The sequence below is a fragment of the Cricetulus griseus genome, chromosome 7, assembly GCF_003668045.3.
Source record: "Cricetulus griseus strain 17A/GY chromosome 7, alternate assembly CriGri-PICRH-1.0, whole genome shotgun sequence".
NCBI lineage: Eukaryota > Metazoa > Chordata > Mammalia > Rodentia > Cricetidae > Cricetulus > Cricetulus griseus.
The window spans coordinates 99,509,391-99,630,684 of NC_048600.1; the positions used below are offsets into that span (position 1 = coordinate 99,509,391).

Consider the following 121,294-nt stretch of genomic DNA (forward strand, 5'->3'; position numbering starts at 1 on the left):
GTATGTAGGTGTAGGGAGATACAGTAGCCCTGCCACAGGTAACCCGGACAAGTGTGCCAAAACATGCCCGTGAGGGCGGGGTGAGGGGAAGTCTAAGGTGACGTAGGATAGGTTCATTAAGGGGACTGTGGACAGGTGGACCCTCTCTTCTCTTCCCCTTCTGCTGGCCCTGGTCCCGGCTCCCTCCTCCTCACTTTGGCTTGCACTTGGCTGGTGTATCTGAATAAAGAAAACCTTAGCCTGATTGCCTGTTGAGTGGTCACCTAACATGTAGGAGCAAAATAAGGAAGTCTCTAGTTTTACCTATATAAAAGGACATTCTTGAATACAGTTCCATTGGGCCAATCTTAGAAACAAAACCACAAAACACTAATAAAAAAGTCTCCTTCTAGGGTGGGGAGATGGCTCAGTCAGGAATGGCTTGCCATACATGCATGAAGACCAGGAGTTCATATTAATATGACCCTGGAGGTCATATTAAAAAGCCAGGTGTAACAATGAACAATTTACCAGCACTGAGGAGGCATAGACAGGCAGAATGACAGGCTTGCTATGAGCACCAGATCCCAGAGAGAGAATGTGCCTCAAACAAAAGTGTGGACAGACAGTACCTAAGAAACAAGCTAGGTAGTGCTTGCTATGTACTCCACACAAATTTATTAGCCTGAACACACCCATACACATGTAACAACAAATCCACTTTCTTTTTTTCCCTCATATTGAATTTCTGTGTATACCTATAGGCAAGAGTTCTTTAATCTTTGGCATCAGATTGGTACCATTCCACATTATACATAGGAACACACCAAACACAGGGAGACTAATAGAATAGTGCCTCAGTAATACACATATTTGATAAAGTCTTTAAATAATAGTAAAAATAGAACTTTCATTATAAGCTAAAAAAATTTTCTTCTTACATTGCTAAAAACAAACAAAAAGGCCAGGTGATGGTGAGACCAAACCAAAACTTGGAAATCTTTTTTGTTTTCTTTCTTCGAAACAGGGTTTCTCTGTATAACGAGCCTGACTCACCAGGCGGGCCTAGAAAGAACAGAAATCCACCTATCCTGCTTCCCAAGTGCTGAGATTAAAGGCATGAGCCACCGTTGTCCAACAAGCCTGGTTTGTTAACCTATGTCAAAGTCCTAGTATTTGGGAGGGAAATAGGAGGGTCAGGAGTTCAGGATGACTCCTGGATACTTGTGCTACATGAAACCCATTCAAAAAATCTGAAACAAAGAGAAATAAAATACTGAGTAGAAAAAACTGCCAGAATATTACATTTACTATAGCAGTGAATGAATGTATTAATACTCCAAACAGAAAAATTACTCAGTTTGCCTCACCAATCTAACAAATACATCTGTGCACATAAACAGTGTGCTACTGATACCAAAGGTCTAGACAACTTCCATGAGTAAGTTATCTGCTCCTTGAAAATGTCGGCTATCTTCCCCACACTTTTAACTTTCTGTATTCATTCCTTCATAAGAACTCATGTGAAGAACTCTGCCGGGAAAATTTTCAAAAGAAAATTCTCAGGAAAGGAATGAACCACGATTGTTCAATTTAAGTCTTGGCTTGTAACAGACTCATGAATCACACAGGTCCAATATTGAAACTGTTTGCTACAGGTGAGCAACAGAGGTACCTCTCAATAACTAGGATCACTATTAAGTATCAATACCTTATTCATACAGAAAATGAAAGAAAATGAACATTTCCTTAGGCAAACTGCCCAGTCATTATTCTGAGACATTGTTATGTTGCTGGAGATCAAGCCCAGGGTCTCTTGCATACATTATTAGGCAAGCACTCTACCAATGACATATAATTTACAGTCCCCAAACACTGGTTTTGACTGATTCAGAGGAAAACTATGAGAATGAATAATTTCAGGTACAAAGTTTCAATGCCATTCACCTTCAAATACCTTATAGAAGTATTTGAAATTGTTGGCAGAAACCTTTTAAGTGACCACAATAATTGTGAGGTGTATCTTGGCTTAAATCTGAACCAAACATTTTATACCACTGCTTACAGGACTAAGACACAGGTATTTTTGACAGTGTTCATATTTTAATGTTTAATGTTTTTCCTTATGTGTCAAACATGATCACTCACACACACATTATATGATCACATTCTCTCTCTCTCCCTCTCCCTCTCCCTCTCTCTCTCTTTCTCTCTCTCTCTCTCACACACACACACACACACACACCCCACAGGATAGATCTAAGTATTACTATTTCAAGATAACTGTTTTGGATAAATAATTAACCACCAATTAATCAGAAAAAAAATGAGCTGGTGCACATAGGCGGCGCACATATTTATCATAAATACTGGACATCTGGAGAATTAACATTCCCTTCAAAAAAAAAATACTTCTTTAATTCCAGCACTTAGAAAGTATAAGCGCCAGGCAGTGGTGGCACACGCCTTTAAATCCCAGCACTCAGGAGGCAGAGGCAGGCGGATCTCTATGAGTCGGAGACCAACCTGGTATACAAGAGCTAGTTCCAGGACAGTCTTCAAAGCCACAGAGAAACCTTGTCTCGAAAAACCCCAAAACAAAAACAAAAAACAAAACGAAACAAAAACCAAAAAAACTGAGCAGAAGCAAGGAAATCTCAGAGTTCAAGACCAACCTGGTCTATACAGCAAGACTGTGCCCTAAAACTTACCAAGAGAAGAGAGCTCCTTCTCTTGGTAAGTGACACAAAATAATACTTCTCCTAATTATGGAAAATTTTTTAAGATGGAAATATTTTCAACAGAAAGAGACACCACAATGAAGGCTTCATGAATAATTTATTCCATTTGAAGTTTTGTTTTTTTTTTGTTTTTTTTTTTTAAAAAGTATAAACTTTTTCATTTCCTCAATCACAATTTGTACAACTCAGTGTTATGGCATTCGGCAGCAATAGTGTTTGTTCCTTATTCTTTTTCAAAAATTTTGTCACGTTAAAAAGAAAAGCAATTGGACCATATTAAATGTCACTGCTAAACAACAACTTAAAAACGCCCCTTCATAAAGTGACCAAGCTATTCTGAGAGGGTTGATGCTGACATGTCCAGTAATGATGTTACAATTTGTAGTTTAAACTCAGTAACTTTAAGGTCCACAAATCCAGTTTAATTTAAAAACTAAAGCTATTTTAAAACTTCAAGAATATCTCAACCTGAGGAGTATTTTAGGTCCCAAATCCAGTTTTTAAATTTATACTCCACAAAAGAGAGAAAAAGAGAGAAAATGAATGAATACATATATAAAATTTAAACCACAGTTCTGGGCCCATTAATACACTAAGAGATACGAAAAGGTAAGATTTTCCCACTGATTTGGAGAGACTGGGACAAAATAAAAATGTTTGTTAAACTCATCTTTTCTTAATTTTAAATTAAAATATTAAGAGGAAACCCAGACCAAAATGTCAGTCAAGCAACATTGAATGTCTCAATAAACTAATATGCAATGCCACAGTGGGTAGGAGCAGATTCTATGATGCAATAGCATTTAAAGACTCTCTTTTAACCTATTCAATCTGAACATTTGAAATAATGCAACATAATATTTTGATATTACAGTAATAACATAGTGCTTGATTAAAGATCTGCAAATCTTTGTAGTAACACATTAAGTTAAAAAATTACCTCAGAAGGTAAATATGAAGACAAAAGAGAATATTTGAATACAGTAATCTGTGCCATACTGACAATTGAGGACGAATACAGCTGAGGATAGTCTAAGTAGTAAGAGCTTATTTTAGTGGTTTAAGAAAAGTTTAGAAATATTTAAAAATTACAAGCTATTTTAAAATTTAAGGATTACATATAAGTACACTTGGTGGCCTTCTGGCCAAACAATAAGGTGTACAGAAATGTATTCATACAGTGTTAATTCACAGTCCTGATAACTGAATGGCTTGCATAAGAAAGGTATGGCTAGATGTTTCAGACTGGCTGGAAGCAGACATTATATAACTAATCTTCAAAAATGCTAAAATACTGAACTTTCACCTGCTTCATAATGGATAACTGCACACAAAACAGGCATTAGCATTGAAATAAGGAAGTCAAGGTTTGGGAACTCACTGGGAGAAAGTGTACAATTTTGCTTACCTACTCAAATAAAACAAGTACCCATACTTGTCTGTGACAGTACATTAAAAAGTTAGATCTATCATCCTTCACAAAAGGCTTCATTTCTTCTTCTAATGGCTATTTCATAACTTCCTATTTGGGCAAGAACTGATGTGTGGAGAGGAAAAAAAAAAAAACTTATGAATAAATCCTATATATTTGGGACTAGTTCCTGATTGCCAGGTAAGAAGAATTGTATGCAAGGTCCCTGCTATGGCTACATGAAAGAAACTGCTAGGGAATACTCTTGCTAAATCTATCCTCAAATTGAGGTGTGGTTATTATAGGTTAGTAATTTTAAACTGGGATTATAGTCTTTTATTTTCTTGAATCATTATTGAGCTAAGAAAATAACAAAGATAGTTTTTAATAGAAATTCCAAATAAGCATCTTTTACCTCAAATCTTAAGGTCCCCCCACCAAGAAAAATACAGAACAAAGTATGTCAACATAATCTGTCGTGGTGTTAGCATATTTTAAAAACAGAAATGTGATCTTCAAATTTATTATCAAAATATGCTCAACCATTTGGATCACTATTATAGATACTGAAGGAGTAATTTGAAAACTTGTTACTAATTGTGTTGCTTTATAGAAAAACAGGATTTGATAATGTTTTATTTACCCAATTTAAAGATACACTGTAAGAAAATGGTTTTTAGGCAAAGTAACATTAAATGTATACTATTTACAAAACAGGCTTCAGTTTGTTTTTTTTTTTTAAAAAAGAACAAAACATATTATTGAGTTTTGTAAATTCAACTGATTTTGTCCTTGTCAACAGTTAATATATAAGTAAGAATTTTGAAAGACTGCTTCCAAGAAAGATAGGTAGACTTGGCGACTGTGAATTCAAGTCAGCAATGCAGGCAGGAGACTAACGGGGCTCTTGTGAGCAGCACTGTAGAAGAATTGTTTCAGGGGTAAAGCCTGCATAAAAGCAGTTATCTTGGCATGTGCAAACAAGAAGGGGGGAAAGTTGTATTGAGGAAGGGGTGAATTAAAGTCCCTAAAATTCAAGTCCCTTCTTTAGGGAGGTGAGAACCTCCTTGGCATACGCCCTACCTTAATTTGAGCTGTGTCATAGAAAAGTACAGACTCTGGTGTTTGGGACTGCCATCTCCAAACCAAGAAAATTCAATAAATAAAAAAGTCAAAGGGAAACAGTTTAGAAAATGGTTCTTTCACTAGTGGAACAGAGTCTGAATACCAGAATTCACTGAGGATCTATTTACACCACAGTTTGATTGCACACACACTCACACTTTCACACCCATTCTTATGCATACTCTCACACACATTCCCAATCTTTAATTTAAAAAAAAAAAAAAGGAAAACAATCAAGAGTGACTGCTCTTAAAATAATTTGTAAAATGCCTAGAGCTGGGCTAAATTTCAACCTTATAACAGATCCTGCAGATAAATTTCATAATTAGTAATATCCCCATGCCTAAATGTGCCACTGTGAAAACTAAAAAAAAAAATTTAAGTATGTAACATTAAACACCAAAATTAGTTTAAGCATTCAGTAGCAAATTTTTTTTTTTTTTTGTAAAACTAAGTTTCTTTCACTGGAAATGGCCTGAAATATTAGTCATAGCCCTAAACCATAGTACAAAATATAACTGAAGAATTCTCATTTTATTCTAAGTTAATCCACCTAACAATATCACATATGTATATTGCCATCATGTTAATCTGCAAAGGTGTGATATATAAAATGCTGTAAGACCAGGTACCTTTTCAATTTATAAACACAGTGAACTTCATTACTGTACATGTACTCTGCAACTACAGCTTAGCTGTAAATCTTCCACACACAATGGTATGGACATTATTTCCCCTCTATCCCTGTTAAACTGTACATTGAGACAATACAAATTTACTGTCCAACCCACCCCCTTACAAAAAAATAATACTCTAAAAGCAACCCTACAGCAACTTTTTAATTAAGACGATTACATATATTTTAGACCAATTGCTTTAAAGCAAGAAGGCAGTATAAACCTTCTAGGAAAATTTTTATAAAAGAGGTTAAGAAATATAAGACAATTTATACATTTAAAAACTTACAATAAATAAGAGATGCAGGCATTTTTGAATACTAGATACTATATCCAATACAAGAACATCTTGATGTTCTAAAGCCATATGTTGAAATTCATTGTTCCTCATGTTTCCTCTCCATGCTTTAATATTCTTTAACATGAATGGGTACTATGGCTCATTACTTTTCACAAATACTGTGACTGGAAAAAAAAGGTTAATTTTTGCTACGAAAATGTTATAATACGTTTTGAATAATCAGTCATCATCCTAAAGAGCTCAGTATAGTCAATGAAAAATAGGGTTATAGCCCCACCCCCCAAGTCAAAACAATATTTGTTGAAGTAATAAGAATTAGACCCCATCACAAATGACTTCCACTGAGAACTGTAACTTAATCCTGCAGCAAAATATCTTTTCTTCCTGTTCTTCCCTTGCGAAACTCCATCAAACGAAGATTACAGCATATTCATGATAAAGTTATATAACTGATTCAGCACCACGAAATGAATTGGGAGACACGAGCGTCTGTCCTGGATTGCAGGGTCACAGGTTAGCCACGAGAGTGCATTGTACTGTTCCAAAACAAACCTGAAAAGCAAATAAACTGTGTAAACCAATCTTTTTCAGCAAAGGCTCTGGCAGCAGTTTTGAGATTCCAAGTGCAAGGGTATGTGCATGACCAAGATGCTCTTGGGCATATGGCTCTGGCCTCAAACTCACTACAAGGTCCAAGCTGGCTTTAAACTCATGGTCCTTCTGCCTCTGTGACTACATCATTACCACAACCACAGAAACTCATCATTTTTTGCTAAGAATTTCACACCATAACCCAGGCTAGCCGCAATCTCGTGACAAGCCTTTTGCTTTGGCTTCCTGAGTGGCATCATGCCTGGCTAAAGTCACTTTATTTGTTGTTTTGTTCCATCTCATGTTTTATTGTTTGTTTTGTATTTTAAGCTGGGCTAGTCTCAAACTTGTAATGGTTCACCTATCCTATCCTCCCAAATCCAGAGATTATAGGTATGAACCAGCAAATACAGATAAAGTTATCTCTTAAAAAAGAGTAGTAAAGCCAGATTTAGGAGCACATGCCTTTAATCCTGGCACCCAAAAGATAAGGCTGGTGATTCTCTGTCCACAGCCAGCCATGCTATTGAGTTCTAGGCCCATCAGAACTGCCTCAAAAAACAAAAACAATGACAATAAGCCGAGTGCAGTGGTGAAGCAGGCAGAGTTCTGTGAGTTCAGGAACAGCCTGGTCCCAGGCAGCCCACAGCAACACGGTGAGACCCTGTCAGATCTAACTAGATAGATAGATAGATAGATAGATAGATAGATAGATAGATAGATAGAATAATAGATAAGGAATAGAGAGACATAACTAAATTTACCACATTTGAAACTACCCTAGGAAACATAGACCCTTTCTCAAAAATTGAGGAGGAAAAAAAAGATAATTTATTCACGCCAGGCAGTGGTCAGGAGGCAGAGGCAGGCGGATCTCTGTTGCAGGGCAGCCTGTACTACCTAGAGAAACCCTGTCTCAAAAAACAAAAACAAAACAAACAAAAAAATTCATGTTAGAAAAAAACTCTGGGAGTTGAAGAGATAGCTTAGCAATCGGTTGTTCCAGAGGACATAGGTTCAATATCCAACACCCACATGGTGACTCACAATTGTCTGTAACTCCAGTTCCAGGGGACCCGACGCCCATTATAAAACACAACACACATTAAAAAGAAAAAAAGAGAATAAAGAAGAAAAAGAAAAGAAAAAGACACTCATTCTCAGTAATTTAACAGGGTTAGGGCTTAAGAGCTCCAACTTAGAGTAATTTAACAGGGCTCAGTGCTCAGAGCAATGACTGCTCTTCCAGAGGACCAGAATTCAATTCCCAGCACCCACATGGCTGCCAACATGTCTGTAACCCCAGTTCCAGGGGGTCTCATGACCCCTTCTGGCCTCCATTGGCACTGCATGTACACGGTGCACAGACATGCATGCAGGCAAAACACTAAAAAAAAAATAAAACAAGAGTTCGAGGCCAGCCTGGTCTCCAGAGTGAGTGCCAGGATAGGCTCCAAAGCTACACAGAGAAAACCTGTCTCAAAACACACACACATACACACACACACACACACACACACACACACACACACACACACAAAATTTTTTTTTGGAGACAGGGTTTCTCTGTGGCTTTGGAGGCTGTCCTGGCATTAGCTCTTGTAGACCAGAGACCAGGCTGGTCTCGAACTCACAGAGATCTGCCTGCCTCTGCCAAAAAAAAAAAAAAATTTAAGACATAATAATTCAATGCAGTTTAACTCAGGGATAGAGCAATTTGCCTAGCATGCACAAGGCCCTCAAGTTTAATCTACATCATGGATAAAAAAAAAAAAAAAAAAACTTAAATCCCAAACACAGTCATCTAGAAGAATTATTATCCAGGGATTCAAAACTAGAGAGCTGTAAACTCTTACCAGAGAAAAGGATACTTAAACATTCTATTTTACTCAAATTGAAACAGAGAACACTTAATGTTACAAGTGCTGTACCTGAGGACATCTGAAGTCTGATTTGAGTCAAGTGGGTGGGAGTGTTTACTGTGAAGCAGTTCGTCAGATTGCACTGAAGGCACGTGGAGGTGCAAAGAGGCCTAAAAAGGTAAGGTAATCAGTCAGCCATGAAGGAAATCAGTTATTTAGTTTCAATGTGCTCTTCCAGTGTATTGTCCTTGATGGAACTGATCTTATGACAGTGTTAGCAGTGGGCGCTACCATAAAAATTCAAGGTTTTGATGGGAAATTTAAGGTGCAAAACTTATTTGTATCTCTCTACTGATCTGTGTTTTCGTACCATATAACAATCCAAAAATAGGAAGTAAATGAATAAATGAATAAATGAACAAATAAATAAATAAATAAATACTTCCCAGTTTCTTCTAATTTGCCCAAGTGTATAAAGCAAATAATGAAGGAAACACTGAACTGTCAGGCCTGAGTTACCCTGCCCCTGGATTATACAGACTTTAGACTATGCAGCTATACTTGGATCCTAAGCACTAAAAAGTCATCAAGGGAGTAATCCTGCACAATATTTTACTTAGAAAGCTGTAACTTTAATTAATAAAGCTGCCTCTGGATGAACACTTAACAGTCAAAACGATGCGCACATGCCTGCTCACCCATACATTTCTTAATAGAGGCCTATAAACAACTGCACACACATTTAGGCCTAGCAGTGAGTAGTAGGCAGAAGGAATGTGCTACTATTCTGCACATTCAATTAAGTAAAATGAATCACCTAGTGTGAGTGTATAACAGTATTAGCACTATGACAAAGTTGGTGGTACTACCACAGACAAGCCTTCACAAAGCTTCTGACACTTTATGAAGATGCTTCTTTATAACCTGTGTTCTTCATCAGCACTGCATACATGTATAAGCTCTCAAATAGTATACTCAGAAATGTAACCAAAATATGTATATTTGAACTATCTGTATGTTCTTGATTAATGAATAAGTAAGTCTTACTTGGCAGATCATTACAAACTAAATGAATACTGACTAAATTATTGTGATAAAAATATTTTTAACCATCTAGAATCCACCAATTTCTCAAGCACAGAGAAATACACCAAGTGGTTTTATTGGCTACAGTACGGAATTAAAATGGGATACATAAAAAACATAAAAGGTTAAGTTATGCCTTACCTGTGATTCAGAACCAGAAGTCCTAATCTTGTTACACTGTATCTGAGGGTGAATGCTCACATTACACTATCCTCTCTGCAAACAAATATTGAGTAGAAAAGAATCTGGATAGTCCCTTGGACTTTTCATAGAAGTGTTTACTAAACAAAAGTGTGCCCTGAAACACTAAGGTCATCAACTACAAATAGGTATACTAAGTGTGGAAACTGCTAGATAAGCAAGGTTATTTGCTTGTTTTTACAACTGTAGTGTGCACACAGGCCCTGGGACTACAGTGGGGTGAGGGAGACAGCATGTGCAGCACAGCACTTCCCAGAGCACCAAGGAACACTCTGTTTAGTTGAGGCTCCACAGACTACTACTCTGCAGAAAACCCCTTAAAGACGTTCATGTAATAATAGGATAGACCAATGAACATCTGGAGGAGGAAAAAAGTCACAGAATGAACTTTCTATTAATAGGCAATTCAAGGGCAGGGATAGCTCAAAGTATTTGCCTGGCATTCAAGGGGTGTGTGTTTGGGTGGGGTGGGGAGATATACATTATCAGCTATTGTAATCTTTATGAATGTATTTATAGAAGTTCATTGTTTAATCTCAAATGGCATTCACATAATGGAATATAGGCCTAGGGTATCAAGATTTAACTGCATAAAAGATCCAAGAAATCTATATGCTCAGAAACTACTAAAACATAATCTCAAGAAATGGAAGCATACAATCTGACCTGAAATGTAAAGAGCCCACTTACAGTGGTTTTACATTGTGTGAGTTAGATATTCATTTACTAGTTCTGAGCAATAATAGCAATGGTAACAACTGCAGAGAGCTTTGATATGTCATTTTACTTTACCATCTTATAACTCAGATTATAAGATGAATATTGAAACAATAAATTTTTATAGGTCTGAGAATCTCACTTCTTAAAAACTCCGCACCAGTTTTTTGTTTGTTTTATGTCACTGGCTCACCTGTGTAAACAGGCTGGCCTCCAATTCCTAGGGAATCTTCTTGTCTCTGCCTCCCAAGTGCTAAGATAGTAAGTCACAATGCCCAACCTACTCACTAGCTGTTTTCTTGTTTTACAGACAGGGGTCTCACTATGCAGCTCTGGCTCCTGGGTGCTGGGATTAAAGGCGTGTGTTATCACACCCATCCTACTTCAACAGTAATTTATACAAAGGAAACATTTAAGAGTAGGTACATTAAAACAAATCAAGTATTACAAAGATTGCTAAATTTTTTAATTCTCGAAATAATGAAATGTAATAGGAGCGCAGTATGATTCCCAAATAACATAATTATCACTAAAATATCCAGGTTTTACTCTTGATGTCTACTACAAATTTATGACCTTAGATGGGTGAGTTTCCTGAAATCATGTTCAGCTGCAGAATAAAACTAGAGACACTGTAATATTTCTCAGCTCTAAATTTCTACATTTGCAATAGAAAATATGACTTAAAAGCAAGAGTTCCAGAAGTCTGACTTAAGCATAATATTTAAACTTAATATGAATTTTATAATTACATTTCATATTAAATAATTCTTTTTATGGCACCATCTACAGGATTACATACAATATATTTAAGAACTTGGAATTCAGATGGGCTATAGAACTTTAAAACTATCAATCAGGATAAGTTAGGAATTGCCACAAAAATAGTAATACCTTAAGAAAAAGGGGACATTGATATTGTGCTTGAGGACATGCTGACCAGAACCAGTCAGGTAATGGACCCGCTTTGGCAGTTGATACAAAGTATCCAAGGGCCAATGGTTGTTGAAGAATATTAGTTACTTCATCATGAGATTCTGTTGAAAGTAGCCTATCAGTACCTTGACCCTTAAAAAGACAACAGTATTAGTTCATTTAATATATCCAGATGGCAAACATGAATACAACAAATAATCTCACATTATTACTTCAATAAACCACATGAAATAGTAAAAATTAAATGGTTACATATTCAGTTAGACTCTACATTACTACTAAGCCTAACCTGGTGGCAGGCCAATTATCTCTACCACTCAGAGGCTGAAGCAGGAGAACAAAAGAAGTTTCAAGGCCTGCTTGGGCTAAAGTAAGTTCAAGGCTAGCCTGAACAACGTATCTAAACCATCTCAAAATTTGAGAGCTGAGAATGTGGGTCCACAGCAGCACACTTGTCAAGCATGTCTAAATTCAAATCTAAGTTTAATAACTAATTAATGTAATAATACCATAAAAACAGTGTATTATGAAACAGCAAAACAAAGTATGTCTAAGGTCAAGTTGAATACAAAATACAAACCATTCATTATAACTGGTATTTATTTCCTAGTAGTTCCTCAACTAATTCCTCAACCCCAATTCAAAAGACAAATTCAATTTGCTTTGTTCACCCTAAACTGTCTATACAATGATATTAATTTCAACGGTGTATTGGGAGGCATTATAGCAATATGGACTATTGTTCATTACCTTTGGATTGGAAAACAAATTTCTCAGCATTTATTTTAAGAAAATAGATAAAAAGAAATTGATTCAAGCCGGGCGTTGGTGGTGCATGCCTTTTATCCCAGCACGAGGGAGGCAGAGGCAGGCAGATCTCTCTGAGTTCGAGGCCAGCCTGGTCTCCAGAGTGAGTGCCAGGATAGGCTCCAAAGCTACACAGAGAAACCCTGTGTCAAAAAAAAAAAAAACCCTAAGCACCAGTAATCCTACTACTGTGATAAGTCAGTAAAAACTGACTTATCATTGTAAAATTCATTGAGAATTTTACATAATGTGTTTTCATCATAGGATTACTGGTACTTTTAATGTTAGGGGAAAAAAAGAAAAAAAAGAACCAGACATATTGGTGCAATCCCTGCACAGTGGAGGCTCAAACCCCAAAAATAAGCAAACAAGAGAGGCCATGGGCAGGGTATGCTTGTGAAATAGATGTAGGAAGATCACTGCATCGTCGTGTCCCCCTCCACCCCACCCCAACCCGCCACGGCACAGAAAAAAGGATTAATAGCTAAATAAAAGTGCATGAGCTTAGCTGATCTCAGCAAATCCTAATTTCAAAGGGGAAAATGGTGTTCTAGTTGATATAATAATCCCTGGATGGATAGATGGCATTTACATACACTGAAACTTTTTGTAACGGAATTACCTTGCCAGCATCACCTCCATGGGGGTAATGAGAACCTGGAGAATGTACAGGAGATGCAGTTGGAGATGCAGGAAGGATACTAATGATATCAGGATCAAGATCATCTCCTGTGTCTAATAAATCAAAGATACCCATTCCATCTGCTCCATCTGTAAAGCGGAAAGAAATTAATATTCAATTTTTGTGCACAATGATCATTCACAATAAAGTATTAAAATAAATTTTAACTAAAATAGGACTGGCAAGGCATGATGGCATATGCCTGTAATCCCACCACTCAGAAGGTTGAGTGATGAGGACTATGAGTTTAAGGCCAGCCTTGGCTAAACAAGCAGGGAGAGCCTGTCTCAAAACAACAGCAGCTGGGATATGTTGATGCAGGCCTTTAATCTCAACACTTAGAGGCAGTGGCATGAAGATTTCTGTAGGCACCAGATGTGGTGGTGCACACCTTTCATTCCAGCACTCGGGAGGCAGAGGCAAGTGGATCTCTGAGTTTGAGGCCAGCCTGGTCTACAGAGCAAGTTCCAGGACAGCCAAAGATACACAGAGAAACCCTGTCTCAAAAATTTAGGGGAGAAAAATGTTAGGAAGATTTCTGTGAGCTCCAGGCTAGGCAGTGCTACTCGTAGTGATACTCCGTTTCATAAAACAAAGCCAACCAAAAAACATCTTAAAGTAAAATGGATTAATATAACCAACATCACCTGTCTGACAGTCATATAAAGGATTTTGCAGCACTGATCAATTTAAAGAGACCTACAAAGAGATTATTCAGGACTTTCCAATGGACCCTGTAATCCTAGGGATCCTTTTCTTCTTACTTAAATGAGATGCCACTTATTAAACCATGTGTCACACAAGTAACAGGTAAGCACTAGACCACTGAATTAACCCCAGCTCCAGGAGTCCTGATAGGAAGGACAGAGTAGAGTGGGAGGCAGTAAAGGAACTACTGCTGTCATTCAAAATGGAGAGAAAGAGCAGAAGCCAAAAAATACATGCTTTGTTCTCTTTGTACAAAATAGTCTCTAGAAAGCTGATAAAGGCAAGGAAGCAGATTTATCTAAGACTCTAGAAAGAATCAGCCCTAAGACAGCTTGACTTAAACCACCGAGAATGATTTTGAGCATTATAGCAAACTCATATTCCTTTAAACCACTAAGTATATAATAATGTTATAGAAACAATGGATAACAAAACCAAAATAAATCAAGAAATGTAAATGTGTTTTAAACAGTACTATTCATTACTAAGTAATAAATACACAAGTTATTACATAATAAAATAAAGAGATAAAATGTACCAGGCTGTGGTGGTACAAGCTTTTAATCCCAGCACTCAGGAGGCAGAAGCAGGTAATCTCTGAGTTTGAGGCCAGTGCGGCCTCCAGGACAGCCAGGACTACACAGTAAAACCGAACCTCAAGAGGGGAGAGAGGAGAGAGGAGAGAAGAGAGAAGAGATAGGCAGACAGATGGAGAATAAAATTTATGTGTATCTTTGAAGATTTACCATTTTCAAAAGCAGTTCAGAGTAACAATAAACACTATTTTTTTTCTCTTCTATTAAACTACAACCTAAAAGGTTCACCAAGTTACATCTCTATTCTAGCAGTTTATGCAAAACATTATATGAGCAAAAACATATAAAGGACTACAAATATAGCTCAGTGGTAGAAACAGCTTGTCTAGCATGCAAAAAGCCCTAGGTTTAATCTCGAAGGAAGGGGAAGGAAGGAAGGAAGGAAGGAAGGAAGGAAGGAAGGAAGGAAGGAAGGAAGGAAGGAAGGAAGGAAGGAAGGAAGGAAGGAAGGGGAGGAAGGGGAGGAAGGGGAGGAAGGGAGGGAACACTGTGGGTATGGGTATATGGAGAAGATACACACACACACACACACACACACACACACACACACACACGAGTGGTAAAGTTTATGTACAAGTGACTCTAAAACACAACATAAATATACAAAAATTTTATGATCAATGATAACCCTCAAAATAAAATTTACAGCATTCATGTCAATGACCAATTCTGATAAAATAATGCAAAATGGTGCAGCCATTTCCTGGAGCCACTTTAACAAATTACCATGCACTTATGGAATAAGTTTATTTTGGAATAAAATAAACATTTTTTCGTGTACGTCTCGGAATCAAAATTCTCAATAATCTGTTTCCTTGTCTTTTCCAGTGACTTGAACTATATGCCTTGGCTCGAAGCCTTCTCTTTAACTTTGCATCCTTTTGTTCCATCAAACAGCTTGTTCCTATTGGGTATATATTCAGCTTTTTCTTTGCTTCCTTGTTATATGATATATTTTATTGCTATTAAGTCCCATCTGCATAGTTTATTATAAATAAACTTTCTATCTCAATAGACTTACTACATCTGCAAAACTCTTTTTCTTACTAAGGTAAATGTCAGGGCATGCTATTCACAGTACTGAAACTGTCAATATTAAAAAAAAAAAAAAAAAAAAAAAAAAGCAGCAGCAGCAGCAGCCCTGGAGTCCAGGTACAGTGAGTGGTATGTACCTGTAGTCCCAACTACTTGGGAGACTGACGAAGGAGGGTGGCTTAAGTGTGGGAATTCTATGCTAACCTGAGGAGCACAGCAAGACCCTGTCTCAAAAATATTTTTTAAAGAAACAACAACAAACAGCCAGAGTCATACATACATGCCTACAAACTCAGCACTTTCAGACTGGAGCAGAAGGATTGCTGGAAGCTCAAGACCAAAACTGGGCTTAATAGCAAGTAGCAGGCCAGACAGGGATACATACTAAGACCTTGATTTCAAAACAAATAAAATAGAAATTTTAAGGCTCAATTAACTTACCATTGTTAGGATTGAAAGCTAAATCCAAATTTTCAGTGGTGTAAGTAGCTGAAGCTACTTGCACAGAAGCAGAAGTAGGGAACACGAGTATATGAGTACATGATGTATCTTGTGGGGTATTTAGCTGAGGCGTCTGCATATTTAGAGTGGTACTTCTTCCAAAAACAGAACCAGTTGACACAGAATCTGAAGAGAAATGTATTTTTCCTTTTTTGTAAGTGAAGAATTTTATGTAACACTTAAAAACTTAACTGTACAAGGTCTAATTAAATCTTACATACACTTAAGATGACTAACCTGGCATGATAACAAAAGAACCTTGGGGTTCCATTGCAACCAAACAAGCACTAAGGATGCTCGGAGAGTCAGCAGCAGATATGCCACACATCCTACACATGTCTTTGAGCCTTTTGCTAAGAGACTGCAAATTTCGACGACTCAGCAAACAACTCCAATCTGTGGGTATCAAGAGGGGCAGAAAGAGACAATACTAAAAGTAAGTGCTCTGTTATGCTATTAGCCCAAAGGTCAAAATGAAAGAGAAATATATAACAGCTTTAAAGTTAATGTATTTTCTAATACAGAGGTTATCATCAAGTTAAAATGTCCTGGAACTAGCTCTGTAGTCTGCCTGCCTCTGCCTCCCCAGTACTGGGATTAAAGGTTTGCACCACCATCACCCAGCATGTTTAAAACTCTTACAGTTAGTGGTACTTGAAATCTCTTATTCCCTTACCTTCAGTGAATATCACACTAAAGTCATATTTATATAATGTCTCTATATTTGGCTCCTTCTTTAAAACAAAGTTTTATTGATAACTTTTACCACTTTAAAAGATTTTTTTTCTTATTTTATGAGTATGAGTGTGCAGTGCCCAGAGGCTAAAAAAGGGCATCAGACACCCTGAAATTTGTGCTATAAATATTGTGAGCCATCCAACCAGGGACCGCTGGAAGACCTCTTAACTGCTGAGCACTTCAGCATTTTATTCAGCATGTTACTTAATATGTTCTGAACCAAATATATGTCATCATAAAACAAAGTAAAAAAAAAAAAAAAAAAAACTAGATAAAAGCATAATTTACCTTTCAATTCTCCATGTCCAATCCTACCCAGGCGACCAATTACAACTCTCCATGGTAAGGAACTCATTTGAACAAGTCCTACACACCACTCCCAAAGTTTCTGTAGACCAAACCTTCTGGCAGAACCCTTTTTCCGACGAGCCCTATTGAATGAAATGGTTGTAAATATTTCTAAAATTCACATGATGAAATTCAATAAGAGGGTTCAAATGTGTGGCAACTGGTTCATCAATTATTTATTCTGTTTTATTGACTGGTACCAGGGTATATATACTGGTACCAGATAACTTACTGTGTATGATATGCCTATACTTATGGGGCTATATTCCCCAATTCCTGGTCCTTTACATAATTTTAATGCTTCAAACCTAGACAGGCTCCAAAGACACAGAGAAACCCTGTCTCGAAAAAAACAAAAACAAAAACAAAAACCTTTACAAAAACCAAGTCCTAATACACACATACTTGCCATTCAAGTTCCTAAGTTTTTGATATAGGATCTCTTTAGGCTGCCCAAGATGGTTTTAAACTCCCAAATTCAAATAACCCATCCTCCTGGGTTTAGCTCTCTGAGTTGCAGGAAACACAGGTGTATGATATCATACGCAGCTTCAATCTTATGGATTGTTTGGTTATTCCTAATGTTTTACAATATCCATTATGGGCCTGAAGAAATAGCTAATTTGCTAACATGCTTTCCTAGTAAGCATCAGAACCTGAGTTCAATCCCCTCAAACTAAGAAAATAAATGTGTAGTTTTAATCTCAGAGATGAGGAAGCAGACAGCTCACTAACCAGTCAGTCTGGTTAGCAAGGTCCAGACTAGAGACTGTCTAGCCAGTCTCAGAGAAGGGGAAGGTTAGGTGGAGAGCACCTGAGGAATGGTAGTTGAGGTTATCCTCCAACCTCCACCAACACAAATAAATTCTTAAAATGTCTTGAGGGGCTGGAGAGATTGCTCAACAGATAAAAGCACAAGCTGTTCTTCCAGAGGACTCAGGTTTAATTCCCAGCACCCACATGGCAGCTCAACTATCTGTAACTCCAATTCCAGGGGATTTGACACCTTTACACCAATGCACATAAAATAAATTTAAATAAATTATAAATATATATTGATACATACTTAACCTAAGAAAAGTTTTTTCAGTTTACCTACCAACAACCTCAATTTACTATAAATACAATTTATTCCAGCAAAAGCTTTTTGTTTTTTTAAAGTTCAATACTTCAAGTTTTACAAGCCATGAACAGCTCTCACTACTGCAAAGGTTGCATGAACAATGTCATGGACAACAACTGAAAAAAATGATGAGTTATCCAATTTTGGCCAACAATTTGTTCTAACCCAATCTCTATACCTTAAAAGATAAAGAATACCCAACACAAACTACATTCCTCAGGACAAATAACATTGTTGTATGTTTTCTAATGCACATCCTTCACTTGGTAGGCAAGTGTGTTAACACAAGCACTTTGCAAATGAGCAATAGAAGCTAACATTTATTTAGCACTTACTATGTTACAAATATATGACCCATTCACTGTGCATGCAATACTCATTTCAATCTAACAATCTGATGAAGCAGATATAATTACTCTTCAGATATTATAGACAAGTCAGTCATAGCTCAGTTGCCTTAATTTTCCCAATATAGAACCAGTAAAATAAAAAACAGTAAGGGGTTATATTTTCAAGATAGGCATCATTACACCTTAATTATAATGTATTTTGTGTAGGGGGGGGATGCATATTCTATGGCCCAGCTGTAGAGAGTGGAGGACAACTTTTGGGACTTGGCTCTCTCCATCATGTGAGTCCCAGGACTCCAATACTGTCATCTTTTCCCACTGAGCCATCTTGCCTACCCCTACAAATCTTACTCTTTGTTAAATCTCTTTTTTTTTGAAAGATTTATTTTATTATATGCATATGGCTGTTTTGCTTACATGTATGTATGTGCACCCCACATATACCTGGTCCCTAGAGACCAAAATAGTAGACTGAATTCCTTGGACCTAGGATTATAGAAGGTTGTGAACTACCATGTGGGTGCTGGGAATAGGACCCAGTCCTCCACAGAAGCAGCTAGTACTTCTAAGTGCCCAGTTTAGCAGATCATACTTTCATGAGTGGGAGGACTTTCTAAAATATTTTAAGTGAGATGGACAGATCATCTCAGCAGTTAAGAGAGAGCACTGGCTGCTCATCCAGAGGTCCCAGGTTCAATTTCCATCACCTACATGGCAACTCACACCTGTCTGTACTCAGTTCCAGGGCTTCTAACACCCACATGCAGCAGTGCACAAAAAATAAAAATGGTTAAAAATATTATTAAATTATGTGTATTAGGTGGTTTGTGCACATAGCACAGGTGCCCATGGAGCCTCCTGATGTGGATGCTAAGCACCAACTCTATCTATCCCTCTGGGGAAAGCAGCAAATACTCTTAGCTGCTGTACCATCTTCTCCAGTCCTTAATGTTTCAAATTCTTCATCCAAAAATCATTGCCACAAGCTTTATAACATAAAAGTTAGGGATCTTAATCTTATCTGTACAGCAGATTAATCAAGGGAGGGGGCATTTGTTTTCTGAGATAGTCTCACTATGTGGTCCTGTCTGGCCTCAAACTCAGAAATTCACCTGATTCTATCTCCCAAATGCTGGGATTAAAGACATTTATCAACCTACCTGGCCACAATATGTTTTTAATTATAAAAGTAATAAATATAAAATGTAGATAAAAGTATACATAGAACCTCAACAATTAACATTTTGTGTGTGTGTGTGTGTGTGTGTGTGTGTGTGTGTGTGTGTGTGTGTGTGTGTGTTTCAAATGGTTATCTACTAAGTATGAATCTGTGTGTTTGTGCATGGGTACATATACTAACATTTCAAATTGGGAAGATGTTTAAGGAAATATAAGTACCTATTTGGAACATCGATGTTAATAATACATGTTTCTAGAAGCTCTCCATACAGATCTGTGCAAGATGCTAGAATCCACCTTTGATCATGTGATAAACAATAGCCCACAAAGAGAACATTGTATTTCTGTCCAGCTTCTCCAAATGTTTCTCCTAGCTCTGTCTGTTTGTCCTTCACAGGAGCCAGAATAAAAGGTGGTGTATAAAGTCGAATACACTCTGGTCTCTGCAAAAAAAAAAAAAAAGTAAAAAAGTACTACAGAACTATGCAATCTTAGAACTTGAAATGAAAATAAAACAAAGCATTATTATTTAGTTTTACATAAAATCTTAAAATGTAAGACATCATAACAACTTTGTTCATTGAAAGCATACTTATAATACTTACATCGGGACTTTTAAGAGCAGTTTCCATAGCTAAGCCTGGACCAAACCCAGTCAGTGTTTTTACATTGGTTGATGTTGGAAGTGGTCTCCGACACTGAGTAAAGGCCGAAAAAGCCAGAGATTTTAAATGCTGGGTGTAGATTTGCCTGTCTTCATGTTTTACAGGTTGCAACAGGTACTGACAAGGAACAATCTACGGGTAAAGTGAGTATTACCAATGTTAACAGAGTGACTTAAAAGAGAGTGAGAGAAATCCCTTCAGACAAAACTTCAGCAACATCTAATGGAAAGATTGGCTAAAAAAAAAACCTACAGCTTCTATCATACAGTGTTTTTAATTTTTATGGTACATGTATGAGCATTCTACCAGCATATATGTATATATGCCTTATATTTCTGAGCAGAGCCCAGAAAAGAGCATTGGATTCACTGGGACTGGAGCTATGAATGGCTGTGAGCTGCCATGTGGGTGCTGGAAACTGAACCCTGGTCTTCTGCAGAGCAGCCAATGCCCTAAAACCTGAGCCACCTCTCTCACGATTATTACACAGCTTTTAATATAGAGGCAATTTATATGGACCCTAAATTAAAGAACCACCTAGAAAGCTTTTAAATTTTCTATGCACCGAAATTATACTTATTAAGACTCCTGCCAGGCAGTGGTGGTGCATGCTTTTAATCCCAGCATTTGGGAGGCAGAGACAGGCAGATTTCTGTGCATTCAAGGCCAGCCTGTTCTACAGACTGAGTGCCAGGATAGGCTCCAAAGCTACACAGAGAAATCATCCTGTCTCTAAAAACCAAAGAAGACTCCTATGAGGCCTATTAATCAAAATTTAATTTTCTTCTTTTACTTGCAGCCTGTCCCAATTAAAACTAACTTACAAAGAATGCAGACATTATTTTCCTATGCAGGCACTACTTTATAACTCTGCTTACAGAGTAAGCACAGAAGAAACAATATGCCCAATATTATCTTTTTTTTGGGGGGGGGAGCAGGGAGGGGGACAGGGAGGGAGCTAACAATGTCTAATTATATAGCCCAGGCTAGCCTGGAACTATGTACTGATGCTGGCTTCAAAATTGTGATCCTCCCACCTCAGTTTCCTGGGATTATAAGCACTCACCACCATAATTACCCAACTTCATATTTTTATTAATCATGATAGGAGAATGACAAGTGTGTGTGTGTGTGTGTTTGGACGCGTTTGTCTATGTGTGCGTTTGTCTATGTGTGTATACTATGTGTATGACAGCTCTCACAGAGGCAATCTCCTGTTGCTGGAGTTATAGACAGTTGTGAGCCACTGGATTGAGTGGAAATAACTAAACTGGGATCCTCTGAAAGAGCAACAAGAACTCTTAACTGCTAAGCCATCGATCCAGCCCCCATGACTATAAAATTTATCTTTTAAAAACTCTTAAAATTTCTATAATAAGCTGCTTAGTGGTGGCCCATGCCTTTAATCCCATCACTCAGGAGGCAGACCAGCCTGATCTACAGAGCGAGTTCCAGGACAGCAAAAAACATTCTATTATAATATTTAAGTAAAGTCAACACAACATGCCGTGTGTGTGTGTGTGTGTGTGTGTGTGTGTGTGTGTGTGTGTGGTGTGTGTGTGTGTGTGTGTGTGTGTGTGTTTCAAGACAGAGTTTCTCTGTGTAGCAATGGCTATCCAGAAACTCACTTTGTAGACCAGGCTGTCCTCAATCTGCTTCCTGAGTCCAGGAATTAAAGGTGTCTACCACCACACATGGCATACAACTTGTCATTTAACAAAATGAATGTGAATACCGAAAAGTTCCTCTATAAGTTCTAAAACATCAGCCGGGCGTTGGTGGCGCACGCCTTTAATCCCAGCACTCGGGAAGCAGAGGCAGGCGGATCTCTGTGAGTTTGAGACCAGCCTGGACTACAAGAGCTAGTTCCAGGACAGCCTCCAAAGCCACAGAGAAACCCTGTCTCGAAAAACCAAAAAAAGTTCTAAAACATCAAATCCTTACCTGTACAGAAACAGTACTCTTGATATGAGGAGGAAGAGTCTGGACCATTTCCAAGAAGCAACGAAGTAGCCCCAAAGTCCATACATTAGAAGAGTTAGTGCTCTCATCTTTGTTTTCATACGTAAAAGGATCAATTATATAAACAACAATTGCAGGTGGGTAGGTAATTGCATGTGAATCACCATCTGTGGGAATTCCCACTTTATCACGATCCATTGTGCTAAATAGAAATGAAACAGAAAGTTATATTTCATTTTCCTGGGATAGCACCAAAGCAAATCCTTCTCTTCTCCTTTACTGGGGGCAAGATATCAGAAAACCTCTCTGAAAATCAGAACACTACCTTCCCTCCAAAGAGAACCATAGCTCCCGCACATACCATTCACATTTCACACCATTTGAAATAAGAGGTTTTGTGCTTTTAAAAGAAAGAACAATAGACTTCTTAAACAGCTTAACAGTAAAGAGATTAAACTGAGACAAAGCTGTGTCTAACAGCCATCTCAGAAAATGGCCCTGCTTCCAATCCTGCCAGAAACAGAGTTAATCCAGAAGCCGGGGTTATCAGTTCAATGTTCTGGTGCATTTATAGACTGGACACATTAATTTCAGAAGTTTAGTGGTGAATAAGCATCATTCTTTGATAAGTAAATTTTCTTTAAATTTCAGATCTATGTAGATATTCAAGATGGGCAAACCAATCTGGATAGTAGTTTATTTTTACCCATATTTACATGTGACTTTTGGAACAACTGCATTCTAGGTAGCTGAAAAAATAACTAGGCTCAGACTAACTGAACCAATGAAACATGGGAATTTGTCATGGCACTTTTGTATTTGCATTATACCATATTACTTCCATACTACAGATAAGGACACATGCTAAAACAAGTTAGACTGCCCCCTAATCACAAAGTGGTAAATGACAGGGCTGACATTAAAATTTACTAAGAATCTAAAGCCTCTAAGGCCAGGGCTGAGCTACAATGCAGTGGTAGACTGCTTGCCTACTATATGTAAGGCCCAGGGTGAGGTACCAACAACACACACACACTGAAGCAAGCTCCAACTGCTTAAGCATTTGTGCAGTGTATATAAAAAACTACATTTGCTTACGGCACAGGCCAGGCTCAAGCATAGGGATATGTGGAATTATGTTTTTTAAGATCTTAACACCAACCCTGTGATTCTATGATAAAGACTTTTAAAACAATCTTTATTATAATTTTATACATAAAATACTTAACATGATTGAACTAAATTCCACAATAAGAACAAGAAGCACTTTATATTCATTTATGACTGTCTTAAGATTAAAAAAAAGGGGGGGCAGGCATTGGTGGCACACACCTTTAGTACCAGCACTCAGGAGGCAGAGGCAGGAGGATCTCTTTGAGTTCAAGACCAACCTGATCTCCAGAGCAAGTGCCAGGATAGGCTCCAAAGCTACACAGAGAAACCCTGTCTGGAAAAACCAAAACAAACAAACAAAAGATACAAAGAGACACCATAGATTCTGAATTTCCACAAACTTAAATTTGCTTTTATCTTTTCATACACTGTCCACAGGCTTCAAGCAGGCTAAACCCATGCTACTTACTGCTCAACTATCTCTCAACCCCAAGCATCAGTATCTTAAAAATACCTTTCTGACACATCAGGATGTGGCTGAGTGGGAAGCGAGGCTGACTCGCCTGACATTCCTGCTGCCTGCAGAGATGATGACTGCTGTCCTCCCAGCTGGCCACTCTGAACTGTACTTGTTTGTGCAGACATGGATCCTGAACCACTAGTGTTCATACTGCCAAAGGGTGGAAATGAAGGCAGTTTATTTGATGACACTCCACTACTCATATTGGAAGATGATGAAGATGAAGTTGTGGTCAAAGTTGAATTAGCTGTGGCAACTGAAGTAGATATGGCAACACCTGAAGTCATTGTCATAGTGCTACTTGCCGCAGATGCTAAGGTGGCAGATGGAGTATTAGCGTTTCCAGTATTTGTCATCTGAGGTGCAGTAAGCAAAGACTGATTTGTAGGGGCAACTAAATTTGGCTGGGAGAGCAGAGAGCTGTCCAACGGCTGAGAAGCAAGATATGGACCTAAAGAACAAAAAACGGGTATTTAATTCTTGGTTTCACTGACTTATTTTTATTCTACTAAAGAAATAACAATTTAGTTGATACTTTCATGGCAATTATCTTCCCTTAACTGTTTTACTAACAGTGTAGCATGTAATAGCTTTCTATTTTCTCCCAGAAACTAAAGAAACAAGTTTAAAATGGAACTATAAAAGTAAACCTGCATTTTCATTCAAATTTAAGATAATCAATATGAAAATGTAAGAAAATTTTATTTCCTGGGCAAAATTAGATGTAAACAAAGGCTGACAAGATGGCTCAGTGATTAAGTTAATCCCCAGGAAGCACATGGTAGAAAGAGAACCAACGCTGCAAGTAGCTTTCTGACTTCCACTGATTCAGGTGCATATACCCAACATACTCCAGTAAATGTTAATAAAAAAATCAGAACACATCAACAAGCGTGACAGCAGTATGTAACAATTTTTCATCAAATCACTGCAAGTGTTATTAAGTATTATTTCTTCACAAAGTGAAGAAATACTGTCCAAACTGACAGCTAACTAAAATATAAAATGGAGGAATAGTACCATGAAGCTCAATTTACAAAAATGTCTAAGTTCAGTAATTTGGTATTACATCTCTTTGGATAAATGTAAAAAAGTTCACTGGTATTTAAAAGTACAAAAAGGTTTTAAATAACAGTCATTCTCTTAGCCACAATAAGACTTTTTCTGGAGTTGCATAGTTGACTTAGAAATTACATGCATCTGAATTATTAACAAATCGTAGATCTTGAAGTGCGTAAAACATCAGATCCCACAGAAGTAGCAGAAAATATTTTGGAATCCATAATGTCTACTTGAGAGGATGCCCACATACGAAGCAAACGGAATTTCTATGTGGACAGTCAGACAGTACATATTTAACTTTGAAACCACAGCCTTTGCCACATCTACTCAGTTCTGACTTTACAGGACAAAAGCAGGCAGAGACAGCGTGTTTGAAAAATGGAGATGGCTACATGACACTAGGATATTATTTACAAAAATAGATGATGAACCAAGCCACAATGCTCACACTACTCTTGTAGAATGAATACAAATTTATTACCTAAATCATATCTGCAGACTTGTGCATAAAGCTTGAGCTTAGAAAATGCTTCATTGTTACCATCAGCTGCCTGAGAAAACCATTCTGTTACAAACTTTTCTGAAAGCTTCTTTGATGCAGTAGCTCCCACTTTCATGATCCCATCCGTCAACAGTCGAGAAATAGGTCTGTGTTGGCCCAATCGACAGGACTACAAATACATATATAAAAGGTAGACTCAGGGAATCTATTATACTATTAGGGTACAGATATTAAATTAAAAACTCAATCTATTTAAAACAAGCTTTATTACTTATAATTAACAACTGAGTCAAAACACCATGGGTAAGTATGCAGACACTGGTCATCTTCCTTTAGGAATTTCAAGCTGCTGCTTTGCACTCCCCTCCCCTGCCCCCTGCCCCCAACCCACACACACACAGCTCAGGTAGCCCAAGCTGGTCTCAAACTTTCTATGTAGTTAAGGATGACCAAGAATTTCTGATCTTCCTGCCTTCATCTCCCGAATGCTGGAATTATAAGCATATACCACCATCCCTAGTAATACGGTTTTTCCAAGATATGGTATTCACTGTGAAGGCCAGACTGGCCTGGAGACTTTCCGGTTTCAACTACCTCAGTACAAGAGTTACAGATATGCACCACCACACCCAACATACCAAGGGTTACTTTAAATATAACACATATGCCCTCGATGGGTCCCTCCTATACTATGTTTTCCACTGTGACCCAAGGCACACATACCTAACAGAGACTAGCAAAAATGTGGAAGAGTATAGTTTCCTAGTAAGACAACTGACAAAAATCAGCATTTTTCATCAGCCAGTAGAATTCCCCAGTATAATTTAAACATAAATTATAAAATACCTACCTCATATATTGCAGTAAGATCTCTAAAAAAGCTTTTGGCTCCATTTAACAACGCTTCATTCTCTGGACAGAGTACAACATAGGCTATATCTCTTTGAGATCCATATGGTTCCAGCATAAGTTTCTCCCAGTAAGGGAGAGCAAATGGAGAAAGCACCAGAAAATCGTAATCATAACCCAACAAAAACGTGGGAATTGGCAGTGGTTCTGGAGATTCGTCAGTTCCTAATAAAGAAGGAAATTAGGAAAAAGCCAGTTCATGTCATCTTTATTTCCAAAGCTAATAAATAGATTATTAGGAAAATATTAAAGACAGAAACATATAAAGCTAGCAATGACATATTTTCAGAATTAAAAATATCCTTAGGTGCTCATTTTAAAACATTTCCTGCTATTTTGTTTAGGGCAATCTTGTTCTATAAACAGTCAGATCGAACTTGCAGCAAGCCTCCTTCCCTTGGCCTGTTAAATGCTGGGATTATAGGCACAAGTCATCACACTTGTCATTAATTAATTTAAAAGTAAACTTATTTATAATTAATATGATGAATAATTTGTTTACCATAAAGACTTACGAGAAAAATCATAAGATATACTATGTAACATTGTATACATGTCAACTATACTATATTTTATTTCTTAAAACTTGGTTAAAACAGTAAATCAAGTTAAATCTTCTTAACAAAGAAAATGACAAATTACCTTATTTTAAAATGAATAAAAGACATGAACAACGACAAAAAATAAAAATACTTCTTATAGAAAAATGATTGCTCTCTTTAAAGAAAGCAACTTAAATGGATACTAGGAAATAATTACAGCACTACATTCTAGGTACTCTCCAAAGCTCTGTACATTTCTGTATTAACTAATTCTCACAAACACCATATCCGCAGACATTGTTATTAAACTCATTTTAAGCACAGGAAACAAGAATGGAAAAGGTAAACAACTTGTCCAATAGGATAAAATAAGTCACTGCAGGAATCTGAACCCTGGGCACCCACCTTCAGTCTCTCAAATACAGTGAAATCAATGTTCTTTCATTCAACTACCACACAATTTACTGGCAATTTACTTTGAGACAGTAGATTTTTATCTGATAGAGTTGAAATTGATACTTTTGAGTACAATTCAGCAATATACATTTTAAAGTATACATATGCTTTAAGCCAAACATACATGAATCACTGAAAATAGTTGGAATGATAATGAAACAATCTATGTCTATAAATAGTGTATTATTAAAATACATACATGAACGGCATATACAAATTACATATATAAAAATGATGGGATGTAGACAATCATTTAAAAAGGAAAAGATAGTTATGGATATGCTAACAGAAGTAATCTCCAAAATCAAGTGCAGAAATAAATCTCTATACTGTGTTGTAGAATATTATTTTAAGATGTGTTACATTTGTTTATGCTGTGGAACATTTGTTTAATGATGCAAAGATGTGCTGCATTCTTTTACATTGCATTTGTTTAACTCTGTGAAGCTGTGTTACTTTGCCTGTCTAAAACACCTGATGGTCCTAATAAAGCACTGAAAGGTCAATAGCAAGGCAGGAGAGGGATAGGCGGCGCTGACAGGCAGAGAGACTATAATAGAAGGAGGGGGAAAAAAACAATAAAGAGTAAGGAGCAAGAAAAGAAGGAGAGGAGGGATGTCAGGGGCCAGCCACAGGAGTAAGAGTGAAAGTAAGATATACAGAACTAAGAAAAAGGAAAAAGCCCAGAGGCAAAAGGTAGATGGGATAACTTAAAGAAAGCTGGCAAGAAACAAGCCAAGCTAATGCCAGGTACTTATAATATCTATACGCCTCTGTGTATTTATTTTAGGGCTGGGTGGAGGGCACCCAAAAGAAGAAAAAAACAAGCAACAATAATACTGGTTTTGAAAAGAATGTAAAGTTTATACTACAAAGTATCGCTAACCTGAAGTTTTCAAGGAGTATCAATTTATATGACATTGAAATCATCCAGCCATTAGTATAAAAGAAAAATTACAAGAAGCCTGCTACTGTATACAATGCACTCTGAAACCACACAGAAATTGAGGATTTTAATGCTAACAGCTATTAACCCAGAGCTGGGGATGTGGTTTGGACTTGTCTATTGTTTGTGAGGGTCTGGGTTCAAACCCCAACACTACACATAACACAACTAGCTATCGTTCCAAATACACTTCCTAAGTGGTATTTCAGAAACAATCAATATTTCAAACATTTAAATAGTCTCCTCTATTACAAGTGACCACAGTCAACCATATACCTACTTAAGAGTATTCAGTCACTCACTACTTTATTGTTAACTGTGAATTTCCTTTTTTGTTCAAACCTTTCATGAGAAAAATCTTGTGGGTTTTTTTTTTTTTTTTTTTAGATTTTATTTATTTATTATGTATACAACATTCTGCTTCCATGTTTCTCTGCACACCAGAAGAGGACACCAGTACTCGTAACAGATGGTTGTGAGCCACCATGTGGTTGCTGGGAATTGAACTCAGGACCTATGGAAGAGCAGCCAGTGCTCTTAACCTCTGAGCCATCTCTCCAGCCCAAATCTTGTGTTTTTTTAAAATCAATATTATTAGTGTGTACTATCTGACTACAACCTATCCACCTCATTAAATTTAGAACTCAAGTCTTTTGGGGATTTGCAAAAATCATCTTAACAACATGATCCTTTCTTCACACAAAATCACAGTGGATGTCAATCATGTACAAATAGTGCAGCTACTCATACTAATGTGAGAGTAAAGAACCCAGGAAAACTATATGCTGCAAATGCAGAAGGCAGGCTAGAGTTAGAACTGGACCACAGTGTCCTTAACTGTTTAATTTAAAAGAAAATATTTGTGAACTAATGTGCTTATTCTAGTTGGGCACATACCTGAGAACAGATGTATAATCAGCCAGTATCTATTACAATATACAACTTACCATAAGAGCCTCGGCCAGCCATTTTATGAAATTGTTGCCAAGTGAGAGGACCCTGAACTCCCCAAGGCCTCACTGTCCTTTTTTTCTGAATAGCATCTTGAAGAACTGGCTGAAGAGAGAGGAGCATTCGAAGTATATCCTGGGAACACTGCACACTCACGTCTACAATCATTTAACAACAACAAAAAAAAAGAGTAGTAATTGTTATTGGTGACACAAAATGGAGAGATAAACATATCAGAAATTTTAGCTGTTCATTATAAAGAACATAAAACATTTGCTAACACAGAAAACTATATAAAACCTTTCAAAAGTCAGATGTCGTGACACATGTCCGTATAACCTGAATTCAGGAGGCTGAGATGGGAAGGTCCAAGTTATAGGCTAGCCTTTTCAAGTTAGCAAAACTGCCCCATCCCCCAACCCCCCCCCCAAAAAAAAGGGAGAAGGAAGGAAGGTCGGACGGACGGATGGACGGACAAGATTCTGGTAGTTAAGGATGCCTTAGCAGGAGCAAATGTTAGCATGCATGCAGTACCAAGATCAGCACACAGATACAGATGCAAAACAGAGCAGAAAAACACAGAAAAGTAACTCTTCATAAAATACTTTTTTTATCCAATTAATCAATTTGTATTTATATTTAGTCCTTCCCAGTACATAAGTCTTGCACTGAAATGAGTTATAAATCATTTCTCTCTATTATGGTAAAATGACGAGAAAAACCAGTTATAATGATGAATTAATTTGAGAAAACACAGACTATAACACCACCAAAAGATAGGGCTGAGAGCATAACAGTGGTACACCAAGCCTGCCTAGCAGCGCAAGCACGGGCTTCAACCTGCAGAATGGGTATGAGCATGTAGCCCATAAATGTTAAACAGTTATAGAAAAGTACCACTAAATGACACTGACAGTATCAATCTGGCTAGGAATTTTGCCTGATCATACTATTACATGAAATCATTCAGCTTTAATTATTATCACATCCTATCTTATCATTAGTGGCTTTAATTTCCTGTAACTTAAAAAGTAATTCAATTCCAAATACAAGCTTAATAACAATTTTGAGCAAAGCATGGCAATAATTCCAGCACTGAAGAAGCTAAGGAAAGAGGACTGATGCAAGTAGCAGATCAGCCTGGGCTACACAGTAAGACCCTGTTCTCAAAACAAAACAAAAATTATGTATAGTATTACATACATAATATAATACTATTTAGTCACTAATAAGTGATTTAAAACTACCTAACATAGAATATCGACTAATATGATAATATAGTAATAATGGGGGGCTAGAAAGGTGACTCAGTGGGTAAGAGTGAGTATTGTTCTTGCAGAGGACCCAAGTTCAAGCCCCAGCACTTATATCAGGCAGCTTACAACCACCTGTAACTCTAGCTCCAAAAGATCTGGTCTCTGCAGGAACCTGCACCCTTAAGCACATACATACATACATACATACATACATACATACATACATACATACATACACACACACACACAATAAAAATTGAAAATGAATCTTAAGTAACTAAAACAAAAGCCAGAACATGTCATATTATTAAGAAATAATAGTAAATGACAAATATAAAATAAAGTATATCTTATGCTATGCAATTAGTATAAATATTCATATGTGACTATAACAGCCTAGAAAAAGGTATCATTAGCTAGGCTGTTAATTGTAATTACATGGGAGCTTATAAAAATGACATGGTGACAGAGGAAGGTGGATCTATGAGTTCAAGGTCAGCCTGATTTACAGTGTGATCTCCAAGACTGCCAGAGCTACATAAGAAACCCTGTCTTGAGAAACCCAAACCAAAGTCAAAACAAAAACAAAAAAGTTGGTGGGGCAGCTTAGCAAGTAAAAGAACATGAGTTTGATCCTTAGGACCAGCATGGAAAGAGAGAATCAAACTCCATGAGTGTAATGTAGCTTACACTACAGCACTCAAGGCACAGACATGAATTCATACAAGAAAATAACAGGCTTGTTAAAATCCAAATTCAGCATTCAGTTCTGGAGATCATCAAGGCACAGGAATCTGTATTTTTAATTCTAATTAAGAGGTATTCTCACAGATAGGCTCATTTTTTCTATCCCTAATTAATGAACATTAGCTATGATATCCCTGGTACTCTTTTTAAAAATTAAAATCATTAAACAGCTACTAATTCAAAAAGATACAAATTTAAGATCTAAAACTATAAAGTTCTTAGAAAAAAAACAGCTGCAATGTTATGACCTGGTCCAGAAAAACCTTTTTAGATATAACACCAAGGTACAGAAAAAATTAATTAGGCTTTATCAAAATCAAAACAAAGGGTATTATCAAGAAACTGATGGGTTAGGAGGTAAGGGTGCTTGCCTCCATACCTAATGTCCTGAGTTTAATCCCCAGAGCCCACTCTACACATACAACACACAGAGGGACATGCATAAAAAGAAAGAAGAAGAAAGCAGGTGAAATCATTTTCACATTATATACCAATAAAGGATTTTCATCCACAGTTCACGAAGAAATTATACAAATCAATAATAAAAAAGGCAAAAATAGATAAAAATTTAAAAACAATACAAAAATCAAACTTTAAAAGCAGGAAAAACTGAAGGATAACAAATTTGAGGACAGCCAAGGCTGCAGAGGCAGACTTTACCTGCACACTCATCCCTTCATTACCACCCCCAATAAAGCAAAGGTCTTACGCATCTCTAGAGATACACAAATGGATATTAAATCTATGAAAAGACACTGAACATCATTCATCACTAGGGAAATTCAAAGCCAAACCACAAGACACCACTTCATAACCACTAGGATGTCTTCAATAAAAAAGACTTCAAGAGTTGGTGTGGTTTGAGAAAGTGGAACCATCTAATGTTAGAATTTAAAATAGTGCAAATGCTTTGAAAAATACTAGTTACATAACCCAGGAAATTATCTAAGCATAATGTAAACACAAGCATTCATCATATAAAATCATATACAAATGTTCACAGAAGCATTATAATAGTCAAAAAGTGCACACAACTCAAATGTTCAAACTGTAGACTTTATATAACAATGGAATATTATGTCATTAAAGTATTAATATGTGCTTTAAGAACTCTGAAAACAATCTGAGTGGAAGGGAAAAAAAAAAGTCAGGGGCTCAGTGGTTAAGAGCACTGGCTGCTCTTCCAGAGGACCCAGATTCTATTCCCAGCAACCACATGGCAGCTCACAACTGTCTGTAACTCCAGTTCCGGGGTACTCAACACCCTCACATAGACATATATGGAGGCAAAATGCCAATAACCATGAAATAAAAACAAACTAAAACATTGTTTTAGGCCCCAGTCACTGAGCCACCGACGAGGACTCAGCTGCCTCCACCTTGAGCCCCCTCGCTTCCCAACGTGCCGTGCCCCCTGCCCGCCTTCTCCCCCTGCAGCCGCCTTCCACAGGCCATTTCCACTGAGGAAAAGGAATTGTATCATATGTGTGCTATCCAGAACCTCCATTCTTTCGACCCCTTTGCTGATGCAAGTAAGGGTGCACTGCTGGCACTGAGGATTATACCCATATAAGAATTCAACAGAGAAATGGCAGGAAGACCCTCACCACTATCCAAGGGATAAAAAGAAACTAGTGAAGAAGAAATTTGCCTTCAATGGTACTGTAATTGAGCATCCAGAATATGGAGAAGTAATTCAGCTACAGGGTGACCAGCGCAAGAACATATGCCAGTTCCTGATAGAGATTGGACTGGCTAAGGACGACCAGGTGAAGGTTCAGGGGTTTTAAGTGCTTGTGACTCTCTGAAACTTGAGTAGAATTTCCCTCCTGTCCCTTGTCACAAGTTTAAAAACCTCACAGCTTGTATAATGTAACCATTTGGGGTCCGCTTTTAACTTGGACTAGTGTAACTCCTTCATGCAATAAACTGAAAAGAGCCAAAAAACAAACAAACAAACAAACAAACAAACAAACCATTGTTTTAAAGAAAGTCACAGACACCAAGCATTGTACCGTTCTATTTACATATAATACCCCAAATGCACATGTATACAGACAGAACCCTAACTAGACTAATGGTTGAGTACAGCTTTGAGACAGGGACAGACAGAAACAGGGAATGTAAATACTAAAATGTTCTAAAATTGCTTGTACTGATGGTTACAACTGTAAATACTAAATATTTGATTGTATGTTTTATGCAAGTAAATTATATGGTATGGTTATAAAAGTATTAAGTGATTGGGAGCGGCTATGATAGTGAACATGAAAAAACTATGAGCAACTTTTTTGCTGTCATTTTTGAGACAGGGTTTCTCTGTGGAGCCCTGGCTGGCTGTCGTGAAACTTGCTCTGTATATCTGGCTTGCCTTTGCCTCCTGAGTGCTGGGAATAAAGGTGGCTCTATGAGCAACTTGTATTTATTGTCTCAATTCCTTTTTTGTTGTTTTTGTTTGTTTGTTTTGTTTTTCAAGACAGGTTTCTCTGTGTGGCTTTGGAGCCTATCCTGGCACTCACTCTGTAGACCAGACTGGCCTCGAACTTGCGGAGCTCCACCTGCCTCTGCCCCCTGAGTGCTGGGATTAAAGGCCTGTGCCACCACTGCCCTGCCATTGTCTCAGTTCTTAAAAGCTCTCAATTTTTTTTTCTATTTTGAACAATATAAAAGTTGCCACTGAAACATAAACTGTATTGTGTAGATATTTTTTTCTCTTTTTCAGCAATCCCAGGACAACATACATGTCAGTCAATTGCTCTGCCACAGAGCTACATTCTCAACCTACTTTAGACTTTTAAATTAATTTGAACAAATATTCATTATTCTGATCATGAACTAAATGACATGCATTACTCTAAGAGTTGGAAATATGGATATCCTTACAGAAACTGCATGCCATGTGCTTTAGGGATAAGAAAGAAATCAATCAATAAATTCTATTCCATGAGAAAAATTAAGCCAACACTATGGAAAATGCAGAACATCAGGAAGGATTTCCAACTTTGTATTAATAACATCTAACAAGACTTAAAAAAACAAGATCCCAAGTAAGTATGTAGGAGAAAGGTATCCAAGGCAGAGGACACAATCCATGGGCCCTAATGTGTAGGCCCTAATTCTACTGGTATACATCTCAACAATGTTATACTTTAATCAGAGTATGAATACACACCAGGCAAAACTCTGTATTTATTTGGCAAACAGGTTGTTCCCAATAAACTAGTAACAAAGAGCACCACTGAAGCCACTGCTGCCATTGGAGTTAGTGACACTGGAGATCCTATGTGCTCGGCGCTCACTGACTCAGTTGTATTTTATTTGGCACTTCCCTATAGTATAATGAATTAGATGAATCATAACATTGTCATTTATAATAATGAGCTCATGTGTGGTCTTCTTGGTTTATTTCACAAATTACTTTACTATCATGATGAAAATAATTAGAGTTATGACCTCACTGCCCAAGAACTATTTTTGTTTTCCTTTATTTTAGACAGAATCTCACTATGTAGTAGGGGCTGTCCTGAAACTCAGTCATCTCTTGCCGCTACCTCCTGAGTGCTGGGATTAAACCGGGCGTTGGTGGTGCACCCAACATTCGGGAGGCAGAGGCAGGCGGATCTCTGTGATTTCAAGGCCAGCCTGGTCTCCAGAGCAAGTGCCAGGATAGGCCCCAAAGCTACACAGAGAAACCCTGTGTCGAAAAATCAATCAATCAATCAATCAATCAATCAATCAATCAATCAATCAATCAATCAAATAAACAAGCCTGTGTGCCACCATGCCCAGCCTGCTCATCAACTAGTATTATACCTCCTCAAACAGGCCTATTCTATTAAATGCCTCCTGTTCCATCCCCTGCTTATTTACATGTGTAAGTCTCCAGAATTAACCAGCACCCCAAGATTTATGTGTACATGAACAACATTTACTTCTGCTTGCTTCAGAGCTGAATTAAAGGTGATGCTTTAACTGGGGTAGTGAGTTGTTTCAGCGGGTGCTTTCAGAGTTAAGCCTAACGACCTCAGTGGAAGGAAGAAAATCAATGCCTACAAGTGTCCTCTGAGTTCCATGTGTAACATGGTACCTGTGTATACACCAACAACATGTAATAAAAAAAAAGCATACATGTGTCTATAATCTTCTCATTTATTCTGACCTCACCCTCAAACTACCATTGCTATAATTCACCTTTTTGCTACATATAATTATCTTCAATTTCAGGGCTTGTTAATATTCTACCTATACTACTGTAATTATTCATCTTTCTATCAATAGGAATTTGGATTACCTTTTACTTCTGATTATAATTTTAGCTATCTTAGTGACTGGAAAACAATTAAGATGTAGAACATTTTCATCGTTCTACCAAATACCATGTTCACAGTTTTATGTATGTCTTAAAGTGGCTGAATTAATTAGTTATACAAGGACTGCATAAATCTCTTATGTTTACATGAATGAGCTCAATAAATCTTTACAATGCTAATCAATCAAATACTAATTTTATTTCATTAGTACAAATGAAGTGACTTGAAGATATAGTTCAGTTTTAAAGCACCTGCCTAGCATACTCAAGTTCCTAGGTTCAAACCATACACACACACACACACACACACACACACACACACACACACACAAAAAAAAAAAAAAAAAAAGAATAGGTAAGGTAATAAGGATAAAAAATTACTTTTTCAAAGACATCATTAGTAATAAGTGGTTGAACTAACTCCTATCTCCAGACTTTGGTTTAGAAGATCATGGACAGAGTGTGAAAATGTACATTTCTAAATATGTGGTAATGTCTGAAGCTGCTGGTATGGGAAATTAGACAGGAGTATCAAATGACGCTGTCACTAACTCCAGTTGCTTTCATCCATAACTACAAAAGCAATCACTACAAATGTTCATGTTCCCTCTTCTTGTCCAAATAAATAACATTTCTTCTTGTTGTGATAGACATGTTCCTATAACCTAACTGAAATGAATTGACTCTATTACTCCTCACTTATTCAATGACTTTGCTCCTACAAGGGTACCTTTTGTTCTGTGATAATTCTTCCTATGGAGGAAGGTTGGACTAGAGAGACGGAGTGAGGTTCCAGTTAGGTAGGAAGAGTAAGTTTTAGAGGTCCATTTAGAAACATGATGAGCACAGTTACTAATATTGTATTCTGTACTTTATAACTGATAAAAGATTTTAAATAAGATAATCAGCTTGGTTTATTATTTCTATAATGTATCCATATAGCAAAGTACCACACTGTACTCATGTGAAATATATCTGAATACATGGTAAAAATATATGAAACTGTCTATTTAAATTTTTCATCTAGATAGAATTATTCTGCATGTACACATGTGTATATATTAATAATAATGTTAACCATAACATAAAATTTCTATTTTAAACCAAATGTCTCCCCAAATTTTAAATTAGTTTCTCAATCTCATACCCACGCTAATCAGGCTGACAGAGATGATTATCAAGTTCTTTAACTACCTCCACGGTGCCACATTCAGTGGTCTTGTCACACTGTTCCTGTTCCCTTACAAAGACATTATACATATATTCACTCTCATTCTATATTCTCACACATGAGTACCCTACTTCCTGGCTTCTTCTCAGATTCCTTCCTGACCCTCTCTCCCCTAAAATTTCTTATCCAGCTCCAGGCTTTTAAAAGAAAAGGGCCCCATATATCCCAGGGTGGCCTTGAACTTACCATGTAGCCAGATATGACCTTGAATTTCTGATTCTTTCCTTCACTTTCCCAGTGCTGGTATTACACGTGCACCACAAATGACATACCATAGTATTTAATACTGATAACCCACATTAAAAAAAAAAAAGACATTTCCAGATTCATCAGTCTTCTGAATTTAAAACTATTATCTCCAAATATGTACTTGACCTCCTCCTATTTTCCTCCTCTGTAGTTAGCACCAACATTCATACAAACCATGGTTAATGCTTCATCTTCTCTTACACGAATCAGCACAATTCTGTAGGTCTATATTTCCATCTAAACTGGAATCTACTACCACAACTTCTATTGTTTTCAGTCTTTTCCAAGCTGTCATCCTCACTGACTACTGTAACTGGCTTCTCCCTAATTTTTCTTCTTGTACTTTCACCTGCCGTCCCAGGATATTTTTTATGCAATAGCCAGTGATTTTTTTTTCTTAAGCAAAAAAGACAGTGTGGGACTACTTTTCTATTAAAAATAGTTGCTACAGCATTTACAATAAATTCTAACAGCATGGTTCAAAAAGTGCCCACTTCCAAGCTTAACTACCCGAGTTCAAACCCTGGGTTGAGTTGGTACAAGGAGAGAACCAACACCCTCAAACTGTCGTCCTCTGACATCCAAATGTATGCCATGGCACACATACCCAAACACATACACGCTCACACACAAATTAAATAATTTTGGTGTTTCAGACACTCTTAGGCTTCATCATCTAATCAGTCTGACCATCACTCAACATTAATACTGCCTATGTTTCTCAAACTTATCCTGAAAACTATGTCCTCAAGGACTTTGAACTGCATTGTCTACTAGCACTGTTTCCCCAGTTAACTATATTGTTCACACTTTTCCCACTCCAAACAGGACTTTCCATAAATGTTCCTTAACCTTCGCTATCATCTCTGACCATGTTTCTTAAACAGCACATAAGGTTTCTCCCATGCAAACATGTTTTGCACTGATTTCTCTTTAATGCACTTATAACCAGTACATAATGCAAGCATGTATTGTTGTTGTTTACTATCTATCTCCTCCACTAAACCATAGGCTCAAAAAGAAAGGAGATTCTGACATAATCAATCAGTGCCTTGGAAATGAGAAGCCTGATCCAAACAAACAGTGGTGGGGCCCAAAAGGCTGACTGATGGTTTCTGAGGCCTGACACCAAAGGCTATCATCTGGCCTACATATATGTACGTAAACCCAAACACATGTAATTATGCACCCACATACACACAAGCAAAAACCAAACCAAAAAGAAAAAATAAAATAAAAGCCAGAGAATGGTGTGTCTGTTCAACAGTGACCATAAAATAGTGGTCACTGTTGAACAACAAGGTGCTTGGTAAATATTTAATAATATAATCAAGTCATAGCTAAATAGCAAAGTATATGACACCTGAAAAGACAAAATTACATGGCTGAAGGAAACAATAATTTTCTGCTAACAAATAAGCAGCATGCCTTTTAAATTTTTATGTGGCTAAACAATTACAGATGCACAATAACCTATTTTTATTGCTGAAACTTAACTAAACAGCTAAGAAATCTCTATGTTACTGTCTTTTTGGGGTTTTCTGTTTGTTTCTCTGACACAGAGTCCCTTATGTAGTCTTAGCCTCCAACAAGAGATCCACCTGCTTCTGGTGGGATTAAACTCATGCATCATCACACCCAGCACGTTACTGTCTTCACATGACGGTTAAATCCAAATTTCGGCACACCTATTAGGTCTAATTGCTTTTGATATTTTTACCCCCCAGAAAAAAAAAGTCAAAGTCAAATACCTAAAAAACGAAACAAAAACCTGACTTCATTCACAAACTTACCATTTTGTTTGGCCCACGGATGCAAGCATGAGCTTTTGACAAGTGCTTCGTCAACCTTTCCTCCCGACATATTATCCATGAACTGACGTCCATGTTCTAATGCAAGATAGCAGTCATTGCAACAGTCCCGCTCTTCAACACGTACCCAGTTGCTAATTATACCCATTTTGGGAAAAGGATCTTGGTCTGCTGCTCCAAAGGGTGAAAATAAATTAGTGCATTGATCTTGCAGCAGTAATATCAACTCATCAGGCACCTTTTCAGATTCCTTTATGCCTCCATTAACATTTTCTGCAGAGGTAGCCCTGAGAGCCTCAAAACGTTTTTCTGCTTCTTTGCCACAGTCTGTGTTACGTCCTATGATATCAAGTTCATCTTCAAGAAATAATCCTGAATTATTTCCAAATTTTCGGTTCATGACAGCACTGAAGCCACAGGTACACCGATACTGTGCTTCCTGCGTTGGATCTGGAATGTAAACTCCAACATCGGCACCCTTGATATTCATGTTGCAAACACAAATACAGCAACTGTCAAAATTACAGTCTTTAAACAAATTCATAACTGATTCTGAAAGGATGAGGTTTACATAAAGACTGTGTGCTTCGGGGATGGAAGGGACAGTGGCAGGTTCAACAGAATTGAGGGGTCTGCATGTAGATGGGGTGGAAGCTGGTGAATACAAGTCTGAATTTTCATACTTGACTGAACCTTGAGCACTAGCAGGTCCACCAGCTCCACGAGGAGTCCTTGGAGTCCTTGGAGTCCTTGGAGTTGGAAATCTAGGGGTGGATGGAGAAGGGAGAATTCCCGCACCACCATTACTAGGGGGTGCACTGCTCGGAGGCATCCCAAAAGAAGTATGGGTTTGAGGTGTGTAGGCAGGGCCATAATCTTGATCCATATTGCTTCCATCACTGTTGTCACCAAGGTAAAAAGAGAAACACGTGCGTAAAGGAACACATTAGTAATGTGAAATACAACTAAAAGTTCTCCAAATGCTCTTCAGCAAACACTGAAAATTTCCATATGGCAATCACTAGAAGATTACATGTACAACTAAGACTTATTTCAGGTTTATCATGTTCACTATGGAGATTCTTGTAAGCTAACTAGATTTACAGGGTACCCAAGTTCAGAAGTTCAGTTCCCAGCACCCACATCAGGCAGCCCACAACTAAGCGACTGTAACTCCAATGCTAAGGGATCTGATGTCCTCTGGCCTCCATGGCACCTGCACACATGTGTACATGAAGTCATGTTGGGACACACATATAAAATTTTAAAAGTCTCAAAAAATTACAAATGAAGTTTGTATAAAGTTATCCACATCTAAACAACCATATTTACTCTATAAATTTCTAATGCTACAAATACTTGTATCTCATTGACTCTTGTTGCTGCTGATTGACAAGAAAAAAAAAAAAATTCTTAGGTTCGATGGCTCAGCGGTTAAAGAGCACTGGTTGATCTTCCAGAGGTCCCAAGTTCAATTCCCAGCAACCACATAGCTCACAACCATGTACAGTTGAGATTGATGTCCTCTTCTGATATCAAGTTGTACATGCAGATAAAGCATGTACAATTGAAAAAAAATTCTGTGATGGGGGACGCCCTTCAGTATATATGTTTCTCTTATTGGTTGATGAATAAAACACTGTTCAGCCAATGAGACAGGAAGATAGGCGGGACTATCAGATGAGGAGAATTCTGGGAAAGGTAGGCAGAGGGAGCCTGCCAGAAACAGACACTATGTAGACGCCAAAAGTAGTAACAGGTCTGACCATTCTCTGGTAAGATAAGGCCATGGAGAAATACATAGATTAATAGAAATGGGTTAACAATTAAGAGAGAGATAGCCAATAAGAAGCCCAAACAATCAGCCAACAGTTTAATAATTAATATAAGTCTGTGTGTGCTTATTTGGGGCTGAAGAGGCGGGACAAAGAAAACTGCCAGCAACAATTCTGTCTTTTGAGTTGTTTATGTGTACAAAGTGGCGATAGTAATTTTAATACGCAACTGGTAACAAAATGCTAAATTTTATCTGTTACAATGTGAAGTAAATGTAAAATGACAGATACAAAAAATGGGAACAACTCAGTATTGCAAACAAAAAGAAAAAGTACTTTTAAAGTCAAAAAAAGGTCTATGGTTTCAAATAGTTTATCCATGTCTATTATTATCATTATAATAAACAAGAATTATTATTTTATTTTTTATTTATACATAAAAACACATCTTTTTCCAGCATACCTGGTACTTCAACAAAAAAAATGGATAGACCTTGGGTATGGCTGAGCAAGCTGTAATCCCAGCATTTGGGAGACAAAGATAGGCAGATTCCAGAAGATTGCTGGCCTGTCAGCCCAGACAGAACAGCAAGTTTCAGGTTCAATGAGAAACCATGCCTCAAATGAGTAAAGGGGCAATAGATGAAGAAACCCAATGTTTACTTCCCTTTGGCCTTCACATGTGGCTCATAGGCATGCACACCCTACAATGCTATCCCTCTAACAGATACACAAAAACAACTTTTACAAGCATTCAGTATTATAAAAACAACATCAACCATACCCCTCTTTGATGAATGGCATTGAAGGGCCTGAAGGAAGCAAGTCCAATTTTCCAACAGTCCAGCTCTGCCGGTAAATACACTCTTCTGGCAATTTGATAGGAGGCAGACAATGGCTTGGTAGAGTTTTTAAAGGTGCAAACATGGAACATCCTACTAGAACTTGACAATTTTCAGGTTTATAGACATAAGAAAAATCCTACAATATAAAGAATGTAGACTTTCAGTGCCTTATGTTCAAAGTGACTGTCTTCTTTACCCTATTCTTTAAACATACCAAAGTATAAATATTTTCTGTTCTGTTTTTACTGCATTTTACATAGTATTCCCACAATTTAGTTCTCATATTAGCCACAAAGCTAAAATCAAATGTGAAAAAAAATCTCTTGAATACAGCAATTAATCCTATAAGAAAACACAGGAAGGGAATTAATTGTTTGGAAAAATACTTACTTTAATTTCAGAAGGTTTGGGGCTACAGAATCCCTCCTCAACCTCAATTCTGAACTGTGCTCCTATACTAGAACTATTTCCTTCTAGGACAGTTCCTCCAGGTGCTGTATCCATACTACCATATTCTTTATTATTCATATTCATTGGAGAAAATCCCATAATGTGTTGTTCCAATGATGGTGGTGTAGGATACATCTTGTGAAGATCTGCAGTGCCTATATTTAATGAAACACACATTTTAACATAGACTAAAAAGAAGTGAATCTGTGTTTAAACCAAAGGGAATTTTCTGGGGGAGTGAGTTTTCAAATTGAGCTAAAGCACAGATCTGTAAAGCTTACTTATGCAAGATAATGGATCCAGACTTCCTGTCTTGGATTCTTTGGAGCTGGCTTTATCATCTGATCCAGATGCTGATTTTTTAGATCCAGGCTATCAGGAAGGAAAAAAAAAAAAAAAAAAAAGCCAATGTGATCCCACAGTACTAATCATTCATATGTAACTGAAAAGATAAATAGTGATCATAAAAAGTGGTCTTCTGAATTTTATGACCAGAGCCAAATAACATACTAGTTTACAGATAGATCCATCACTTAAGATTTTTTTGATAAGTCTCTCAATTAACAGGAAAAAAAGTATACTCAAGAAAACATAAAAAAAGCAAAAATAACCAGTAACTTATGAACCAATAAAAGATAAGAGATTTTAAATTAAAACTGTAATTCCAGTTTAGCAAAAGAGACTCAAAGTATCTGTCCCTTTATTTAAGGTATTAAAATTTCCTATATAATCAATAACTCCTCTTAATTCTTCTTTATATTTAAACCTTGTTTTTAAAAAGCTGTAAAAATATATTTATAGGAATAGCTTTTTTATGACTCAGGGAGACTTCCTAACAAGGCAACAAAATTCCTAACAAACCAAATTTTAGTGTCTTCCTCGATAACCAATTTTTTTGTGAGATTTTGTTTGTTTGTTTGTTTTGGTGGGGGGGAGGTGGGGTAGTTTTCTTTGTTTTGTTTTTAAAAATAGGGCCTCATGTCACCTAAGCTGCTTTCTCATTTTTATATAAACAAAGCTAAGTTTGAAACCCTGATTTTCTTGCCTCCACATCCCAACAAACAGGGGTTACTGGCATGTGCCACCACATCCAGCTCTCAACAATATGTTTACAAATAATATTAGCTCCATGTGTCACATTGAACAATTTGTGAGTAAAGCACATATATAAACAACTTTTTCTTACCTTAGAGAAGCCACAACTGATGTCTGTATGCTAGCAAAGAGAAACTCTGTCTATACGGACAAAAATATTTAAGGCTCTTTCCCAGTGAACAGTGCCCTAGTAGACACTACACTGGAGGATATAGAGTAAAGGTTTATATATATAGCTATTATCTGCCATTACCCATATCTGTAATACATTTATATGTTCAAATGTGTGTGACAGATATTCTGGCAGGATCAATAACTATCAAATAAGACAACAAAGAAAATGTGCCAGTCAATTCGTAAGCTACTTTTAAGTAGATGGAAAAGGAATCCCTTTTATAAGGTAGCACCCAATTCATTAACAGCCTAATAACTGAGAAATCCCATTTTAAAGTTTTTGCTTTTAAACTTTTGTGAAAACAGGTGTGAAAGATTAAGTAGTATCCTTTGTTTTCCCCTTTACTGTTTTTAAGTGTATGTCTTATAGTAAGAGAGGCGATGTCAAACAATTTCAGAAGAACTGGTATTCCTTACTAAATTGATAAGGTGTAAAATTCTAATGTTAATTATTTAAACATTCTCTGATTCAATTCCAGAGTCACTTCGCAAACTATGGGATCAAAGAACAGAAAAACCATTCTGAGGACTGAAAGAAAAACAAACAAAAGCTCACATGGCAGAGCTTTCAAACATACAAAAGTACAAAACACACAAGGTTCACAGGAAACCATGTCAAGGTAACTCTAATATGAGAGTAAAATAAACCAATGGTGTCTTACTATGAAATATTTCCTACTGTTCAGAGATAAAACATAGTTCTCAAGTGACAAGTCACTTCCATAACATGAGTTCATACAAAGTCAATGAAAGCTAGTTTAATCCTAATCATTAATTGGCTACTCACTGTTAATTCATCTTCATCAGAATTGAAGAGGTTATCAAGGTCAGTGTAAGAGACAGCCAGATCTGAGTCATAAATCAAACTGGTTGATGGAGGGCGCGCATGATTAGTAGGACGTGGAGCATCTACATATGACAATCAGAAAAAAATAAACTGAAAACTACTAGCCAAATAGTAGTCTACTTATCTAAGCTAGATATAAATCCTAATGTTTATCAAGACAACTATGCAACATAAACTTTTGATAGCCTCTTACTTAAAATTTGAGCAATTTCTCTTAGAAATAATGTTTTAAATAAACAATAGTACTTTCCCCCAGGAAGCTCCAAAAGTTGCATAATCTTACCATAGTTAAGCTCTGTACATAAATCATAAAAATACAAATGTTATTACAACGGTGGACTTTTTTACACATACTTTTTCTTTGTGTGTATTATTATGCTTGTGATGTGATTGAATATACATGTATTCACAGATATCTGTTCACACATACATGCACACACATGAAGGCCAGAGGTTGACTCTGGGTCAACCCTTAGGTGCTTCCCAACTTACACATTTAAGTAAGGTATCTCCCTTGATTCGATGAGTTTGGCTATCTAACTTTCTCTGGGAATTCCCTATCTCCTCTCATGCCAGGAATATAGTCAAGCCCTGTCACACCTGAACAACATTTATGTGGCTACTGAGGATTCCAACTCTGGTTCTTACGCTTGCATAGCAAGCAATTTACAAGCCAAGACATATACCCAACCCTTATCTTTTCATTTTGAAACAGATGCATTTATTTTAATAAGGTTGTATGTGGCCAGCGTTGGTGGTGCACACCTTTAATCCCAGCACTTGGGAAGCAGAGGCAGGCAGATCCTCTGTGAGTTCAAGGCCAGCCTGGTCTCCAGAGCGAGTGCCAGGATAGGCTCCAAAGCTACACAGAGAAACCCGGTCTTGAAAAACAAACAACAACAACAAAAAAAAAACAACAACAGTTGTATGTAAGCCATCTGAATAAAAATGATACAATTAAATATCAAGCTAATTATGTATGATGAATAAATTATAGGTATCTGCTGTGAAATACAAGATTTACACATACCAGTATAGCATTATTTTTTGTCTAGAGGCTTGATATCATATTTTTCCTTTATTATTATATCTTGTATATATGATAATGAGAGACTGGGAAGAATGGAGGAAAGGAAATTAGGGGAACAAAAAATACCAAAATAGAATTGGATAGAAGAATAAGTTCTAGTGCTTTTAACACAGAAGAGCGATTACACTTCACAATCAACTATTTTAACCTATAATCATACATTTTATGAAAAACTAGGTATGAGAAGCTTTAAGGCTCCTAACACATTGAAATAAAAAATGGAAACACAAAGTACCCTGATTTGGCTGATACATATGGGAATCATACTGTACCACATACGCATACAACAATTACATGTTTATTTTTTAAGAGCACAGACATCCTGACCATAAATGCATGAATTTACTTCTAGACCCTCTACTCTGTTTTACTGGTCTAATGTGTCTTTTTTTCTTTTCTTCCTTTTTTTGTTTACTTATTATTTATTTATTTGTTTTTTCGAGACAGGGTTTCTCTGTGTAGCTTTGGAGCTTGTCCTGTAACTTACTCTGTAGACCAGTCTGGCCTTGAACTTACAGAAATCTGCCTATCTCTGCCTCCTGAGTGCTAGGATTAAAGGCATGCACCACCACCACCCAGCGTACCTTTTTTTCTTAATGCCAGTACAATACTATTATTATTGTCTGTATAATATATTTTGAAGTCAGATAATATAATAAACATTTTTTTTTTTTTAAAGACAGGGTTTCTGTGTGTGACCTTAGATGTCCCAGGACTCACTCTGCAGACCAGGTGGGCCTCAAATTCAAGAGATCTATCTGTCTCTGTCTCCGGAATGCTGGAATTAAGGGTGTGGGCCACTACTGCCCAGCTAATAAAAGACGTTTTTATTGAGAGGGGAAATAAGAATCTTGCTATGTACACTGGACTGGTCTCAAACTCATGAACCTCCTGTGTCAACCTCCTGAGTGTTGGGAGAGCAAGCATATACTACAAATCCTGACTCAGCACTTCGGTCTTGTTGCGAAGTATTACACTGGCTATTCAAGTTCTTTTGAGCCTCAATACGAATTCCAGGACTTTATCTCTGTGCAACATGCCACTGGAATTTGATAAGGACTGCTTCAGCAAAAAAAAAAAAAAAAAAAAAAAGCTACCACCAACACTCAAAGCTGTCAGTCACTAAGCTGCCATATCAAAGGCCACCTGTTCCTTCTTTAGATGGGCTTTTTTCCTTATTCTCATATTTGTTCCTGCCAGAATATTTTTTAATTGCATTCAAAAAAGACATACCAAAAGATAAACTGTGCCTACTCAAATTCAGTGTGTATTTTTCCAACTAAGGTTAAACTGTGCCTACTCAAATTCAATGTGTATTTTTCCAGCTAAGGTTAATAGTATGTTTAATGCCTGGCAATTACTAAGAAAACCAATCTTTGTGTTTTCATTACAAAAACAAGTACTTATGGGAGGTGATACATATATAAAGCTTGACTTAGCACTCTAAAATATCCATAGAAAGTAACAAACTGTACATCATATGCATATATGTGTGTGTGTGTGTGTGTGTGTGTGTGTGTGTGTGTGTGTGTGTGTATAAATTACATATACTTTCAGACAGGGTCAGATATTTGAAAGAAGTCTTCACTGTATCTCTATCATCTACAAGTTAAAAATATGATGAACTGCCAGGAGGTGGTGACATATGCTTTTAACCCTAGCCCTCAGGAATAAATGGCAGGCAGATCTGAGTTTGAGGTCAGCCTAGTCTACACAGTGAGTTCCATGATAGCCAGGGCTACACAGAGAAACCCTGTATACCGAGAAACCAAAAAGGAAAAAAAAAAAAAAAAAAAAAAGCAGAACAGCATCAGAAAAAGACTTCTTGGTTGGGGATGGTGGCATTTGATGGAATCCCAGTACTTAGGAGGTTGATGCATTTAAGTTCAATGCAGCCTTCACCACATACAGTTAAGAGGCCAGCTTAAGTTACATAAGATCATACCACCAAAAAATTAAAAACAAAGCAAAACAAATAAAGTCAAGAAAAAAGAAAACATTCTCATCCATTTGAGACTTGAGAAGAATCAAAATTTTGAAGTTTAATTTAAAAAGTGAGGTCATAGTTGGGCGGTGGTGGCCCACACCTTTAATCCCAGCACTCAGGAGGCAGAGGCAGGTAGATGATTTCTGTGAGGTCAAGGCCAGCCTGGTCTACAAAGTGAGTTCAGGAAAGCCAGAGCTGTTACACATGAAACCCTGTCTCAAAAACAAAAGAAAGAGTGAGTTCTTAGGGCAGGTATGGGGGCACACCCAGAATCCTAGTGATACTTGGCTCAAGAGTGAAGATCACCAGAGCTCAGGAATCTGAGTGACTCTTAGGCAACGATGTGATCTTACCTACTCACTTCCTAAGATCCATTTCTAACTATAAAAAGGGTAAAACCTTCTAACAATTTACACTTGATCTTAGTTACTGACAGAAGACCAAGAAGTGATACATCTCTCAATTTCTACTAACAAATTTGAACTTGCTTCTTCACACACAAGATAAACTATAAATCTAATCATCCCATGAAACAAATTATGCAAAAAAGATTATTAATCCACCAGAGTCACAGCAGGCTAGTCAGTCTTTACCCACTAATCTTTACCCACTGAGCATCTTACCAGCCCAAGAGGAGTATTTTCATTACCATACTTCAAAAATCAGCACTGTACTGAACACAAAAGTCATGATTAGAAAAGTTTTACCTTGCTTAGAGGGACTAAATAATGACATAGCATCTTCTTCATGTGATAACACTGTAACAGTAGATGTCCCATCTTCCACCTAAAGACAATATTATAGATTAGGCTGTGCTATATATTTTACCACAAAAAAATTCTACCAATTCTTGAGTAGCTATGTGCCAAGCATTCTCATAAATGTACTATATACATTACCACTAATTCTTGTGTTGCTTTGGAGTCAGGGAATTTCTTTTGAAACAAGGTCTTATGTACATCAGGCTGACCTCATATTTTTCATCTTCCTACCTCAACCTCCCATGTACCAGACTTTGTTTGGTGTGCAAACCTGGTCACTGGCTCCCTTGCCTAAGTACTATTCCTTAATAAACTACCTATTATCAATCTATTTCTGACTCCACTTTATAAACCTCATTAATAGTGTTAGAGAGATCTTTCTGCCTCAGCCTTCTAAGTGCTAGGACTAAAGGTATATGTCATCAAGCTCAGCTATCAATAATTCTTAAAGTAAACAACTATTGTGTTCACCTTACAGATGAATTTAAATCACAGGGATGCTAAGGAATCTGTCCAATGAATCATGTCTGACAGTGGCAGCTGCAACTCTGACATACTATACATTTCCCAAGTGTGCTAACTTTGAATTGTGGGTATACCCTTCCCAGAGACTGCTGATTTCCCATTTACAAAAGGACAAAACTGAAGTATCTGGTATATAGTACAGATAAGTAAAACTCTGTGAAATTAACTGTTTTGTATGAAGTATTATTGGGTCATTAAATAGATTTAATTTTCAATCCTTGTATCTTATATTAACTGCCAAATTCTAATCTAATAATTATTTTTACCTAACAGATCTTTTAATACATGACTTTAAAACTTTAATCATATGCATATTTTAGTTGCATTTTATTTGTATGTGTATGCCACATGTGTGCGTGCCACATCATGAGTGTGGAGCTCAAAGAACAACATGAACAAGATCTCAGGCTAGGTAGTAAGCATCTTTTACCTACTGAGCCGTCTCTCAGCCCCAATAGAATATTTTCATTACCTATACTTTATAAAGTTTTGCTTATAAGGAAAAGGTAATTTTCCTAAATCACATATCCTGCATTTTTAAAACCTAGTATCATCAAAACAGTGTACCTAACACTAATTTTGACCAAAGTTAATATACTCAATATATTACTCAATTTGAAAATGTAACAATAACAAAAAGAATCTTTTCATCATCAGAAACTAACCAAAAGAGTATCACATACCTGATTTATCTCTGGTAGCACACACACATATATCTATATAAAGATGATTCACCCATCTATTCTAAAAGAATGAATGAGTGGGGCCAGGGATACAGCTCAGTGATAAGAGTGTTTTCCTAGCATGCATGAGGCCCTGGGTTCAGTAAACAGCACCTCCAAAAACAAAGAAGGGGCCGCGTGTGGCACCAAGTGTCCAAGTGCACTGAAGTGTGAACACTGGTAGGATAGGCTCTCTCCTACTCACCTTGTGTTTCTTCCCAGCTTCTCTCTCACTACTTTGTCTATCTTTTTTATCAGTAAAAATGAATTCCTCATCTCCTTCAACAAATGCATATGGATCGATTTTAGGTTCTTGTTCTGCATCAGATGCTATTGCTGAAAGATACTGGTTTTTAATTTGATATTGCTGTACTATTTCATCAGAAACTTTTAAAGGTTTCTTACACTGCACCATTAACCTGCACAAAAAAAAAAAAATTAGAAAATTAATATTTGCTATCCAAAACAGCACTTGAAAATTCTAAAACAACTTAAATGTACTGAAGTTCTTAGAATTATTCCTAGTATTTACCCTGTAATTTCTGTTTTTTAAATGAAACTGAGATCATGTGATTTATTATAGTCTCAACTTTAACAGTAGAGAAATGGCACTAAAATCAAAGTCTATCCATATAGACATGCCACCAGAACAGGGTACCTTTCAGCCACATGCCCTGTTATCAAGTCTTCTAAGTACAGTGACTTGTCCAAAGTATTGTACTGAGCAGGAAACTTAAATATAAACTACAAAAGGCCAGTTATTCTTAAAATTTGAGTTTCATACACAAGATACTTTCATATACTTTATACAAGGAAAGTAATTATCCTTTTCTTATTGACATGAATGGATACATCTTAAGCCTGAAGTTTTAGAGACTTTGTTTCTACTTCATGGAAATAACATTATTACTGTTAATGAGGTCAACAAAACAAATAAAAGCACTAAGTTAAAGAAAACTCAGTTTTCTTCCCATTGTGCTGGAAGATCAATTTGTGTATGCTCAGACTCCTAGTTGAACACAGTAACTGAAAAGAATGTATGTTTCCACTACCCCTCTAACAAAACAGAGCACACAAAACAAGAGAAAAGAAAGCAGAGAAATTCAAAAGACAAATAAGTAGAGACTAACAAAAATCAAAGAAATCTCAGCCTTCGATTTTAAGACTAGAAGAGTGTAGCCACAAGAAGCAGGACACAGCACAAACTCCTTAAGTATCAGACTTTGTGCTTCTGAATAGCAATGCACTCACTGTTTTTATTCCAGACTAGAATGTGAATACAAAAATTACCAACATGGCTAATGAGGTACTTTAAAACTTCCAAATTCCTATTCTCTCAGGTTTATACACTCAAGTCCTCAAGCTGTCAGAACCCAAGCTTCCAGTCAGAATATTTTCAAAATCCTACAAAAACTACTTCACTCTGAGTACAACACCAAAATCTACACTACCCAAGGCAAATCTCCCACAATCGCACTCTTCCTTTCCTCTCCAACGTTATCTGCTTCTATTCCATATCCTCTCTCATCCTACCCCGTTTCCAGGCTCCTCACACAGGACAGAGGCAATCCTGACGGTTCCCTTTTTTACAATTATTTGTCAATCCATTTCCTTTACTTCAATTCTTTGTTGAAATGCCACATTCTCTGAACCTTATAATGAACATCGTTTTTAAAATTGTATTATGACACCTGCCTACGCACTAATGATTCTCACCTGCTCTGGAACCTGCCCCGCTGGTGGCACTTATCTTCAAACATACTATGTAATTCATTACACCTTCATAACTATCATGCTCATTAGAATAAAAGTGCCACCACATCTGAGATCTTTTCTTTGTTCACTGAACCATCATCAATACTGAAAAAGTGTCAAGACACAAGATAGGAAGATATTAAATATTTGATAATAAATGAGATATAAAAAACAGAAAACTAAGATAATTGGGATTAATAATCCAAAAATAGAGTATCATAATGTGAAAAAAGCCATTCTTATACATTAGACAGCACTGAGACAAGCAAGATTACACAGGCAATCCCAGCACTTAGGCCCATCACTAACTAGCTCTACTTGGTTCCCTACAGAGTGAAACAGAGGCCATCAAAATAAAATCCAGTGTTTTCTAAATGTTTTCAGATGCTCAAGCATATACTACTATTCTAAACATATACTAGACTAATCCCCAAAACTAACATTCCAAGTCTACAGTTTCCTAGAAACGTAACTGGTGACACACACAAATGTCAATGGAGATATATTACTCATCATTAGTATAGTTCTTTCTATAAACAGATGAATATTTATATCTAAAAAGTAACTCTACCTCATCACATCAGACCTTGAATAACTTGGCTAAAAACTGCCCAAACATGCTAATATGAATTTTTTAACATGGTACCTTTTCTTTGTTATCTTTTCTTAGTAAAAATAATTTTCTATGATAGGGTATAGAGGGTAGTCTCTGAGTGGTTAGAATTATGTAGCAACAAATAGTTTGCCAAGGACACTTAGTGGCAAAGATACAGATGAAAAATTTAAGCACTAAACTATTCATCTTCCTGCCCAAACAGTAAAGGACTAAAATCCCCCCTCCCCTGCACCTAGACTGATCTGCACTACAGATCTTTGAAGGGGAACAAATCATCTCTTTCATATTAAGCCATTCTCTGGCAGAAGAATAAAAACTGCTAAATTGTTTAAATACATAATTATTAAACTAGTGTGCAGTTACATGTTTAAAGGGATGAACCTACTGCACAGAGCCCTACTGAGAATAAAAAAGAGTAAATCAAGGGTACTGCCAAAAGACAACTTTTGTTATTTTATTGAAATGATCTTGGAGACATCGGCATATGCAAAGATCTTAAATGTAATCATTAATATCAAGTCACAATAAAGTTAATATAACATTGTACATTAGTCTATATTAAAATCTTAATAAAAGAATAACTTCTGAAATGCCAGATTCAAACAATTTATCATGTCTCTATCCAAATATATAGTACACAGAAGCTTTTATGAATACAATACACCTCTCCTTTCCTAAAAGGAACTTTCACATGGAGCCAAATTTCTAACTACAAAGATAATTTCGATTAGATACAAAGCTAAACACAAGCTGGAAAATCAGGTACAGTAATAACAGGAAATACTGAAAAGCCCAAACTATGAAATAGTTTTCATTAATTGCATCTCCTTCCTTTCCTAAGAAAACAGCATACTCTTTTTGATATGTACTCACATAAAACTTAGCATATACTTTTATGCTTTATTCAAAAGAATTCTTCCAGACAAGGTTTGACAATATGCATTGACAATTATAGGAGAAAAGCTATAGAAGGAAATGTTAAAAACAGAAAAAAATGAATTATCTCAAAATTCTCCCACTTTCTTTAACTGGTTCTATCCCTAGTACCATCTCCATATTCAGAAGCAACCCTCGAGCTGTCAAACTTTATTGCATTAAAAAAAATAGCAAACAGAATTCTTAAAAGGTTTGAGTACAGTCAAATCAAAATAAGTTTATTTCATCACAGGCTTCTTTCTATGAAACAAAGACATTCAAAACTACCTTTCAGAAATCAAATAATGCATTTTGTAGCTATATACATACAATAAATATCTGGTGGATCTAATATAACATAAATTCTACAGATGAAGATAACTAAGAGACTCTAATGTGTCATAACTATAGAACAAAATGTAAAGAGCTAGACTCAAGCACATTTTTCTTTGCTCAGTGTTTAGAAACAGCATCTAAATAAAAACATCAGATGGTTTTAAGCATCCATACATTCCATTAAAGCATGCTAAAATCCTTGAAAAAAAATATTTTTCCTGGCAGGAATTTTCCTATCTTTAAAACTTTGTGAGAGTCAGGTGGTGGTGGCACAAGCATTTAATCCCAACACTGGTAGGAAGAGGCAGGTGAATCTTTAAGTCGAGACCAGCCAGGTCTATAGAATGAGTTCCAGGACAGCCAGGGTTACACACAGAGAAATCCTATTTCAAAAAAGCAAAAACAAAACAAAACAAAACAAAAAAAACTTTTTGTTAGTTTTGTTTTGAGATAGAGTCTCTCTGTGTAGCACTAGCTTTCCTGGAACTTGCCATGTACACCAAACTGACAAAGATCCACCTGCCTCTCCCTCCCAAGTGCTGAGATTAAAGGCGTGTACCACAAAGGCTATCTTCACTTTTTAAGTTCCTAGGCCTGATGTGGTAGAGCATATGTAAACTACTAGTACTCAGGAGACAACAGGCAAGTAGATTCGAAACTCTTTGTCTCAGAAAAACAAAACAAAACAAAAAAACACCTAACTATACAACCCACAAGTTAAAAGGTCCTTGACCTCTATTCTAAAACAGATTCAACCATAACTAACAAGTTGAAAATAATTAGGAAGATGACAAAGCTGTTTGCTACAGATCTGTACACCTTGCAAGTGGGATATACTATACTGTATCCCCAACTCTCCCTTCCTCCTAATAAAGCCTAACAGGTTAAAAAAGGAATAATGTTTTAGCATAGCTCATGAAAAAGTTTTTATGAACTGCTACACATGAAAGTTTAAGAACACAGTTTTAATGATTGATAATGAGTTATATTCCTCTACTAGCTAGGTAGCCAGAACTATTAAAACTGTAGAATATTGGGGCTTGAGCAAGGGCTCAGCTGTTAAAAACACTGGCTCTTCTCCCTGAAGATACAGATTTGATCTCCAGCTCACAATCATCTGGAACTCCAGTCCCAGAAAGAACTGATACCCAATTTAAACAAAACAACACTGTAGAATATAAATAAAGAGCAATGCTTCTCTCACTTATCCACTTTATTTTGGGGGGGAAAGGGGCTGTCTCATGGAGCCCAGATTACCCTCAAGGATGTATTCAAGGATGACCATCAATTCCCGATTTCCTAAGTGTTAAGATTATACACATATAACACCATGCTTGACATTTTCAATACAGTGCTGGGGATTGAACCTAGCTTCATGCATGCTAAGGAAGTACCCTTCCAACTGAGCTCATCCACAGATGTCATTTATCTACTCATGCAGCACAGTACCATACTTGAAGTACCAACAATGTAAAACATTTCTTTACACCAAATGGAAAACAGAAATCCTAAGTTTCTCCTCCAAATGATAATTATTCATGAAGGGAAAGACTTAAAAGAGGCAACACTCATAAAGAAAATAATTCTTCAGATGCATTCCCGCCACCTATGTCTCACTAGGTTATTAACAGCTTAAGACACATGTACAAATTGCTGGCATTTCAAACTTAAATCATATTTCTGCAGTGTCCTTGTCTTATATACACATAACTAAGTCATAAAGAGTCAGAAGGACAGATGAACAGTGTGTCAATCCCTCTCCTTCAGGGAAACAGGCACTGTTCATATCATCTAATTAGTGACCAAAACCCAAAATGCATAAGATCAAATATGTATGTATATACCATATACCTCATATCTAAAGTTTATATCTAGTCTCTTCTATCAGATTCCCTTTCCTTTATAAGGATATGCTGTTATTTTTTTAGCCAAACCTTAACATTTACCAAGACCTTACTTAAGTTTATCGGTTATTTCAATGCACTTCTATTTTGAAAAATTATTTTATCTCAACATCCATATTTCTTCCCATTCTTGCTGTTTCTAATTCCCTAATGAAGACAAATAATTTGCAGTCTGAGCTGTTTAAAAACATGTTCAAACTGCATGCCTTTAATCCCAGAACTCAGGAGGCAGAGGCAGGTGGATCTCTTGAGTTTGAGGCCAGCCTGGTCTACAGAGCGAGTTCCAGGACAGCCAGGACTATCCAGAAAAACCCTGAGAAGGGGTGGGGGTGGGAGGGAGAGATAGTCTACACTGATTTACTTTCCAAAACAACAGAACACCCAAACAACCAAAAAAGAAAAGAGGGGGAAAAAAAACCTTACAAACTGGCAAAATCATGTGAGGATAGCAGGTGTCTGCTTTATCACTCTCCACCTTACTCCCTTGAGACAGAGTCTCTCATTGAACCTGGGGCTAGGCTGGTAGCCAGCAGTTCCCAGCATTCCTCCTGTCTCCACCTGCAAAAACTTAGGTTATATTTGTGCACAAAGCCATATATGGGGCTTTCTAAAGTAAATGTTCTTAGTCACTGTATGATCCCCCTATTAAGAATTTCTAACTGGGCATGATGGTACACAATTTTAATCTCAGCACTTGGGAGGCAGAGGAAGGTAGATCCCTGTGAGTCCAAGTCAAGTCTGGTCTACAGAGCTAGTTCCAGGACATCTAAGACTACAAAGAGAAACCCAGTCTCAAGAAATGCAACCCCTCCCAAAAAAAAAGTGTTTCTATGTTCCTTTAAAAAGATACTATTAAAGGGCCAGGAATGGTAGCCTGAGCCTTTAATACCAGCATTCTATGAGGCAGAGGCAGGCAGCTCCAAGATAGCCAGAGCTACATAGTAGAGACTCTGTCTCAACACTACTCCCATCCAAAAAAAGAGGTTGCGAGATGTCATCAAAAAAACCTAACAGTGAATCATAAACTTATTTCAATAAGGGACACAATGTGTTTAGCACCTTCTATTTCTGTTAAAAGCCATATTATCAAATGTGTTTTATGCTAATTCTAACTGTATATAAATTCATTGAGTTGTATTGTCTTTAAGCCTGGTTAATTTTAGTATGTGATGTTCCTATTTATTTACAACTACTTTATAAAAAAGGATTTTTTTAAAGTCACAGTAAAATAACATGACACTTTGTGCTGTATTATTTTTTTTGTTGTAGGATATTACCATTTATACTTAAAAGAGACTTAGCAGGCCAGGCAGTGGTGGCACACATTTTTAATCCCGGCACTCGGGAGATAGAAGCAGGCGGATCTCTGAGTTCAGGGCCAGCCTGGTCTACAAAGTGAGTTCCAGGACAGACAAGGCTACATAGAGAAACCCCATCTGGGAAGAGGTGAGGGGTGTTAGCAGCATCTTTGATCTCTGCCTACCAGATGCCAAAAACACACCTTTAGCTATGACAACTACAAGTGGGCATTGGCAAATATCACCTGAGCATGGAGTTGGAATTACTGGTAAAAGGAGAAAACTAGAAGGCAACAAACATTAATCTCTTGCTCTTACTTCTAACCTATCAAATGCAGAACTATTATATTCTATAAGTGATTCTGAATTAACATAGAGACAGAGCATTAGTTAGTTAACTTTAGGTGATATCTATCATTATGCTACAAAAACAAGTCTTAGAACTAAAGGAGAATTCTGACAGAATATAAAGTTTACTATCTGGTGTTGGCATACAACTCCACAAAATAAAAATTTAAATGTTAAATAAAACCAACAGTAAACCTCTTACTCAAGTTTTCCTCCCTTTCTATGACTGAGGGGCAAAGGGGGAATCAGGAATAGATAAAAGTAAAAACATGTTATATCTTTAACTTACATTACATTACACCACCTTCTACTCCACATGCTGTTTTTCTACCTTATGCTCCTTTTCATTTGTATTCAATGAGAAAAATGTCAAGTAATTCTGTAACAGATTCTGAGGTTAAATGTTTAAAGCTATGGCTAGAATTCTTTGATCTTATGAATATAATGTACCTGTAAAAACTCATTCCTAAACATTCTTATCAACCACATTTCTACAATAAGCAGGAAAATCTATCCTGGAAAGAAAACAGCAAAGTAGTCTAGCCACGTTGCCTTTTTTTTTCCCCGTGCCTGGGGGCAGGGGTGGGAGGTGGGATTTAATATAGAGTTTCTCTGTGTAGCCCTAGGTGTCCTGGAACTCGCTCTGTAGACTAGGCTGGCCTTGAACTCACAGAAATCTGTCTGCCTCTGCCTCCCGAGTGCTTGGATAAAGGGGTGTGCCACCATTGCCCGGTTTACACTATCATTTGATTCATCCAAACATCTGTGCATTTTACAACGTGCACAGGATTACTCCAGGTGTGCAACTAAGAGAAGCATAGCAATAAACAAGAGTCCTTGCCCTTGTAGAGCTTACATTCTAACAGAGAAAAGACTCCATTAATAAATACATAATTTCAGATATAGAAATATATTGAACAAATTGTTTAAAAAAAGAGTATATAGGAGCAGCAGTGATTTAGAAGAGTGAAAACAGATCATAACTTGGACAGAATAATCAGGAAAACTCCCTACAACTTTCAAGCAACACCGAATAATAAGGAGTAAATGGTCCTCTATTCCCTCTAATATGATCTGAATGACCATGAGGCATGAGTCTGGCTTTTTTTTTTTTTTTTCCCCCTCAAGGAAGATGTGCCTAAATCAGAAAGCAAACAGAAGATGGGGTGAACTTTCCTTAGCAATCAAGGGAATGCAAATTTGACAGACTATCTCACCCCAGTCAAAACAGGTATCCAAAAAAAAAAAAAAAAGGGTAACAAACGCTGGCAAGGATATGAATGAGAGGATATGAGAAAATGAAGGCTTATTCACTTCTGATACAACCATGATGGAAATCAGTATAGAAATGCCTCAAAAACAAAAACCTAAAAATAAAGCCATCATATGATCCATCAAAGATACTTGCCCAAGTGTGCTTATGGTAGGATCATTCCTACACAACAGCCAGCAAATGATACCAGATTACATGTTCATCAATGAATAAAGTATGATGGTACATGGCTGGCTGTGGCACACAGCTTTAATCTCAGCACTTGGGAGGCAGAGGCAGGCAGATCTCTCCAAGTTCAGGGCCAGTTTGGTCTACAGAATAAGTTCTAGGACAGCCAGAGCTAGACACAGAGAAACCCTGTCTTGGAAAGAAAAACAGGATACTATCCAAAGAAAGAGAACCAGTCACAGGATGGAGAGAGCACCAAAAAGCGCAGTGGGGAGAGGAACAAACAACAAAATGTAATGACATATTTGTATGAAGATGGCATAATGAAACCCATTCCTTTGAATTTAACTTTTTAAAAAGACTATACCTTCAGAAATCATCATTTCTATAGTTCACTACTAAAAAAGTTTTTACAACTGTGTAGGCACCTGAGACTATGAGGAAGAAATTGAGCATTCCCTCTCAAGCATGGAGATGGCTCCAGGCACTGCCCCACCCCCAAACACCGTCACTGTTACAGAGGAACTCTGTTCAAATACCAGTATCCACATGGAGGTTCACAACCTTAGGATCCAATGGCTTCTAAGGGCACTAGGAATGCATGTGTTTTAAGCTAAAATGACCCATGCACATAAAGAAAACAAATGAACACCAAGGACTGGTGCTATTGCTCAGTAACAGACTGCTTGCATTCACACAGCACTGGATTTTATGTCTAGCACTGCAAATACAACAAAAAGAAAAAAAGAGGATGTGTGCACTCTTAAGCAACTAAAAAAATCTAACACATCATGTAACCTTAAGAAGGTAATAGGGGCGCAAGGGAAATAGCCGGTGGTTAAGAGCATCGGCTGCTCTTCCAGAGGACTGGGGTTCAATTCCCAGCACCCACATGGCAGTTCACAACTGTCTGCAACTCCAGTCCCAGGGGATGCAATGCCTTCTTCTGGGTTCTGCAATCATCAAGCACACACATGGTGTACTGACATACATTCGGGCAAAACTTCCATACACATAAAACAAATTTTAAAAAGGATTATAGAGATGTTTTGCTAGATGATTTATACCATTAAAAAAATTTACACATTAAAATTGTTGGATAGGCTAGGCATGTATTCCAAGCAATAAAGAAAGAAAGACGACCCCCCCAAGTCAGCTATATTCTGCCTAAAGTATGCTATATATAAAGTGAACAAAGGAGACAAACTAGATGTAGAAAGATATCTATACTAGTACAGAATTAGTACTCAATATGGAAAAATTAAACAAAAAAGGAAAAGAGACAGATAATTCACAGAAGAGGAACACTAACTGTTCAAAGAACATTTTAAATGACGTTTAATCCACTAGAAACCTACAAACATGCATTAAGACAGCCTTGCCATTCCTCATGCAGTCAAAACAGTCTTATAATGCCAAGGATTGATGCAAATGAAAATCAACAGTATTTTCAAGGTCTACTAGAGCTCCTGATGGTATGAATCGTAGGTCAGTTGTTTGAAGAGTAACCTGGCACTAACCCTTTCACTAAAAATGGATATATCTGAAGGCAATTTCTCTTCAAATGTGTTTCCGAAAACTCATATACAAGAAAGTATGTACCCACCTTCCCCAGTTCACTGCCACCTACTCTGCTGCTATGGAAACAGACAATATGATGTCTATCTAAACAAGAGTAGACAAACTACAGCATATCCACAAGTAACACAAGATCACAAAGCAATGATATGAATTAACTAAACCATAAGGCATGTGTAGGAACAAGTGCCAAACTCAGGACAGTGGAAGGAGTAATAGAGTAGATGAATATAGTCACAGGCAAAATCCTTTAGTTGGGTAACATACTGAAGCTTTTACACATTATTTTCTCTAGACGTTTGTGGCTAAATGGTTTCATAATAGAAAGATTCCTTCAGAGATAGACATGCTAAAGAAATTATTCAAATTTAATACTTAGAATATCTATTTTTATAAATCCTACCCTGTAAAATCCTAGAGTCCTAGCATTAAGTTACATCACCTTTTGCTCTTAACTTATAGTAGTGACTATTAAAAAAAATACATACTCTGTAACTGATGTTACACTTTCCTGTCCAAAAGGTCCAACTGGATCATCCTTGAATTTATCATTTGGAAGTTGAGGTGGTAAAAATTCTACATCTTTTTTCTTTGGGACTTTGTAATACTTCCAGGCTACATTAGCTTCATCTTCTTCCAAGTTTACTGCTGTACCAACATACACGGTAGGTTCTACAGTTTCCTGAAATGGAGGTGGGAAAGACTGGGATAAACTGTCTATCCTATCTTCCATTGGTTTGGTAGGAACCAAGGGATCCGGTGTTGGCATTTGATAAAAATGTTGACTCTGGGGAGTTGAAGGTGTTTTACTCACTCCTTCATCAACCACATCACATGGATGAGGACTAAGTGGGGGAGGTTGAGGTGAATTTGCCAGTTCAGTCACGTGCATCTGAGGGGTCTTTGCTATATCATTAGTGCGGATGTTTGAGAATCTCACTTGACTATCTGCAGCAGAGACCACAAGTCTTTGGCCGGCTGAGTCTGTGTCCATGCCAATAGCATCACTAATAGATACACGATGGTGAAAAGGAGTCAAGGGGCGTTTCTGTGGCTTTTCACTCTTTTCTTGCTTCTCATTGGTCTTGTGCTTAGGAAGTACTTGTTGTTGCTGCCCTAAAGATGGTGTCTGTCCTTGTTGCCCAGTATTTCTTGTTTTGAGACTTTTATGCCTGAAAAGTTAAAAGATAGGTAAGTTATTTATTTTAAAGTGCAATTATTGTACAAAGTATGTAGTGACATTTGAGATCTTTGTTTTTCAGACATAACTCTAAAAATAGATGATTTGAATTTAAGACACTTGTTCAGTGATCTTAAGGATAAACGCATACAGGATAAATTCATAAAAGCCAATTTGCAGGACTAGAGAAATGACACAGTGGTTAAGAGAACTGACTCTTGCAGAGGACTCAGGTTCAATTAACAACATCCATGTGGTGGCTCCCAACAAGTTTAACTCCAGTTCCACTGGGACCACTGGGACCAGGCAGGCACACATAGAGTGCACATACATATATGAAGGCAAATCACTTGACACATAAAATACAGCTTTTAAAAATTTTTAAGTCTTGGACTTAAATTATTCCTGTAAATCTAGTAATTTTGTTGAGCCTAAGATAAGATCTCTATCAAAATGAGGCTTCCAAATTCATGATACTGATATACATTGTATTTATTTCATTTTGTTTCTTTTTACACTAAGAAATGATCTCACAAGGCAACTGAATATGGAATTTTAAATTCAATATTCATTAAGTTTTAATTCTAGGCACCTCATTTTTTAGTTACATCAGAGCTACCCAGAAAAACCAAAACGACAGAAGCATAGGCCTGTGAGATAAGCTTAGCACTGAGTCAACCCTGGTGAAGGCAAGAATCAACATGCTGTCTTCTAATCTCCACATGCTCACTGATAGATGTGCACAACCACTCCCAATACACAAATATAGCAAGTCAAAATTCTAAGTAAAAACAGCAAGCATTTCTTTTCACAGAAATTTCTGATAAAGGAACATTCTGAAACATTCCCACAGAGCCTGGGACATCTTAAGGGATGTCAGCAAAGAAAATATGACCTATATAAAAAAAGGACAGAAAAACTAAATAAATCCCCATTACACAAATATCAGAATCAAAAATACCGTATGAAAACCATACACCAATATTCTTCAAGAACACAAGTGTACATCATTAACAGAAGCAAATTAACAAATAAGCGACAACTCAACCCAGCAAAGTTTAAAACAATTATCACAACCAAATGGACTTTATCCTAGCTAAAAATTTAAGGTGTGAAATTAAAAAGGAAATAAAAATAAATCAGGAGTATTCACTATATTAACAAGTAATTGAGAAAACAAAGGAACAATATGAACTCTAAACATTACTACTTAATACTTAAAAACTGTGTTTGTAATTAATAGAAACTTCAGTGCAAAGGTCAAAGTATCAACTTGTAGTCCAACTTAAACTTATTGGGGGAGAGATGTGGGTCTCTCTATGCAGTTCTGGCTGTCCTGAAACTGTGCATGCGCAGGCTAGCCTCTACCTTCCAAATGCTAGGACTACTACAACTGGCAAAGCCTAAAACATTTTTTTTTTTTGGGGGGGGGGGGGGTTCGAGACAGGGTTTCCCTGTGGCTTTGGAGGCTGTCCTGGAACTAGCTCTTGTAGACCAGGCTGGTCTCGAACTCACAAAAGATCTACCTGCCTCTGCCTACCGAGTGCTGGGATTAAAGGCATGTGCCATCAACACCCAGCTAACTTAAAACATTTTTAGAAGGCAGATAGCCAGGTGGTGGTAGAGCATACCTTCCCAGCACTAAGGAGGCAGAGGCAGGCATATCTCTGTGAGTTCGAGGCCAGGCTGGTCTACAATGTGAGTTCCAGGACAGCCAGGTGGTTACACAGAGAAAACCTGTCTTGAAAGACAAAAAATAAATAAATAAAAACAAACAAACAAAAAACTAGCACCTGGAGTCAGGTATGGTGACACACCACTTCAATCCCAACCTTGGGAGGCAGAAGGAGGTGCATTTCTATGAATTCAAGGCCAGCCTGGTGTGCAAGGCAAGTTCCAGGACAGCCAAGGCTACATACAGAGAGAGATCCTGTCTCAATAGCTCCCCATCCCCCCTAAAAGAAAAACATCAACCAAAATAGTACCTAAATTTTTTCTTTCTTTTAGAAAATAATGTCTATAAACTGGGAGGTAGTGGTGCACACCTTTAATCCAAGCACCAAAGAGGCAGGTGGATCTCTGAATTCAAGGCCAGCATATTGAGTTCCAGGACAACCAGGAATACACAGAAGAAGTTTAAAAAAATAAAATAAAATATAGTTTATGAAGCTCAGGAGAAACCCTGTCTCAAAAACAAAACAAAAATAACATGAAGTAAAAAAGCAGTTTATGGCGCCCAGTAGCTAAGATCACTTGATACTCTTGCAGAAGACCAAGGTTCAATTTCCATTGCTCAAATGGCAGACCACAACTATCTGTAATTCCAGCTCCAGCAAAATCTGACACCCTCTTATGACCTCTCCAGGTACCAGGCACATACATGATGCACAAATACATACAGGCAAAACACTCACACATACACATAATAAACAAATCTCAGTTTTTAATATAATTTATTCATGTGGATGTGTATTAGATTTCCAGTTTTGTTTTTTTTTTTAATTAAGTAGTGCTTTAAAAGGTATCTAAGGTGAATATAGATTAGGTTCACATAAATAAAAGCACTGGAGTTCATTTTTCATCTCTCTTGTTGCTATGGCCCAAACCAGTTAAGGTCTTATCCATGCCAGGCAAATACCAGTTGACTAACATCCTCAAGCTCTAGTGTAAATGAGTTCTGAAACAAATTTTGGAAGTCTACTTCTTACCAGGCAATGTATCATTGGAGAAAGGAAATACATGGTTGTACTTTAGGTATAAGGAATGGGAACAGCCATATTTATTTACTTAGTTATATGATTAAGGCTTAAAACTATAACCAGCAATAGCTCTTTAAATTGTTGATGTTAAATCCCCATCGTGTTGTTCTATACAGATCTTTCCAAAAGAGAATTGTCCTTCCATTAATTTCATACTAAGCCAAGTGGGTGAATTTTCCAGAGGACTTGTCATCCTCAAAGCATAACAAAACGATCTCTTTAGAGTTCTTCCTATTAGCCTCAAATCCCTCCTTAGAGCTAAAATCTTTCCTAAGTAGCAATTCAGTTAATAAACACTACACTAAACTACAGTCTGGTAACAAGTATACTAATCTACCTTACTAATGCAAAAATTCAATCAAAACAATTTTATCCCCCACCAAGGCAAAAATTTAATCAAAACAATTTTATCCCCCACCATAATAATAATTCAGAAGACAGTTTTCAGATCAATGCATGCATAATAAAACAATACGTAAAAATATGAATGCCTTAAATTTATAAGTATGAAAAAGAGTAAAATTGATCCTCATTTTCAAGTCACAAGAGTTTAAGAAGCCCTTTTGCTCGCAACTATCACATGGTCCACCTAGTCTATTTTCTACCTGGCATTCACTCTTAAATTTAAAAAAAGAGACCTGAATTTTTTTTTTTAAGCAAATTACTGCATCACATCCACTAGAGTATGGGCTTCAGCAAAAGGCTTGCTCACTTGTGTATTCTAAGTCTAAAAAAGCTCATCATAGACTAAAAAATAAAAAAAAAATCTAATAATCCTTAGTATATCAAAAATCTCTATAGACCTGGGAGGGATAACCTCAAAATATGAAAGAAAGTAACTTTCTAAAAGTAAACTTTTTTGCTTAAAGTCAAGAATTTAAATATTAACAACATGTATTTCTTCATGTCTTCTCTTAAAAATCACTTTACATAAAGTAACTGAAATCCATTATTTGAAGAGGACTAAAACAAAAGTCCGTGTTATAAACCAACAAACAAAAACACCTGCCTAAAAAAAACATCTTGACACAGGGCACAAAAAACTAAAACCAAAACAAAAGGACTAGAGACTAGAGAGACTAGAGGCAAGACTGTCTAGTCTTGCCCAGCACAGCATTTCAGCCAATGAAGGGCCATACACACATCAGTGGTCCCATAATACACACTGCTTATGTTATAGCTGCCTTGGTTTGTGCTTTATGCACTTCAACATAACATAGCCTAAGGATCCAGAATTTCCCAAAATATATGCCCACATAAAGTGATACATGACTGTTCAATTCTGCCATTGCCACATGAAAGCACCACAGACATTATGAAAATGAGATGTGGACGTGTTCCAATAAATATTTTTTATATATACTAAAATTTGATTTTCACATATGGTAAAATAGCTCCCCCCCTTTTTTTTAAAGCTTTTCAAACTCTTTGAAATGTAAAAAGTCAGGGAGTTAGAAAGCTCAGTGGTTAAGAGCATGTGTTGCTCTTCCAGAGGAAGCGAGTATGATCCCCAGCACGAACACAGTGGCTCATAATTATCAACTCCAGTCCTGGGAAATCCTACACCCTCTTCTGACGGCCCAAGGCACTGCATACCCATGGTTCGCATCCATGGGATAAAACACCCATAATAATAAAATACTTGGAAAATTTTTTGAATGAAAATATGTCATTTTTACTCATAGGCCATACAACAAAACAGGGAGCAGACTACATTTAAAAAATTGAATATAGATTTCAAACCCCTGATCTTAAATTATGTCCAAGAAAAGAATGGTTAACTAGTTTAATCTATTAAATACTAATTAACATATCCTTATACTTATTCTAATCTATCCAGAGAGGCAAATTTCAACAATGTTGCTTTTAAAAAACTAGATGGTTCAATCCAAACAGTCTAAGTGAAAACAATAAATCTACATAGAAATATACCTCAACATTGGAGAGTGTCAATGTATTCAAATAAACACAGTTAATGTATAAAAAGCACAACAAAAATGAAAAACAACCCTGGCCATAACCTGCAGGGACTCCTCCATTCCTTCAGATCATTTTCAGACAAATCATGGTTACAGATGTCAAAGCCACTATTATTTACGTGGATGTAAAAGCATATAATCTAGCTTTAATCTGCAGAAATAAACTTGACAAAAGAATAATAAAGCTTGACACTCAAATCTCATCAAAAGCCCTCAATATAGAAAATGAATACAACTGCCCAACAAATCCTAAGCTAATCCTTTCTGCTACAAATCTTTCAATAATGCAGCTCGCTAGAAAGCTGATATTTGGTCATGCCCCTTATAAAATCATTACTTACTGATCTTATTACAATAACTCACCAACAGTTGCCCAAGGATAAGAACTTGCCACACAAAACTCAATGCTTTATTTACTACTTTAAAAATCATGAAAATCATCTCTGCTATAAACACACCTGGGAAAATTCTCAGGCATAATGCAATTAAGGAATGTGTTCCTCCGGAGATGTGTGAGCCAAGTATGGTAATGCGTGACTGTAATCAGAGCACTTGGAATGCTGAGGCAAGACAATCTCAAGTTCACAGCCAACCTGGGCAGCACAATTAGAGAGCCTCAAAACATCCACCAAAAGTGTGCCTGTAATTGCTATATTTACCATTGGACTACAAAAAAAAAAAAAAAAAAAAAAAAAGAAGGAAAAAAAATTTAGCTTTTAGGAAGAGCTTTCCCAGTCCCACATCTGGTAAGTATGGAACAAAATAAAATAATAGCCATGAATTTTATATACTTCTATAATTGCTTTAAATTGCCAGCTTTAGGGGCTAGAGAGATGGCTCTATAGACCAGCTGCTATTCCAGAGGATCCAGGTTCAATTACCAGCATCCACATGGCAGCTCACACCTGTCTATAACTCCAGTTTCAGGGGATCGCAAACCTTCACACAAATGTACATAAAATAAATTTAAAAATTTTTTAAAATTATATTTTCTCACATTTCTTTTTTGAAGAAAAAAACCCTAACATACCATATTTCCATATTAGAATCATAACTATAATATATACATATACATAAGCATCATCAACTGAAAATAAACTCACCTCAGACAACTGCAGCTTGTTCTTTGTGTGGCTTCAACAAAGTCCCAGCATGCTATTTTATCAGCGGACTCATCTTCACACAGCCCACTGGATGCAGCAGAGTACTTCCTCCTAAAGTACGAAATTATGAATTCCTTAGAATACATGAAATGTCTACTAGAATTCAATTTATTTTTCTTTTCCTTTTTCTTTTTTCTTTTTTCTTTTTGGTTTTTTGTTTGTTTATTTGTTTATTGTTTTTTGTTTTTTTGAGACAGGGTTTCTCTGTATAGCTTTAGAGTCTATCCCGGCACTGACTCTATAGACCAGGCTGGCCTCGAATTCACAGAGATCCACCTGCCTCTGCCTCCCAAGTGCTGGGATTAAAGGTGTGTGAAACTACCAACTGGCTCCAATCTTTATTTAAAATAAACTTTTCTCAGTTTTTAATCCCATACTCATACTTAACAAACATGCAAGTTTTTTAAATATCAAAATAAGAGATGAAACTGGAACTGGTGGCACACGCCTTTAATCTCAGCACTTAGGAGGCAGACACAACTGGAGCTCTGTGAGTTTGAGGCCAACCTGGTCTACAAACCAAGTTCCAGGCTAGCCAAGGCTACCTGGTGAGACCGTCACCAATCAATCAATAAATCAATCAATCAATCAACCAACCAATAAAGATACATACTTGTTCTGTAATCTGTTCATGTTGCATTCTTGCCAAACTCTATCTACCACGTGATTTGCTAATTTTCTGGGTATTTTTCCACCATGATGGCTAGTGCTGTCAGTGCTGAAGCCATCAGATACTGAAGAAAATTTGACCCACTTCTGGGCAGACTGAGGATCAACTGGAAACAAACAAAAAAAGAAAAGGCTATAGAAAGGTAAAAACATTGAAAGCAATATTAGGGAGTTTTTATTAATTTGTTGTATCATTTGCTCTTTCCACTGTTAAGTCTAGAGACATTCTGAGGTCAAAAAAATTTAAATGCAGAGAACAAAAATTTTGAATAGGGGATATAAATAGCATGCTAATGCTGACTACATTACTTGATGGATTAAAAACAGAGGTTACAGGTTCAGCTCAGCAGTAGGATACCAGCTTGTTATGAAGGTACTGGGTTCAATTTCCAGCACCAAAAGCAATCACACATACACAAAATTTGTATGTGCATGTATATGCACGCACACTCGCATATTTTATACATGAGTACAAGTGGTCTTAATTCTAAAAGTGCAAATGATATGTAGGAAAGAAAATAAGGTATCAAGTCTACAGCTTTTTCAAGAGGGTCAAAAAGACCAATTCATAATCAAGGTATACATACACAAAGAGTAGAAAAGCAAAGGCTTTAAGTACGAATTTAGATGAATGCATTCTTTGCAATATATTTGCAATTTTTCACTAAGACAATTTCAAGATAAAAACTCCTTAAGTACTGACATACTCAAATGCACAGATTTGAAACCAGAGCTGATGAAGCAGTATCATACCTGCTTGGACTTCCTCAGGAGATGTGGGTGGGGTAAGAGTAACTGAAGACATAGCAGGATCTCTTGTGGAAGCAGGCACTTGATGGATACCCAAGCAAGAAGCTGAACAGTGAGAGGATCCCACAGAGCTAGGAGTAGGAATGTCTGATTGAGGGACCAGAACAAAGCACGCTGGGTAGATCATTCGGACACCCGCTAAGAACAAAACGGACAAAAACAACAACAAAAAAATCAGCTGCCAATGTCATAGTAATGGAATTAACTTCATTGAAAAATGCTGTAGTAAAAAAAAAAAAAAAAAAAAAAAAAGCCTAGTAAGATAGTATCACATGTACATAAAATTAAAGATATCAATATGTGCCCTGAGTGTAGCTATACAATGCTACAGTTTATGCGTGGAGGGCAGAGAATAAGCTCAGGTGTCAGTCTTTATTTATCACTTAAGTTTTGTGACAGGGTCTCATGGCTGCTGCATATCCAGGCTAACAAGCTTGTGAGCTTTCAGGTCAACTCCTAGCAACCTCCCATCTTGACAGAGGAGTGTTGGGATTACAGGAAAGTCTTTGACTTTCATAGAGGTTTTGGAATCCAAACTCATATCCTCACAAATGTACAGCAAGTACTTTAAACCAATAATTCATAGATTTTTCTGTCTATAAATTTATATTTGAGGGCTTAAATCTGTTTTTAAACAGCTGACCAATGTATATTAAATTATAAATTTTACTTTATAAATTTAGCAAAAGTAATCTGGACAGTTAAATCATGGATCATTTTGTTTTCTTCTGGTTTATTTCAAAAGTCTAATAAACATTTGTGTTCTGTTTCTGTCCTAATTAGTCCAATAATAAATAATGTATTCATTGAAACTGTTATTGAGTAAAAAAAAATAGTTTCAATTTTTTTAAAAAAGGTAGGCATGGTGGTATACATCTATATTCCCAGAACTTGGAAGGTTGAGCAGGAAAGTCATGAGTTGTGAGTCAAGGGCCAGTCTGGGTTACAGGGCAAAAGAGTCTCAAAACCCAAGTTTAAAAAAAAAAAAAAAATATCCCAAACTCCCATGAGTTAATTCTTACATGTGACATTACTGCTAGATTCCATTAACTAAAGTAAATACTAATACCTATTAACTGCTCACTTATACACTGCCATGCCTCCCATGTCTTTACACACTGTCAAGCTTAACTGTATGCCACATCTTAAAGGAGTTAAATATGCTTGGAGGGCTTGGGTGCAGTCTTTTTGTTTGTTTGTTTGTTTGTTTGTTTGTTTTTCGAGACAGGGTTTCTCTGTGTAGCTTTGGAGCCTATCCTGGCACTCACTCTGGAGACCAGGCTGGCCTAGAAATCATAGAGATCCGCCGGTGCAGTCTCTTTTATGACTCGTTGCTGCTATGTGATTAATATGCCCAGAAATAGATCACCTTGCTAACCTGAATCCTTGAATGTGAAGACATACAGACTAGAGCTAATCTGGAAATTACTGATTTAGGTAGACCACACCAAAGCCAGAATTACTTAGGGATATTTTCTGTTACTGGAGGTAAAAGCTTTACTAATATTCAAACACTATACATAATAGAGGCTGTCAACTTTTTCAACCTCCTTCACAATTACTCTTGACCCCTTCTTTAGCATGTAGACAACAGAATATGTTCCTCTATCCCAGTAACTCTGGCTTCACCATGTAACCAGTCTTGTCTAATTAAATGTGAGCAAACATACCATATGCCACATCCCAGCAGAAGCTTTAAATACACTTACATGGTTAAGCTTGGTACCTATCATTCCTTTGTTTTTATAAGAACACTGTGTCCCAGATACTGGGTACTCCTTTAACCTAGATTGTACAATGAGAAGATACAGGGAGCCATCACAGCCAAGCTGTAGCCCTTACGTAATGTGCAAGAAATAAACGTTTAGTGTTGAAGGCCAATGGAGCTGTTATTTAACAAAACCTAACAACTAATATCAGAATCCATACCAACAAGAACTTCTACTGCAGCCAAAGAATCATCTTCCCAGTCCATATCTTCCTGCTTTTCTTCAGACATCTCCTTCAAACCACATGAAATAGGGTAGAACTGTTTCCATTCACCAATTAATTTTTTTGTAGCTGAATCTGACATCTTAAATGCCTGTCCTGTGAGAGTGCCATTTAGCCCAAATGGACTTAAGATAACTAGAAACCAAAGCAGATATCATGTCAGTAAAGACTGCTACAGCAAATAAAAATCATAATAAACAGTGCTGCAATGACATAACTCTAATACAAAAAGGAAATCCATTATGATCACACCAAAAGGCCAATTTATTATGCTTTATTATTACTAATATAAAATACACTAAGATTTTGAAAATTATTAAAATATGGCTACCCCAAAATCAAAAGATAATAGCATTTCAAAATGATCTGGGAATATGATCATATCATTCAATTTATTCTCTTATTTTAAAAAAGTGATTCATGAATAAAGAAGTCTAAATATTTATGAAGTATTGCCACATAAATTTTAAAAATCCCACACAATTACATTTAAAATAGTAGATACTTCCAGGACTTAAATAGCAATCAGCAACCTTATAAAGCAACTTCACTTGAATTCAACAATTCATGGTATAAATGACATCCAAAGTTCTCCTAGGTAGCTTATGTTAAACATGGCTTGCACAACACAGCCTTGAAATGATTAATGCATATATAATATAATATGCTATTAACAGAAAACACAGAAATGTTAATAATCCCATTCATAAAAATTTTAAACAATTTCACTAATGATACCTATTTTGTTGACTTACTACTATAATTGCTAACATCTAAGTTTTAATTTCAGATACTGAAGTGAGAATAATCTACCTTGAAACGGGCTATTAGACTGTTGAGCAAGGGTGACATGCTCTTCACTGAGAAGGTATACAGGTTGATGTTGGTTAATTTCCACACTGGTACAAACATTGCTGTCTCCATGCAAGAAAAAGGTGAAAGAGCAGGACAAGTGTTCACTAATAAAGAAGGAAAAGTTATATTTTAGTGATGATTAATAGCAAAAAACTAAAATAATTTGCTTTGCTTTTGATGTTGAGAAAAAATTCACGTGTTTCAGGCTAGCCTCAAATTTACTATATGACCAAAGATGAGTCTGAACTTCCGATCATCCTAACTCCACCTCCTGACTGCTAAGATTACAAGCATGTCCCACCATGCCCTGTTTGCATGATCCTGGATCCTGGGAACATACAGTCTCATGCATAATAGCCAAGCACTCAAATATTTGAGCTACATTCCCAACTCAACATGCTTTGCTTTATTAAGAAGCTATACTACTAAGTGCATACTTTAGCTCAGAAATCTTTGATCATCTGTAAAAGGAAAAATTATGGATATGAGCAAAGATGGTGTTCTTCACAACAATGTAAAGCAAATAGCTTTAAGTAACCATAACCAGTTAAAGTAAGTTAGATACACCACATATACAATTATTATATGACCACAGAAATAAGTCAAGGAAAGGGGAATTAATACAAAATAGACTGCCAAGACAATCCCAATTTTTTTAAAAGAAACATTTGGGGCACATGTGTACAGACACGCAAAAATTCCAAATTGGTAACGAGTGTTTATGAGTATCCTAGAACTGAAACTATATGTGAAATAAAATGTAGGTACAAATGGATACACAAATTAGAAAATAAATTCTCAGACCTGAGGCCTGTAAGCTGGGAGAGGTGAACAATGTGTTTTATCTAACCCTACAAAATACATTCTCAAGGAATAGATAGAGTAGGTAGGTGTAGGTAGATTTCTTTTTTGCTTCTTTTTGTTGTTGTTGTTTTGTTTTTTTCTGAGACAGGGTTTCTCTGTGGCTTTGGAGGCTGTCCTGAAACTAGCTCTTGTATTGTTTTTTTGGTTTTTTGAGACAGGGTTTCTCTGTGTAGTCTTGGCTCTCCTGGAACTCACTCTGTAGACCAGGCTTGTCTCCAACTCAGAGATCCACCTACCTCTGCCTCCCAAATAATGGAATTAAAGGTGGGTGCCACCACTGCTCAGCTAGCAGATATATTTTTAAGTCAAAAGAAAGTCAAGTGACAGAAAAGGGACTGAAGCAGTGTACACTAAGAATCTTCCTTCCCACACATTTGTCTTAAGTACCCATCTTAAAGCCAGTTCCTTAAAATATGACCACTAATCAACTCAAAACCATCATATATAATATACATATTACATACACACACACACACACACACACACACACACACACACACACACACTAGCCCTATTTAATTTTTTCAGGACAAGTTAAGGCATCAAGAATTAAGTTATTTGCTGGGTAGTGGTGGCGCATGCCTTTAATCCCAGCACTCGGGAGGCAGAAGCAGGCGGATCTCTGTGAGTTTGAGAGAAACCCCATCTCAAGAAAAAAGAAAAAGAAAAAAAGAAAAAAGTTATTATAGAGATCTAATAATAAAAGTAGAAAATAGAAGTAAAAAAATAAAAGGCAGTGATGGTGTGTACTTTAATCCCAGCAGGGATTCTAGGACAGCCAGGGATAAACCCTGACACACACACACACACACACACACACACACACACACACACACAAAATTTGCCTGCATGTGAGTCTGTGCACCCCGCATATACAGTGTTCTCAGAGGCCAAAAGGCATCTGATTCCCTGGAACTGGAATTAACAGATTGCTCTGAGCTGCTACATGGTAGTGGGAATTGAACGTAGGAGAGCCTCTGCAAAAGCAACCAGCGCTCTTAACCACTAAGCCAGCCCTCCAGAGATAATCAATAGTTTTTAATGGAGAAAAAAAGCTAAATTAAGCTTGTTTTTCTTCTGATTGAAATGGTTACTTTATTGGAACAGATATTGGCTGAGGAATTATGAAGATTACAGATAGATACTATGATAAATGATTATAACCCCAAAAAGTCATCAAGCCAAGCCATGGTAAGAAACTTAATAGCTTTGACGGCTGTTCATCTCCAAAATCTCCATTGCCAGAGTTCATTCAAAGCAAAACACTCAGGTTTATTACTGTTAATCCAGCAGTATTGCTACCCAATATCTTCTGGAATAGCGAAGTACCTATATTAACAAGAACATACTAGGCACAAGCCTATCCCCAAATGCTTTTTAAAAAATAATTTAAACACACACACACACACACACACACACACACACACACACACACACACACACACACTTTTCACTAAACAGTGCTGTATTCATATCTTTATGTACTACATATGATGCTACTAAATGAAAGCAATTGTTACTCCTTCATTCAAGAAATATTTATGCTAAGCACCATAGCCATGAACTCAGTTAAGTGCTATAACAAAAACCAAGTACAGAATGTTATAAGAATGCCTTAACATGCAGAACTCTATACTAAAAGTGGAATTTTAACTCCTAAAAAGAGGACAGAACTTGGATCTCATCACCAAGTATCCTGACATCGATCAACCTACCTTTAATATTCATCCCGTCTCCCATTTCACCTCTTGTGGGTCTAGTCTTTGATTTCTCTTCTCTCATACACTGGCTTCCCCAGTGTTCCTTAAACAGTACCTTCAGTTTTGGGGGTTTGGGGTTTTGTTTGTTTGTTTGTTTTGCTTTGTTTTTTGTTCTCAAACCCTCTGAAGTCACCTTCTTTGGGACTTTGCCCAAGTAATTTCTTCTAAGTAGGGATTTCATTAATGAATCTATACTGCTTTCAAATTCTCTTTGGGGGAGTCAGGGGATGTTTTTGCTAAAGGAAACATCACCACCATGTAAATATATTGCAATTTTTAAAAAGTGGATCAAGAGAAAAAGATGCCATGAGACAGAGCTCACATGGAGGGTTGTTTTGTTTTGGGTTTTTTTTTTTTTCTGTTTTTTTAAGTTAGAGGAAAGGGAGGAGGATGGAGAGGGTCCGGCCTCTGGGGCCAGGAACAGCAAAAGAGAAAAGAAAGGTGGAGGAGGGAGAGAAGGAGGAAGGGGTGAGCAGGGTCCTTTTGAAAAAGAAAAGGTAGTGAATGTGCACAGATAGTGCTCTTAGAGGCTGCTGCTGAGGACACATCCTGTCAGAACTCCAAGGGCAGGCCAGGACAGATGCCTGAATACTAACAAAACAGATTTTATAGTTTTACTTATTTCTCAGTTAGCCAGGAATATAACCCATGGTGAAAGAGGAATTTACCTTTGTTCTATATTGTCTGCAATAAGTCTCTGGCACAAAGTGATATGCTGCTCTGATACACACTAAATAAAGTTGATACCTGAATTACTTCCTTGTTTGCAGGAGTGAACCACCACATCCAAGCCTAAGTCTTTTAAGGTTGGAGTAATTATCAGAATTGCCTATATTGCCTCCTTGCTTCAAACTGCTGCTTGGGATCTTTCTAAAAATTGTGATCATATAACCGGAAAGCCTAAAATCATTCACCAGTCCCCAAAATGTTCAGGACTAAATCCAAAAGCATTAACATAGCACTTTAGACCCTTTAGAATCTGATCCTTGCCAAACTGTGTAAATCATATTTAACCCACCAAAACCTTTTATCTGCCACATACTTGTCTCCACATCCTAATCTCTCAAAATTCTTTTAATTCCCTGACAATTTGTAAATACCTTAAAAAGAACTTCAAATACTAATGCAAGATTTCATTATTGGCCCCAATTCATCACTCACTTTCCTTTATAAAAACTGTACTTGGTAACTCAACAGTAACATTGTCTGTGTGGGTACATGTGTGCACAGGCAAATCAAAGTCAGGTGTCTTCTTATTTTTGAGACAGGGTCTCTCAGTGAAGCCAGAGTGTGGCTAGAGTGGCTGGCTGGCCAACAAGCCCCAGGGACCTTCAGGTCTCTGCCTCTACAGCACTGGGATTTCGGGCACACATCATCATGCCTGGCTTTTTATGTGCACAATGCGGAGGAGCAGCAAGCACTTTTGATGACTTGAGTCATCTCCACAATCCACTGAATAGCAAAATCTTTAATATATATAGTAAATGCTTCCAAATTTATTTGCAAGCATAAGCAATAACCTAAAATAGACCGGTTCTTTAAAAAAAAAAATATGGCTCCTCTAAACAATAATGTACTCTAGAATACTGTTTTCCACTCTGTGTTCACTTCTAAAAAGAAATAATAAATTAGGAAACAAATTACTTTTTCTCCACAGTCAGCCTCAGCAAACTTAGTGACACTATTTCAAAATAAACTAAAGAAACACCAGCTATGTAATCCAGTGGTAAAATAGTGCCTAACATGGACCAAGTGTCCATCCTCAGTATAAAACAAAAAGAAAAAGGAAAAGGAAAAAGAAAGAAAATGAGCATGAAGGCCATCTCTCAAATTTCCCAAACAACCTATATCCAATGAGCATTTGGACATTTAACTTTTTTTAATTACATTTTATTTATTTAGTTTTTGTGGTATGTGCACATGCATGTGCTTATAGGAGTCAGAGGATTATCAGTTCTCTTCTTCCACATTAGCCTCTAAGATCAAACTACTAAAGTCATCAGGCTTGGTGGCAAGTGCCTTTACCTACTAAGCCATCTCTCTGGCCCCATTTAACTTTTAAATTAGAGAAGAAAACTAGAGAGAGGGGCAAAAAAGGAAAGTTGGCTTTCTAGTACAAAGTAATAAATTAGCCTCCAATGAATCTCTGTGAAAAACGAATATTCTAAAGTGCAAAGCATGTAGCACTGTCCCTTTGACTGTCTATCTTCAAAACCCTATTTACCAGCACAGCAGCTCTTAATCCCAGAAATCTATAGCAAAGAAAACCATCCTCCCACACTGCCAGCAAATGACCCCAATATACTCTGATCACACTGTAATACAAAATGATTATCAACAGAGTTTGTGTACTATATTGGGGAGAAATGCTCTAACATAGGATTGATACTTTTGTTTGTTTGTTTGTTTGTTTTGGTTTTGGTTTTTTGAGACAGGGTTTCCCTGTACTGCTTTGCAGCCTGTCCTGGAACTCACTCTGTAGACTAAGCTGGCCTCGAACTCAGAAATCTGCCTGCCTCTGCCTGAGTGCTGGAATTAAGGGGGTACACCACCAATGCCCAGCAGGATTCATACTTTTAAGATTCTTACACTGAAAGCAATATTCTAGTCACAGAACATTGAAGGACAGAGACTTTTAGCTTAGTACTTACATACTACTCAGAATGGCTTCTCTTTCAGAGAGAATGTTATCATTTGTAGTATCATCCATGAGGTTAGCTCTAAGGAAAAGGGAATAAATGTCTCTAACTACAATGATGAACCAAGCAATATACACTGTTACTCACTCTGAAGGAAAGTTTTAAGTAAAGACTACTACTGTTTGTTTTCTAGTTACCAATGAGGCAGACTTCAGAAATGAAACCTCAACAATTTTGTGTTACTGAAATGTTCCTCAATTATATATTGAAATTAAATAAAAAGGTTCTGTTTGTTTGTTTTACATATTTTCTGTGTGTGAGTGTGTGTGGACTTTTGAGCATGACATGGTACACTTGTGGAGCTCAAAGGCAACTTGTGGGTGTTCTTTCTTTCCACCACATAAGTTCTGGGGATCAAACTCAGGTCATCATTAAGCTTGGTAGCCAAATGCCTATAGGCCTCTAAAAGATTATTTTCTAAGATGACCCCCCTGCCCCCAAAAAAGAAAAGGACGACAACTCAAGACAAAAGCTAGCTCCTTTAGGACTAGATTTAGTAAGTAAGCAGCACATACGTACAATCCCAATACTTGGAAAAAGGAAACAGGGATAAAAAGGCAGTATGGGTACAAAGTGAGACATTATCTTAGAAAAACAAAGAATGACCTGATGCTAAGAAAATTCCCAGGACTCCATGATAACCCCAGCTAAGTCCCCTAGCAATAGTGGAGAAGGTGCCTAACTGGCCTTCCTCTGTAATAAGACTGATGACTACCCTGTCATCATAGAACCTTCATCCCATAACTGATGGAAGCAGATGCATTAATCTACAATCAAGCACTAGGCTGAGCTACTAGAGTCCAGATGAAGATAGAGAGAAGGGTTTATATGAGAAAGAGGGGGTCAAGATCATGAGGGGAGGGGCTAGAGAGATGGCTCAGAGGTTAAGAGCACTGACTGCTCTTCCAGAGGTCCAGAGTTCAATTCTCAGCAACCACATGGTGGATCACAACCATCTGTAATAAGATCGGGTGCCCTCTTCGGGCCTGCAGGCATACATGCAGGCAGAACATTGTATACATAATAATCAAAATTAAAAAAAAAAAAGATCATGACGGGGAAAACCCACAGAGAGAGTTGACCTGAACTTGTGGGAGTTGATGGATTCTAGACTAACAGCTGGGGAGCCTGCATGGCACTGAACCAGGCCCTCTGTATGTGGACAACAGTTTTGTAGCCTGATCTGTTTGTGGGACCCCTGGCAGTGGAACCAGATCTAGCCCTAATATATGAGCTACTTTTTTGAAGCCCATTCTATATGGTGGGATGGATGCCTTGCTCAGTCTTGGGGGAGGGGATTGGTCCTGCCCCAATTGAATGTGCCAGGCATTGTAGACTCCCTAATGGGAGGCCTTACCCTTTCTGAAGAGTGGATGAGGGTGAGTTGTGGGGGGAGGGGGGGAGACTGGGGTTAGCATGTAAAATGAATAAAAAATAGAATAAAAAGAAAAACAAAGAATGAAAGTTAGCTCTCCTATTATGAGTTTTCTGTTTGCTTATCTGTTTTTGAGCAGGGTCTCATGTCACTCAGACTATCGCTGACTAGTCGTGTATGCTGGCCTCAAAGTTGAGATCTTCTGCTTCTACTTCCAAAGCGTCAAGATTACTGGCTAACAGGTGTGTGCCACCACACCCAACTTGCTAGAATGGGTTTAGTAAATACATACATTGTATGTGGGGAGGGAGGAAGGGAAAGGGGGGCAGAGAGGAAGAGCCGGAGAGGGAGAGGGAGAGGGGGAAGGGAAGAAGAAGGAGAGAAAGGGAGAGAGAGGGATAAAGCATGTGTGTAGCACTAGGAAGTAACTAATCTGGTTGGTTTTTAGCACTTGTCTTAAGGAGCTACAGAAGCTGGGTGGTGGTAGAGCACACCTTTAATCTCAGCAGAGACAGGCAGATCTCTTTGAGTCCCAGGACAACCTGGTCTACTGACCAAGTTTCAAAGCTAGAAACTATCTCAAAAAAAAAAAAAAAAAAAAAAAAAAAAGGCCGGGTGTTGGTGGTGTATGCCTTTAATCCTAACACTTGGGAGGCAGAGGCAGACAGATCTCTGTGAGTTCAAGGCCAGCATGGTCTCCAGAGCGAGTGCCAGGATAGGCTCCAAAGCTACACAGAGAAACCCTGTCTCAAAAAAACAAAAACAAAAAAAAATTTTTTTTTTGCTTTCATTTTTGAGACAGGGAACTCACAGTGTAGACCAAGATAGCTTTAAACTCACAGAAATCTGCCTGTCTCTCTACCTTCCCAGTGCTGGGATTAAAGGCATGTGCCCACCACACCAAAGCTATGACCTATTTTACAATCATAAAATTAGGGCTGTAACTCAGTGGTACAGCAGTAGTCAAGCTTGTGAAACCCTGGCTTTGATCTCCAAGACTGAGCCAATGACTCCCCCCAGTACATATACAAACATATGTGTACACATCATAAAATTAGCTATCGGAAGTGCTAACTCAAAAATAAGTAAATAAAACATAGTCTTCCTAACAATTAAAAATAGGCAGAGTCTGGTATTTTCTGAGAAAATATATAAGCAGCCAATAAAAAAGTATGCTAACCAGCAGTAGTGATTAAGGAAATGCAAATCAGGAATATACTAAGATACCACTTCACACCAACAAAAGTGGTTATTAACAGATAACCAGAAAATAACAAGCATTGTTAAGGATGCAATGAGACTGAAACTCTTATACTACTGATGAAAATGTAAAACACTATAACCACAATTGAAAATAGTATGGCAATTTTTCAGATAATTTAACTTAAAATTGTCCTATGAGCCAGCAATTTCACTTCTGAGTATGCAATCACAGGAATAAAAAGCAGGGACCCGAGGAAAAATTTAACAAATAGTGAAAAGATGGGAATGACTCAGATGCCAGTCAATAAGTGGACACACAAATATACTCTACATATACAATGGATCATTATTTGGTCTTAAAATCTCTCCCATGCTACAACATGGATAAAACTTGAAGATACAGCAAGTGAAATTTCAAGTGAGACACAAAACAAATGTTATATAATTTCACTTATACTCACAGAAGATAGAAAAGTGGTTTACCAGGGACCAAGGGGTGGGAGAAAAGGAGCTATTATTTTATGGGTTAATTTTCAGTCTGGGATAACGAACAAATTCTAGATTGATAGCAATGACAGTTGTAGCATAATGTCCTTAATGTAGGGGAAATGCTGAAAAACAGCAAAAATGACTAATTTTATTATATGTGTTTTAATATTTTAAGCCTAATAATTCCCAGATACTTTTATTCTATGAATTCACTACTTTCCTATTATTTTATTTTATTTTTCTAAATTTGTGGGGGTTTTTTTTTTTTTTTTGGTTTTTTGAGAAAGGGTTTCTCTGTGGCTTTGGAGGCTGTCCTGGAACTAGCTCTTGTAGACCAGGCTGGTCTCGAACTCACAGAGATCCGCCTGCCTCTGCCTCCTGAGTGCTGAGATTAAAGGCATGCGCCACCAATGCCCGGCTTCTAAATTTGTGTTTAATTATTGTTTTTATTGCTGTTTTGGTTTTTGAGGCTGAGTCTGACTCTGTAGCCCTAGCTGTCCTGGAACTCACTTTGTAGACCCAGCTGGCCTCAAATTCACAGATTCACCTGCCTCTGCCTCTCGAGTGCCAACAGTTTTCAAATTTATACATTAAGGTTAGCCCCATGTCACAGGCTCAGGTTAAGACACCAGCACCAATAATAATTATCCATTTATTATTTATTTACTGATTGATTGATTAACTGATTAACTGACTCAAACTGATTGGATGCAGCATCTTGCAGCACAGGCTTGCCTCAAACTCACTATGCACTCAACCATAAACTTCTTTTGTGCTGTTAGGCAAACCCTCTACCAAGTACAGCCCCACCCCTACTCTCAGTAATTTTTGGACATTCTCCTTATCATTTCCACACTCAAGACAACTTTGCAAACCACATTAATCAGCAATGTCAGACATTCTTAATATAATTCCATGAACAAAGGCACTATACTAAAATCCCAAAGAACATATCTCTGAATCTTCTATGTATTTCTACATGTTTAATGAACACAATACTGAGCATTATATAGGAAAGAATCATTAGAAAGCAATACTCTTACTCTTAGTTTACAGCTTGAAGTCTTCTATGCTTTCTTTTTACTATTCTTTGTAAGTACTCTGCTTGTACTATTTACTATTACTTTTAAAAAAAGATGTAAGTGTATGACATAAATGGTCTGCTTAATAGGGCTTAAGATTTCTCTTGTTTTTCATGTCCTATCAATCAGCCCCAATCCTTAGTTCTGTGAGGCCTTGTAGAAAGGAGTTACTGAACTGCTCTATGCTTTATGTTTCATTACTTGTAAAGCCAGAGAAGAAATAGTCCTGGAACTAGCTCTTGTAGACCAGGCTGGTCTCAAACTCACAGAGATCCGCTTGCCTCTGCCTCCCAAGTGCTGGGATTAAAGGGGTGCGTCACCAACGCCCATCTGAAATAGGTTTTTTTTTTTTTTTAAGATTTACATTTACATATAGTAAACTCTAATTCTGATCAGTGCCTCATAAGTCCTACGCAGGTGTTCTCTTACTCTCTTCCACATTTCAGGAAAAAGTCTCAATATTATTAGCATCTAAAAGCAATACTTGAAAAAAGATGAGTCAATACTAAGAATTATAGGAGAAAATGGCAGTAATGGGGAAAAGTCATTCTTTAGACTTAATTTCTCCAACTATTCCTGGAAAAGATGAAAATGCTAAAAGCCATTCAAATCCTAATGATTCTGCCAAGTGGTAGTGGTTCACAACTTTAATCCCAGCATTTGGGAGGCAGAGGCAGGCAGATCTGTGAGTCTGAGGCCAGCCTGGTCTACAGAGTGAGTTCCAGAACACCCAGCAAAACAAAAAAAACAGAGAAAAGGCTATCTTGACACACACCCCTGCCAAAGAGATTGGGGGGGGGGGGTTTGAAATCCTAATGATTCAAGTACCAGAGCAAAATACATCAGGGTATAGGTACAGATAGGCCATATCACCATGTAAGACCAGACTTTATAAGAACAAATCAGTTTAGAAGAACTAAAGAAGGGGGAAACTGGACAATCTGAAGTAACTAAGGCTAAATTGACAGTGTATAACCCTGATACGGGTACCTTTGGGACTCTACTACACACTCAACCTAGGACACAATTAGTTCCAGGAGGAGACCACCAGGTATTAGGTAATAATCAAACAACACTAACAAGCTAAGTTTAAAGCCCTAAAACCTAGTTGTTAGACAATCCCCATGTAATTACAATCATTTGGACTATGGCCAATCCAAATTAAGATATGCTCTGAGGATAAAAAACATACTAGATTTCAAAGACCTCACACAAAACATAGAAACTATCTCAATGACATCTCTTGTAGATTTACACTCTAAAATGTATTTAAAGTGTACCAAACTAAGGAAAATATTATTAAAACTAGTTTCACCTGATTTGGGCTTGGTTTTTAGTTTTACTTAGTGTGAGCGCGCGCGCACACACACACACACACACATGCACCTAAGCCTGTCAAACACAACACTGAGCTCAGTTAACTAACAGTTTAACAGAAAATTTAAACTATGTTTGTGGTTCACATATTATTTCTTTATGCTACCCAAAGAAGGTACAAAGAAATATTACAGTAAAAGAGATATAGCAATGCATGTCTAGAGACCCAGCAGTAAGGAGGCTGAGGCAGAAGGATCTTTAGTTCAAGGCCAGGCTGGGCTACATAAGCAAGACATCTCAACAAAGAATAAGGATAACACAAAGCAATACCTCTTAACTTCAACTTTTCAGAGGTAGTAAGATATCCAAAGAACAGAGAACATTCTAAAGCTATTAACTGCTACTAATTTCTTTCCAGTAGAGATTTACATGTCATGGTGCTTATTTTTAATTAATTTTGGAGATCAGAAGATAAAGGAAAAGCTGTGTGTAGGAGTAAATAGTTTTATTACTGCAATTTAAAGCAAATCATGTTGCCTACTAATTTTAATAAATAAGAAGAAGAAGAACTTGACCAACTGCTTGTATAAAACACTAAAAACACAGTTTGAATTATAAAGGCAACACCATCCAAAAGAACTTTCTACAATAACAGAAACTCCCCACCTCTGAACTGCCATTCTACAGAAAAACAGGCATTATACAGAATAAGCACTTAAAAATGTAGCTTGTGAGATTGAAATAATTTTATTTTAATTTCAATGTATTGGATTTAAATAGTAGCAAGTAGCTAGTGGTTATATTAAACAGTATAAGCCTAAAACATCTGTCACGAAAAAGAAGGCACTGTCTTTTTATTTAATTTTATTTATTTATATTTCACGTCTGAATGCTCTGTATGTATACCTACACGCTAGAAGAGGGCATCAGATGCTATTATAGATGGTCATGAACCACCATGTGGGTACTGGGAATTGAACTCAGGACCTCTGAAAGGGCAGTTAGTGCTTTTAACCCCTGAGCCATCTCTTAAGCCCTGAAAGCACTGTATTTCAGTATTTCACAGTAACATCCTTTCTTTTTTAGGGGATAGGGTGAAGTTGTGGTAAGTCTCACTATGTAGTCGAGGCTGATCTTGAACTTCCAGCTTCAGTCTCCAGAGTGCTGGAATTACATGCATGTGCCACCATGCTCAGCTTTAATATGCTAATTACAATAATTTGCCACAAATGCATGAGGTATTCCTCTCCTTTCCCACAAAACAAAAAGCAAGAACACCTTAATCTTTGTGGATCAGGTTCTTTCCCAGGACACAAGATAAAAACATACTGAACCACAGGTTTGATCCTATCTGCTTTCTGTTTTATCTACGGCTAGCAAGTATTTATTCTACCCTGTATTTATACATGTGTACATGTGTACACCTGCATGTATGCTCATGTGTGTGTGTGTTTTATAAAAATTGCCCTATGTTGCCTTTTAAAGTAGGGGCTACAATTAACTATCATATATAAAATAAAGATGTCAAAAGACAAAATTAGCAAAATTTTCATAAACATTTAAATATCTACAAGTGAAGAAGATATGGGATAAGATTATAGTATGTATTAAAATCAAATACTAGCTAATATCAAATACTAGAAGGATATAGTGAATATAGTGGATTCTGCCTGTAAACCCAACATTCTGAACACTGAAGCATGAGGATCACCACAAATTCTAGATTAGTTTGAGTTACATAGCTATTCCAGGCCAGTCTGAGCTACAAATTCCATACTATTCTATAAAATCTCATCTGCTACTTAGTAGCAAAGTTTCCCATGGCAATATACCCTATAAGATGTAGTATTAGTTATCTCAAACAAGAGCTGCATACCAATGTCATTATATTCTATATATCTTATTAGAAGCATTTAAAACTTGCTAAATTGGGGGCTGGGGAGATTGGCTCAATGGATAAATTTATTTACCATCAAATCTGACAATTGGAGTTCTATTCCCAGGAGCCACATGACAGAAGGTAACAAACTTCCAAATGACCTTCACTGACATTTACAGGTGTGCTATGTGGCACATGAAGGCCAAAACTCCCATATATACAAATAAATACAGGTAAATGAATAAATAAATTTAACTACCCACTCAGCAATAGGGTTATAATAGATTCAGCATGACAAAAAGCTTCACCACACAAACTCAGTAATATTCTCACTCAAGACAGTCTCACTCAGATATACTCTCAAGCATTACAATGGTGGAAAGTCACTGGTTCTTCTAAGACACCAGCCCCAGTTGCTTATAATCTTACCAGAAAATTCAGGCCCATGTATTGCAGAATGATGCCTCAACTATTTAAGATAACATACCAGACATTCTTTCATCCAATTATCTGAAAACTTAATTTGTTTCAGTTGTTAATTACCCTTATAAATTTGAGGGTCCTTTATACCTATCCTCACTGCATCACTAGAAGGTGACTCCATTTCTTGTGGTTCAGTCCCTGGACTGACAAAGTTAACTACTTCTATGTCCAGATTATTAGAAAATGAGAATCTCCCTAGATTTACCATGTGGTGTGCATGCCACAATTCCAACTGTTCCAGAAGCTGACACAGGAAGAGTGCAAGTTTGAAACCAACTTGAGCAACTTAGAGACAGAACTCAGTGGGGAAAGCACTTGCCTGGCATGTATACGGCCGGGTTTGACCCACAAAGGGAGGGAAGACAGACACAGAGGTACAAAACAGACGTGTGTGTGTGTGTGTGTGTGTGTGTGTGTGTGTGTGTGTGTGTGTGTGTGTGTGTGTGTTATACATATGCAGTATATAAGCAAGCAAAATCAGAGGAGGGTATCAGGTATCAGGTGTCCTACTCTATGACTCGCCATCTTACTCCCTTGAAACAGTCTCTCATTGAATACAGAGCTAGGCCAGGTTGCCAGCAAGTGCTAGGGACCCTATCTCTCTGACTCCCCACAGTGATGTGGTTATAGACCTGTGTGTGTGTATATAAATATGGGTGCTAGGATCTGAACTCAGGTGCTAGGACTCTTACCCACTGAACACTATCTCCAGCCCCAAGAGAATATTTAAGACAGCCAAGTGTAATGGTACATGCTTGCAATCACTGCACGTATGAGCCTGAGGCAGGATTATGAATTTGATGTCAGCCATGGTGGACTATATAGCAAAACCTTGTTTTCTTATTTGTTTTGTTTTTAAAAAGTAAGAAGACAGGGACTATTTTCTCTTTTGTTTAGGTCAAGTCAGTTTATAGCATACACATTCCTCCCTGACAACTTCACTATTCTTTTACAAAATACTCATACAGGCAAGCATCCCTAATCCAAAAGTATAAGATGTTCTGATAATTGAAACTTCTTTTAAGTTTCCAGTAATTTGAAAAACAGTGTTTAACTCATTTTTTCTGATTAAAATCAAGTTTATACAACTACAACCACAATAATTCAAAATAACACAATATTTCTAGTAATGAAAGTTTTAATTTAGCCTCTCTTCTCAATTAGGCAATCCCACGAAAAACACTTGTGCTCAATTACTTGTGTAAACAGCAAGTAGAATCTGTGTGATTCATGGAAACCTCCAACTATAAGTAGTATTGTCAATTATTAGCAATCATGTAAAAGAGATTTTTCTAAGAAAAATGAAAGACATTTCCAGAAGGTGCATAGCTAAATGGGCACATTCATTTCTCTCTACACTCAAGAAACCTCCTCCATCTAGACAGTAATGGGCAAGACAGAACTGAGGAGCTAACATGGTGAAAATTGTAGTTTACTTAGTAAATTAAAGTGGTGAAAGCAAGATGCAAACTAAACCAAAGAAAATATGCACGGAAAGGCTCAGAAGTCAAAAGCATTGGTATGTATCTGATGAAAAAGTGGTAATGCTTCTAAGTAACAGATATTTGCTTCTCTCAGTATAGCCTATGTACATCCAGTTTCCAGAAAAGAATCGTCTCTCTAAGCCAGCCATCGCTCCTTATTTCCTAGTCCCCTTCCAGTTCCTGCCTGCAATCTTCTGTACAGTGTGAAGGCCAATACCAAGATGAAGGCTAAAGGTAGCAGAGCAAAAAATTCCAGGGAAATCTGAGTCCCCACAATGGTTTGGTAATTATATTTCCTATAATTTGAAGGAGAATGCATATCTAATCTTTACAATTATTTTGTTAATAATAAAAGTTTGTTGAGGTTGGGGATACAGCTTGCATGAGAACCTGAGTTGACCCCCACCACTGCACAGAACTGAATACAGTGGCACATGCTATAATCCCAGCCTTTGAGAAGCAGAAATAAGAATGTTGTATGCTTAAGGTCATCCTCAGCTACACAATAAGTTCAAGGCCAGCTTGGGCTATGTGAGACCTTGGTTCAAAAAAAAACCTAAAAAATTGTTTAAAAATAATAAAAGTCTGGTAATTTTCACAGAGCAAAAAATTGAGCTTTTATTTTTCCATCTACTAAAATTTCAAAAACCAAGCTTGAAAAAATTTCAGATATACATACAAAAAATCCATGTATGAAATGACAGTTCCTGAAGCCCAGACAAAGAATGACAGGCAACTAAGGAATGCTCAGAGTGGAGAAATAGTCTTCCCTAGGGAAAAGCACATCAATTGGCTATCCAATATCAAATGGTAACATACATACATGAAACGTACACACTGAGCAGACTGTATTAACATTTTTTAATACACACAACAGACACCAACAACAAGAACAATTAAAGAAAGAATCCATAAATTTAAATGAGAGCAACAAAGAATAAGGGAGAGCTAGAGGGAGAAAAGGGAAGAAAATGATATAATTATCCTAAAAAATTAAAGACGTATCATATATTTTTCCCACTAGAAATATCTGGGCATGGAAGTATACACCTTTAATCTCAGCACTTGGGAGACAGAGGCAGGCAGGTCTCTTCAAGTTCGAAGCCAGCTTTGTATACACAGTGAGTTACAGAACAGCTAATCTTAAAGACCCTATCTTAAAAAAACTGGAAGAGAGAGAAGAAAAGAGAAAGGAGTGCCTACCCTAAAGTCCTATGCACTTCCATTTGCAACTTTTCCATCTGTGTCATTAATCTAATCCAAAGCTCAAGAAATTAAATTCTTCAAAATAAAACACATCTTATGCAGAAGATGACCAATTTACTTTATTTAGTTAAAGAAACTTAAAAGAAACCAGGTGGCACATGCCTTTAATCCCAGCACTTAGAAGGCAGAGGTAGCCTGGTCTACAGACAAAACTACACAAAAAGACCCTTTCTCAAAGAACCAAACAAATTAAATTTAAAAACAAAACTTAAAAGAGTGAGGAATTTGAAGACTGGAGATGGGTCAGAAGAATACTAGCTGCTCTTGCAGAGGACCTGGGTTCCATTCCCACCTCCCACGTGGCAGCTCAAAACCATCTGCAACTCCAGTTCCAAAGAATCCAAATCCCTCTTCTGGCCTTCTCAGGCATCAGGTACTCACATGCTATGCGTACATGGCAGACATTCATACATACACATAAAATGAAAATAAATAAATCTTTAAAAATTAAATGGATGAGGTGGTAAGGGTCATCATCCCTTCACAAAACATAATCACAGATCATGAGTTCAAGGATAACTTAGTCTACGACTCAAGCTCCAAGCCAGATAGAGCCACCACACAGTGATACACTGTCTACACTGTCTTAAAACAAAACAAAACATATATAGCGTATTCCCATTGTAAGAAAAATTCTTAAGTAGTTAAAGAAAATGGATATAGTACTTTGCCAATATTACCTTCTGAACATTTATGTAAGATAGTAAACTCATTTTATTATATATCTCATAAAATTAACAAACACCAATTATCTAAAGAAGTAAATAAGATGGCTTACCTTTTATTTATAGGTTTCTCATCTTTCTCATATGGCTTTACAAACCACTTGCCAATCCGTACAAAGTTTCTGTTCATTAAACACCTCTCCAACAGATTGTGAACTGCTTTGAAAAGCAAAGTACGGCATTCATAGGAAAGGCCATTCTCCCATACTCCATCTTCCTCTTCTAAAGAAAAAAATGAAGTAGAAAGTAAGTAAGACACGCCGGGCAGTGGTGGCGCACGCCTTTAATCCCAGCACTTAGGAGGCAGAAGCAGCTGGATCTCTGTGAGTTTGAGACCAGCCTGGTCTACAAGAGCTAGTTCCAGGACAGCCTCCAAAGCCACAGAGAAAGCCTGTCTCGGAAAAAAAAAAAAAAAAAAAAAAAAAAAAACTAAAAAACTAAATAAATAAATAAAGTAAGACACTACTCAAAGAGAACTAAAATATTTGACAGATATCTATATCCATAGCCCTCTCCTTTATCTCAAAATACAGAGCTGCAATCATTCCATCTCTCAATCTGTATGTGTGCGTGTATCGGTGATAGTTTTGTTTGTTTTTGACAAAGTCTCACTATTTAGCACTTGATGGCCTGGAACTCACTATGTAGCTCAGGCTGGCCTGGTATTTCACAACAATCCTCCTGCCCCTACTCCCTGAGTGCTGGGATAACAAACATAAGCCACTATACTTGGTGTTCTTTAATACATCTTTAAACATCAAAGTATCAGATTTCAAAGATATTCCACAAAATATAAAATGCCTAAGCACTTTACAAAACTGTCTAAAAATTATTTTCCACACTATAAAATAGAACAATGATATCATAAACATGATGACTTATTTTCTATATTTTAAAGGGGGTATTTGCTTGTAAAACCTGGAAAATGTTAAACATACCATATTATACCTGTTTCTAAACTGGCTCACTTGTTACTTTGTCCTAATTCCTCCAAACATTTAACCCGAAGAGAGGGAAAAAACAAAACAAAAAACAAAACAAAAAAAAACCTAGCCAGTTAATAATTAAAACTCAAAACATTTCATGACCATCAGCATTCTAATCTATGACTCAACTACAAAACTAAGTGACGAATACAAAGGAAGCTGTTGCCACTAAGTCTAACAAGCAAAGTGTTAATTATCAGACTAGATCTCATTTCAATGACTCACATGATTATTCAATATAGGAGGAAAAATATGAAGACTTAAATTCTAAATGGCATATCAGTCATATGAAGTATTGCTCTTTACTAACTACATCGACTCAAATTCCCCACTAAATCTCTTAAGTCACTCCAAGTTAACGTGTGAGGTGGGGGCAGAAATCAGTCACTGGTAAACCTGGACACACACAGTTCAAAGAACAAAATTCACTTCTATGTCTGTAATAAAATATTTAAATAAAAAATATTCAGTAAGAGTAACAAATAATGCTGGGCAGTGGTAACACACACCTTTAACCCCAGTACTCAGGAGGCAGAGGCAGGCAGATCTCTGTGAGTTCGAGGCCAGTCTGGTCTCCAGAGCAAGTTCCAAGACAGGCTCCAAAGCTACACTGAGAAACCCTGTTTCGAAAAACCAAACAAACAAAAAAGAGTAAAAAAATGATACAGCAGCTTACAATATAAATTGTTAGTTCAAATATAATTAAGGATCTTCTTTTTTTTGTTTTTTGAGACAGGGTTTTTCTGTGTAGCTTTGGAGCCTATCCTGGCTCTCGCTCTGGAGACCAGGTTGGCCTCGAACTCACAGAGATCCCGCTGCCTCTGCCTCCAGGAGTGCTGGGATTAAAGGCATGCGCCACCAACACCTGGCTAATTAAGGATCTTCTAATACACTATATGTTTATAGAACCTTTCCTTTTTTTTTTTTTCTTTTTGGACCAGCTGGCCTAGGGCTAACTACATACACTAGGCTGGCCTTGAACTGTCAGAAATCCCATCTCAGATTTCCATTATTTAGTCCTGGGTTTATATGTATGAGCTACTACACCCAGCTATAAACATTTTCTACTTATGCATCATCATCATCATTTTTTTTTTTTTCTTGAGACAGAAGCTGGATCTGTAAGGCTTGCCTTGAGCTCACGATCTTCCTGCCTCAGCCTCCCAAACCTGTCAAGTATTGGTAACAGACTTACTGCCACCACATCTGGCTTCCATTCAGTTTTCAAAAAAAAAAAAAAAAAGGGGGGGGGGCAACTATTTCTCCCTTCACAAATACACATGCTAAAACCATTGAAAAATAACATTTACTATGAACTTTTGAATAAACACAGAGCTGTATTAAGAGTAATGCAAAGTTTATATTCAGGATGTATTACAACAAATGGGCAGAGTAAACATTAACTAAAAACCGTAATAACAGTGGACTTTAACTGCACTGGAAACTGCCACTACAAAGGTTAATGCTGATTTTATTTTGTTCTTTCAAGTGTTCTTTCCTAAATCATTGTCAGGTCTTTCAAAACAGCTAATATGGTTCCTCTACAGAAAAACAAAGGAAAATAGCAATACTTATGGGCTAGAATAAAGTAATTTAAGTAGGAAAACTTCACATTCAGTTATGTTAGAGATCCTTATCTACCTCCACTTAAAGCTAAAATGCTTATGGGTTTCATCTTATTAAAAAGATATTCTCTTAGAGAAAAGAGCGGGCACCCAGTGACTTCACTAATAAAAGGTCTAGAGATCACAAGCATATGTGTGAGCTGATGAGACAAAAAAAGAATCCATCTTTTAGCTTAATAAGTAGACTTCTCATTTCAAAGTCAAATAGCTTCATTAAAACTTCTACCTCAAATTACATGACAATAGTAATAGAAATACACATGTTCCTAACTCCAAAAGAAATGTTTCAGGAACTGCTCCCAATTCTCCACCTGTTCAATGTTCTTTATCACCTGCCACCTTCAAAACTCCCTACATTCTAAATAACACAAAGTTTGTAACATCTACATTGTATCAGAGGCTATTATCAAAATGTGTCCCCTAAGTACTCCAAAGTTTTAAAGGGAAGACATAAGATATATAGTTACTTCTACACATATCTAAGCTACAAGTTATTACAAACTTCAAATAAATTATTCATTTAAAGCTGAAGAATAATTTACCTTCTTCCTACAGTTGAAAACAAGAGTGTTAAGTACAAAGTTCCAATTCACAAAATGCCTGTTCTGAGCCAATGAAAAGGTACTTGCCACCAAGCCTAACCATGTTTGAACCCCTAGTACCCATGCGGTAGAAGGCAAGAATGGATTCACAAGCTATCCTCTGACTTCCACATGTGTGCCATGGCACTTTGTACAGTCATAGACATACATAAAATAATAACTGTCATTCATTTTTTTAAAAAAGACTGTTTAAGAAACTTATGAACTGTTTGCAAGTTTAAAACAAAAATCTTTAGAATAGAAAAAATTACAATTCTTTAAAAATTTTTACATGTTCTAAAAACTATGGTTTTATTTTTAAAAAAAATCAATTTCAGCTAAACCTAAGCTAAGAATGTCAAATGTGATTTAGAAATAATCAGGACCAGCAAGATAGTTCAGTGACCAGTAAAAAACCTTGCTGCCAAGCCTGATGACCTGAGTTTAATCCTCAGAACTCATAGAAAGTTGGAAAGAAAAACAACTCCACAAAGTTGTCTTCTGACCTCCACACGTGTGCCATGGCACATGTGCCCTACACACATATACTCTTGAGTATGGGCACACGCGCACCCACACCCACACACAAATATTAAAAAGAGAAAAGTAGTATTACTTTCCAAGGATTTCTCTCATTGCTTGAACTTTTATCTAGAGAAACTCAACATGAACTTAATGCTTTCAAGAGTCTCTTGCCCCAAATGCTCATAATTCTCATTACTACTAACAGAACTACCTAGGGAAACAAATCTCTGAAATACTCTATCTACACAGTAAGCAACCAAACAACTATTTATTTTTCATTGCTAAAGAAATAATAACTTTAGTAATACCCAATGAAAAGTCTAAAGAATGTGGATTCTGTTTTAGGAGGAGTGTCACTTAGACACAAAAAGTATATTGAACCAAGTTTCTAATTTCCTGATACTATAAAAATGAAAAGTTATGTTCTACACACTGTAGTCACAGATATGAAAAGTGAATGGCAGAACCAACCACCTAAGACAGTAATATGTATCTCTCATCTTACACTAATTAAAAGCACCTTGAGGCCGGGCGTTGGTGGCGCACGCCTTTAATCCCAGCACTCGGGAGGCAGAGGCAGCTGGACCTCTGTGAGTTCGAGACCAGCCTGGTCTACAAGAGTTAGTTCCAGGACAGCCTCTAAATAAATGCACCTTGAATCTCAACACCAACTCTAACAAGAAAAGAAAGTAGTAGGAAATACATGGCAAGCTTTACCAGGCACTTTAAGAACTTAACCAGAGCCTAATCGGAAAGTCTGCTTAATGCATTTAAAGAAATGTTTTCCTTCCCTTGTATCCTTAATCCCCAGGGAAATAAAAGTTTCTATTCTGTTTCTAGTACTTTTCCATTACTATTGGTATTAGAACTCAACTATCAGTATTACTCGAAAAACTTTATAAATTATTTGTAGAATGTAATACAAAAGTTCAAATTCTAAACCTGATAACCGTGTGTTTCCTGAGAACACGGTATAGTGGTGGCAAAAGATGTGCCATAGGTCATCAAAATAATTATGAATGGGGGAAAAAAAATCAGCATAAAAAGCTGATATAAGGAGGCTGGAGAGATGGCTCAGCAGTTAAGAGCACTGACTCCTCTCCCAAAGGACCCACACCCAATTCCCAACACCCACATGACAGCTCACAACTGTTAAGTTCCAGGGGCCCCAACACCCTCACCCAGGCATACATGAAGACAAAACACCAGTGCACATAAAATAAAAATAAATTAAAAAAAAAAAGCCGATACAACCAGTACTCAATATTTTCCTCAAAAATTACATCTTTAAATATCTCCATGGTGATCAGCTGATTTTTTAAAAAGGCATCTTTTCCCTATAATTTTGCTAAACAGCTAAAATGGAACATATGCCAATGAATAAGGAATGACTCAAAAATTAGCATGTTAGAAAATAGTACAGATTTCTTGAAAAAAAAAATCAACATGTCTAGATCAGTGTTTCTCTTAATAATTATTTCCCATTCATAACTCATTAAGTCAACAAATATTACTAACTGCCTTAAGTTGTAGTACCATTCACTTAGAGCAAAACTTGGAAATTTATTTAAAACAGCTTAATGCGGTTATTGTTATATCTGATCTGATGATCTAAAAGATAACACTTATTGCTCAAAAAAGGGTACTGCCACACAGCATACAGCAAATGAAGTCATCACTCATAAGAACAGCCAATACAAAGAAATGGGACAGTTTACAAAGTTTAAAACAAAGATAAAAATGAATTAACTGTCTTCAGCATGGCTTAGCTTGTTTATCAACTCTGCTAAAAGCTGCCTTTTAAAGTCAAAGTCCACTATAATTAATGTCCTCTGATAAAAGCATCCAAGATGAAATCTGGAACAATGATCTACTTAAACAGTATGCATGATGAGATTCTAGTATAACGAAAGTATCTGGATATGTTGCTAAACTCCAGTTAGAGACCTCAAAAACCACACACACAAAAAAAGAACAAATATTTTTAGCCTTGATTCAGTATAATTTTAATTTTAAGGAATCAAGGAATCACTTTTCTCTCAAAGTCTCATCATAATCTACCTTATGATTATTGTTTAAAACAATCTTGAGAGGGAATAGTTTTGTTTTTAAGAATAAAAACCAATGGCAGCAATAAAATTCCAAATCTGAGGACACAATAAAAAGACACAGCAATGAAACTGAAACAATCTTGCTTTTTAAAACAGCAAATTAACAGTACCTATTAAAAGAAACAATCAATCATACCAACTGGAGACCTGACAGGAGCCAGTGAGCTAAGACTTTCCCACCACAAACTTTAAATCCTTGTCATTCACTATCACAGAACTACTAAACAATGTTTAAACCTGTAACCACAAAGTTCTTCCCTAGTTCTTTTTCTACAAAAAAATAAACAAATATGAATTCAACTGTCCATTCTCCTAGAAACTGAATAAAAACTCATATATTTGGCTTTGAAATTCAAGGGATGTTTTTGAACAAATGATTCATGAAATGTTATACTTAATACCAATGAGCACAAATCCTTATCCAAAAACCAAGCTTTCCAAAATTACTTTTCAAAGCAGTATCAAGTACTACTGCTGTAAAATATGCAAAAATTCAAAATGTGGAATCTAATTTAGACAGGTTATGTTTTACTTCTATCCATCAGTTAAACTTAAGATGGTAACCCAAACATATGCTAAGTGACAGAGGAGAAGGTGAAATTTAACACATGTACTGCAAAACTTGACTAGACTCTGGACTCTTTAGAACTGTCAAAATCTTCAAAAGGGTGCAAGGAGGTTCCCTGAGAAAACTGTTACAGCGTAGAAGAGAAAAAGATGAGAGGGCAAGCAAATATCATGTGGCAACCTAGACAAGTAGACAAGAGAGCTAGGTAAAAGAAATCCAAGTGAAGTGAATATTTTAATATCATAACACTATTAATTTATGAGTTGTGGAAAATCCATCAGTCTGATGTAGATATTAATAAAGGTTAGCTGAGATATACATTACCTACCCTACCCTGCCAACTTTTGAAAATCTAAAACTACCCAAAATAAAATTCTTAAAAACAGCTGTAGATGAGACAAAGTAGATAAGGGGGCCACTCTGGCTTTGTTATTAAACATGCCAGTGGGGGAAAAAAAACAAGAATCTAATCTTTACAAAAATGCCTTCCTTTACACCCACCCCCAATAAGGAGGACAATATTATCATAATCATAGACATTTCAGTAACAAGAAGTAGTAGGTGTTGAACCAAACAGAAGGACACTGCCTGAGAAGAGCAGGCTAAGCCAAATTAACTAGCTGCTTAGTTACCACCTGCGTCCTTCCTAGTCCTCCTTCCTCACAGCTACACCTCCACTTGGAGCTCAGGACTGCCTCCTGCAGCTGATGCCAACCCTACTGTCCAGCTGCTCTCTTCTCAAGGGAGCTTAAAAGAAGGGAACCGAGTGCCACAGATGGGAAGAAATGAAAAGGGGGTTAGCTAGAGCACAGAGGCGCACTAATTACCCCAAAAGGGAGGCAGACGGTGTCCCTGGAGCAAAGAAAGGGCAAGACAAATATACTCCATCTGAAAAGACCTTATTATTCTTTAAGATATGTCTGACTTAAGTAACATTCTAAAGTAAATGACAGGTTAAAAAGAAGCTAAAACATTAAATAAATACCATTGACTTTGTAAACCAAGAGTTCAGGGCTAGCTTACTCTTTGGATCACTTCCACTTTGATAAAAAAAAAAAAAATGTTTAGTTATTCAATAGCATTCAACAAAAACTGACAGCAATGAAAATTTTATATCTAAAAATAATATTCAAGGATCAGTATCTGTATTAGAATACAGGTACTGTCATTTTAAAATTATGCTAAACTAGAAATTGAGAAGAAAATTTTAAACCCTAATCAAGCTTTGCTCGAGAAAATACTTCTGATAACCTAAAATCCAGAAGAAAAATAGCTGCAGAGTGTTTTAACAACATACACTAAAACAGCTCACATTCTACATTAATAGACTTTTAATTTTCAAAACATTAGTTTCACCATGATAAAACTAAATACTATGTATTAAGACTTATCTTTGATTCCACAAAATGGATTTCATGGAAAGGTTTGCCTAAGGCTGTGCAGGGTAGCACACACCTGTAATACTAGCACTGGGAAGATTGCTTTGAACTCAAGGCAACACAGCAAGACTCAGTCTCAAATAAAAAAGTGTGTTCAGATGCTGTACCAACTTTATCAAGAAGACATATATATATATATATATATATATATATATATATATATATATATTTTTTTTTTTTTTTTTTGTGGTACTGGGGTTCAAAGCCAGGACCTTACTTATGCTAGCCAAACACTCTGAGCAACATTAGAGCTTTCCACTGTTTGTTTCAAACTTTCAATTTAACAAGTTTCTAAGCAGTCTATCAACATCTTAACAATGATCAGGGGTAAAGGTCAACAGTAGAGCACTTGCCTAACATATACACATGGCCCTGGATTGAATACTCAGCACTTTAAAGGAAAATACATAAAACAAACAACCTACAAACATTTTAATGAGTTGACTTCATGAATCATTTCAAAATTTAAGACAACTCTCACCTTGGTCAATAAAAGAAAAAAGGAAGCTGATATGCTTAGCTTTTAGCACAAGCAAAGAGCATAATCTTGCTAAAAGGCACTAAGGGGATTCGGATACATATAGACACCATATGTATGCACTATCACATACACACACCTTTTAACTGTCTACAACTCTATTAAACCAGGTGTAACATGTTCCTAGCATTGAGAGAAGTAGAGACAAGAATATCAGGAGTTCAAGATCCTAATGGACTAAGTATGACACTATTTCAAAACAAACAAAGTAACAAATAGATGATAATACTTAGAACTAAGGACTCAGTTCGTTAGTAAGCATCTTGGGAAAGCTAAAATGCTCTATCAGAAAACAACCACACCACTCAATACTAAAAAAGCATCCATTAAAAACAAAAAGTTTCTAATTAAAAAAAAAAAGCCAGGCAGTGGTAGTGCACGCCTTTAGTCCCAGTAGTATAGAGGCAGGCGGATCTCTGAGAGTTCCAGGCCAGCATGGTCTGCAGAGCTAGTGCCAGGACAGGCTCCAAAGCAATACAGAGAAACCCTGTCTCGAAAAACCAAAACCAAAAAGTAAAAACCATATATGTTGACCTTAGAAAGTATTAGTTCAAAATAGAACTATCTGGAGCCTGGTCTGATGGTACATGCCTGTAATAGCAGCAGGAAACAAAGGAATGGGAGTTCAAGGCCAGTCTTGACTACATAGTAAGTTCAAGATCAGCGCTAGGGCTACTTGACACCTGGATTATATTTCATGCAAAATAAAACAGATCCTACAGCTCAAAGCCAGAAACCACAGAGTACTAACTTTCATACAAGAAAGCCTTTTTTCAAATGGCCTAAAGAGCAGCAGAGATGGTTCAGGGGGTAAAAGCATAGCCAGTCTGAGTTCGATTTTCAGCACCCACATAAAAAAACAGATGTGGCAGAGCATGTGTAACCCCTGCACTCCTACAGTAAGATGGGAAGCAGAGACCACAGAACTGGCCAGAAACTAGAGGGCCAGCTAGCTTGAAATAAGTTTCATAACAGCAGAAACCATCAGAAAAACCCTGTCTCAAGATACTCCCAAAAAGCTGTCCTCTGACCTCCATACAACACTGGCACATATATACCACACCCACACGCCCTCCTCGCACACAAAATTTTAAAGGGCTTTAAAAAAAAAATTCAATCTGTCAAAAATCTTACCAAACTAGAACTTGGTTCCCCCAAGTATATCACTTAAAGATTTGCTTACACTGAGTTTAAAGTAAATATAACTTGAGTAATTTCATGAAGGGCTATAGTTTCTTTCTAAAGTACAGCTGACCCTCAAAGTCAAGAGAGTAAGTAATATTGACGAGTTCATAATAAACTATTTCTGTGCAACCTTGAAGATTAATGACCTTTGTCCTATAAAAGTTAAATAAGGTGGTACTTGTCTCTTGTCTCTCAATATAATCTTTGATGAAGTAGTATTTAAGAGCCGCTTCCGCCCCCCCAAAAGAAAAAAAAAATAGCATATGCTTCCCTGGGTTAATAAATAATCATAAAAATAATATACTTTTGAAAAACATGCCAGATAAAGTTACATTTCTAGAACCGCCCACAGTGTCACACAAAAGAGATCAGAGCAGAACAGACTCAAAGGTAAGTTACACTTGGCTTCAAAAGTATTACATAACTATGAGAATGCTTCCAGATTCCATTTTTCTTAGGTCAATGAAAATGCCTTCCCTGGGTACAAAGTGACTGTGAGAAATTAAGGAAGGAAGCTGGGTGGTGGAAGAAGAAAGTTATTCAAAGTTTAAATCTTCCATAATATACATGGATACTTTACGTAAAGTAAAACAATCATGGTGAAATAAAACACTGAAACCATTCTTACTGCTTCACACTAATAAGGCTGTGTAAACTGTATACACACTAACACCATAATTTGTAATACCAATAACATTTTGGGGAAAATGTACAATGTTGCTAAGTCAGATTTAAAAAATAATAAATTGCTTTCACCTGATAAGTCATGGTGAATAAGGTCAGCAAAATTGGGATCTTTACCCCACCAAAATATCCACAATTCTCTTCTTCCAGGTCTTTGATCTCGACGCCAAACACCAAGAACATCTGCCTTAAGGCATCGACTAAAACTGCTCAAAATGGGGTCTTCTTCTGTCACCGGAAACAGAATAGGGGCAGAAGTTGGGCCTTGCCATACGTATCTTTTCCACTTAATTCCTGTCAGGTCGGCCTGAAGAAAAGAAAACATGATTTCTATATTATTGTACATTCACTTAAGTAAAAAAAAAAAAAAAAAATCATTATAAAGTACCTGATTTCATTAAAACATCACTATTTTCAATGCATGCCTAAGACATTTAAAGACTATGACCAAAATAACAAACATCATGCAAATAATTCTAATACTTCAACCAGCAAGAACTTAAGGAAAAGAACACACAACAGTTTTAAAAAACAGTAATAACAATATCACTGAATAGCACATCTATAATAAATACAACAACATATCCAGAATTTAATAAATGAGACAATGATGTTAAACATGCATTCCAGTACTGCACAGTATGTCTATCTTTCCTCTGCCCTACATTCTTTTCTAACTGGTCAGTCACATTTGTTCCTTGGTGAACTGAAAATTAAAGACCCTCATTCAAGTTTGTAAGAAGTCAAGGCTCTAACAAGACATCTGAACAATTTTCTAAACGGAAAAAAAAAAAAAGCCTGTTAATTCTTCACAAGCACACATCTTTAGGAAAAGAACTACTTCCAAAGAGCTGTCAGATTTGTGCTAATCTATCTTCAAAGAACCAAAGTGCCAAAAATAGATCCAGTTGGGAAAGACAGAAATGTTAAACCTGCTGTATGCTGTACATCTTACTACATGTGAAGATGCTGATTACTGGACACTGTCAAGAAATATTCCACCACGTAGAAGTTCGTTAAAGATCCCCATTTACCATTGCGAAGGAAATTCAACAAAGGAAATTCAGCAAGTCTTTATTCTAACTTAGCGACAGAAAGCATAAGGTGCCAAAAATGAAACTGCTGATACATGACTGGCAGTTTACGCTTGCCAACTAGTTATGCTCCACCCACTTAATTCACTTAACTATGATAGACTTAATATTTCTCATCGCACAGGAAAAAAAAATGAAAAAGTCACTCCAACATAAAGTCATTGACGAAACTCAGCTATCGCCTAATTAAGGACTAGATATTTGCAACAGTTGGTACTTTTGAGAGAAGTCTTAAAAACTATTGGCTATTACCCGACTGGGGCCAACCTACACAGTACAACATTCCTACATCCAGCGTCCCCAGACTTTTCAGTTCAATAAAAGGAGCAGCCAGCGCAAAACATTCTTTAAACGTAAGCAAAACAGACAAACATAGAACGTTTAGTGCGAAACCACAGTACCTCCTCCATTAGCCCCTCCACTCTCACAAAAACATAATGTTCTAATAAAAGCAAGATGGCTAGAAATTGTCAAAATGGCAAAATGTTTTCAAAGTTTAAAAAGAAAACATATGAACGCCGTTTGTACGCAAAGATCTGAAGTCACCCATAAGAAACTACCGCTGTGTTAGCTTAACTTATAAAACGAAGAGAGGGGCTTTAATACGTAAGTTTTTTGGGGGGGTCCTGTTTAAGGGAAGTCCAATTAGCAGGGAAAAGCATAAAGGGAGTGAAGGAGGGACAATCATGGAAAAGTGTGAAAAAGGGATAGATACACTGTTCGATACGGGGTGGGGGGGGTGGGGTGGTAAGTAAGAAGCACTCAAGAAAATATTACTGTCCGGCCAGATAAGAAACCCAAGTTAAGGACAAGACTACGATGGAGGGAAAAAAGCGTCCAAAACAAGACAGGAGAAGGGGAAAGACAAGACTCTTCCAAGCAGAGTCCTGGCCGGTAGGTAGGTGAGCGGACGCTGTCTCCCGGGGCGGCCGCAGAGCCTCGCAGGAGGCCGACTCCGGCGGGGCCTAGCCGGGGGACACCGGCATCTGGATGAGACCCGTACCCCCTCCCCCACGGCCCAAGGGCGCCCGGCGCGGCCCCCTCCCCCACCGCCCGCAGCCCCCGCACTCACCAGGCAGAAGAGGTTACAGTGACAATCTTCCAGGCTGGCCCCGTTCGACACGAAGGAGGAACTCATCGTCCCTCACAGCAGCCGCCGCCGGCGCCACAACCCACCATCCGCCATTACCGCCGCCTCCGACCAGAGAGAGAAACACAGACACCGGGGAGGGCGGGGGGCGGTGGGGAGGAGGCCGCCGGGCCGCCCGCCCTCCCCGCCGCCCCCCGGCCCCGGGCACCCAGCCGCCGGGCCGAGGCCGCAGGCGGGGCCGCGCCGCGCCGCGCTCGGCCGGCCGGCCGCCGGACTGCGGAGCTCGCGGACGCGCGTCCCTCTCCGGAGAGGAGGGGAAGGGATGTGTGCCCCTTCCACCGGGAAAAAAAAAAAAAAGGTTAAAAAGCAAAAAAACAAAAAACAAAAAAAAATTATCAGTTACACGATAAATAGTCAAGAGCCCGAGTCCGAGCGGGCCGAGCCCTGAAGCCCGGGAGGGTTCTCCCCGGCCCGGGGGCGCCCGCGGAGGGGCGGGAAGGGCGAGGACCGGCGGAGCAGCCCGGGCCCCCGGCCCGGCAGGAGCGATGTCCTTAAGCCCAGAGTCTCCTCGGCGGCGGAGGTGGTGGCGGCGTCTGAGGGCTCAGTCCATTCTCCGGCTGCGTCCTCGTGTTGTCCCTGGGCCAAGCCTGCCTAACGTCTGCTCTCCTGCCGCCTCACCGCCTGTACGCCGTAGTCTCCCCCATTTTGTGGGCCCAGCGGGCGGTGTTTTTCCCCCTTTAATCCGAATTCACGGGTTTTCCCTTCGCTTTAATGGCGGCCACAGGGACCAGCTCGCCCTCTCTGCTCGCCCATTGGCCGCCGTGAGGTCACGTGGGCCCGGGCTCCGTGGGGAGGGGGAGAGAGAAGGCAGTGAGGGAGAGCAGAGAAGCTTTCGGAGCCCCGGGGACCGGGCAGCCAGCTGGTGGCTACTAAGATGGCGCCATCTGCTGGATGCCCCGGTTAAGATGACCCGGGCCTTGGCCCTAGCTTTCTCCTGGCTGGAGAATGTGCAGTACAGGAAGGTTCACTTCAAAACCAACGAGAATTACTTGGAAATCAGTTCGAATTCTTTGGAAGAGAAAGTTGGCAACAACAACAACAACAAAAAATTCCAATGCATTCTCATTTATTCCATAAGGCCTCCAGGGTACAGCTCAAAACTCTTGGACTTGAGAATCAGAGCTGGATGGAGATCAGCCTCAGCCGCCCTTTATAAGAGTTATAATAACGAGGTAAAAGTGAAACAATATAGCCTTGTGGCTAGTAAACTGGGGATAAAGTCATGCTGTACAGGATTTGAAGCTGGAGCCTCTTTGAGACTCAGTTTCCTGATCTGTAAAATGAGAGAAACAAGCCTCATATTGGCGATATGATGCATTAATGCAACCAGAGTTCTAATTCAGTGCCTGGCGCAGATGAGTGCGGTAAAGCCATACACTTTTATATTGCCATCATTACTTTATATGGTTATTTTGAGGAGCAAATGAACTCTAAGAGTAAGAATCATGATAATTGGTACTTTCTTTCTAGCTGTCCATTGCCTTAAAAGGTTCCTAGCACACAGTAGGCACTTGATATTTGAAAACTTACAAATGAATGGGAAGAAGAACCACATATGATGTTAATTCCATCCCCCAAACAATCATTCTGGGCTGGCTTACTCTTCAGTGTAAGAATTCAAAAAAATTTCCTTGAGAGCTTTAAAATGATTATAGGAAGGAAGGAGGGAGGGAGGGAGAAAGGGAGGGAGGGAGGAAGGGAGAGAAGGGGGAAAGACTATTTAAAAGTTAATGACACACCTGGTGGTAGTGGCTGCTAAAATCCCAGCACTGGGAAGGCAGAGGCAGCTGGATCTCTGTAAATTCAAGGCCAGCCTGGTCTAAAGAGTGAGTTCCAGGACAGCTAGGGCTACACAGAGAAACTCTGTCTGGTGTGGGGGAGGGGGCGGATATGGGATGTTAATGACATAAGGCATGATAGCTCACGACTTTAATCCCAGCACTGGGGAGGCAGAGGCAGGGGAATCTCTGAGTTTGAAGCCATCCTGATCTACAGAACAAGCTCCAAGGCTACAAAGTGAGGTCTTGTCTTAAGAAGAGACAACAGTTAGGAGCTATCATGATTTTAAATCATAATTATCTTTTTAAAATAGTGGACTCTTCAAGATTACTTCTTGAGCCACAGAATGAAAAGTATTTTTCATCCATCTATTTGTCCATCTATGCTGATTAAGAGCTGAGATCCTAAAGCCAAAAATTTGCAGAAAATGTTCTGCCACTTTCCAGTTGACCTTAGATCAAATTTGACCTTAAATCAAATTAGTTTACCATAAATCAGGGATAATAAAAGTAGCTTTCTCCTAAAATGCTTGATGAAATAATGTTGGTCATAAGTGCTTGTCCCAGTGCATCCTTAATCACATTAATGCTAACCATTAATATAATTTTAAAATCATGACTGAGTGGTGGCACACATCTGCAATCCCTGTATTTGGGAGGCTGAGACAGGAAGACAAGGAGTTCAAGACCAGCCTGGTGTAATTGCAAGACTTCTCAAATAAAAAGAAAAGAAAAAGAATTTTTTTTTTTTTTGTATCTTCCTGTTCCTCGGGATTTCTGGAGAGGCAATAGAAGAAATATTTCCTACAGAATAAGATAAAAGGCAGTGACCTGAATAAGATATGCATCGACTCTGACACACCAGGAGCACTGGGGGAGGAGTATCCAGGTTGAGAGGGCGTCATCAAGTAGGCAGCATTTGAAATCAGATTTGAAGGATAAAATGAATTCTTATAAAGCTCTTTGAAGCAGTTAAATCTTATTAAACCCAATTCAGATCCAAAGGCCACATATCAAAGTCAATTATACAACCAGGACTAATTCAATCCAGGAGCTCAAATCAACTAAGGTCGGCATCCTTTATAACTGAGTGCCAGCACCAGGACTGACGGATCCCAAGACCCAGTAAGGAGAAAGCTCCTCTGAGAACCCTCAGATCTCTGTTCTGTTGCTCTCCCCAGCTTGAAATATCCACTCCCGTTCCTTTTCTGAAGTATATCCATCCTCCTTAGTTTTCCCCCTTTCTGCGTCTCCCTGCCCCTACACACACACACACACACACACACACACACACACACACACACACCCCTAATAAACCTTAAGAATCCAGTAGCAGGAAGAATCTGCCTGAAATCCACCACGTAGGATGTAGCTTTGATTGAACTTTCATTTGAATGTCAATCTTCTCCAAAAGAAAGGAGAATTGGAAGACAAGAAAGAAGTCCCAAGCAAGAAAGAACTCTGTGGATCCTGGAAAGAAAGAGGCCTGGGGGAGGAAGTGGCAGAGGTGAAAGCAGAGAGAGCAGAGCGAGGGAATGAAGAAAAAAGACACAGCAGAAGACTAAGATCCCAACAGAGAATGGAATGGAAACCTGGGGAGGAAGGAAGAAAATGAGGCCAGCATCATTTTCAGAGAGCATCTTGGGAACCACCTACATTGTGTTAAGATGACATTTTGTATGAGTTAAAGAGAAACAAAAATAGAAATTTAGGAAATAGTGATGTGTCAATGTAGTTTCATCAACTGCTAAAAATAAAAAAAATTAAAAAAAAAAAAAAAAACAGATGAGCCGGGTATTGGTGGCCCACGCCTTTAATCCCAGCACTCAGGAGGCAGAGGCAGGCAGATATCTCTGAGTTTGAGGCCAGTCTGGTTTACAAAGCTACACAGAGAAACCCTGTCTCAAAAAAAAATAAAAAATAAAAAATAAAACCAAAACAAACAAAAAAAACCCACAGATGTAATAATGTATATACTCAAGAGATTGAGGTAGAATCATGAGCAAGCTTGAGACCTGCTTGGGCTACATAGCAAGACCTCATCTTTTAAAAACAAAATGTAGAAAAATATGATGATTAAAAAAACTGTATATTACCCAAAAAGGTTCAAAACATCACCACAATTATTCACCTTTTTAACATTTTGATTCATATCTGTTCCTATATTTTTTCTATATGGTTCAGATCACATTTTATATTACAACGTTTACACAGCACAGTGTGTGTATGTATATCAGGATGTGCAAAAATAAGACAGAGAGCCGGGCGTTGGTGGCACACGCCTTTAATCCCAGCACTCGGGAGGCAGAGGCAGGCGGATCTCTGTGAGTTCGAGGCCAGCCTGGTCTCCAGAGCGAGTGTCGGGATAGGTTCCAAAGCTACACAGAGAAACCCTGTCTCAAAAAAACAAACAAACAAAAAAAAATAAGATGGAGAAGATACAAGCTTGCTAGATATGACAGTTGGACCAAATGAAGCCAACACTGCTCCTCCTAGCCTCACAACTTCGGTTTACTCGTTTATGAAATGGGTATGTAAAATGGCACCAGATGTGAGGCTGCAAAATAGCTACCAATAGTAATCCAGTAAGGAATTTCAAGGTGACTTTGAGAGGCAGCCTTGGGTTACTAACCACTGGCTGTCTTCTTTTTTAAATGCCCATCCAGTCAATGTTCTTTACATTTAAAAACCATTCTTTCACTCCTTTGGGCTTTCAGAGGCTCCATTCTGTAGGGATCGCAGAGGCTCTGGGTTATGGACTCCGTACTTGATATAGAGAAGTTCAAGAAAGAGCAAAGCCTGACCTTAGAATTAACTGATTGAGGAAAACATGCCAAGTCTAGAGCAGAGATAGCCAAAAGAAATGAAACACATCCAAATAAATCCTATAATTTCAATTATTTGTTTGTTAGATATATTTAAAAAAAAAACTTTGGCCGAAATATCAGACGTTATATGTAGTTCATTTAAAATGTATTCATATAGACATTCTTTTATTTATTTATTTATTGCCAAACCTTCCAAAATACATGTTAGTTTGTCTGTTTTTCTTAAAGGAAATTTCATTTTGGACTAGTCATATTTCAAGGTCCAATAGGTAAATGTGACTAAAGGCTACTGTGTTGGTTAATGTAAGTCTTGAATCAAAAGCTGAAAGTGAAGGAACCAATTAAGCCATAGTGAGTGGTCTTCAGCCTAGAGACAGTATTGATTTTTCTTAAGGTCATGGTAATGGTTTAATGTTGTACTTAATTCAATAGAAAAGAAGACTAAGAAGTTATGCAGCATTTTAGTTAATGAATGTGCACACACCCTCACTTCACTGAATATACAAAGGCACTGGACAAAGCAAAGTAAATCAGCAAGTTGAGAAAATAAGGAAACATTGTCTTTCCATGCATGAAATATCCTAAATTGCTACTTTTCTTGATAATGTAACATCTACTCCTAGTCTCAAGTTTCCTCTCAAATGTTTCATTTTTGCCAATCAGGGGAGGCACATGCCTTTAATCCAGCACTCAGGAGGCAGAGGCAGATGGGTCTCTGTGAGTTTGAAGTCAGTTTGGTCTATAATTCCAGTACAGCCAGGGCTGTTACACAGTGAAACCTTATCTCAAACAAAAACAAAAACAAATTATTTTAACATGAACTTTGAAATCAATTCCTCCTAATTCCATTACTTGAAATTAGGTTTTCAAACCTTTATTAGTAAAGTTGAAGTCTCTTTCCAGGTCTTTATTCCATCCAGTCACCTGAGCCTTCTGGATCTCCTGTTCTCACAGAGGGATGAAGAGACTGGGTTAAAGGACCACTGCCATTAACACCTCATATGTGACAGGTAATACATACCAAACAGGTTTTCTTGTATCTCTGCTCCAATCTGCTGAGCTATTATATTAGCTCACTTTTCTAGATGGAGATGTTGAGATCTAGAAATAGCATCCATGCAGCCAAAGCAGCCTGTAAAGCAAGCTAAGAGACCTAATATATCACAAGGGCTCCAGACAAACTACTTGGAGGGACAGTTGAAACTAAATCTTGAAGGATGAGTTGGGTTGAGCCAGGAAAAGATTGCTGGGGGAGGGGAAACTCACAGAAGAAGCAAAAAAGGGCTGAACAACTTAGCTGCAGAAGAAATCCCAGGTCCTAATCATAATGAGTTTGGATTTTTTCCAGAAGAGAAAGACTAAACATGAGTGTGACAAGCTAAGATTTGTTTTTAGAAACAAGATACCAGGGGACTTGGGGGCATGGTGGCAATTCAGGCAGGAAGTGGAGAGGCCTGACCCAAGTAAGAGGAGCTTGTCTACAAACACCCTTTCTGTTTCCATTTATTTCCACTGTCAAGGCATCAGCAAGGAACCTGGGGAAAGGTTTTTGCAAAATGGAAATCACTTTGGCAAACTGCTGAACATGCTTTCCTGACTTTTTTTTTTTTTTTCCTAAGTGGCCAAAGCTGAAAGAAGACAAGAACAATTTTTTGAACCTACTCTTCATGAAAAAAAAAAAAAAAATTCTGGGCAGACTTTGGTCTTTCAGGATAATTATTCCTGCCCGGATACAAACTAGTTTGCAATTTCATTATTCTCTTCCTTCAAGGAAAGTCTAAAGAAGCTCAAAAGGCATGACAGCCAAGAGAAGGTTATTCTACAGTCTCTTGGTCTTACCACAGCCTATCTGATAGCTAATAGTAATATAAATGCACAGGCCTATTATATCCTTCCAGCCACTGGTTCTGACTTTCATTCATTCACTGAACATGCACTAGTGTTTACTAGGTTCTATACTAAGTGGTGTGATGAGGCAATGTACAACAGTGAATCAGAAGCAGGCCTGCTCTTAAAATGCTTATTATGTCTCCTACAATAAACAGCTCTATAATTGTGTTTCCAAATAGTTTAAATGGTTGGAGATCAAGCATGATGGTGCTTAAGGAAGAGGGGGGCTACCCTAGGTACCAAGAAAGAAATAGCTAGAAGAGGATTTTGTGTTTAAAGGGCTTCTTAACTAATAAGTCTTGGGCACTCTCTGCATTTTAGGATAAAGAATTTAGGTAGTGTTTCTCCCGCTAGAGTTTGAAGACAAACTGAAAAGGGGGTTCTTGGTAGTGCGGACAGTCTGCCCATCTATTCTCACATCTGCATCCTCCTTTGTTGTGTTCTGGACTGTTCCTCGCAAAGAGCCCATGGCAGTCTTCCTCAGGGAGTTCCTTATGGTTTGATTTAGAATCAAGGGTGATGGATAAAGGGCCATAAGAAGACCAAATCTTTTTATTCTTCTCCTTGTGTTTCAGGCAGTTTCCCCAGCACTGGCTGCATCTAACTGCAGGTGGAAGGCTCCCTTGTGTGGTGGTGCATGCCTGTAATCCTGCCACCTGGAAGGTAGAGGCAGGAGGATCAGGAGTTTGTCATTTCTACTTCATAGACAGTTTAAGGCCAACCTGAGCCACATGAGATTCTTTAAAAGAAGAAAAGGAAAACTCCTTCTATGGTGCCAGCTTAGTTGTCTTGGTTCCCGTACTTCAATCTGTTGGTTATTTGTTGTTGTATAGAAACGACATGGAAACATCCCAGCACACAGCAAACATGCTACCATCTCACATAGCTCCTGAGAGTTAGTAATAGAGGGTGACTGACTTAGCCAGGTGGTTCTGCCTCACATTGTCTCATGAGGTTACCGGGATGTTGGTTAGAGCTGGAGAAGGGCTAAAGAATTCAGTTCCGGGCTCGCTTCTGCAGCCACTGGCAGCAACAGTTCCCATCCAGCTGTTTCTACCGGGCTGAATTCTCTTTGGACTATGCACATCAGGAAGCCTACTTCTTCAACAGGAAGTAATCCAAGATTGGGGTGGGGGATGGGAGAAAGTCATATCGAAGCCACCGTCTTTTCACAACCTAATCTTAGAAATAACATACCATCACTTCTGCCACGAGATGTTGGTCACACAGACTGACTGTAATATAGTGTAGGAGGGAGCCACACTAGGGTATGAATATCTCGAGGCAGAGATAACTAGGAGCAAACTGTCTCAGAAACTCGCTGCTATCATGGAAACTAGTTACCAGGCCCACCTTCTGGTCCCAAGTGATTCATGTCTATTTCTCATGTAAAATGCATACACTACCCCTTCCCCTGCAAGCCAAATCAGCAGAAATATCATCTCACAATAGCATTAGCTTTAAGTCCAGCATCTCAACATCTAACTTGAATTCAAACATAGCTGGGGCTCCTTGGACACAGTTCCATAAGTACAATTCTTTGAGTACAGTTCCTGTCTACCTGTGAAACAAAGGGATAACTAAGCCAAGAGTAACAATAAGGGCTATACACATTCCTGTCCCCAAATGGCTGGAGCATGGTAGAGGCAGGAAAAAGCCAACCTCAGCTACACAGAGAGTTTGAGGTCAACCTAGGCTATATGAGATCCTGCCTCAAACAAAAATTATAATTAAGAGCCACGTGTGGTGGTACACGCCCTTAATCCCAGCACTCAGGAGACAGAGGCAGGCAAATCTCTATGAGTTCAAGGCCAGCCTGGTCTACAGAAAGAGACAGAGAGTTCCAGGACAGCCAGGGCTACACAGAGAAACCCTGTCTTGAGAACCCAAAAATTAAGTAAAAATGAAGTAAAGGAAAAGATTTTCACTATCTAATATTGTCCTCAAAACTGTTGCCCAAATTCCAAATTCACATCTAAATTGTAAGCATTCTACCACAACAGAATGCTGCTAACAGAAAAAACAATATGCTACATACTTCTGTCTAAAAAGTTACTTTGGAACTTAGTAAAGTTTCAAACAACAATTATTTATTATTTTGCATAATTTCTAAGGCCTGGGAAGCTAAGACTTGGATTGGCCAGATGTTTCTGGATCAGAATTTCTCACAAGATTGCTGCAGACATAGCCAGATTACATAATATATTCATATATTCAAATATCACATGGTAACCTCTAACATCTAGTTATTAATTACGTATCAATAATTTTGTTCCTATGTCATTTGGGGATACAGTTATCTCAAGGTTCAACTGGGGCTGCGACTCTTCTTACCAAAAACAAAGACAAACAAAATATGTCCACATCTGGTATATTCCTGTTGTAGGCTTTGGTTTTAGCATTCTGAATCACACTCCTTCTCCACCTACCTTACTTACTCCAGCATCTCCCTCATGCCACGCGTCTCTGGCATGACCCATCTTTATTTATAAGTGTGTGTGTGTGTGTGTGTGTGTGTGTGTGTGTGTGTATGTTAATGAAGTTCCTCACCTGAATGCTACTTTCTCTTCTGGATCCCGACTAATCCAAGGAAGTCCTATTGAGCTAAATAATAAGTTTCTTTACTGAGGAACTTATTTTTTTTTTTTTTTTGGTTTTTTTTTTTTTGTTTTTTTGAGACAGATTTTCTCTGTGGCTTTGGAGCCTGTCCTGGAACTAGCGCTTGTAGACTAGGTTGGTCTCTAACTCACAGAGATCCGCCTGCCTCTGCCTCCCAAGTGCTGGGATTAAAGGCATGCACCACTGAACTTTTAAGATGCTAATATGCATTATGAATCTCCCAGAGGACTCTAGAGCATGCAGCATTTTCCAACTCTTTTGATCACAAACCCTGTTTTTTGTGTTTTGCTTTTACATGCATCATAGCTAGCATGAAAAAGGATGGACAAGGGGCTGGCAAGATGGCTCAATAGTTAAGAGCACTGGCTGCTCTTCCAGAGAACCTGGGTTTAATTCCCAGCACCCGAATGGCAGCTCACAACTGTCTGTAACTCCAGTTCCAGGGGATCCAACACCCTTGTAAAGAAATACATGTAGGCAAAAGCAGCAATGCACATAAAAAAGAAAGAAAGAAGAAGGATGAACAAGAAACATCATAGTTTAGTTTGGTTGAAACAATGAACATGTGAAGGAAAATAGTAATGTGTGTGTGTGTGTGTGTGTGTGTGTGTGTGTGTGTGTGTGTGTGTGTGAGAGAGAGAGAGAGAGTGTGTGTGTGTGTGTGTGTGTGTGTAAAAAACAACAGCAGTGGTAGACACTGAGTCATACAGGGCAATGTATTCGACGACCCTGGTCCTAAGGTCTTGGGATTCATTGAGGGTTATCCACTGCTAAGAGAGAAGTTAGAATTACTTACTAAATTACTTAATTGTAGCAATACACTTTATTTTTCAACTGTAACCAGGATTACTTTGCACAACTAGCAAAACAGAGAAAAGACAATTATACTCTCAGATTTTTGCTTTTTATTACCTTACATTTGGTTCAACAGGTTTGAAGAAACGAGGCACAAGTTTCAGGAGCCCCATAGTATATGGTTTATGTCTTCAATATGGTAGAAGAAATTTCTTAAAATAGGAAGACCCTTGGGGGAAAAATAAAATGTTTTATTTAACATACCCCTTCAAAGCAGCATTCTTAAATAGGTTAAAAGATGGAAGACTTCTTTTGACCAGAATTGGCAATAAAAAGGAATACAGAAGTACAATTGAGGGTAATGATGAGCTTATAATTAGAAAAAGTACAAACATCTTTTTTGTAAAAGCAATGTTTAAATGGTTGTGTGAAAGGGCTGGGAGTGTATCTCAGTGGCTGAGTATATACTTAATATCCAAGGAATCCTGAGTTCTATCTCTATCTCTATCTCTAGCAGGAAGGGAGAAAGGGAAGGAAAAAGGGAGAAAGAGAAGGAGAAAGGGAGGGAGAAAGGGAGGGAGGGAGGGAAGGAGAAAGGGAGGGAGGGAGAGAGTGGGGAGGGAGAGAGTGGGGAGGGAGGAGGGAGGGAGGAATTAAAGGTGTTGATGTGATTTTTTTTTTTGGTCATGAATCTGGCTGCATTCTTCCTGTGTCTTAAGCAGGAATGGGGCCAAGTTTGAAAGTGATAGACTGTAACCTGGAACTGTGAACTACAATAAACCTTCCTTCCTCCAATTTGCTATTGTCAAGATGTTTTATCTCAGCAACAGGAAACGAAACTAAGATACTATAGAAGCCCAATGACCTGAGTTCAATCCCAGAAGCCACATAATGTGGTGGTGAGCATGTCATCCCCAGTAATGTGAGAATCACCCAAGGTTCACAGGCCAGCTAGCCTGGAGTACACAGTACAGTAGAAATGACAAGAGAGACCCTGCCTTGACCAGGTAGAAGGAGAGAGCTGACTCTCAAAGGCTATCCTCTTACACACACACACACACACACACACACACACACACACACAGTGACACCAAATATACACTATATTAGTTTTTTTTTTCTGTTGCTGTGATAAAACGCCATGTGCAAGGCAGTTGGGTTAATTCCTACTAATGAAAAAAATGTTCTCATTTTTAAAGACGGTTAATACACATTAGTATTGACTTGTTTTCTTTCTTTGTGAAGCTCGAAATGATGATTCACGATGGACTAACACCTATATTAATATGACTGAATGTGATTTGTGTCCATGTGTAGCTACGTGTACACAGAGTAATGGAAATGAAAAAGAATGGAATCGGCTAATGAGATGACTCAGCAGGCAAAAGTTTCCCACCAAATCTGATGTCCTGAGTTTGATCCCAGGGACCCAAATAGGAGAAAACCAATTCTAGTAAGTTGTCCTCTGACTTCCACATGCACTGCTACAGTATGTGACTCCCCTCCCCCCCCAAATAAATAATTTGTCATTTAAAATTGTTTTTAAAAAGCTGCAAACTGGTGTGTTGAATATGATTGATCATGTGGGCTAAGACCCCCTAACGTCTCATAAAGTGCATTATGGAGATAGTCCCTTAAATAAGAAAAATGTCCTGAGATGGAAGGCAGATTAATTCTGGCATACACTTACTAAACATAGAAAATAAAGCTAAAACTGAATTCAATATTTCTTAGGGAAGTCCGTAACATTAGCGGCCTCAAATTGATCCTACTCACAACGACCTCACTTCTTGGCACATAAGGAGTGCCCTTACTTTGAATCAGGGCCACTTTTTAAAGAAATAGACCATGCCACATATGGTGGCACATACCTGCAGTCTCAGTGCCTGGGAGGGTGAGAGGAATCACAAGTTCAAGGTCAGCCTAGACTGTATAACTAGATACACAATCAATAAAAAACAGTGCAACAGCTATAAAGATATTGTGTTTGTTCAAGGACTAAGCCTGGGGGAGGGGCTGGCAGCTCCTACTTTCATGGTTTTTGAAGTCCCAAAAAGAAAGAGTTCAAGTGCAGAGAGAGAGAGTGGCCCTGGAACTATAAGGTGGTAGAAAGAGGTCTAGCCTTAGCAGCATCCCAGCTTTGCCTAGTTTTCCAGACATCCTTAATAAGAGTCCAAAATATGAATGAAACCATCTACTACAACCATGTAAGAAACCCAAATGAGACCTGCAGGACTGTAGACTCATGGGTCAACCCATATAATCATTAGAAATTAAAACATTTAAGCCACAAGTTTTAGAGTGGTTTTCATTAAGTAGTGTTAGACACCAAATCACTTCTAATGTTAGTAATATTAAACATTCTAGTTGGTTTAAAATCATATTAGACAATATTAAATCCAGAATACCAGAATTCTACCTTAAGCTGCAAGTATTGCCTTTCCCACCACAGTCTCATCCTTCTCCCTCACCACCCATCCTCCCTCCCTGCTCTCAGCAAAGTCCAAGGGAAAAATAGAAATGGGAGTCAGTGACACAGAAAACAAAGGATGCTGAACTCCAAGAGAACAAATGGACATCCAGTGAATCAGGGTAGACCGTCACAGTGTGCCTACTCTGCACCTGAGAATAGGCCTGGGTTTAGATGCCGGGCCTGTTATAGCAGAGAGAGAGAGAGAGAGAGAGAGAGAGAGAGAGAGAGAGAGAGAGAGAGAGAGAGAGAGAGAGGAAGAGAGAGAGAAACAGAGAGAGACAGAGACAGAGGACAGAGGCCTCAGAAAAATCCACCCAATGACCTTGTACAAATTAGCTTATTTAACCCTTGCTATATCTGAAAGGTTGTTATTTTTTCTTCCCATATTACCCATGAAAAAGGTAAACATTATAGACGTGGAGTAACTTGTTCAAGGCCACACCATAATTATTCACCACTACAGGGACGGAATGAGAGGGTTACCTGTCCAAAGGAAGGAGAGATGGTTTGGGATTGTGGCACATTGTAAAGTCACATCACCTGAGTTGTTTTTAGTTTAAGTGAAAAACAGAGTTGAATGAAAGCTCTGTGCCGTTAGGGGCACCCAAGGAAACAGAACCCCAAGTCAGTCTTTCTTGTGGCTAGACTATGGAACAGGTGGGAGGAAGCCCTCTCCACACTTCGGCAGAGAAGTGGCTACACACCAGAAGTGGTTGGTGAGATGAGTCTGTGAAAAGCTTCTCAGAAGGGCATGTGAGCCCCTCTGGCCTCACGGTCCTTGAGAGATATAGAAGGGACCCAAGGTGGCCATGGCATCCTGTGGGGAGGCTGCTGCTGTCACTGTTTTCCAAGTGTGCCGCCAAATTAAGAGCGCCTGAAGAAATGTGTGTTGCACAAACATCAGATCTTTGACAGAAAACTCTGTCGGTTCCACCCCCATATTCTCCATTCAAGTTCCCAGAAGTTTGCAATTATGCTTAAAAGAGGTTTCCAGACAAGGCTTACTCAGCATTGGTTGTCAGTAGGATGAGATTATTTTGTTTTGTATTTCTCATTCCTTTAAACTTGGCTGACCATTGCCATCCTAACCTATGGTGGTGCATAAAGGTCAGCTGTGAACCACAGACCTGTTTCCATTCTACTCGTGTGTGTGTGTGTGTGTGTGTGTGTGTGTGTGTGTGTGTGTGTGTGTGTGTGTGTCTGTGTGTGTGTGTGTGTTTGTGTGTCTGTGTGTGTATGTTCATGTACATGCATTTCTTCCTCTCCCTGGATTAAAAGCCTTCTATGCCAACTTGCTATGTGCATATCTCTCTATTTTGTCAATGCTACCCTTATCCCTATTATATTTTCTTTTAGCCTCTTGGTTTTTTACCTGTTGCCCTGTTTTCTGGTGTACTAACCCCTCTACTTGGTTTCTTTGCTAAGACATGCCATACTAAGTACTAAGTTCTTGAATTGCAGAATTCCACCAGGGTGACACACATTGTACAAGCCCTGTGTGTTGGGAAGAAATTATCTAGAAAAGAAGTGGCAGAGCCAGAAATGATGGCAAATTCCTAGAATTACTCCTTTTTCTTTTTTCTTTCTTTTTGTTTTTTGGTTTTTGTTTGCTTGTTTATTTGTTTGTTTTGAGACAGGGCTTCTCTGTGTAACAGTCTTGGCTGTCCTAAAACTCATTGTATAGACAAGGCTGGCCATGAGCTCACAGAGATCCACCTGTCTCTGCCTCCCAAGTGCTGGGATCAAAGGTGTGCACCACCAACGCCCACCTGGATTACTCTTTTAAAAACATTATTTACATATTTTCATGTTTATGGATGTTTTGTCTACATGTGTGTTTGTGGACCATGTGTGTTTGAGTGCCCAGTGGAAGCCAGAAGGCATAGGACACCCTAAAACTGGAGTTAAAGATGGTTGTTAGCCACCATGTGGATGCTGGGAACTGAACCCCTGCTCTCTGGAAGAGTAGCCCATGATTGTAACCACTGAGGCCAGGAAAATTACTTTTAAACTCTACTTGCTGGCAGACACTACCAACCACATGTCTCCCTGCCTGCCTCTGTACCCATTCCTTCTAGTTCCAGGAGACACAGGAGATTGTACATCATCTCTAAGACTTTTAAGTGACTCACATCTGCAACCCCAGCACTTGGGAGGAGGCAAGATCAGGAGTTCAACACTAGCCTGCACTATATCATATCCGATCCCAATTCCTCTGAACAAACAAAACAAACAACAAAGAAAAAGCTAGGCATGGGGCTGCATACCTGTGAATACTAACTAGCTTTATGGGAGGTAGAATCAGGAAGACGAAGTATTTAGGGAGGATCATTATTTCAGAGGCAGCCTCAGCTATGCAGTAAATCTGAGGCCAACCTAGGCTACATGAGACATTGTCTCAAAAAAAAAAAAAAAAAAAAAAGCTTCTTCTTAGTTACAACTTTGGAAAAGCATTTGGCAGTATCTACTAAAGCTGAACATATGCATATACTTTTTACCCAAGAATTCTACTCCAAGATTCAGACCCAACCAAAATGCACACATATGTTCATCAAAAGACATGCACAAGAATGTTCACAGCAAGAGTTAGCATAAAACTAGCTAAAAACTAGAAACAGCCTAAACGTCCAAAAGCAGTCGAATGGATAAAGAGTAATATATTCAGACAGTGAAATATACAAGAGTGTGTACAACGTGGTTGACTCTTACAAATGCAATAATAAACAAAAAATAATACAGAGCATATACTTTATTTGTATGGAATTCCAAACTAGGAAAAAAAAGGAATTTTTAGGACTCAGAAAAGCAGTTATTACATGAGGAGGAATAGCCAGGTGGGGGCATAGAAGGATTGGGTGTATGTGGTGTCGTTATCACCTGCTCCCTGCCCCCAAGACAGGGTTTCTTTGTGTGGTCCTAGCTGTCCTGGAACTCCCTTTGTAGACCAGGTTGGCCTTGAACTCACAGTCACCAGCCTCTGCCTCCTGAGTACTGGGGATTAAAGGCGTGCTCCACCACTGCCTGGCCAGCGTTCTCTGTTTTGATTTGGGGACTGAAGTGTGATGACTTTGAGAAAAATTCCTCTAGCTGTAGCGGTAGCTGTAGTTGGTGTGCTTTCCTAGATATGGTATGCATGAAAAAGCAAAAGACAGAAAGAAAACCTTACTTGCTTTCTCCTAAAACTGTAGTAGAAGACATTCAAGTTTAGTGTTGGCTAAATTCATTTTTCTGTGTTCCCGTTGGTCATTCAGAGAAGCCTGGGCAACCAGTTCTGAGTCCTATACTCCAATCATTTCCTGCCCTGCTCTGCAAGTAGAAATTACAGTGTTGGGAGGACATGGCTAACCAGTGTATGGTTCACAGCTCATATAACACCCGTCTCTGCCTCTTGGTTCCAAGGTGGAGTTAAAGGAATATCACCTGGGGTCTACCTCTAAGAAGGATTCGGGATGTCCTATGATAAGTGACCAGTTGGCAGGATGAGGGTTTAAAAGCAGCAGAATAAAGTCAAGAGTTGAAGCTGGAATGGATGATCAAGAAGATTATCTTCGTGAACTGCCTAAGCACACTAAGCAGGCTGGACATCGGGAACCTTGGTGTATAACATCAGGGTGCAAGCAAACACCCTCAGAACAGAGCAAGTGATTGGATAGAAAATGAGGTGTGGAAATTAGGAGCCATGTGTTTTCTATAGACTCTATAGCATAGAACATGTTTTGGCCTCTGTAAATTAGGAGGGATCTGATGAAGGGCCAAGCCATCATGGAGGGGAAAAACTTTATGCTTGCCAGGCATGGCGGTGCACACCTTTAATCCCAGCACTTGGGAGACAGAGGCAGGTGGATCTCTAAGTTCAGGGCCAGCTTGGTTTACAGAGCAGGTTCCGGGACAGCCAAGACTACACAAAGAAACCCTGTCTGGAAAAAAAACAAAACAAACATGTATACTCTCTACTACTCAATGACTCTTTCTCATTCATTGTTTTGGTTCCATCCTTCACTCACATCCCAACTCCAAACTCACCTTCTAGCTTCTAGGATTTTGGTTCCTAGAAGTTCTTCTGGTTTCTATGTTTGGGTACCCATCATTGTCTTAGGTGAGAAGTTCTACACTGTAGCCTACAAAATCCCCCCTTCCCTAACCCTTGACTGCCCAGCTGTATGCATCTCCATCAGTGTACCAGTGTGGGGATCCCACATGAGATGAACGAGACAGCTGGAAAAGCAATTACACCAGAGTTCATGAACACTTCTTTGCTCCTGGAGCCTTTGTACCCACTGTCTGTTTCTTTCTCCCTGCTCTATTCTCTTTAGGGTGTTATTGCATTTGGCAAAAGCATATACTTTGGCTTGTGACTCTCATGGGGAGGACCACTAGTGTTCTTCATTCTTCACACCAGGGATTCCTCCAGCCATGGTCCTTTCTCCACCTTTGCTGCCACTTATTCCTCAGTTCCCTTGTTTGTCCATCTGGATTGATTCTATGTCTTGGCAGCCCTACAGGATAGTGAGATGCCCTAGCCTGGTCCCTCTAGGATGCTACCCTACTTAGCCATCATGATCCAATTTTACCCTATCAGAAGAGAGTAATCAAAGTTCTCTTCATAGCTACATTCTATGCTGTTTGTCTGGTGATTTGATATTGTTCTCCATGTTGTAAACCGAGATCTGAACCAATAGCAGCAATGAAGGGTAGTAGAAGCCCGTGTTTGGAAACTGATACAATGAGGTTAAGACCCTGGCTTTATCTAGAAGACTGCTAGAAGACCCGGCAACTTACCTCCTCTTTCCAGGCCTTAGTTTCCTGATCTATAGGACTGAGATGAAAACATGGAGAGTTGTTAGAAAGATTAAATAATATGTGAGTTATGACACACGACTCTTATGGGCTACTTAATCAAGGCTGGGTGCTAAGGTTAAACACTGCTGTGAGACTGGTCATTATACCCTCCTTTTAGTTACTGGAGAGTGTTAGCTGATCTGAAAAAGTAAACAGATATGCTCATACATTTGAACATGAATCTCTATGAGTGTCAGCCAAGAGAAGCATAAATAAACTCTGCAAAGAACACATTCTGAGGTGCAGAAGAATGCAATTCAAGAATATAAATTAGACAGCACAATCATATCACACCACGAAACAAAAGCACAAATACTAAGAATTCAAAAGAACCAAGAAAAAGCCATACTCCTAGGGCCATGGGGGGTGGCTCAGTAAATAAGGTGCCTGTTGCCAAGCCAGATGACCTGAGTTTGATCCCTGGGGCCCACATGGTGGAAGGGGAGAACACACTCTTGCCAAGTTGTCCTCTGACCTTCACAGGTGCTCTGGTATGCACACAACTCCCCCCATGCATTTGCACAGACAAAATGAACATGAATAAAAACACAATAAGAATTTAAAGTCATCTCTTAGATTATTGTTGATCTCCATAAGTAGATTTGATTATAGTAGTAGATGTTGGTTCTCCCTATACAGAATTCTAGAAATAAATGGTAGTAGTGCTAAAGGAGACAGGCAGCAGGCTGAGGGGCAAGAGAACAAGGCCACGACAAGAAATGCAAGGGTTTGAGCAGCGGTAAAATGAGGCCCTTTCATCAACAGAAATCAAGGGCAAATAAATATCAGAGGGCAGAGCAAGGCGGGATGACCAAAGTACACACAAATAGCCAGCAGAGAGGAGGGCTGTCATCAAATAGTCAAACTTGGAGAGACTCACAGGAAATGAAGAGGGGGCAGGCCTTGGGGAGAGCAGGCAGATAGATAGCTAGCCCCAGCAAATGAGGAGGGGCCTCTGAACAGAAGCCACATCCTCTCTTGGCTTTAAAAGCAAGAATGGACCTCCCTCCTGCTGCTAGTGCATCTTAGTGAGCCTGGTCTACAATCATGCTGGTGATAGAAACTGGATGGCTGGGAATGAGGGTGAGACTACCTCACTGGCTTCTCGAACCCAGGTTTATCTAAGTGCCATTAATTTTAAAAGGACAACTATGGGGAGTAGGGGCAAAGAAGCTTGACTGTACACACACACACACACACACACACACACACACACAGAGAGAGAGAGAGAGAGAGAGAGAGAGAGAGAGAGAGAGAGAGAGTGTGTGTGTGTGTGTGAGAGAGAGAGAGAGAGAGAGAGAGAGAGAGAGAGAGAGAGAGAGAGAAGCATGAATTAATCAGTGAATTCTCCCAGGCAGCCTTCCTAGTTAAGAAAATGACAGACGGGCTGGAGAGATGGCTCAAGAGATTAAGAGCACTGGCTGCTCTTTCCAAAGGACCCGGGTTCAATTCCCACCACCTACATGGCAGTTCACAACTGTTCAGGGGATCTGACACCCTCATACAGACATACATGCAGGCAAAACCCCCAAAGTACATTAAATAAATAAATCTTAGAAAGAGAGAAAGAGAGAGAGAGAGGGAGAGAGAGAGAGAGGGGGGGGAGAGGGAAGGAAGGAAGGAAGGAAAGAAAGAAAATGACAGGCAGAATGATCCATGGTCTTTTTCTGGGGAAAATAAAAGTTTAGGATGCCAGCACTCAGGAGGCAGAGGCAGGTGGATCTCTGTGAGTTCAAGGACAGCCTGATGTACAGAGCAAGTGCCAGGACAGCCAGGGCTACAGAGAGAAAACCTGTCTCAAAAAAATAAGCAAACAAACAGAAGTGGGAGCAGGAGGGCTAGCAGTGTTCCTGGCTGTATAACAAGCAGGGAAAGAGAGGGAGCATTCTGCATTGGGATGATATTTTCTTTGGAGTATTAACGACAGGTGTATGTTTAAAGAACTGAACTGGCTGTGGCTGCTCACGTTGTAGTCCCTGTAACTTGAGAGCCTTAGGCAGCAGGGCTGATGGAGCCCAGGAGTTCAAGACCAACCAGAGAAACAGCAAGATCCTATTCAAAAATAAGCAAATTCCTCAAAAGTCCAAGAAAGTTCAGCCTGAAATCCCCAAGGGAGCCCTTTGTCCAGCGGTATAACCATTTTCATGTATGTGAGCTAAATTACACAGTCATGTGCAAAGCGGTAAGTGTATGGGGTTGAGTAACTTACAGATCTAGTTGGGATTCCACATGATCAGCTGTGTAATGTCAAGCAGATTATTTAGCTACTCAAAATTTCTCTCTCCTTGGCTATAAAATGGAGATGATACCTATTTAAAAAATCTGTGTGAGAGTTAAGATAACTCTCATAGTACTAGAACACTGATGCTAATGGCAATCCCCCTTCCCCTTTTTGAGATAGTCTCACTATGTATCCCAGGCTAACCTACCCTCAAATTCTGTATCCTTCTTCCTCTGCCAAACTAGTGCTAGAATACCTACTCGAGCCAGCATTAACCAGTTCTGCTAGTCTTTAATGGGAAGGACTACATTTTATGTCTTATTGTGAGGTTTCTTCTTTCTAGCAATTTGTGCTTTTGAGACACATCTCGAATGCTGTCATGATCCTAGATGCTCTTATCAGACCACAGAAGGATTGGTAATTATAGTGTGGCAGGCAGAATAATTGCTTCCCTAAAAGATGTGTGCCCTAATCCAAGGTAATCTGTGAATATATTATATTACAAAGAGGATTTTGCAGATGTAATTAAGGTTAAGGGACTGGACATTGCAAGATTATTCCGGAATCCCCACATGGAACCTCTCCCAGCTGACATCAGTTGGAGGGAAAAGGGACTATGAAAAAGGGCCAGAGATGCAATGTGAACAAGGCTCACCACTACAGGCTTTGGAAGTTAAGAAGGGAAGCAGAAGCCTGTAGAAGCTGAGCAAGGTGAGAACTCTTTCCTAGGGCTTCCAGAAAAGCAAGCAGCTCTGTTGATACCCTAATTTGAACCTAATCAGGTCTATCCAATTCCTCCCCACTAACTATAAGATAATGAATTTGTGCCCTTTAGGTGATTTGATGGATGGTAACTTGTTATTGTAGCAATAGTAAATTAAAAGGTTTAAATTCCAGCCAGAAGGTGGTGGCGCATGTCTTTAATCCCAGCACTTGGGAGGCAGAGACAAGCAGATTTCTGTGAGTTCGAGGCCAATCCGGTCTACAGAGCAAGTTATAGGACAGGCTCCAAAGCTACAGAGAAACTGTCTTGAAAAACCAATAAATAGGCGGGGCGTTGGTGGCACACGCCTTTAATCCCAGCACTCAGGAGGCAGAGGGAGGCAACTCTCTGTGAGTTTGAGGCCAACCTGGTCTACTGAGCAAGTGCCAGGACAGCCTCCAAAGCTACACAGAGAAACCCTATCTCAGAAAAAAACAAAAAACAAAAAACAAAAAATAACTAACTAACTAAATAAATAAATAAAAGGTTTAGATGCCAAAAATGACCCAAGACTGTGGGGTAATTAACAGCTTGGTTGGTCAGTTATTAATAATGCATAAAAATCTAGTAGTAAATATTGACAATGATGAAAAGTGATCTATCTTCATAATGTCCCCCCAAATTATCCTAAAGTAGTATTTAATTTTTCTTTCTAATGTTCAATTTAAAGATGCAGGTGTAATCAAGCAAATTTGTTTGCCCCTGCTCCAGCAGAGTAAGAATTTTATTGAAACAAGAGGTAATAAAATACTGTATGTCAGAGCTGGGAGTGGTGCAGCATGCCTTTAATGCCAGCATCTACGAGGTAGAAACATAAGGATCTCTGTGAGTTTGAGGCCAGCCTGGTCTACATAGCAAGTTCCAGGCTAGCCAGGGTTCGTAGTAAGATTCTGTCTCAAAAAACAAAACAAGGTCAGGCGTTGGTGGCGCACGCCTTTAATCCCAGCAATCGGGAGGCAGAGGCAGGCGGATGGCTGTGAGTTCGAGGCCAGCCTGGTCTCCAGAGCCAGTGCCAGGATAGGCTCTAAAGCTACACAGAGAAACCCTGTCTCAAAAAAAAGAAAAAAGAAAAACAAAACAAAACAAAACATGTCTAAGTTTCCACACAAGCTGACTGCCGATCTACTCAGAGAAAGGGAAAATGACTCAGGTTAACCTCGGTAAGCTTTATTGTAAGAATAC

The 121,294-nt window shown here is 38.1% G+C and overlaps 1 protein-coding gene and 1 pseudogene across 1 annotated transcript; one reads left to right on the plus strand and one right to left on the minus strand.

Annotated features, from left to right (window-relative positions):
- Window positions 1-2,798: 2,798 nt before the first annotated feature.
- Window positions 2,799-100,018, minus strand: Med13 (mediator complex subunit 13). Its single transcript, XM_027426367.2, has 30 exons — window positions 99,829-100,018; window positions 97,735-97,969; window positions 87,474-87,642; window positions 70,753-70,898; window positions 69,877-70,074; window positions 67,891-68,085; window positions 67,082-67,244; window positions 66,409-66,519; window positions 59,876-60,559; window positions 49,402-49,615; window positions 47,896-47,974; window positions 44,052-44,173; window positions 42,277-42,367; window positions 41,936-42,150; window positions 41,485-41,681; window positions 38,908-39,824; window positions 29,319-29,480; window positions 26,369-26,592; window positions 25,498-25,687; window positions 23,949-24,405; window positions 22,304-22,523; window positions 20,300-20,491; window positions 19,914-20,137; window positions 16,983-17,125; window positions 16,194-16,352; window positions 15,897-16,082; window positions 13,057-13,205; window positions 11,586-11,759; window positions 8,757-8,857; window positions 2,799-6,786 (listed from the first exon to the last, which is right to left on the minus strand). The coding sequence occupies exons 1-30, from the start codon at window positions 99,892-99,894 to the stop codon at window positions 6,654-6,656; spliced, it is 6,516 nt and encodes a 2,171-aa protein (XP_027282168.1). The 5' UTR covers window positions 99,895-100,018; the 3' UTR covers window positions 2,799-6,653.
- LOC100750428 lies at window positions 32,809-33,267 on the plus strand (annotated as a pseudogene).
- Window positions 100,019-121,294: the final 21,276 nt, after the last annotated feature.

Excerpts from the sequence above, each read along its gene's own strand:
- Med13 (XM_027426367.2), bottom strand. The coding sequence starts at position 99,894 with ATGAGTTCCTCCTTCGTGTCGAACGGGGCCAGCCTGGAAGATTGTCAC. Across the intron at positions 70,075-70,752 it reads GTCTAATAGCCCGTTTCAAG|TTATCTTAAGTCCATTTGGG; the intron begins GTAGATTATTCT and ends TTTGGTTTCTAG. Across the intron at positions 13,206-15,896 it reads AGCTTTCAATCCTAACAATG|ATGGAGCAGATGGAATGGGT; the intron begins GTAAGTTAATTG and ends TCCGCTTTACAG.